This window comes from Eubalaena glacialis, chromosome 19 (genome assembly GCF_028564815.1).
Source record: "Eubalaena glacialis isolate mEubGla1 chromosome 19, mEubGla1.1.hap2.+ XY, whole genome shotgun sequence".
Classification (NCBI taxonomy): Eukaryota; Metazoa; Chordata; class Mammalia; order Artiodactyla; family Balaenidae; genus Eubalaena; species Eubalaena glacialis.
In genome coordinates this window covers 44,520,316-44,629,496 of record NC_083734.1, presented here as the reverse complement: position 1 = coordinate 44,629,496, position 109,181 = coordinate 44,520,316, and the positions used below count along the sequence as shown (strand labels likewise).

At 46.0% G+C, this 109,181-nt stretch overlaps 4 protein-coding genes, 1 long non-coding RNA gene and 1 pseudogene across 7 annotated transcripts; 4 read left to right on the top strand and 2 right to left on the bottom strand.

Moving 5' to 3' along the window:
* Positions 1-429: 429 nt before the first annotated feature.
* Positions 430-1,783, bottom strand: LOC133079777 (large ribosomal subunit protein uL22-like; annotated as a pseudogene).
* Positions 1,784-4,430: 2,647 nt separating this feature from the next.
* On the bottom strand, positions 4,431-7,369 carry LOC133080500 (uncharacterized). Its single transcript, XR_009698514.1, has 3 exons — positions 7,302-7,369; positions 6,242-6,442; positions 4,431-4,782 (listed from the first exon to the last, which is right to left on the bottom strand). It is a non-coding gene; the product is annotated as an uncharacterized LOC133080500 (long non-coding RNA).
* A 447-nt stretch (positions 7,370-7,816) lies between these two features.
* On the top strand, positions 7,817-19,928 carry MSL1 (MSL complex subunit 1). Of its 2 annotated transcripts, XM_061175642.1 has the most exons (9): positions 7,817-8,907; positions 11,435-11,658; positions 12,724-13,106; positions 15,008-15,055; positions 15,506-15,570; positions 16,217-16,284; positions 16,687-16,811; positions 16,953-17,025; positions 17,426-19,928. In XM_061175642.1, the coding sequence occupies exons 1-9, from the start codon at positions 8,140-8,142 to the stop codon at positions 17,514-17,516; spliced, it is 1,845 nt and encodes a 614-aa protein (XP_061031625.1). In that variant the 5' UTR covers positions 7,817-8,139; the 3' UTR covers positions 17,517-19,928. The 2 variants fall into 2 exon arrangements, with proteins under 2 accessions (XP_061031625.1, XP_061031626.1); XM_061175643.1 differs by lacking the exon at positions 15,008-15,055.
* A 2,330-nt stretch (positions 19,929-22,258) lies between these two features.
* Positions 22,259-42,385, top strand: CASC3 (CASC3 exon junction complex subunit). The gene is made up of 14 exons (XM_061175916.1): positions 22,259-22,533; positions 22,899-22,926; positions 23,275-23,312; positions 34,606-34,764; positions 34,854-35,005; positions 35,563-35,739; positions 35,907-36,592; positions 37,935-37,999; positions 38,298-38,412; positions 38,654-38,752; positions 39,006-39,220; positions 39,831-39,953; positions 40,136-40,199; positions 40,672-42,385. Exons 1-13 carry the CDS (start codon positions 22,303-22,305, stop codon positions 40,157-40,159), a joined length of 2,112 nt encoding a protein of 703 aa, XP_061031899.1. The 5' UTR covers positions 22,259-22,302; the 3' UTR covers positions 40,160-40,199; positions 40,672-42,385.
* A 3,574-nt stretch (positions 42,386-45,959) lies between these two features.
* On the top strand, positions 45,960-57,404 carry RAPGEFL1 (Rap guanine nucleotide exchange factor like 1). The gene is made up of 15 exons (XM_061175959.1): positions 45,960-46,479; positions 49,282-49,360; positions 50,289-50,424; positions 50,648-50,745; positions 52,827-52,939; positions 53,189-53,356; positions 54,088-54,185; positions 54,283-54,405; positions 54,949-55,127; positions 55,203-55,293; positions 55,850-55,900; positions 56,244-56,331; positions 56,525-56,589; positions 56,973-57,027; positions 57,280-57,404. The coding sequence occupies exons 1-15, from the start codon at positions 45,960-45,962 to the stop codon at positions 57,402-57,404; spliced, it is 1,989 nt and encodes a 662-aa protein (XP_061031942.1).
* A 13,417-nt stretch (positions 57,405-70,821) lies between these two features.
* WIPF2 (WAS/WASL interacting protein family member 2) lies at positions 70,822-108,105 on the top strand. 2 transcript variants are annotated; one of them, XM_061175205.1, is made up of 8 exons: positions 70,822-70,966; positions 92,374-92,505; positions 96,360-96,492; positions 97,206-97,322; positions 97,678-98,334; positions 105,918-106,127; positions 107,492-107,593; positions 107,836-108,105. In XM_061175205.1, exons 2-8 carry the CDS (start codon positions 92,443-92,445, stop codon positions 107,874-107,876), a joined length of 1,323 nt encoding a protein of 440 aa, XP_061031188.1. In that variant the 5' UTR covers positions 70,822-70,966; positions 92,374-92,442; the 3' UTR covers positions 107,877-108,105. The 2 variants fall into 2 exon arrangements, with proteins under 2 accessions (XP_061031188.1, XP_061031189.1); XM_061175206.1 differs by lacking the exon at positions 70,822-70,966 and adding an exon at positions 71,273-71,291.
* The last annotated feature ends 1,076 nt before the right edge of the window (positions 108,106-109,181 follow it).

Genomic DNA, 109,181 nt, shown 5'->3' with positions numbered 1-109,181 from the left:
GGTGAGCGGGGGCTACTCTTTGTTGCAGTGCACGGGCTTCTCACCATGGTGGCTTCTCTTTTTGCAGAGCACGGGCTCTAGGCACACGGGCTTCAGTAGTTGTGGCACGCAGGCTCACGCAGGCTCAGTGGTTGTGGCGCACTGGCTTAGTTGCTCTGCGGCATGTGGGATCTTCCTAGACCAGGGCTCGAACCCGTGTCCCCTGCATTGGCAGGCGGATTCTTAACCACTGAGCCACCAGGGAAGCCCCCAAAGCAGTTTTTTTAAATGATATCCTTCCTCTTGAATTTACCTCTTTTTTTTTTTTTTTTTTTTTTTGCAAAACAGCATGTTTATGAAAACTCATTTGATCCATTTTGTGATGACACTTGAAATAGATTTACTAATTAAGACAACCAACACTCTGCTTTTACTTTTATTTGCATTTATTTTTTGCAGCATTTATTCCTGGGCCATAAGTTTTTGTTTCTTCAATTTCTTCTGGGATATCTTTTTCTTCTGGGCAACCTCCTCTTCTGGTTTAGGAGCAATCTGTTCTTTTTCAGTAAGGGTCATCTCAATGTGGCAGGGAGAGCTCATGTATGGGTTGATCCGACCATGAGCTCTGTAAGTCCTGCGCCGCATCTTTGTTCACCTGGATATGCTCAATGACCAGGGAATCTACATCTGAGCCCTTAAGTTCAGCATTACTCTCTGCATTTTTGAACATGTGCAGTAAAAATTCAGCACTCTTTTTGGGCCACCGACCCTGCGTCCAGCCCCACTGTTTGGCCTGGGCACACCTACCAACTCCACCATTGTAAGGACGGAATGGCACACATTGCTTCTTTAAAGTGACATCCTTCAGATACTTGGTGGCTTTTCGGATATGCATACCCTTAACGGCCTGGGCAGTTTCACGAGTGTTCTTAAAATGAACACGAAGATTTAAACCTCTTGACTTGCATGATTTTGTGGGGTTTTCTGGGTCAAGTGAATAGCGAACCATTTTTAGAGGTCACCTCAGGCCGCTTACCACAAAAGCTGCCTCATCTTTTAATTGTATGATCCTTAAAGTTATTAACCAGGGAGTTATGGTTTTGAAATCATTTTAAGCAGAGGCAGTCACGTTCCCCTATTGTACTCCAGTCCTCAGTCAGCTTTCCTCTCCTCCCCAGGCTGCTGCTCCACATTCACCCTGAAGGGGGCACTTTTGTTCAGTCGTTAGTTGGTGCCAGCGAAAAAGGACCCCAAGAAGGAAATATAACAATTGGTCACGTGTTGGGGGTGGGGTCCTCGCAGAGGTTGCTGGGCCAGGGAAGGGAGGTCCACGTGGAGTGGGCGGAACTCGCTGAAAGTTTTGGCGGGGCTGGCAAAACGAGAAAAATAGCCGAATTTGAGTTGTGATTTTATTTAAAAAAAAAAAAAAAGAAAGGCAGCAGGGAGGGTGTGTCCTGCGGAGAGGCCCCCGCGGAGGGGAGAAGGGGAGCGGCACACGAGCATCCTGCTCGCGGAGGCCTGGAACGCAGAACAGGGTTTTTGCCAGAAAGCTCTGAGCCGGGGCAGGGCTTCAGAGCCGGAAACCTTTGTGGCTCCATGCTGGTTCCCCATCCCCCATCCTCCCAAAAAAGGGAAAGGTGGCCTCTCCACCCGTGGTCTCATTTTGGTGCCATGTGGAGCTGGGTTAATGCCAGCCACGCAACCCGTCTTTATTTACCTTTCCAAGAGCCTCAGGAAGCCGCCCAGATGAGTACTCTGTCTCCGGGAAGAAGCCAAAACAAGTCTCTTTTTACTATACCTAGTTCGGCCCCACTCTTAGTAGGAAAACACAGCTTCATACGGTCTTAAAGATGATCTATTTCAATTTTCTTTTTGGTCTGGGGAAACCAAGACCCAGACTGTTAAAAGGGCTTGCTACATGCTCTTTCCACACTATAGGCATTCCCTTCAAAGAATGTAGGTCATAGAAACGGAATTCTGTCATTCCAAAAAGTCTTAGAGGAATGGTGAAAGTGTTGGCTTCAACTACATCCGTACACTTAGCCAGAGGGCAAATGGGAATGGTCATTATCCCATTAGGGATGAAATAGAGATTTGATTAGGGACTTGATTTATGGGTCCTATGGTTTTCCTAAGGCTCCTTCTCAGCCAGTAGGTCCACTTTCTCCCTCTTGTCCTTTACTCTTTGATATCTCATGTCCTTAGATATGTCCTAGTTCCGGGATTATCACAGTTTAGAACCTAATGGTTTGAAAGCAAGAATTCTCTTCCCTTTTTAGAGAGCTTCTTTTCCCAGGTTTCAGTTTTCTGGTGGTCTATCCACCTCATCCTGTGAATTGAGATCAAGAAGATCAGACCTCAAATCCAAAATTCCAGCCTTTTCGCTTTGGGGGAGAAAAGCATGTTTACTTAGTCTGGAGCAGTGAAATCCTAGACTTTGGATTTCAGAGCTGTAAAGTTTTCAGGAAAAAAAATTGTGGGGGACTGATGTAAGCTTTTTATTTTGCCAAGTAAGGACATTAAAAAACTACCCACCACCGATTGCTGTGTACTATCACTATCATTTCACGAAAGTACATTTTAACATACACAAAATAGGAAGTATGTGATCTCTGAGTAAATGACAGTATTAAGCCACCCTGCATTAATTTACATGGGTGCATTTATTTGTAGACTTTTAAATGATGGCCATTCTTGGACTTCCCTGGTGGCGCAGTGGTTGAGAATCCGCCTGCCAATGCAGGGGACACGGGTTTGAGCCCTGGTCCGGGCAGATCCCACATACTGCGGAGCAACTAAGCCCGTGAGCTACAGCTACTGGGCCTGCGTGACACAACTACTGAAGTCCGCGCGCCTAGAGCCCGAGCTCTGCAACAAGAGAAGCCACCACAATGAGAAGCCTGCGCACCGCAACCAAGAGTAGCCCCCGCTCGCAGCAACTAGAGAAAGCCCGCGTGCAGCAACGAAGACCCAGCAACGAAGACCCAATGCAGCCAAAAATAAATAAATAAATACATTTATTATTTAAAAAGAAAAATGACGGCCATTCTGACTGGTGTGAGGTGGTACCTCACTGTAGTTTTGATTTGCATTTCTCTATTAAGCTAAGTGTGTGTGTGTGTGTGTGTTGTTTTTTATTTATTTATTTATTTTTGGCCATGCCCAGAGGCATGAGGGATCTTAGTTCCCTGACCAGGGATTGAATCCTTCCCCCCTGCATTGGAAGCACGGAGTCTTAACCATTGGACCGCCAGGGAAGTCCCACTAAGTATTTTTAAATAGTTGAAAATCTAAAATAATATTTCATGAAACATGAAAACATATGAAATTTAAACTTCAGTGTTCCTAAATAAAATTTTATAAAATGGTGGGAATGTGATCGCTGGTTGCAGCCTCACCCCAGAGCCTTTGCTTTCAAACAATGAGTCTGCCACCTGTCATTCCCTCTAAATCCCCGTACCACTGGTACCTTAGATTAACCACTCATCATCAGCCACCACTCATTCATTTACACATTGTCTTGTGCTACGGTGGCAGAGTTGAATAGTGCAAGAGACTCCACGGCTGTCAAAGCCTAAAATACTTACTATGTGGCTCTTGAAGAAGAGGTCCTGGTATAGATAGACTCCAGAGCAGTGTTTTTCAAATTTGAGGTGCATCAGAATCACCTGGAGGGCTTGTTAAAACACAGACTGCTTGAGTCCCACTGCAGAGTTTCTGATTCATTAGGTCTAGAGTGGGGCCTGAGAATGTGCATTTTAACAAGTTCCCAGCTGATGCTGGTGATGCCAGTCCAGGACCACACTTTGTCTAGTTAGGAAGAAAACATATGCAATTTGTTCATGGAATTGCCATCCGCCTGACCTTAGAAATCTTGACCACAAAGTCCTCCTTCTCCCTCACCCCCTCCTCACACTTTCTGTCGATCAAGAAATTCTGCAAATTACTAATAATGTGATAACTACACTCTCAAGCCTTACATTAACCATTCATCATCTCTCACCTGGACTAACAGCCTGCAAGCTGGCCTCCTGCCTTCGGTGCAAAGATATATTGAAGTTAGCTTTCAAAAACACAAATCTGATCATTCCACACTTTGGTGGAAATCCTTCGATGTTTCACCTTGGCTGATAAATTAGTTGTCCCTCAGTATCCGAGGGGGATTGGTTCCAAGACCCTGCTCAGGATACCAAAATCCTCGAATGCTCAAGTCCCTTATATAAAATGTCGTATATTTGCATATAGCTGACGCACATCCTCTAAGTCATCTCTAGGTTACTTATAGTAACTAACACAATGTAAATGCTATGTAAATCATTGTCGGACTTGCGGCAAATTCAAGTTTTCCTTCTTGGAACTTTCTGGAATTTTTTTTCCTGAATTTTTTTTTTTTTTTTTTTTTAATGGTCAGCTTTTTAAATTAAATTTATTTATTTATTTATTTTTGGCTGCGTTGGGTCTTCGTTGCTGCGTGCAGGCTTTCTCTAGTTGCGGCGAGCGGGGGCTACTCTTTGTTGCGGTGCACAGTCTTCTCATTGCGGTGGCTTCTCTTGTGGCAGAGCATGGGCTCTAGGCGCACGGGCTTCAGTAGTTGTGGCACGCAGACTCAGTAGTTGTGGCACGCAGGCTCAGCAGTTGTGGCTCGTGGGCTTAGTTGCTCCGCGGCGTGTGGGATCTTCCCGGACCAGGGCTCGAACCTGTGTCCCCTGCATTGGCAGGCGGATTCTTAACCACTGCGCCACCAGGGAAGTCCCTTCCTGAATATTTTCAATTTGCAGTTGGTTGAATCTGCAGATGTGGAACCTGCGCATATGGAGGGTTGACTGTATCCATTTCTTAACTGGGCCTTCAGACCTTAACAATCTGGTCTCAACACACCTTGCTTGCTTTATCCCCTGTACTTCCCAGTATCCAAGCTAAAGTCCAGCCAACTTCTCCTATTTACTCCAACACATCCTTTTATCCCATGCCTAGGCAATGTTCTCACCTCTGTCTGAAATGTCCTCCTATGGCCTCAAACTTTAAGACCCACTTCAGTTGTCACTTCCTCAATTCCCTCCAGATAGTATGTTCTATCTTCTCTGTGCTTCTAGACAACTTTATTCTTCCCTAGGTTTCACTAATTTTTACACTCTATTAATGTTATAAGACTGTCACTCTCAACCAAGCTAAAGGTCAAGGGTACATACTTTCTCTTAATATAAACAGCTCATTTACTCATTCAATGAATATTTATTAACTGCCTACTTTGTGCCAGGTATGGTTCTAGGGGCTAAGGATACAGCAGTGAACAAAACACAAAGCTCACATTCTAGTGTGAGAGGACAATAAACAAGGTCAATTACATCTTAGATGGTAATAAGTATATGAAAAATATAAAGCAGGAAAGGCAAGGGAGGGTATTTGGAAGAGGTTGTGCGTTTACACAGGGTAGCCAGAGAAGAAGGCATGATGAAAAGATGATATTTAGTAAAGAGCTGAAGGAAATGAGAGAGGAAGGTATGTGACTATCTGAAGAAAGAGTGACCCAGGTGGAGGGAACAGCAAGTGAAAGGACCTGAGTAGACACATGTTGGGTGTGTTTGAAGGACAGCAAAGAGGCAAGTGTGGCAGGAGGGGAGTGAGTAAGGGGGAGAGTAGTAGGAGCCAAAGTCAGAGAGCAGTCCCGGGGGCCAGATCCTACAAGCCACAATGACGATTTTGTTTTTACTCCAAGTAAGATGGGAAGTCAGGAGAGGGTTCCGAGCAGAGAAAGAACATGTTCTGCCTCGTATATTATCAGAATCACTATGGCTGCTGTGTTGAGAACAGACTTAAGTGCGGGAAGGCAAAGCTTGAAACTGAGGGACTAATTACAAGGTTACTGCAATAAAAAAGTGAGATACGATTATGGCACAGATTATGACTCAAGGTGCAAGTCGTGGAGATGCTGCAAAGGTGTGTGATTCTGGATATATATATATTGAAGGGCAATGGGACTGAAGACTGATTGGATGTGGAGTGAGAGAGAAAGAGAGGAAGGCTGTAGAAGAAGCAGGATTTGGGTGAGGGAAATTCAGGAGTGTGATTTTAGACGTACGTTTGAAATGCCTGTTACACATCCAAGTGGATATGTCTCCTAGGCAGCTGAATATATGATTTTGGAGTGAGGGGATGATCCCAGAAGAAGATATAAATTTAGGAGTTGCCAGTGTAGAGATGGTATTGAAAGTCTCGACACTGAAAAAGATCACCACTATTCTATATGCCTCCTGCCACATACCTCCTTCACTGGTATCCCTAACTCCAGTACTCCCCTTGCAGATCTGAGGCCATACAGTCTGGTAGAAGAGGGCTGGGGTTCCCTTGGCTTCTTAGCATATTCGCACCCATTTATTTAAAATTTCCAGTGCTCTGTGTTTTGGGGAGGTTTTCACATTAGGCCAAAGACTGTTAGTCATCTCCATCTCCATCTCCATATAGACTGGAAAAAAAAAAAAATCCCACCTCAACACAAAAGAAAAACAATCAATTAAAACTACTTAAAAGTTTTTCCATGAGAAATTCTGTGAGGACTTGTTGGCTAAAGTTGCCGGTAAGTTAAGACAGACAGACAGACACACAAAATTGAACACTGAAGAGAGAGGACAAAGTGCTCAGCATAGGAGAATACCCTAAAGTATTCCTATTCCCGGTAAAGGTAAAGGTCCCTTCCGAGACTTCCTTTGCCTCAATCCTTCATGAACCCCCAGAAGATGCTAGAAGCGACTTAAGAAGGCTGGGGAGATGGCCGTTGGGAAAGAACTGTCGGTAGTAGGCAATACTTCATTCCAGGGAGGTGGTGGCAACAACTCCCTAGGCATCAGACATCATGGATTTTCCTCCCTCGGGGAACCAGAGGTCCCCTCCGTTTCTGGCCTGGATCCCTTAGAGACAAAGAACTGCATTCTCTCCCATACCAGTGTGGGGCTGCTGGGGAGTGCTGGGGGTGGAGGGTTAGAATTCTATGCCCAGGAAACACCCATAGGCTCAAACAGGAGCCTGCATCCTGACTGGTCCAGGAGGCGTGCGGGGCCGCTGGGCCCCTCCGGCGAGGGCCAGGCCGGTTGCCAAGGTGCCCGGGGAAGGGGTAGTCCAGCGCAGGCCGGGTACGTGGACCGCTCGGTACACTTCCACGGAGGGCGCCTCTGCCTCCCGAAGACCCCTTCCTTCCTCTCAACTCCATTCTCTCACGCTCCTCTCTCCCGAGGAGCCTCCGCATTCGCCTTCTACCCGTCATGGCCCCAGCCCTTTCTTCACTCCTCCTGACCCTCCCCCGGCTCGCCCCTCCTCCGGCAGCCCACCTTCACCCCGCCGCTCCGCGGGCTCCTCGGTCCTCGCCCCTCATCCCCGGCCTCCCCTCGCCGGCCCCCCGCGCCCGGGGCCCCCGCGGCCCCTTGCCCGCCCTCCTAGAGGCGGCGGCGGCCCCTTTCACAATAGCGCGGCCCGCCTCCCTCCTCTCAGCTCCCGGTTCGCTCCCGCCCGCTTCCCTCCCGGCGCATGCGCCCTCCGGTCGGCGGCGGCTGCGGCTGTGGCGGCTCCGAGCGGCTCCGTTTTTTTTAAAGGGAAACGCTGAGGCGCCGGGGGTGACTGTGGGGGAGGGGGACCCCGAGCCCGGAGACCCCCGGGGGAGGCGACAGACCCCCTCCCGGAGTAGGAGGGCTTTGGGCGGACCCATCCCTCCCACCCCCTCCTGAGGAGGAGGGGGGGGAAAATGGAGGCTCGGGGCGGCTGAGGAGAGCTCCGGGGCGGGGGGCCGGGGCGGGGAAGGGGGGGTGTGGGGTGGGGAGACGAGGCGGGCCCGGCCGGGCCAGGGGGGGCCGAAGCGAGCTCCGGGGATGAGCTCGGGGGCGGCTGGGTGCGAACTCCTGCCTCTGAGGCGAAGGCGGCGGCGGCGGCAGCAGAGGCGGCGGCGAGGCCCCCATGGGCCGGCGGCGGGCCTCAGCCGCGGCCTCCACTTCTCCGCACGCCGGCGGGATGGCGCCCGGGCCCCGGAGGAGCCGCGCTAGCCAAGGCCTGCTGCCGCGCTGCTGAGGCGAGCCCGCCAAACTCCCCTCCCCCTCCTCCGTCCTCGACCCCCCGCACCTCACCCCTTCCCCACCCCCTCCTCCGTTTCGGTCCCCGGCGCTGCTCCGGACCACTATGACCATGAGATCCGCAGTGTTCAAGGCGGCCGCGGCCCCTGCCGGCGGCAACCCTGAGCAGCGACTGGACTACGAGCGAGCTGCGGCGCTGGGCGGGCCCGAGGACGAGCCCGGGGCGGCCGAAGCCCACTTCCTCCCCCGGCACCGTAAGCTCAAGGAGCCGGGGCCTCCGCTGGCCTCCTCCCAGGGCGGGAGCCCTGCGCCCTCCCCGGCCGGCTGCGGCGGCAAGGGCCGGGGCTTGTTACTCCCGGCCGGGGCGGCCCCCGGGCAGCAGGAAGAGAGCTGGGGCGGCTCGGTGCCCTTGCCCTGTCCGCCCCCGGCCACCAAACAAGCTGGCATTGGGGGGGAGCCAGCGGCAGCCGGAGCCGGCTGCAGTCCCCGACCCAAGTATCAGGCGGTGCTGCCCATTCAGACGGGCTCTCTCGTGGCGGCGGCCAAAGAGCCTACGCCCTGGGCTGGGGACAAGGGTGGGGCGGCTCCCCCAGGTGCCACCGCCTCGGACCCGGCGGGACCCCCACCACTACCTCTGCCCGGGCCGCCACCCCTCGCGCCCACCGCCGCCGCCGGGACCCTGGCGGCCAGCGAGGGCCGATGGAAGAGTACGAGGAAGAGCCCTCTCGGGGGTGGCGGCGGCTCGGGAGCCTCCAGTCAGGCCGCCTGCCTCAAACAGATCCTTCTGCTGCAATTGGACCTCATCGAACAGCAGCAGCAGCAGCTGCAGGCCAAGGAGAAGGAGATCGAGGAGCTGAAGTCAGAGAGAGACACGGTACGGGAGGGGTTAATCTGCGTTCGGGACGAGGAGCGAGTTGTGCGCATGCTCGGGGGAAGGGGGCTGTAGGAGGTTAAGGTATCCCTGGGTTAGGGGTAAGGAGGTTGGCCACCGGCGAAGGAGTCTTCTTAGTTGCCGGGTCCTTGGGAGCCAGGCCCACAGACACGTTGGGTTGGAGGGAGGGGTTAAAGGGCAACCTCCCAGGGGGAGGGGGAGGGGAGGTTTCAGGTGCCAAAGGGTTAATTTAAAATGACAGCCCCAGACGTGTGGGAAAGACGTTTAGAGTGGGAAAAGACCTGATTTGTGAGGGGTTGAAAAATGAAAAGGTGGGATACATAAGTGGTGGCTTTATGGAAGGGGTTAACTTAAAGAGCTTTGCGTTAGAAATGCATTCTGGAGGAGAGGGCCATAGCAGCTGTTGCTCTAAGCACTGCTGTAGCATCTTTAGACAGAGTAGTAGGTCTTTTAATGGGCAGAGGGGTCGAGGTGATTCACAGTGGAACCCTATTACAGCTTTTTAAAATGATATTAAGAGAATCATCACCTTTGATTTCAGACAGTTTTTAATAGGAATCTGAGTTATAAAACATGACCTGCTAACCAGCTCCCTTGTATAAGCATGGTGTTTAGAGGCTGGAAGGTTTTTAAGGCATCAGGGGAAATTAAGCTTATTAAATGTATTAAGTAGACCAAAATTTTTTCCCCTTTATTAGAATCTTAAGGTAGTAGGGAAGTCATTTATTATTTCTTTGTACTTCTGAGGAGCACGACTATATAGGGTTGTTTTTACTGCAGCAGTAGTTAAGGGCACCTTATGTGTTAAAACATATTCCTCCAGATATCAGGAAAGCTGTGGTGGTGGGATATTACTGTGCTAGCATACCTTACAGCTGCCTAAAAATAAACATGGTTTCTACAATTGTTGTGTTCAGGCTGCAGCAGTCTCTCTCTCTCTTCCTCTCTCTCTCTTCCTCCCTCTCTCTCTCTCTCTCTCCCCCTCTCCCTCTCCCTCTCCCTCTCTCTCTCTCTGGCGTTGTGTGCGCCAAGGGCTGAGCAGGAGAGCAGAGGGCTGTTCATTTTGTTTGCTTTCCAAATGAATCTCTCCAGGCAGCGACTGTTTTATTGGAGAATGCATTCTGCAAGGTGGAATGGGAGCTGGGGCCGGTCTCATTAAATTATCTCATGGTGTTGATTTGTGGAAGTTACTCAACATGGAGGTGGCACTGCTCAGCTACTGTACTGCAGTCTAGGGGTGTGATGGTACTGTAATTACAACACATCGTGTCCTTATTTGGGGGGGGGGAGGCGGGAAGAGAACGACCAGTGAAGGAGAAGAAGTCAAGGAAATGTCACCCACAAACCGTGTTTAAGTAATGTTAAGGCTGTGAATCAAAACAGAAGGAGATGAAATGAGAATGTGGCTGACAGGGGGGGCTCTCTGCTGATTGTGGAGGTTTCTGTTCAGTTCCTGAGGTAATGGCCCCTTTGCAGACTTTCCTAGGCAGGAAAAGCGGGGTGAGTTAAGGATAGAGTGTCAGTCTGAACTTGGCATTCATTGCCTCTGTTGTGTATTGCAGTCTTAGCGATGCTTAAGCTTGTTTCTCTTATTCCAGTTGTTGTTTGGCCTCTCATGAAATCTATGCAGCTAAGTGGATGTAATGAAGTCAACATTAATATCACTGTCTAACCCAAATAAAATTGTTATTATAGGGTATAAGTAGCACATTTGGCATCTTTTCTCAGAACATTTTAAAGTGAACTTTTCAATGATAATAGACTTACATTTTCTGTTTGATTATGTGGTCCTCCCTTTAACTAGAATTAAAAGACTTTGTTTTCAATATTCAGACAAATAGGTATAATTTTTTTGTCATCTCAAATGCAAAGCAATATGTATATTTGATGATTGATGGGATTTATGGGTACTGGTTCTTTTATAATTCTTCCAAATTGAGTGTTCATTGTTTAGGTGGCACCTCCCCACCCCCACCCCACCCGCCTTCAAATAACACTGCAATCCCTAGTGGCACTGTGATTGTGTGAGCTTTTAATTCCTTCTCAATGTACTGTGTGGACTTTGTCCTTGTGTATAGTGTTTTGGAGTGGAAGTAGAGAGAATAGTGTTTGGAGAACCTTAGGGCCTCCTAAAAGAACATTAAGGTTAATTCTGGAAACTCCCAAACTGACTTGGAGCCACATGGTTAGCAGTAGCAGAGACCATGCCATTTAAAAGGCATGTTGTGGCCCCTCCCAGTGAAGAGGATTTTCTTTCAGAAGAATGAACTACAAATTCCCCCATGCCCCTCCCCAACTAGGTTAGCCCCTAAAATTAAGCAGTGTACCTTGTCTTCTCTATTGTGTTTAAGAAAATCTATTCAGATTAATGTCTGCCTGTTAAAAATAAGTTGAATTGCTATGGTTCATGGAAAGAGGCAGAAGACCATACTGATTCGCAAATGGGGCTAAGCACCTGTGTTTAATTTTTTTGTTTTTTAAGTCTGCATTTTGCCACTATCTCTTTTAGCTCCTTGCTCGGATTGAACGTATGGAAAGGCGGATGCAGCTGGTAAAGAAGGATAACGAGAAGGAAAGGCACAAGCTGTTTCAGGGCTATGAAACTGAAGAGAGAGAGGAAACGGAGCTATCTGAGAAAATTAAACTGGAGTGCCAGCCGGAGCTTTCCGAGACATCCCAGACTCTGCCTCCCAAGCCTTTCTCCTGTGGGCGGAGTGGAAAGGGACACAAAAGGTGTGCTGAAACTTTGTTACACTGTCTGGACATGAGGTTACTTGTTTCCGGTGACTGAGAGTAAGGGATTAGGACTTATGAATTTGTTTTAATAGAACTATGTCTTGAATCATGAGGTCTTCTGTGCTGAGAAACTGTCTTGAGACATTCTTGCGCAGACTATGTAAGTCTGTTAGGAACATTTTGGTCACAGTAGTAACTACAGAATGCAGAGTACATCATAAAGAGAGTGGGCAACAAATGTGACAGCTGAGTTTCTTAAAGAAAACTATAGCCCTTCACTTCAAGTTAGGAAGTGTTAAACTCCTTCATTGCATCAGGCAGTGGTAGACATTAAAATGTAAGCTCTAAGTGTCCTTGGACTCAAAGAGATTAGTCTAGCTATAAGGATGGCATAAGTTTTGAAAACTCAGAATTCAACTGCAATAAAATATGCAGATAGACAACAGTGATACAAACTATTCAGAGATTAAAGATTATTGTGCGTTAGAATAGTGAAACTTTAAGGCGGAGATGGATCTTGAAAAAGAAGTATAGAATTTAGATTGGTAAAAAGGAGAGGAGTTGGCATTCTAGAAGTGTGTGTGTGTGTGTGTGTGTGTGTGTGTGTGTGTGTAGACTGGTGGGAGAAAGAGAGCCAGAAGATAGCAAAAAAAAAAGAAATAGAGATTGTAATTAACATGGTATAGGATTGGGGGGCTAGGAATAAGAGACTGGTCTCTGGTTGACAGGAATGAAACAGGCCACAAAGTAGAGGCCTCTAATGTTAGCTAAAGGATCTTGAATAAAATAGGAACCTTTTTAGATTTAGTAGGTAGTAGGATACTAGTAGAGGTTTTAAGCATGGAAACTCACTTGTTCAACAAACATTTACTAAGGGCCTATTATATATACTGTTAAGCGTGAGGCTGTTCCTGCTCATGACAGCCAAATGAACCCAGATATTTAGATACTTGAATACTGGTCATTTTGAAGCAAGCTAGTTCTCTTGCCCCAAAATGTAATCAAATCAGATTTTATTCAAGAGTCAATAAATTCTATAACGTTTTCTTCCCTATCTAATAGGAAATCCCCATTTGGAAGTACAGAAAGAAAGATTCCTGTTAAAAAGCTGGCTCCTGAATTTTCAAAAGTCAAAACAAAAACTCCTAAGCACTCTCCTGTTAAAGAGGAACCCTGTGGTTCCTTATCTGAAACTGTTTGTAAACGTGAATTGAGGAGCCAAGAAACTCCAGAAAAGCCCCGGTCTTCAGTGGACACCCCGCCAAGACTCTCGACTCCCCAGAAGGGACCCAGCACCCATCCCAAGGAGAAAGCCTTCTCAAGTGAGATAGAAGATTTGCCGTACCTTTCCACCACAGAAATGTATTTGTGTCGTTGGCACCAGCCTCCCCCATCACCGTTACCATTACGGGAATCCTCTCCAAAGAAGGAGGAGACTGTAGCAAGTAAGGCATAGAGAACACTTGCTCTTATACCCTAGTGGTGGCGGTCAAGCTAACAAGTGTGAAAATGCCTTTGGCATTTTTAAAAAAGTGCAATCAATAAAGCAGAGTTCTGTCAAGAATGAGTAAGTTAACAGCCAGAGACAGACACTGTGCAGGCATTGCAAATAGATGGAATTACAGCAAAATGTGCTCAATGTATTTGCCTGCTTACAACACTGGGAGATGTGTTTGCCAGTAAGTTGCTCATCACAAGAGCACCAGACTTGGGGGTGTAATCTCCGGCAACTTGCATGCCCTCTGAAAGAAGGGTTTTCTGTGCTGTGAAGTGCATAGAACTTATACTTTGCCATGCACGACTGTTCCTGCAATTGATATTGTGTGAAACCTGGGAGGGTGGTCTTTGGGTGTTCTCAGGGGCCAATGGTAATTTTTGGGTTGGGGAGCCAGCTTGGGGTGGGGAATTTCACCTGGGCCTCCGCTCTTTAACTATATAAACATTTATCTGTATCTCTATGTCCCGGTCTGGGGGGCAGGAGGAATCTGCCAAAGACCAACAGTCTTACTTTATCTTACGATACTTCACAAAGGTTCTAAATGTGAAGAGTTTACTTGGATTGCAGTAGCCCATTGGTTGTTCATATATTTAAATAAAATGGTCTACAAACTATTTTTCAAACAATAAGGACTATCTTGGGATATCTGAGCTGCTTGGGATGGGTGTGGGGTATGGGACCTTGGTCTTCATTCCCTTTTTTTTCTTCATGGCTTCCACACAGAGATGCTCCCCTATCTCCTACATCAACCAGTAACTGGAATGTGCCTTCAATCGTGTAATGTTAGTCTGTGACAGTCACAGCGGGTGCTCCGGGGTGATGGTGGGGAAGCCTTGGATAGAGTCACAGCCCTGAGTTTCTAACGCTGTGTCTTGCCCTAGTAGGGATGGGGATGGGAATCCATTCCAGTAAGACAAGAGCATTCTCCAGGCTTTGTTTGGCTGTTCTGGTGACAAAATTAAGTGGGGAAGATAGATTACTCTTCTTAATTATCTAAAATTCATTAGGCCTTACACTTGAGTACATGAGATAGACCAGGACCCTGATCTAGGTTCAGGTTTTTTGTTGGTTCAGTCAGTTGAACAGGTTCATCCTTAATGGTTAACCTTCTTGCTGCCATGGCAATGCTGTGTAACAAGAGAAACCGTGAAGCAATTTCCCATCCGGGATTGGGAAATGGCTTAGTCCGGAGCTGTTCTGTGTGACTGGCTGTTTTTGAAAACCCTTTCTGCCCTAGTACAGAAAATTCCGAACACCTCTAATATTGTGGGCCTAGCAGTACAGAAAGAGTCTGATGGGGGGAATCCCAGTCCTTTGAGGACCCTGAGTTGTGAATAAACGTGTGAATCCTTATTCTTGACGCCCCTATCTCAAGAGGAAGTCTCAATGGCTTGTTTTAAGGAAGCCAAAGTCTTTGTGCATGTTGTTCAGGCTGGACCAGCAAGGTAGTTTGTTTGGAGGGAGGAGGGAGCTGTTTAAGAAGACTACATATGTAAGTTTTGAGAACACTGATCTTTTATTTGAAAACTAGGGTCAACTTTTACTCACCTGCCATGTTCTGAGTTTAAGGTTTGATATCCTTGGCCATCAACTGTTGCAGGGAAACCACCCTAAATAATGAAGAAAAGAAGTCGTCTCAGTGTAAAAAAAAAAGTGGTGGGCTTATTTTCTTTTCTTTTGTCTGTTGTTCCCTCTTCCCCTCCCCCAGAGAGAAATTCTCAAAAGAACAACTCAAAAAACCAAAATGGCTTCCTAGTGAGAACTTCAGTGATGATCCTTTCCTCCATTTTGGGTATGGGCTTTTTTTCTTTTTACACTGAGGTGATTCTTCTTTCCTGCATTATTTAGGGTGTCTGATGCCATCAAGTGTTGCAGGAGAAACTTCAGTCTTGGCTGGTGAGTAGAATAGGAATTGTGCTGGCTGGGCCTGGGGTGGGGGTTGGTGGGATGGTGGATGGTTGGGAGCTGCATTCCCCATCAGTTGGATGGGGGAGAGTGAGATTCCTTGGTGTATGATTACACTATAGACTTCAAAATGACTACCAATTTCAGTTGTTTTTCAGGAACTGCAATAGCATCCATTATGTGAATTGTCAGGTATTGGTAGGGTTTTTTGTGATCCTGTGTTTGGCAGACTGCAATGGCATTTTAGGTTCTTTTAATACCATAGCAAGGACACTGAATATGGCTTCAGGTGAGGCCATAGAATGGATTCCTATCACTTGGTAACTTTGTCTTATCTGGGAGAGATCTCTTGTCCTAGTGAATAGTAGGTTGTGTGACCTTGGATTTAAGGGTGGTTCCACCCCTCCTCCCTTTCTTTTTCTTTTTCTTTTTTCTTTCCAGTTCCTTCTTGGAGGGACCACTCAGTAGAGCCTCTAAGGGACCCAAATCCTTCAGACCTTTTGGAGGTAGGTACCTAAGACCTGTCAGTAGAAGGGAGTGAGAGACAGATAGAAATGGGGCTGTTACTTGAATATGTCATCGTAACTGTATGGATGGGTTAAATAGAACTTTGAAGCAAGAAGGTAACTTGAGAGATTATCTAGTCCAACTCCTTTGTTGTATAGATGAGAAAACTGAGGTCCAGAGTGGCTAAGTGATTTATTAAAAAATAAATAACTAGGGAATGTTCAAAACAAAGCTAGATTTCATGCTAAGTAGAAAAGTTAGCGTGTACCACTCAGCAACAGAATTATATATTCCAACCTCATTTGAGTCTTAAAAGTTTGATACTTACTTTAAACTCAGACTCTTATAAAGTATAGAGGTAGGGAGGGTTTGTGGCAGTCTCAAGGATTGTTTCAGTTTGATGTGACTTTCACCTTGGAAAATTATAGCAATGATTTTGGAATATGGAGATTCTACAGGGTAGGGGTGGGGAAAGGAGTATGTGTTTTGTTGATTTTGTTACCAGGAGGTTCCTATGATATCCATAGAACTCACAGACTCAGGTGGGACCTGAAGGTGAAAGATTTTATATTCCTGGAAGCTGGAAATGAGTATACATGTGTCACACGGTGATAAGTAGCTTATCAGCTGCTATTCTTTACACAGAACCTGGATGACAGTGTGTTTTCGAAGCGGCATGCAAAACTGGAGCTGGATGAGAAGAGAAGGAAAAGGTGAGGCTAGAGATGTCCATTCTGGGGACAACTGAGCCCTTATAGGACCCTGACCTCTCTTATCTATGCTGAGGGGAGCTCTGGAGCTCTTAATACTTTTAAATTACTGGCTTCCCAATTGGTTGAGTATCAGAGTTTGAAGTGGTGGTTGTTATACACGTTTGGCCTCTTTTTCTTCCGGGGAACACCAACGCATGATCTAGACTGCCAGACCTACACAGCTCTTCCCTAACCAAGCAGGCAGTTCTCTTTACCCCCCTACCCCGCCCCACCCCCCATCCCCCATCTAGAAGACTCAGCAAAGATCTCCCTAGCATCTGGATTGTGTGAGTTGCCTTTATAGAGCTGGTTTTCAGTAATGTTGGGTTTGTTTGTTTTGTTTGTCTGGTTTGTTTTTCCCAGATGGGATATTCAGAGGATCAGGGAACAAAGAATTTTACAGCGACTGCAGCTCAGAATGTATAAAAAGAAAGGAATTCAGGAATCTGAGCCCGAGGTTACCTCATTTTTCCCTGAGCCAGATGATGGTAAGTTTTGTTTATCTAAAAGAGTACAAGGCTCCAGGATACAACTTGCTCTGAATGAATGCAGTATTTTGGAACAGGTATAGTTGCTAGACATTTTCCATCTGTGTCACTAACAAGGTTCCATTTGGCTTTCTTCCGTAGTTGAAAGTTTGATGATTACCCCCTTCTTGCCTGTTGTAGCATTTGGACGACCATTACCAAAACTAACTCCACAGTAAGTATAAAGTTTTTTTCCCTTCGTCTCTCAGGTAGTCTGCGCTTCACCTCCCTTCCAGACTTCATGAAAGCCTAGATGTAAGGTGGAATAGCTGGCTTAGGGATAGCCATGGCTCTTTGACAGAAGTGAGGCTGCCTGGGCCACTAGTTTTTGCAGTGATAAGACTCCCAAGCCAGGAATTAGGAGGATTGCTTTTTGAATTAGAAATAGATTATTCAATCACTTTAATAGCACACCGTTGCTCTGGCTTTGAGGCAGGAAAGACACTCTAAACTTGGGACTTGGGAGTCAGGGCTAGGAGTGGTAAAGGGCATAGTATCTTTTTTTGAGTTAGTCTCATGTCCATACTGAGTTTCTTCTAGTCTTGCAGGTTGATTTCCGTATCCTTTTTTGCCAGGAATTTTGAGCTGCCCTGGTTGGATGAGCGTAGCCGATGCAGGTTGGAGATCCAGAAGAAGCAAACACCTCATCGGACATGTAGGAAATAGCTGTGCTGGCAAGAACCTTCTGTCTTCAGATAGTTGTAGCATGCCATTCCCAGAGAGTGGCAGAGACCTGTATATGTGACCGATGTCCTCATGTATGTTATCATTCGCTGGTAATGCCCTTCCATACTCCCCTGATCTTGGTTTTGTTTTCATTACTCTGATTTCACAAATACTCTTTCACTGGGCTAATTGTGAATTATGGAGGGTGATTGGGATTTCTTTTCCCTTTTTGGGGAAATGAACTCTCAAGCTAAATCTATAGGATGGCAGATTTGGAAGCTTCAGGGGTCTGCTTCTCTACATTTGCCTATGTTAAAAGGGTAAAAGGGCTCTCTTCATTAGACTTTTGGAAGATGAAGCAACCCCTGCCTTTAGAGCTGTGCCTGCATGGCACTCGTCTTGCCCTGGTATACCCTTCCTTATAGTGTGAGTATAGTGGTTTTTACCCCAAAACAAAACAAAACAAAAAACCTCACCATGAGCTTAAGGACCAGATGAGGAATAACAAGTGACGTGATGAAGCAAGTCATCTTCACAGGGTAGAAAAGAGATTGGAGAGTTGGTAGATAAATATCTGAAAAGACAGTTCTCTTAAAACTATCCTGTGATATAGCCATGTGGGAAGGGATGTTTGGCTGTGATTATTTTCTTAGTTAATGGGTAACTGAATTTCTTCTCCCACCCCTCAAAGAATAAAATCTTCTGAAAAGAGAATGAGGATGGTAAGTTTGGGACCAGTTATGGCTCTAAACAAAAGCCGTTGGTGTTTGGGGATGGCATGCCAGATCCTGTATAGGTGTCTTTGTGTCACATCACTTCTCCAGTATTCCTTAGTTGGGTTTTATCCGTTTAGCTGAGCTCTTGGTGGTGGGATAGAGATTTAGGGAGGGTGGGTGTGTGTGTGGAAATATGTGCTTCCTTTGGCTGGCAAATGTCTACATCTTGAAACAAACAGATGTACCTAATGAGCTTCTCCGTTCATTTTGTAAAAATAGATTTGTATGTGTACCATCTTAGTTCCCCCCTCCCCCCCACCCCCCACCCCACCCCCATTTTGTTAAAAGAATTTCAGGACAGCACTCCAGGCCACTTTGGTCTCAGTGTAAGATCCCTGTAACTATCTGGAAGGAAAATAGAGCCAAGACCTCTGGTCTTAAATATATAGGAATTGCCTTTCTTTAGTCTTCAGGACTGTTGTATGAAAACAAGTAGGGGTCTAATCTCCTAGAAGGTAGGGGCTTTTATCCTTGAAGAGAATATGTCCCCAGATTATTAGCACTTTTAGAGGAGAAGCCAAGGTATGTAGGGTGTGTGGCCGGCCCATCAGTGGAGCATGAGAGAATGGGATACCACTGTGGGAAGGGAAGAAAAAAGTTCCTCAGGGGCCTCCCACTGCTAAAGCTTTTTGTGAGATGTTGATCTGTGCTCCCTGAGTTTGACTTTTAAAGGAATTACTCCGGCAGCACATGTAGTATTCTTGGATGATCTTGCTGCTCTTATTTCTCCTTTGTGTGTGTGTGTGTGTGTGTGTGTGTGTGTGTGTGTGGCTATGGGTTTTCATTTGTAACTCCATCTGCTTAGGAGAGTGGGCTCTCCACAAGGGAACCTGCTGTGAACTTCATTGCAGCAAGAATGTAGAGAGAAATAGGACTTATTCCACTAGGGGCTCTCATCTCACACCTTAAGGAGAGGAAGGAGATTTCTAGAAAAACTGGGCCAGATTTTCTTCGTTCTCCATCATTTTAATACGGCAAGCTGTTTGGCTTTCCTACTCTGACCTATGTTATGTTCCTTTATAATGTGCCCAAGAAGAAAAAGACCAGTCAGTGTCTCTTTTATTCCTTGATTCCTCTCAGTTTCTTCTTGATTTTCAGCATTTGTCAGATTCCTAATTTGGATATGCATTAGCAAATTTAGCCTTTATGTTTGTGCCTATCCAGCAGACTCCCCAGATTTTGAACTTGAGTTAGACTAAGAGGAATCCATGGGTGCTATCTGGCCAGACTTAAGTGGATTCTATTTCCTTGGTTCTCCCTCTACCTAGGACCTCTTATTTTATTGTCCCCTCTTCTAGATCAGTTCTCCTTTGATTTGGATATGTTGAAGTTTTGTTGAGAAGGAGGTTGGAGAGTAGATTAGCAAAGTTCCAAGAGCAAAATTACAGTGTGTTGAAGTGTGGGGGGAAAATTAGTCTTATTTTTTCCCTACATGGGATACAACACTGTGAAATTCAATCTTCAACTGAAGGACCTGCAATTCTCCTAAAACACAGTTCTTTGTTTCTTTCCTTAACAAAGTTTAAGCTAGTGTTAATAAATTAAAAAGAGAAGTTGCTTGTCTGTCCACTTCAGCTTTGTTTTATGCCCATTTCATATTGTTGTCTGTGTTGTAATTCATACTTTTGATACCATTTCTGATGTGTAAAATTGGTTGTCTTGTAAATATCTTATAAAGAGTTCAATTGTAAATAAACTATTGTGGCTGTTAATTTTGAACTTCTGCTTCAATTTATTAGATTTATTGGGAAGCATTAAACAATTCTGCTTGTATATTTTAAAAGACTAGGAAAAGAAATCCGTTTTCACAAAATAGAAAAACACCATTTTCCCTTTTATATGCGATATCAACTTCCATTTGTGTATGAACACAATGTATGTTTCATCCCTCTTTGTCCTGTGTTCCTCCTTACACATAATTGGCAACTTTAAAAACAAGAGATGATAGGATACTGGGTGCCTGGTGTCTAAATTAGTAAAACCTCAGTTGGAAAGACCTTAGAGGTCTTCTAGTCTGACTCCAATACATGATTTCCCTTTGACAACATTCCAGACAAATGAAGTCCAGCTTCTCCTTTAACACTTTGTTTTCTCCTATACATTTTTTTCTAAATGTTAGAAAATTCTTCCTCATTGACAAAATCTAACTTCTTGTAACTCGAGCCCACTGGTTCTTACTTTGCCTTCCAGGGTGATGGAAAAATATCAATTCCTCCTTTCCTCATAGTCTCTCAAATAGTTAAAGTTTGCTGTGGCGATCCCAATCTTCATGGTTAACATTCAGAGATTTTACAATTGTTCCTCAAAAGAAAGGATCTTGAATGTTTCAGTTCTCTGGATGAGTGAACAAATTGCTCATGTCCATTTAAAAATTGAATCCAGGGGCTTCCCTGGTGGTGCAGTGGTTAAGAATCTGCCTGCCAACGCAGGGCACACGGGTTCGAGCCCTGGTCCGGGAAGATCCCACATGCCACGGAGCAACTAAGTCCGTGCGCCACAACTACTGAGCCTGCGCCTTAGAGCCGGCGAGCCACAACTACTGAGCCCGCGCACCTAGAGCCCGTGCTCCACAACAAGAGAAGCCACCGCAATGAGAAGCCCGCAAACCGCAATGAAGAGTAGCCCCCGCTCGCCGCAACTAGAGAAAGCCCATGCACAGCAACAAAGACCCAACGCAGCCAAAAATAAATAAATTTATAAAAAAAAAAAAAAAAAACTGAATCCAGATCAAACAACTGAAAGGCAAAGTGGCAGACTATCACTTTCCTTATTTAGACACTAAACTTGGCAGCTTTACTATATCAATTTACTTTGAGATAGGATCCTCTGGGTCTTTTTTTCTTTCTTTCTGTTAACACTTATTAAATCACACATCCTCCATTTTGAACTCAGGCAGTTGGTTTCTGGAGCTGTATTTACAAGTTGTCACATTTGACCACTTGTTTAACCAGTTGAGATCTGTTTGGATCCTGATTATATCTCTGAAGGCATTCAGAATACCTTCTAGTTTCATATTGTCTATAAGTTTGATAAACATCAGTATCAAACATAGCATTTGTAAAAGCATTACACAGGACAGAATCCTGTGCTATGATAGTGACCTTTCTCTGCTGTGTATTATTAAAATGTGTACTCCCGTAGGGGCACTAATAGCTTACGCTTCTTATATGTTTTTATTATGGTACAAAACAAATATACCGATTTTTTTCATTGCTGAAAAATGTGTTGCCAAAATCTCAGCATTCCCTCATTTACCCGTCTGGCATGCCCTTAACAAGAAGGAAATCATGTCAGGTTATTGAACCAAATGCCCGTTCCCATGATTATCTTTTTTTAAATCGGTTCTAAAATCTTGGTAAGATTACCATCATACCAGCCTGCACTTTGGGAGAGGTGATGGCTGGGGTGGGAAGACACGTGAAGGGGGAAGAGGAAATGAGAATACAGGGAAAACACTGTAGTGCTGCAACACTAAATCCTCGGGCTTCACTACGAACAACTGGTTCCTCCTCCGCCCTTTAGCTTAAAATGGGCTGGTGTTAACAAATCTGATGCAGCACAACAGCTTCAGAGGTTTCCCTTGATTCGTGATTTTACCAAGCAAACGAATTCAGTCAAACGATCTGCTTCAAACATAGGTAGAAACGAAAAAGAAACAACTCCAATGCCGCAGTGAAGCAGTGACAGGTCAACGATATCCACTCGGAAAGCCCAAGATGGCCGAGCGTGGAGCCGAAGGAGGCTGCCCGAATGCAACTCCCTTCGCCCGGTGCCCTACCGGGGGAAGTCAGGGGCCGCGCCACGCCCCCTCACGTCACCGATTTACGCAATCCCGCTCGCCCGCAAACTTGCCGCAGCGCGCCAGCCCCGCCCCCAGCCCCTCCCCCTGAAGAGCAGGGCAACCAGCGCCGCAAGTGAAGCATGCTGGGACCAGGTCTCGAGCCTCCCGGCAGCCCCTGCGACGGGCGGGGTACGTCAGGAGGTGGCCGGCGGCGGCCGTTCTCCGTAAGATGGCGGATCGGCGGCGGCAGCGCGCTTCGCAGGACACCGAGGACGAAGAATCTGGTGCTTCCGGCTCAGACAGCGGCGGTTCCCCGGCGCGGGGCGGCGGGAGCTGCAGCGGTAGCGCTGGAGGCGGCGGCAGTGGCTCTGTGCTTTCCCAGCGCGGAGGCCGAGCCGGGGCCCTTCATCTGCGGCGGGTGGAGAGCGGGGGCGCCAAGAGCGCTGAGGAGTCGGAGTGTGTGAGTGCGCGCGGGCGGGGCGGGCCGGGGGGCGGGCGGGGTGTAGGTGAACATGGGAGGCTGGGAGTTGACGGTAGATGCTGAGGCGTAACGTGTTCGAGAAGAGAGCTATCCCCGTGCGGTTTGCCTCCGGAGCCCCAAGCGAGGAGGAGCGGTTTGTGGGGGGAGGGCAGAGCTGCTGCGGATGAGAAGTGGATGTTTATTCAGAAATTGGGACTGGAGGTGAATAGACGGGACCTCCCTCGGATGCTACTTGTTAAAGATGTACCTTTCCTCGTCTCCCTTTCCAACTATTTTGTGTTCAGTTTTCAGCTCTCACCCTCTGGAAATCACAGAACTAACCCATGTCTTTTCCTTTCCTTCAGGAGAGTGAAGATGGCATCGAGGGCGATGGTGAGTAGCATCCTGACAGAGTTGTTTGCCCATAAACTCAGGTCAGCTGTTTCCAGCAATTGACATCCTCTCAGACTGTTAAGGATTTGGGGGAGGGTGCCACAAAGTGGCTCTTTGTAGCATAGAGCTTCAAAGCATACGTTTTAGCAGTATGATCCTGGGACAGTCAAAGTCACTCTTTGAACCTGTTTTCAATCTGTATATGGGGACTGTAATTTTATCTTCCTCATAGGTTGAAGTCAGAATTAAATGAGAGCTTTCGCTTGATCCGCAACAGGCAGTTAGGAGATGTAATTATAATAATTTGTGTTGAATTTTTTTTCTTTACATGTTTCTGTTTTCTTTCAGCTGTTCTCTCGGATTATGAAAGTGCAGAAGACTCAGAAGTGAGTGTGATAGTTTTTTTTTCCTATGGTGTAGGTTGGAAAATGTATTTTAAAAACTGTACACACCTGTGGTTCAAAAGTACCATCACCTACTTGTTACTCCTCTTGTGCATTCTTCATTTGTGCTTCTGAAAAACTATTATAAAGGCTCTTGTTCAGTTATAGGGAGGGAAGCTTGGTGTAAGCCTCTTCAGGCCACATGTGTTACACTGTTAATAGCTGGCTTTTCACCCTATCTAAAGGAAATAAGGTTCTAAATAAGAGAATGAGAACATTCTGAAGCCCTTTACAGGTTGTTTGACACTCCATTTCATGATGCCTAGGTAGTGAAGCCAGCCAGTTGGATATTTTTTCTCAGTATATCTGAAGACCTTAAAAGGGTAAGATTCTGAGTGGTTTGTGTCAGAAACATTTCTCAGTTTATGGATAAGGTTTTCTGTCTTTAGCAGAAAGTTTCCCTAAGCCAAACGTTTGTGAACTTACTTGTTTTGATTGGATAAACTACTAGAGACGCTCTCAGAATGGCTATTTGTTTCCTGGAGTTGTTGAACAGAGCCCTGAGATATAAGGAGGAATTGGATTGTGGATCAAAGGTTCATTCTATAAATTTTATAGAACTGTTGCTACATATTAGACTTTCCATTAAGCCCTGGAGATGCAACAGTGAACACTATAACAAAGTTCCTATCTTTAGGAATCTTACAACTTAGTAAGGAAGTCAGACAAACATTGAGGCAATCATAGGACTTGGTGACAACTGCTAGGGGATAGGGTTAAGTAGGGTGTTAATGGCCCGGTACTGAGTCCATCTTAGGCAGTCAGAGGAGAATGAATTGGAGTTAGCCAGGCAAACCATGTTCTAGGCAGAGGGAACAACCGCTACAAAAGCCCAGAGACAGGAGAGAAGATTAAATATTTGGAAACTTGAAAGTAGTTTGGTGTGGCTGGAACATTGTTGGGACAGGATGGATACAAGAAATAAGGGCATATTAGTGAGTAAGGGCCAGATCATGCGGGGATTACTTGTTCCTTCTCTTTATTAAGTGCCTGCTCAGTGCCAGGAGCTGTACTAGGCACTGGAATAAAAGACAGGCATGGTTCTGCCCTCATGGAATTTAGCAGTACATTCCAGGTCAGAGGGGGAAAATATAGACAGTTAACTAAGTAATTACAATAATGTTTGGTAAATGCCATGGTATTGGAAGCATAGGGTGCTTTGGGAGCACATAGCAGGGGCAACTAACTGGGTTTAGGGTGTTTGGAAATGTTTACAGGAGCGAATGTTCAAATAGAGACCTGAAGGGTGAATAGGAGTTAGCCAGGTAGAATTTTCTAAGCAGAGGGAACAGTGTGGAAAGAAGGTCTAGAAGGGATGGACTGCATGGTGAGTTGGAGGATATGAAAGGTTTAGTACCACTGGTGGTAAGGATGAATCTCAGTCCAGATTTTAAAGTACTTTATAAGCCAGGTTGAAAACTATTTGGATTTTATTCTAAGGAAGTAAAAAAGTGTACCAGGGTTTTAAACAAGAGTGTGATACAGGTTATGAATTAGACTTAAATTTTAAAGCAGTGTTTGTCAGATCCAGGGAACACCTACATGAAAAAATCCTACTGAAACAATCTTGCAGAGGGAGGGAAGACTCAGACATTTGTATGTTAACAAGATCCCAGGTTGAGTCACAGTAGTATTTTAGAATTATTATTTTTATAACCATTATTTTGTGTGCAGTGGGGAGAGTTGATCTGAAGGGAGCAAGATTAGAGACAGAAAAGCTAGTTAAGAAAGCTACTGTGGAAGTCTAGGAAAGTAGTAAGTGTGGCATGGAGTGGAGTGGTGGCAGTGAAAATAGAAGTGGACAGCACTGACAGTTATTTAGGCTATGGAATTGACAGAATGTGGTGATTGATGAGATGATTTATTTTCTTTGAAGTCAATGGTAAAGTTATCTGCAAAGAGTAAAAAGGAGATAAAGAGGTTTTGGAGTGAGGAATGTTTGCTGTAGTCACTAGAGAACAGAAACATCAGAAAGACTGCCAGGCAGTATGGAGTGTTCAGTGAGGTTTGGTGATTGTGACTTTATAGGAGTGTACCATTCTGTGTATAAATGAGTTTGGATGTTACTCTAACAGCAAAGAAAGAAAGGCTGTTGGAGGCTTAAGTGTGGAGGATGAATTGTGGATGAGGCAAGACTGGAGACAGAGCTGTTAAAAGGTTATTAGGATAGTCCAAGGAGCGTGATGGTGCCCTAAAGAAGGGACATGGCAGTGGCACTGGCAAGACACAGATTTGAGAGATATTTCGGTGATACTAATAGAACTTCTTGATTGATTGAATGTGGAGCCTGAATTAAGGAGGAGTCAAAGGGATGCTCAGGTTGATGAATGGTGTTATTCACTAAGAAACGGACCATAGGGGGAGGAGATTTCAGGAAGGACAGTGTTGGGTTAAGTTTTGGATGTTTTGAGATTGAGGAACATGTGGGACTTTGATGTGGCAATATCTAGTATATATTGTCTGAAATTTAAGAGAGGTGTAGTTCTGTTCTGTCAGATAGGGTAGTCACCAGCCAAATGTGGCTATTTAAATTAATTAAACTTAAAAGTTCAGCTCCTCAGTTGCGGTAACTACATTTTAAGTACTCAGTAGCCATATATGCACAGATAAAAACATTTCCATCATCCCAGAAAGATCTGTTGGACAGCACTTGTCTAGATTAGAGAAGTAGACTTGATATCTTGCCTTTCATTGTAATCTGTTACTTGCTTGAATTTCTTGTTGATTACTAACTGTATATACCTAGATGCTACACTTTAGTCTTGCCTATTTCTTAAATTTTGATCTATCTCTTAGTCTACAGTTTAGTTTTTCATCCCTTTGTTTTCTTTACAGTGTATCCATTGAAAAGATTTTGATGGTCACTCATTCATAGTACAACTCAGCATGCTCTTTCTGTCCTTTGTATTTCTTGCAAATTGTCTTTCCATGATATCCTTGGAAAAATACCAGTGTGACCCAAAGCTTTTATCTTGCACGGAACTGACTAATGAACACCTGATTTTCTTTCCCTTATAAGTCACTTGCTATTTTTGTCTAGATATTCCCAGTATATTTTCTTTAGGGTCCAATAAATTTATTAGAATTTGTCCTGGAGTTGGTCATTCTGGATCAGTGTTCATAGGTATGAGATGTGCTCTACAGTATGTCATGGAACTTCTATCCCAATATTCTTTTCCTGTCTTCAGTGTTTGACCCTTTCTCTGTAATCCTTTATATCTGTTTCTTCATTTTCTGTTGATTTTTAAATATTTTCTTCCTTTTCCCTTTTAATTTCTCATAAGGCATTATTGTTGTGTTTATCCACGCTTGTTTGTGTTCCTTCTAGTTTTAGACTTTGTATTTGAAATGAATTTTTTTTTTTAATTTCTGATATCTTCCTTTGAATGAATGAGTTCTTTCATTTCATTTTTGGATTTTTCTAATTCTGACTGATGTTCTTTCATGCCTTATATAATATTAATGTCTTTTTTGCTCATTTTGAAATAGAAGTTACAATTTTGATATGATATGCATGTCTTTTTGGCATGCTTTCATTGTAGGAATGCTATTCTACTTATTTTTTTTCCTCATAGCAAGTTTATGTGGGATTTGATCTCTGTATTTTTCCTTTGTTGATTTTAAAAATTAGTTTTCCTGATCTTTTTGAAGGAAGTACGGCTCAGAGTAACTTTTTCTAACTTCATAGAGCTCCCTCTTCAGTTGTTTTTCTGTAGTGTTAAAAAAATATATATGGTGGCTTGCTTTCTGAGATTTCCTGCTTTTGTTCCCTTCTCTAACTTGTTTTGGACCTTCTCTTTCCTTCATTCCTTTTATCCCTCTTCTGCTGAATTTGATTCTCTTCTCAACAGTTTTATTTTCAGTGTGTTACTCTCCTAGAGGGGAGCCCTGGCAGCCAGATTGGTTTTAAGATTTCAAAAGGGTTACACTGCTCTAACCCTTTCAGACCTTCTTATTGCAGGACCCTTAAACTCACATTCTGTTGGAGACAGTAAAACCCCTTCTGGTTTCAACTGTTATTCTCAGTTTTGCTTTCTTTTGACTACCTATTGACTAGTTCAGGGTTCTCCTGTTTTCAGGTCCATTTAGTGCTCTCTGCCTTTTCCAGCACTGATACCAATCTGATGCAGGTCTTGTGGCTGTTGATGCTTTGCTCTTATGTGCTTATATTTTGGGTCCTGGGGGAGATAGCTTGTAACCTAGTTTTGTTGTAAATGCTATCCAGAGGGTTTTGATCTTGCTCCCCTTTCATGTGGAGATTTGAAGAGATCAAAAACTATGCTGCTGCCATTTTCCCAGAATCCTCCAAGAAAATTTTTAAAAGAAATTAGCCTATGAAGGGGAGGCTAGAGAGCTGGTAGCTGGAAAGAAGGCTCTAATGTCAAGAGAGGGTTTGGTGATATTTTTTAAGTTGGAGAATAAAGTATGGCTAAAGGTTGAAGAAATCAGTAGAAAGGGAGAGAAAAGGGAGGGGATAGGTAATGCGTGTATTGGTGTCCTTGACTGAGTACATGAGGAGAAATAGGAAACAGACAAGAAAAACGTCTTCCATTGTAATTATAGAGAAGTGGGAAGGAAAGGTATATGGGGAGGAAGCTGGCATGCCCTGTGTTTTGTTTTCCTTGTGAAATAGAAGGAAAAACGTAAAGAATGGTTGTTGGTGGAAGGGCAGTGTAGGAATTGTGAGACTAAAGGAAGTTTGACTAGTTGAGGTTGGAGGTAGCACTGATGGGTGAAGTTGTATGATTTTTTTTTTTTTTTTTAACTCCCTTTAGTGATGATCAGAAGTCTGGTTGTAAGCTTAGAAAAAGCAGACAGTTAGTTGATCCAGTCTTGGGCACATGGGAGTAGGGGACTTGAGGGAATTACTAGTAGTGATTGAAATGAAGGGGTCACAGAGTTGAGAGAGGAAAGTGAATGTGGGAAAGGACTGATCTGTAGGGAAAAGGTAGAAATGTCAAGGGAGTGGATGTCTTAAGAAATTGGAGACTAGAGAGTAAAGGAGTAACTGGGGAAGAACAGGAATAACAGACAGGGTTTTTTTTTGTTTTTTTTTTTTAACAGCTTTATTGAGATATAATTTATGTGCCATTCAACTTACCCCTTTAAAGTGTACAGTTCTATAGTTTTTAGTATATACAGGTATGTGTGACCATTACCACAGTCAGTTTCAGAACATTTTCATCACTTCAAAAGGAAATTCTGGGGACTTCCCTGGTGGTGCAGTGGTTAAGAATCCGTCTACCAATGCAGGGGACATGGGTTCGATCCCTGGTCCGGGAAGATCCCACGTGCCACGGAGCAGCTAAGCCCGTGTGCCACAATTACTGAGCCTGCGCGCCTCAACTACTGAAGCCCATGCACCTAGAGCCTGTGCTGACCAAGAGAAGCCACCACAATGAGAAGCCCATGCACCGCAATGAAGATTAGCCCCTGCTCGCCACAAACAGAGAAAGCCCGTGTGAAGCAACAAAGACCCAACGCAGCCAAAAAATAAATAAACAAAATTTTTAAAAAAAGGTCCACAGCAAAAAAATCTTAAAAAAAAAAAAAGAAATTCTGTACCCTTTAGCTGTCATTTGCCCCCCACAGTTCCTCCATCCTCATTCGCTCCAGCCCTAAGCAACCACAAATCTACTTTCTGTGTCTAGAGATTTCCCTATTCTGGCCTTCTATATGAATGGAATCATATATTATATGGCAACATAATATAATATGACTGGCTTCTTTCACTTAGCATAATGTTTCCAAGGTTTTCATCCAAGTTGTAGCATGTATCAGTACTTCATTCCTTTTTTTTTTTTTTTTTTTTTTTGGCTGCTAGTTGCGTCATGCGGGGTCTCCGTTGAGGCATGTGGGATTTTTCTTTGCGGTGTGCGGGCTTCTCTCTGGTTGTGGTGTGCGGATTTTCTCTCTAGTTGTGGCATGTGGGCTCCGTAGTTTGTGGCACGCAGGCACTCTTGTTGAGGTGCATGAGCTCAGTAGTTGTGGCGCGCCGGCTTAGTTGCCCTGTGGTATGTGGGATCTTAGTTCCCTGACCAGGGATCAAACCCATGTCCCCTGCATTGGAAGTCAGATTCTTTACCACTGGACCACCAGGGAAGTCCCCTGTACTTCATTCCTTTTTATGGCTGAATAATACTACATTGTATGGATATACCACATTTTGTTTATCCATTCATCCATTGATGGACCCTTGAGTTTCTGTTTTTTTGTTATTATGAATAATGCTGCTGTAAACGTTAGTGTACAAGTTTTTGTGTGGTTGTATGTTTTCATTTCTCTTGGTTATGTACCTAGGAATGAAGTTGCTGAGTCATGTGGTAACTGTTTAATTGTTTGAGGAATTGTCAAACTGTTTTCCAAAGCAGCTGCACCATTTTACATTCTCAGCAGCAATGTATGGGAATTCCAGTTTCTCCACATTCTCAACAGCACTTATTATTGTCTTGATTTTTTGATTCCAGCCATCCTAGTAGGTATGAAATGGTATCTCATTTTGATTTGTATTTCCCTGATGAGTAATGATGTTGAGCATTATTTCTTGTGTTTATTGGCTATTCGTGTATTTTCCTAGAAGAAGTGGCTATTCAGATACCTTGTCCTTTTTTTAATTGGGTTTTTTTTTTATCATTGAGTTGTAAGAGTTCTTTATATATTCTAGGTATAAGTTTCTTATCAGATATATGATTTACAAATACTTTTTCCCATTCTGTGTGTTGTCTTTTCACTTTCTTGATGGTGTAAGGTTTCAGTGTTGATGAAGTCCAGTATATCTGTTTTTTCTCTTGTTGCTGTGTGTTTGGTGTCATATCAAAGAAGCTTTTGCTGAATCCATGCCAAATGCAAAGTCATGTTTTCTTCTAAGAATTTTATAGTTTTGGCTCTTATATTTTAGGTCTTTGATCCATTTTGAGTTAATTTTTTTTTTTTTTTTTTTTGAGTTAATTTTTTATAAGGGGTGAGGTAAGAGTCTAACTTCATTCTTTTCCATGTGGCTTTTTTTTTTTTTTTTTAATAAATTTATTTATTTATATATATATTTTTGGCTGCGTTGGGTGTTTGTTGTTGCCCGCGGGCTTTCTCTAGTTGCGGCGAGCGGGGGCTACTCTTCGTTGCGGTGCAGTGCTTCTCATTGTGGTGGCTTCTCTTGTTGCGGAGCACGGGCTCTAGGCGCACGGGCTTCAGTAGTTGTGACTCGTGGGCTCAGTGGTTGTGGCTCGCGGGCTCTACAGTGCAGGCTCAGTAGTTGTGGCGCACAGGCTTAGTTGCTCCAGGGCACGTGGGATCTTCCCAGACCAGGGCTCGAACCCGTGCCCCCTGCATTGGCAGGCAGGTGCTTAACCACTGCGCCACCGAGGAAGTCCCCCATGTGGCAGTTTTGATCAAAGTCTGGGGCGTTTAAATTTAAGATTTTTAAAAGATCAGGTTTACTTAAAAAAAAAATGTATATAACAGTTCCAGGTAAGACTGGTCTGAAGTGTGTACACGGAAGTGGATGACTAAAATGGAGGTGAAAACTGTGAGCTCCTTGCCATAGTCTTCAAATTAATGACAAGGTGGACCCAGGCAGAGGCATAGAGGTACGGGTTTCCCCCTTGGTCTGATAGAGCGTCCCTGTGAAACCTTTCGTAAGCTGAAATGGCTTAAAGCAAAGAAGCAATTACCTTAGGACACATCTTGCCAAGGGATGCACAACATAAATCGACATAAAGCGCGGATGCTCACAGACACAGTTCAAACCTGTGGCAGCTTGATGCTGAGAGGCTGAGTGTAGTTCCCAGAGCAGGAGCCTGGTGGTGCCACTCTTTCTGCTTGGGGTGTGGAGCTGCCAATATGACAGCTCACTGCAAAACAAAACACTGAGTACAGTTTTCACTTTTGCCTTTTTTCTTAAAACAAAAATTCTCTTGAAGCTTCTTTCAGTTTGTGAAAACAAGTGCTACTGTAGGTCTTTCATAAAAGTGAAGTGGTGTAATCTGAACTTTCGAGAAGCAGGGTATAGCTAGGTGATAGGAGCCTCAGAGAAGCAGCAGTTTAAAATGAGGTGGAGTTGGGATTAGCAGATACAAACTGGTATATATAGAATGGATTAACAACAAGATCTTACTGTATAGCACAGGGAACTATATTCAGTATCCTGTGATAAACCATAATGGAAAAGAATAGGAAAAAGAATGTTTATATATGTATAACTGAGTCACTTCGCTGTACAGCAGTAATTAGCATATTATAATTCAACTATTCTTCAATAAGTAATAAAAACAATAAAAATTAAAAAATTTTTAAATGAGGCAGAGGAATTAGATCTGGAAGAGACATTGAGAATGAGGAAGATACCAGCTCGACCTCTTACTCTGAAATATGTGGGGAATGGAAAAATGAGCTAAAACGTTTGCATGAGAATTCTGCCAGGGAAGCAGTTGCTTCAGTGGAGAGCTAGACTTTAGGGTTTGGAAGGGTGTTCACTGAATGGGAGAGTCAGCACTAGGGGAAAGGGTTTTGATGTCAGCCCATAGCTGAAGAAGCTTGACTCTAGGGTAGCACCTTGGCTTCCATTACACCAGACTTTGATGCTAATTTGGAGTCTCCTCAGCACTGTGCTATTTGTATCTTTCTGTCCTGCTCTGGAAACAAAATTAGTTTCTCATTTGGAATAAAAGAGTTGCCTCATTTGACATTCCACCACAGACTAAGAGGGGATAGAGCATAAAACAAAGTTCTCTCATTAATCATGCTGATACTATTTTAAGGTGTTTGAATTCAGTCAGTGTTGGGGTGGGGGGGAGTAGTGAATTAAGGTCACATACACACCAAGCAAGACTTTTTTTTTTTAAAGATGAAATCTTTATTATGATTATTATTATTTTAAAATATTTATTTATTTGCTGCGCCAGGTCTTAGTTGTGGCATGTGGGGTCTAGTTCCCTGACCAGGACTCGAACCTGGGCCCCCTGCATTGGGAGTGCGGAGTCTTAGCCACTGGACCACCAGGGAGGTCCCCCAAGCAAGATTCTTGCAATTTCTGCTACAGAAACTGAAGGGAACATAGGACCAAGGAAAGAACTGAATGATTACCACCCACCTATTCCCAACTCAAGAGGAGAGAAAACTTCTTGTGATTGAGGGGAAATGGGAAGAATCAAGGGTACTTGGTTGTTAAAAAGCTGTAGGTAAAGGCGTGGTTCTCATAGTGTGGGTGTGGTCAAGCAATCTCCCTGAACTCTGTGGTTTCATAGCAGTGTCACCTTTCTGGGACTCCTAACCCAAAACACTTAGAGGCCGAAATACCCTGATGCTGAGCAGGGAATAAAGGGGAAAGGGAATTAATTGACTTGTCTGGGCCAGTCAGGCAATCGCAGCCCTATTTGAAAAAAGGTCAGAGACTTAGAGCTTGAGAGCTTCTTGTTTCGTCAGGAATCTCAGTGAGTATCTTTGATCAGATTCCTGAGGCCATCCTGGACCTGGAGTCAGGAGAGGGTCTGGTACAGATTGAGTGTCAGACCCAGTAGGAGAATAAGAGACCAGTGTACACGAATCTACCAGGGGGGCAGAGGTATATTGGTACCCTTACATGTTAACCCAGCAGTGGGGACTAAACCACCTTCCCTTGAATCCATTTCTTTGTGTCCTCATAGGTCTCTAAACCTACCTCCCCTGGCCTATAGCCCTGCCTCCTTAGGTCCAAATCTTGGAAGGACAAGGATATGAGAGTAACTTTAGTCTAAAGCCAGCCCCCTTAGCAGGAGCCTTAGCTGCTCCCTTTCCCTACCTAGAACTAGCTACACCTCTATTGCCTAACCCTTTCTAGTGGCCCCTATTTAAAGGATGGCCTAAGGGACCCTTCTTTGTATGGACAGACCTAACACTTTCTATGTCACAAGGAGGATTATCCGGTTGTTTTTTGTTTGTTTGTTTGTTTTAATTGAAGTATAATTGATTGGATTATCCAATCTTGCTGTGCTAAGAGAGGGAAGAAAGTGGAGAGGAGAGAGAGCATTTGGGCTTTAATTTTTTTCATTTCTCAGGTGCAGTGATTGTACAAGTTCTTCTAAAGTTTTCCAGGTCAAAATTTTATAATTTTATCATTCTGGACAGAGTTGTTGGCTAAGGGGCTCTCACGCTACAGAAAATTTAGTATTTATATCATAGACATAAAAAATGTAAGCCACTATTTCCCAGATTGAGAGTAATAGTGCCTTGGGAAATCATGGAGTTATTATAAAGGGCTGCAAATTCACTAGCTATGTTCTCATTATCTGTAGACCAAATCAACATCTCCCACCTTTATGTACTACTATTATTGAATATATATATGAATTAATAAAATATTAATGTATTTAAAAGTATTATTGAATGTATAGCAGTTGTTTGTCATTACATGTTTTCTCAATTTGTGGATACTATACTGAGCTATTGTCTCATGGGGATCCATGAAAATTTTAGATCCTAAAAAGGGGTTCACATAATCTAAAAGGTTGGGAATCTCTGTTCTAAGCCATTTTGAGATGAGAGAATTAACAACTTGAGTTAGAGTGTAGTTATTAGGCACTGCATGTTTAAGAGACAGTTCATTGAGAGGGAGAGAAATTATCAACAAAGATAAAGCTCCTTCTGTATGCTAGACACTTAAAGCCTCCCATCCATATCCCCTGGGCTTCTTCCCCAGAGGCTGCCACTGTTTTTGGTTTTTGTTTTTTTTTTCTCCCAGTTTTATTAAGGTATAATTGACATATAGCACTGTGTAAGTTTAAGGTGTACAGCATAATGATTTGACATACATCATGAAATGATTATCACAATAAGCTTAGTGAATGAAAGAGGCTGCTGCTGTTAACAGTTCCTTGCATTTCTTCCTGGAAAACTTACAGGAATCTATATAAACATATATATATTTTGGCCACACTGCACGGCTTGTGGGATCTCAGTTCCCTGACCAGGGATTGAACCCAGGCCCTTGGCAGTGAAAGCATGAGCATGGAGTCCTAACCACTGGACCGCCGGGGAATTCCCTGTATATATATTTTTTTAATGTGCTTTTAATTTTTTTAACAATGTTTCTGTTCTCTAGAAATTTTAGTAAGAATATTGATGTGTTTGCTTTAATTCTTACATTACAGTAAAATTTGTTAGAAAATGTTTTCCTAAAGAATGGAAAGTTTAAAAAAAAAATGGAAAATTTTAAAATACACCATTCAGATCTTATCTCCACAGCTGACAGGGAAACTTTTTTCAGGGTGATGAAGGGGAGTACAGTGAAGAGGAAAACTCCAAAGTGGAGCTGAAATCAGAAGCCAATGATGCTGCTAATTCTTCAGCAAAAGACGAGAAGGGAGAAGAAAAGCCTGACACCAAAGGCACTGTGACTGGAGAGAGGCAAAGTGGGGATGGACAGGTTAGTACCCACCAAAGGCCTCCATTTGGGTTCTGGAATAGGAGCTCTTAACCTTGGAGTGAGTAAGGAGTCCTTTATCTGTCCGATAGGAGAGCACAGAGCCTGTGGAGAACAAAGTTGGTAAAAAAGGCCCTAAGCATTTGGATGATGATGAAGATCGGAAGAACCCAGCATACATACCCCGGAAAGGGCTCTTTTTTGAGCATGATCTTCGAGGGCAGACTCAGGAGGAGGAAGTCAGGTAACAGCCACTTGCTACTGCTCTGTAGTATGTTAGTATGTATTTAGTGCTTACTATTGAAATATATGCCAGGCACTTTGCTAAGTGTTTTACTTGTATTATCTCATTTACTATTCACAACATTTTAAGGTAAGTACTGTGATTATCCCTCTTGTACAAATGAGGAAAGTAAGGCTTAGAATATTTAGTGACTCTTGGTGGAGGGGCTGGGATCCAGACCCACACTTTCACTGCCTTCTTTAATCTGAGGCTCAGAACCTCTGGGATTTGAAATACTTGCATAGGTGGCCTTATAGGAGAGAGATGTTTCCAGAGTGCTGAGTAGTTTGAAGTGAAGTCTCTCCTCATTTCTATTCCTGTTACATTTGAGCCCAGCAGGCCCTGAGGTGCTGTGATTCACTCTTGCTTTTGGAAGGCCTGTTTTGTATAGCCTGTTGGGGAAGATGGAGAAAATACCTGAGTTCCTACTGTTTCCCTGCCCAACCCTGTTTATTTCATGAACATCTTTACTTGGCAGAATCTGCCAACCTAAGACACTTTTCCCTGGTTTCAACCAGACCCAAGGGACGTCAGCGAAAGCTGTGGAAGGATGAGGGTCGCTGGGAGCATGACAAGTTTCGGGAAGATGAACAGGCTCCAAAGTCCCGACAGGAGCTCATTGCTCTTTATGGCTATGACATCCGCTCAGCTCACAATCCTGATGACATCAAACCCCGAAGAATCCGGAAACCCAGGTGAGGAAATTTTGGAGCCTACACTATTGATATTTACAGGAGAAAAACTCTGCTTTTTAAAATGCTATTCTGGCCCGTAATTGGGTGAGGAATATGGGAAGTCTCCCTGACCCTCAGTTTATGTCTGTAGTGGTCCCTTTTGTTATTCCTCTGTTCCGTTTGTTCAGGTTTGGGAGTCCTCCACAAAGAGATCCGAACTGGATTGGTGAGCGGCCAAATAAGTCCCATCGCCACCAGGGTCCTGGGGGCACCTTACCACCAAGGACATTTATCAACAGGAATGCTGCAGGTACTGGCCGCATGTCTGCTGCCAGGAATTACTCTCGATCTGGAGGCTTCAAGGAAGGTTGTGCTGGTTTTAGGCCTGTGGAAGCTGGTGGGCAGCATGCTGGCCGGTCTGGTGAGACTGTTAAACATGAGACTAGTTACCGGTCACGGCGCCTGGAGCAGACTCCAGTAAGGGATCCATCTCCAGAAGCAGATGCTCAAGTGCTTGGCAGTCCTGAGAAGGAGGAGGCGGCCTCAGAGATACCAAATCCTGCTCCTGACACTGCACCACCAGCTCCTGACAGGCCTATTGAGAAGAAATCCTATTCCCGGGCAAGAAGAACCAGGGTCAAAGCTGGAGATGCAGTCAAGGTTGCAGAGGAGGTGCCCCCTCCACCTGAAGGGCTGACCCCAGCACCTCCAGTCCCAGAAACTACGCCTCCTCCGCCTGCTAAGACTGGGAACTGGGAGGCTCCAGTGGATTCTACTACAGGTGGACTTGAACAAGATGTGGCACAACTAAATATAACAGAACAGAATTGGAGCCCAGGGCAGCCTTCATTCCTGCAATCACGTGAGCTTCGGGGTAGGTACCTTAGGGATAGTGACTCGCTTTTTCCCCTTTATATCATTGGACTTAGGGGCATGGGACTTATGTCTCTCAGGGATGTGGTGTCTGACAATATCTTCATTAACTGCAAGGAACAGATGGATTCATAGGTATATTCATTCAAAAACCTCAGAGCAGTTTTATCTATTGCACAAGACTACCCCACTACTTTGCTTACTATTAACTGATCAGTCATCAGTACTGAGCTCCTGAGTACAGAATCCGTTACCAGTTGCTGTAGAAAAAGTGGAAGAAGGCAGTGTTCTTATTATTTAAGCTAATGGTTAAATGTTTCAAGGCAGAAACTGCATTTGAATTTGGATGAGTATCTCCTAATCTTTTTGAAAGGAAAGCCTCTCTAATTTCCTCAGTCTTCTAGAGCCAGGCTGCCCAGTAGAACTTTCTGTACTGATGGTGCTTTTGAATACTTGTAATATGGCCAGAGTGACTGAGAAACTGAAGTTTTAATTTTAATTAATTGAAATTTAAATAACTACATGTGGCTAGTGGATATCCTGTTGGACAACATAGTGCTAGTGACTAGGACCTGTCTACCACCCCTCTCCCCCATCCTTTTTTTCTTCCTCCAGTCAGATAGATCAGAGGATCTTTTCCTTAGTTTCTGAAATCTAATTCGAGCTCAAAGATTGGAAATCCTCATTTGGACTGGCAATTTCTGCATTCTTATCTGGTGTGCGTAATTTTTGAACACCGAAAACCAGGGTAGCCTAAACTGGACCTGGAGTTGATCTTTGGTTAGAGGAGTACACTCTCCTACCAATGCCTTATTACCATTGGAAGACAGTCTCTAGAACATTCCCTTTTGTCCTGAGTCATCTTCAGCCAGAGGGGAATCTCTTCCCATACTTCTAGCCCAGACCTCTGTGGCCAGGAATAATCAGGTAGATTTAGAACATCCTCCCCTCTCTAGTTGTTGCTCAGAGACTTCAGGGCTGAGATTTTTCAATATGTTTGATAATGTAATATGCTAATTATAACCTCCCAGGGATTCTGTGCAGGGAAATACTTGATGGGAAGATTTTGAACTTGGCATTTTCTGAATTGCATTACTGAAGTATTTTTTTTTTTTCACGTTCAAAGGTTTTATTGCTATATTAAGGTGGCAGGCAGTGGGGGCAAATCTCCAAATGCTGGAGTTGACAGGAAGCAGAGATAGTTTAAAAGGAATTTTGTTAGTTTAAAGGAAGAAAGCCATTCCCCATGTTGGGATTCTTCAGCCTGTCACTTTCTTGATGGTATCTTGAGTCCCATTCACATCTGTCTGCTCTGCAGCAGTGACTTTTTTGGTGTATTACAGGTATGCCCAACCACATACACATGGGAGCAGGACCTCCACCTCAGTTTAACCGGATGGAAGAAATGGTACAGAAGGGGGAAAGGGGCACATGTTGGGGGTTGCATGTCACAGCTTGTTCACTGTTTAAACTAAGTCAGTTTTCGCATGTTTCCCTTTTAATTTGGGTCTCCCGAAATGTAGAGTACAGGGTTTGGGTTTAGATCTTGATGCTTTTCATTGGTTTTTGAATTCTTTTTGCAAATACTTTTTTTAACACTGCCATGTACCAGGTAAGTGTTTTGTAGTACCTAAAGGAGGGTGGGACATGATACGAGAGTCAGCCTTTTGGAAGTCTTCTTGCTCAGACCTCTTTCTTTATTTCAGGGTGTCCAGGGTGGGCGAGCCAAACGCTATTCATCTCAACGGCAAAGACCTGTGCCGGAGCCCCCTGCCCCTCCTGTGCACATCAGTATCATGGAGGGACATTACTATGATCCATGTGAGTTTATTTTTATTGTTGGAGTATCTTTCTTGGCAGGGTGAAGTGAACTAAGAGACCAGCCTCCTGCCTCCTGAATTTCCCTTCTGACCTCTCCTTGTGGTTAACAGACATTCTCTGGTTGCTGTTTTCTTCACATGGAAATGAGAACATCTTTTCAAAGGGCTTGGGGGACAAGGAGACTTGTCCATGTGATGTGAAGAGTGAGGGTTTATGAGAGTCCCAATGTGATATCTTACAGTGCAGTTCCAGGGACCAATCTATACCCATGGTGACAGCCCTGCCCCACTGCCTCCTCAGGGCATGATTGTGCAGCCAGAAATGCACCTTCCCCACCCAGGTAAGCTTTGCGCCTCTGCTTATATGCTTCCAGTACGTGAGGATATGTGTTGGGGGCTTCACAAACCCCATCCTCCTGAGCTCTGTGCTGCTTGCTAATGAAGCTGGCCACTTTGGCTGCTTGGGCAACAAACTCCTCTTGGGTCCATCCTGAGGACTTCCACCCTGAGCAGTTTGTGGTGAGCAGTCCAGCCAGGCCATCCCATGGAAATGGTGTTACCTTTTATTTCAGTTTTTGTTTTCTTCTTGTCCAGGTTTACATCCCCACCAGACACCGGCGCCTCTGCCCAATCCAGGCCTCTATCCCCCACCAGTGTCCATGTCTCCAGGACAGCCACCACCTCAGCAGTTGCTTGCTCCTACCTACTTTTCTGCTCCAGGCGTCATGAACTTTGGTAATCCCAGTTACCCTTATGCGCCAGGGGCACTGCCTCCCCCCCCACCGCCTCATCTATATCCTAACACGCAGGTGAGATGGCTAATGAGATTTTCCTAAGTACACATCCTTTAAATCAGACAGGAATATAGTATGAGGAGACTGCTCAAGGAATTGGAGACAACATTTCAATGCCACTGATTTGCATGTGGTGTCAGGACGCCTCTTGGTGGTCAGGAGCTAGAAATGCAGCTTATGTGATGCCCATCATCTGTTTCTTCTCTTCCATTTCTTTAATGGTGTTTTTCATTCAAGTGTTTTAGTATGTCTTAGGTTGGCATGTCTGCTATTTATTCAACTGCATAATGAAGCTGTATTCTACTTAGCAGCCCTACCCCTCCCTGTACTGTTTAACTCCCAGAAGGTTGACACCATGTGGTATCTGGAGTGTCACCACTGAGCTCAGTCTCTTCCATTTGTCAGCTGATGGTAGGAATTAGAGAAAGCTGGGTAGTACTTTGAAGAAGTAAGAACCGTATTAGGACATATTAAGGCAGAAATGAATAATTATTTTAAAGGGGGGCAGCTTAGAGATTTATAAATTCCCCGATACTCTTATTTTTGTGCCTGAATAATGTTTCCTGTTTATCATAGTTTGGATGAATTAATTCCTTTTTCTTCTCCTTGCTTATTGGGGTCCCAGGCCCCATCGCAGGTATATGGAGGAGTGACCTACTATAACCCCGCCCAGCAGCAGGTGCAGCCAAAGCCCTCCCCACCCCGGAGGACTCCCCAGCCAGTCACCATTAAGCCCCCACCACCTGAGGTATGAGAGCTCCTAGGGAAGGAGCTCTAAACAAGGGATGTTTAGGGCACATCCGACCTCAGTGGGCTTTCCTTTTCTTCAGATTTCTCTCCTTTTCTGGGTGTGTTTCTATGGAAAATGGTCTTTTTTTTTTTTTTTTTTAAATAAAAATGACCTGATAACAAATTCCAACTTTATTTCAGGTTGTAAGCAGGGGTTCCAGTTAATGTGAATTTCTGAATATTTTAAATCTAACATCGTATAAAAGTAAGTGTACAACTTAATATGACTCAGAACATTCTTAAAACTAATGCTTATGCTTATGTGCTTAACAGTCACCTAATTAATGCTCTAAGTTGTAATCATGGGATATCTCAGGGGGAGGCTTAGAGGAGTCCCAAAATTTGCCAGTTTCTTTGTTTTATGAATGCACTGAGCAGGGTTGAGTAGAAACCACTGTTAATTTGGTAGCATTTTATTTGGGAAGCTGGAAGGAAAAAATGCAGGAGGGCATTCCTTATTAAGGAAAGGGGAAATCTAAATTTGAGGTGTTACAGCAGAGCCAATTCTAAAGGTCATGGAGGAGAAAGACCATGGGGGTTTTGTTGTTTTGTTTTGTTTTAGGGATATTACTTTAATATACATTATTTAGAAATGTGGCTTTTTGAAAATAGCTTGTAAATGCCCAAAAGGTCCACTAACACTTTGGTGGTTCTTCCCTTTTTCTCACCCCTGTCAGGACAGCAGAGGTGAGAACCCAGGATAGAAAACAACCGGCTGTCTACTACCAGGAGGGCTTCGAAGATATAGGGTGGCTCCTACCAGCAAGCAGCTGAATGGGGGGAACCCCTGCCTTCCTCAGAGGATAGGCTCTGTTGGAGAAAGGGAGAAACAAGTGGACTTCCTCCCGTTTTCAGTCTTTCTTTGAGTTGGCTGTGCTCAGAGGAGCAGAGATCCAGACAGCCCAGGCTTCTGAGTCTACATCTAGGAGCCCACATCTTTTGCTCTTCTTCACTTTCTCCTGGGAAATTCAAGCATCTGCTGCTCCCAGGGAAGCTCCATCCTGTTTTGTTTTCTAAGATGTTCGTTTTTAAAGCCTGGCTTGCTATTCTTAAATTAATATTCCTTTAAACCCCGCGCCCCCCCCCCCGCCCCTTTTCTCTCTCTCTGCCTTTAAATGAAACAAGTTCATTCTCTGGTTTGCTAGCTTCTCTGGGTTCCCTTTTGGCTCTTCCCTGCATCCCAGATAATTGAGACCTTACCAGCCAGTCTTCCCCCACCAAGTCTACAAAGAGCTGGCCTTTCATTTTTGGTTGGCCTTTGTTATAGTATACTTGGACTCTCTTAACTCTTCTAACCCTATGGAAACATAGCTGTCTGCACAGAGTGTCCCGTTGTGGAGAAGATCTCAAAGTGTGTGGTAGGAGTCCTTCTTCTTGACTTCGGTTTTTAGAATTCTGGGCCTCCATCAGTCTCTGTACTCTGGTAGACTTCAGTTCTCTACTAAGGGCAAAGTCTCAACGGTGGAGAGAGATGGCAAACTAGATGCTTTAGTGAGAGAGGAAGGGTGGAGCGAGACTCTTCGCACCTTAGGGGTATGTATTCACACAGTCCTCAGGGCTCAGTCTTTGAGGTAAGTGGAATTAGAGGGCTCTGCTTTTCTTTACATCCTTTCTACCACACCCCTTCCAGTTGCTATGGACCAATGCATCTCTCTAGAGGCAGATATTACCCAGCCAGCGGTCTTCCCTGTCCTTTGCAATTGCTCTTCTCCATGTCTTTCCTGCTACAAGTGTTTTAGATGTTACTACCTTGTTTTCCCTGAGTTTTACTCCTGTCCTTGCAGACAGAGGATACCACACCTGGGCCTAAAGCCTAAGGAAACCAGTCACTTTTCAGGGCAAGGGCTCCTCCCTCCTTTCCTTCTTATCTATGGCGCTGAACCCCTCCCCTGCTGCCTCTTTGGAAGAGATTCCTGTTACTGCAGCACTTGTGACTGCCAGGGGTAACTTGGCCGTTGTCCCTGTCCTCCTACAGAACCTGAGGGAGAAGGTGGCAGCTGTGTCTCTCCCCAAGTAAGGTCACTAATTCTGTTCCTTCTCTTCAGCAGCTGGCTTAACCACTCTGAGTCACAGGGGTGGGAGGGGAAAGAGGCACTCAAGCTGTAACCCCCAAGGAGGAAACAACTAAGAGATTCTTCCAGGGGTGGCTGATGGTTGTGCCTTTTGTAGGCTGTTCCCTTTGCCTTAAACCTGAAGATGTCTCCTCAAGCCAGTGGGCCACATGCCCAGATTCCCAGACCTTAAGACACTGTGACAGTTGTCTCTGTTGGTCCACTGTGTTTTGTTGCAAGAGTTTCTCCATGTGTATTGTTCTTGTTTGTTACTGTTTTAAAGGGTGCACATATGTGATTGGCATTGTGACTTGGAGAAAATAAAATTTAGACATGTAAACTTGGCTCCTTTGCCAGTGTTTTGCATGAGTCTTGATTTGGGAGGGAGGGAAGGGGACCCCCTGATTCCCTAGAGTCACAGTCCCAGCTTGAGCCAACTCAGAATTGTGAAATGGAAGCCCAGAGAGGTGAGGACCCCCTATGAGGCCACAAATGACTGTACTCCCCATTAATTTTCTTAACCCCATTGCCACATAGACACCAGGATATGCAGTCTCTTAGACTGGAAGTGCAAGGGACAGAAAAACTAGTGAGATGTTGCTTACCCGCATGAACAGCTAGTAACCCTCATGCCTGCCTTTGTGCTTGGCAAGTAAGTTTCCCAGGGTGTTGCCCCACATGTCAATACAACTGTACCAGGTCTTGGATGAGGGGAAGGTGCAAATAGCTAGCTGTCCTCTTGAAAAGGAAAATTTGCGCTGGCACTGAAGTATCAAGGACCACAGTCTAAGAGAGAGGCTCCTATCAGTCTTAGTACAAGTAAAGAAGAGGGGCAATTGAAAGACCAGCTCTGGCTCGTGGTCCCAGTTACCTCGGCCACTTGGTAGCTAGCTTTGAGTTGACTATTTCCTCCTCCAGATCCTCCAGATCCTCGGTGGTGTGGAAGTTTACTACAAAGGCTATCCCTGGTGTGGGGAAGCAGTTGAATTCAGTGTGGAGCTGGCAGCATCTGTCTTTGGGTCCCACAAGTCTTTGTACACTGGGGGCATGGGCATCATGGTGCATCTTAAAATGACAGTTGGGACTCCCTCCTTTGGTGCTGCTGCCACAGCCAGAGAACCATTGACTCTTCTGACCCTCAGCCCTAATTCCTCTTTGATTAATGTCAGTTTACTTACCTTCTCCCCTGCAGAGTGATGGGTAACTATGGGCCTGATCTCTTGGGGTCATCCAAAGAATGCCAGCCAGCCTTGGGGGCGCATAGCTGGCAGGAGGAATGAGCATGATATTTCCCCCTCACCCCTGCCTCTGGATTCTCCAGTCCTGCAGTTAGATCCCATTGCTCTCTCTGTTGCCCTGGTAACCAGCTCAGCAAGAAGAAACTCAAGCTCAGCAAAGCCCCCAGGTTCTCTGCCCTCCCAGCCTGCCTCTCAGTGGGCAGAAAGAAGGCGAGTGTTAAGGGGCAGATGGACCAGCCTTAGGTAGCCCTGCCCTATCCCCTTCCGGAAGTCCATGGGCTGGGCTTTCACAGTTTTTTGCCTCCATTTCCTCACAGGTGTTAATCATACCACCCTCTCCCTCTATTTCTTCATGGAGTGTAGATGCCCTGCCAACAATCCTCCCCACAAGGTCGGCGCACAGGCTTTGTGGGAGACTCAGAAGAGCCAAGGACTTAGAATCCCCAAGTTGTCTCCCAGCATCTGCAGCCCACTTAGGTTGGGTTGTCCCTCTAGGGCAGTGATTTTCAACCCTGGCTATATGAATCACTTGGGGATCTTTTAAAAAATACCATAAACGTTGGCCCTACCTCAGAGATCTGATTTAATTGATTTGAGATGTGGCCTGGGGAACAATATTTTTGAAAAGTTCCCTGGATTACAGTGTGCAATTGGGGTGAGAACCACTGCTGTTCTAGGAGGACCATAACTCGATGCTGGTTTTCCTCTCTGATTCAAGGTCTTGAACTTAGTCTATGCCTGACATCCTTGAGTAGTTGGAGGGTGCTGAGGTCTTGTTTCCCCACATTCCAGTTTCCAGAAGTCTCTTTGACCCTTCTATTTGCAGCCCCTACACCCTCCACACTGCCCAATTCTTCCCCCTTCCTAGCCGACAATCCCAAATCCTGCCCAGAGAGGATGTTACCAAGGCAACCAGTTTAATCTGGTAACTGTGGCATGTGCTGGGAGTGGAGCCCTCCCCTCTCCTTACTTGGTTCATAAAATGCCTGGGGAGCTCCAAGCCACTCCAGCCAGTTTCCCCTCTTAACCCCAGGTATATTAGGGTATCCAATAAAGTGGGTCCAGGAAACTGATACTTTGATCTTTATTCTAGCTTCTTAGCCAAAATTGTGCTCTCTCCTTTTTTATTACTGTTCCTTTTTGCAAATCCACAAACAGATGGGTGTGCAAAGCTTTATTTCTGTAAACACATGCTCTTGTACACGTAGGACCAGATAAGCACACACAGTAACACATGTGTAATACATACCCTATTCAGTTCTACCACCACTCCCAGCCTTTAGCGTTCCTGTCCCTGCCTGGTCCGTGCACAGTAAACAGAGGCGGGGCACTGTCCAAGGAGCCTCGACCCGCCTGTTGCCTGGTGCCACTCTCCCACCTTGTTACCTTAACCTTGATGTGCTTACACTGTGCGTGTCTCTATACACCCCTCCTCCTGGGGCAGTGTACCCTTAGGGACAGAATGCTCTGGGCATAGGATCAGGAATAAGGATTATTTGGAGTGCAAATTCGGTACCACTTTCCTCACTCCATGGTTATGTCACCTCTGGAGGGGCTCTCTATGCCTGATGGTGTTGGTTGGCAGTTCTAGAGCTTGTCACCCAGCTCCAGGGCTCTGCTTCCTCCTGCTGCCAGTAGGCTCAGGTGCCCTTGTGCCCCTGGTCTCCTCCTCCACCTGCCTACCGTCTCTTCTCTTCACCCTAATTAGACCTGCCACAACCTGCTGCTCCCTGCCTGGCTCCTACCTGCCTGCCAGTACCTGCCTCTCACAGGCCAGGCCCTCACCACCTATGGTGCCCTACCAGAAAGGGCAGATGGGTACCGCCCCCAGTTCCAATGCCAATCCACCCGAGGCCTTCCCATCCCTTCTTACAGAAGCAAGATAAAGACCACATATTCCAGTGAGTATGGCAACAGAGCACACAGTCGAGATGGAGAGTGATGGACACCCAATCAGCAATTTTCGTAGGCCTCACCTGAATACAGGTAGGTGAGTCAAGGTTCATCCTGGTTCTTTGCAATGATACCAAGAGTCCTCGTAAGCCTCGAGCCAGGAAGCCCCTCTCCATTGGTAAATTACTCCCTCACCCTTGTCCTTAATGTCTGCGTCTGCTCTGAACCCAATGCCGGTCAGCCCCAAGTTGAAGCCTGGCGCGGCCCAGGGGGCGTGTCCATTTAAGGTAGGGGAGGGGACTGGGCGGGGACTGGAGGAGGGGGCGCGGTCTCAGTTCTGCCACCTTCCTCCCGGCCGGGAGCGCAGCCGCCGCCGCCGCCGCCGCCGCCGCCGCCGCCGCCGCCGCCGCCGCCGCCGCCGCCGCCGCCGCCGCGTCCTCTCAGCCTTGCGCTCCGCCCGCTGCCTCTGCCGCCGCAGCCCGGCCCAGGAGCGCAGAGCCTTGGGCACCGACCCCGCAGCCTAACCACTCTTCGGGCCGCGTGCGCTGCAGCCGGCATGGGGGGCCACTAAGAGCGGGCACTCCTTTCTTCTGGCACCTCCCCCGGTCCCTGGCCACTGGACTCCGGCCAGCGAACCTCGGGCACCTCTGGCCCCCAGTCCGGCGCCTGGCACGGCCCTCTGCTCTGACCCTCCGGCTCTGAGCACCGTGTCCCCACCCCCCCGCCCGTGCCTGGGACACCTGGGTCCCCCGGCGGCCCCGAGCAGAGGGGCGGGGGGGGGGCATGAAGCCGCTGGAGAAATTTCTGAAGAAGCAGACGTCGCAGCTGGCGGGGCGAACGATGGCGGGAGGTCCCGGCGGGGGTCCGGGGAGCTGCGGCGGGCCTGGAGTGGGTGGGGGACCTGGCGGGGGCGGCGGTCTAGCCGGGGGACCGCGGCCGCTGCAGCGGCGTCAGAGCGTGTCTCGTCTGCTGCTCCCAGCTTTCCTCCGGGAGCCCCTCGCCGAGCCGGGTCTGGAGCCGCCGCCAGAGGAGGACGGAGGAGAGCCGGCGGGGGTCGCGGAGGATCTCGGCAGCGGGGGGCCCTGTTGGCTGCAGCTGGAGGAGGTGCCGGGGCCCGGGCCTCTCGGGGGAGGGGGGCCCCTGCGCTCCCCTTCCTCATACTCCTCAGACGAGCTGTCCCCGGGCGAGCCTCTGACTTCCCCACCCTGGGCCCCCCTGGGCGCCCCCGAGCGGCCGGAGCATCTTCTGAACCGGGTTCTGGAGCGGCTGGCCGGAGGGGCCACCAGGGACAGCGCCGCCTCAGGTAAGGGGTGGCTGGCTCATCTATCCCGGAGTAGGGGGTTGCCACCTGGTTCCTCTTCCTTTGCCCTTGGACGGTGGGTGGGGGTTGCCCTATGCCGAGCCTCGGCGTGGGGGGGGAGGTGTTGAGTGGTCAGCTGGGGGCCGATGGGAGGAACAGACCTTTCTGCAGCAGAGAAGTGGCAGTGCCACCTTCCTCCCTGTAGCAGCCTCACCCACGGCTGCAGAAGAAGCTGAACCCCTTTCTCTCCTTAAGCCACCCTTCCTCTCACCTGGACATTTCATCTAGACCCTCATAGGTCCCTGATGCTGACTACCTCCTTCTGTGGCCCAAAATTAGGGCCTGACACACTAAGATGGAAGCTGCCCAGACCAGTCAGTGCAGCCCCCTAGAGGTGGCCAAGCCCCAAAAGACCTTCCAGGAGTCCCCGATTCCGTTTAGAAGCCCCAGAGCAGAGGGCTGGCCCACTCAGTGGGGCAGTGCCAGGCAGGCACACGGCCCAAGCTGCCTTTTGGGCTCTGGCAAAGGGATGCATTGTCCTTAGCAGCTTGGGGGGGGGGAGGTATTCTAGTTGGGGGTTGACTCAGAAGATATTTGTTGGGGGAGAGGCAGCTAGGCAGACATCAGGGCCCTGCAGCATCCCGGGGGGTCTGAACCTCTCCGACTCCCACCCTTCCGGTGGCAGGCCTCAGCACATGGCCTCTTTAAAAAATAACCACACCCTGAGAAGCTTATTCCCTGAATGATGATGCTATTTTGCCACTCCCCACCAGCACCCCTACTAAGGGGATTTTGAGGAAACTGAGGCCTCAGATTGCTGGTTAGTGGCTGAGGTAGAAGACCGGAGGGTCTTTAGGGCTAGCTCTCGGCATTTCACTAAGCCCAGCAGGGTCTGAGGATTGGGAGCCCTGGTTGAGGGCCTAAAGATGGGGTTTCATTGCTTTGCTCCCAGACCTTTGCAGGGAGTCCTAACCCAGATGTGTGGAATGGGGCTCCACTCCCCTAGATTTTTCTCAGCACCCAGGTACTCTCCTTGGCTCAGGTTGTAGTTGCCCTGGGGAGCTGACACCTTTTGGATTTAATTAGAAAAATATCAGACACACACAGCTCTCTTAACCATAACTTCCCGCCTACACCACACACCCTATGTCTCTATGACACATTCCCTGGGGAGGCTGTACATTGGACCAGAGCCTGCCTTGGAAGAGACAGACGCCAAACTGTAGCCCCCATAGCAGCATCTCCCCCACTCTGCCCCCACGTTCCTCTTCCTTTGCTCTGTTTAGCTCTCCTGTGAGATAAAGTGTAGAGGAAAGATTTTGGGCATCCGATTCCTCGTCCCCATCCCTGGAGCTGAGGGTCAGGGCTGGGGGGCTCAGACTCACTTTAAAAACTGGGCGGAGAGGAAAAGGGAAAAACTGTTTTTCCCCTTCTGCAGGGGCCTGGTGCCACAGACGCTGCTCAGTCTCCCCTGGGGAAGGACTCTTGAACTGATTGTCACCGTATTATCTGGACTGGCAGGCTGGATCCCCAGAGTAACTGCTTTGGGGAACCCCAAACCAGTCCCAGAGTGAATGAGAATCAGCTTAACCTGCCACTCTGATATTCTCCAATATAACCAATGTTCTTAAGCCATCTCCGTTCCCTCCCAGGGCGTGTGGGAGGAGGGGACTTAGAGAAGGTACCCCAAACTAGCCAAAGGCTCTCAAACGTCTAAGCAGCCCCACCTGCCCACTGTACTCTGACGCTCTGCTCGCCTCAGGCATGGTGAGAAAAGAACAAAGACTCAGGAGTCTGGGTTCTTACTCCAGCTCCAGGCAAGTCCCTCCCAGCTCTGGGCCTCAGTTTCTCATTTGTGAAATGAAGTAGTTGAAGTAGAGGATCTTGTGTTGATTCTCCTGCTCCACTTTCATGGCTGGAATTGGAGGCCAGGGGATGGTGACCCGGGGGCCATCAGAAGCCTTGGTTTTGCCCTGGGGCATTACCTGGGGACCTGGCCCTAACCTGTCCTGGTGAGGACACCTGGGTCCCTCCCTGAACCCTGCCTGTCTGTGTGTGCCAGGCTGCCCTGCCCCACCCCAGGGCTGGCTGCAAGTCAGGGCGACCTTGTACCTGGCTGACTGGCTGAGCCAGGCCCAGATGGGGGTGTGGAGGTGGAAAGGGTGGTGTGAGGAACCACTCCCCTCCACCCTTCCATCATTAACTCTTCCATCCCTGGGCATCCGGAGGACACAGGCTTTCTATTTCAAGGCTTTGGGATCAAAGAGATGGCAGTCGCTCCCTCTCCCTTTGAATGGGGCTGGTTCTCACCTGCCTAGTTGGAACTCAAATCTGTTAGGTAGGGAGTGAGGAGGGGCAGAGGGACACACACACACACACACACACACACACACACACACACACACACGCCGACCCTAACCTCTGTTGCTTAAAAGTTCTCTTTGTCTAGAGACACTTCTGGGGGCTACCTCTTCCTCTTTTTTCAGGCAGATCTCAAGCTTGGTGTATTAACTGACCAGTTTCCCACACACACTGGAGAGAAGTGGGCGTGGCCATGCAAGCGCGCCCCCTCCTTCTCTCCAGCCGCCTTGGCAGCTGCCAGCCCCACCCCCGCAGCGGCTGCCCAGAACCTTCACATGTGTGTGTGTGCGCGCGTGTGTGTGCAGAGCGTGACTGGGCAGGTGGCTGGGGCTCCAGCCTGGCTAAAGAGAATTTGCCCTCAGAGGCAAGAGAGGGGGTGGTGAGTGTCAAACTGGGCCCTGGAAGTGCCCTCCTGACATCAGTGGTGGCAATTGCTCTCTACAGATATCCTGCTGGATGACATCGTCCTCACCCATTCTCTCTTCCTTCCCACGGAGAAGTTTCTGCAGGAGCTACACCAGTAATATCCTTTTGTGGAGCTTGCAAAAGGGGAGGTCAGGAGGGAGCCACCTCGCCTCACCCCACATGTGATGTGAGGGTCTAAGCTCTTCCCTAGAAAACACACCTGGGTTTCAATTCCAGGTTTTTCACTCACCAGCTGTGTGACCTTGGGCAGCTCACCTAACCTCCTGGGGCCTCAGTTTCCTCTTCTGTAAAACGGGGGTAAATAGCACCTGCCCTGCCTCTCTATGGGGCTGCTGTGGAGACCATTCTGACAGCAGATGTGGGAGTGCTCTGGAGACTGCAGAGCCCTGTATAGATGTAAGGTGTTATTACTCTATTAAGAGTGCCTCTCTCCCCACTGAATTATTGCTCCAAACATCTGGTTGCCCAGTGAGTTATTACAGGGTCTGATGTAAACATCAGGTCATGGCCGTGCTTTAGTAGGGTCTACTAGAGACAAGCCACTGGTTGGGCTATTCATAGGGCCTCTCACCAAGTTATTCTAGGACCTAATTGTAAATGTCAGGCCAGTGAGTAGAATATCATAGGCTCTCTTAGAAACACCAGGCCTTACACTGAAGTATGGTCAGGCTTGTGGTTAGCACCATTGGCCTTTATCAGCCTGCTGTAAGCTCCAGGCTGTGGGCTGATCAGGGGTTGGGTGGGTCCAGGCAGAGTAGCTTCTAGTGAATTTTCTCAGGTGAAATTCAAACAGGCAGGAGCAGGAGCTGGATGTGGTCAAGTGGGTGCCATTCCTACCTACTCTGGCAAAAACCTGGGCTGGGGCATGAGGTGGTCTTGGTTCCAAGGGCCCTTGGAGCCCCTTTCTCCATGGCCCCAAATCTAGAGAATTTTTAGGAGTAGCCTTGTCTCCCATTGCCTCCCATACCCCTTCCCAGTGTCCTCAGGTCTGCCTGCCCAGGGCTTTTTCTTAACTTAGGGGTCAGCTTTGTTTGGGCAGGAGGCATGGAGGGCCCTGAGGGGCTTGGCCGGAAGCAGGCCTGTCTAGCCATGCTCCTTCATTTCTTGGACACCTACCAGGGGCTGCTGCAGGAGGAAGAGGGGGCTGGCCGCATCATCAAGGTGGGCCTGGGATGAGAAGGTGGGTGAGCAGGCTGTGTGCTCTGGAAGGGGGCCCCTTTGAAGAAACCATACTTCTCAAGCTGGGTACCTGGAAGGAAATGATGCCAGTGAGCCTTAGCATGTCGGTTCTTCTGTGCTCGAAGGCATGGAGACCCTGCTCCGCCCTTGCAGAGAGTGATGCTTGAGACCCCTGCCCTCACCTTCTCTCTCCTCATCTCTGCAGGATCTGTACCTGCTGATTATGAAGGATGAGTCCCTTTACCAGGACCTCCGAGAGGACACACTGAGGCTGCACCAGCTTGTGGAAACGGTGGAGCTAAAGTGAGGGGAATAGGCTGGGGGAGGGGACAGGAAAGAAGTCCCCCTTGTTCCTCTATTACAGGGCTGGGTGCCTCTAGTCTTTGGGCTCAAGATGCTTTTATTTCATTCCCTTTCTCTTACTGGAGAGTAGCACAAAGCACTGTCTCCAGTCATTTTTGGGGTCCATTCTCCCATCCATTTATTTGTCAATCCAATGGTGTACTGATAAATATTGAACAGCCGGCACTTCAGGAAGAAGAGCCCTGGTTTATAGCTTTTGCTGATTCCCATGGTGTAAATTCTCTCACTGTGGTTGATTCCAAGCTACCAGTATGACGTCACTGAATGTGAAGTTGGGAAGAGATGTGCAGTAGCAGGCCATTAGGTACTGTCTTCACCATATAAATCCAACAGACGTAACTAACCTGAAGAGCATAGATAAGAGTAAAAGGTAGTGAAACAATTAGGAAACTACTTTTTTGGTAATAATTTGGCTGTAAGTTTATAAAACATATATATATATATATATATATATATATACACACACACACACATATATGTTTATATATAATTATATATTTTATATATATGTAAGTTTACATATATATGTATAATTAATTTTTGAATGTCTATGTTTAAAACCAGTTGGCAAAACTCCCCAAAATTTAACAATCTGCTCTCGTGAACCAATGTGAGCTGGCTTCAGGACACTACTGCATCTACCCCTCCATCTTTTCAGCCCTTTCAGTTTCTCTCTGCTCCATCCCACCATCGTAACCCTCATTTAGGCGTCATTATCTCTCACCTGGATTATCGCCACAGCCTCCCATCCAGGGCTTCAGCTTATGGTTTTGTGTCTTTCTTATGCTGACCCCAGAGAGATCTTTCAAACTTGACAACATTGTGCTTCTGTTCCAAAAACATCCACGGCCCACCATGGCCTACAAGATGAAGTTGCAACATCCTAGACCCTGTTTCTGCCTTCTGGACATCCTTCCCATCTCATCTCCCACATCCCCCTTCACCCGTGACACTCCCTATACACCCCACCATTCTATGAACACCTTTGTGTTCCCAACTTCCTCCTGTCACTTATGTGGTTCACCCCAGCGTGCCCTCCTCCCACCCCCTTCTCTTCCTGTTGTCCTTCAAGGTCCAGGTCAAATGCCATCCTCTCAGTGAAGGCATCTTTTAGCAGTAGCTGTCCCTCCCCTATACCAACATAACTCTTCTCGTACCTTTATTATATCACCTAACACCTCCTGCCTCGTGTTAGATGTAGCTGTATGCCCGTCTGTCTCCCTCCCAGACTGTGAAGTTCTTTTTTTTTTTTTAATTTATTTTATTTTTGGCTGCGTTGGGTCTTTGTTGCTGCGCGCGGGCTTTCTCTAGTTGCAGCGAGCGGGGGCTGCTCTTCCTTGCGGTGCGTGGGCCTCTCATTGCAGTGGCTTCTCTCGTTGCGGAGCATAGGCTCTAGGCATGCGGGCTTCAGTAGTTGTGGCACACGGGCTCAGTAGTTGTGGCTCGTAGGCACTAGAGCTCAGCCTCAGTAGTTGTGGAGCACAGGCTTAGTTGTTCTGTGGCATGTGAGATCTTCCCGGACCAGGGCTTGAACCGTGTCCCCTGCACTGGCAGGCGGATTCTTAACCACTGCACCACCGGGGAAGTCCCCCAGACTGTGAAGTTCTTGTTGGCAAAATTCAGCAAACAGCTGATGACCTACACCTACCATGTGCCAGGCAGTGTGCTAGACCTGTAGGATGAAAATAAAATTCAGTCAGCTCTCAATCTTGTAAAAGAGATAAGACATGAACATAAACAAATATTAGCCCAATGTCCTACAGCTATTAAGACAAAATGGTGACCTCTCCTGGTGGGTGGGATGGATAGAGAAGGATTCACGGAAGAGGTGGCATTTGATTTGGGTCATTCAGACAGTTGTCCCATGCTGGCCATTGTCCTCTCTTCTTAACCCCTTCGCCACTCTCTGAACCTGATGCCGGGGCATCCTTGACCAGTTCTGATATCCCTGATTGATGTTGCCTGCCTTGCATGCAGTATGCCTGGCAGGGCTTCCTGATGCCCAGCTGTGTCCACACCAGGATCCCGGACGAGAGCCAGCTGCCCAGCAAGCAGGTGAAGCCACTCTTCCGCCACTTCCGTCGGATAGACTCCTGTCTGCAGACCCGCGTGGCCTTCCGGGGTTCCGATGAGAGTGAGTGTGGACCGTAGGAGGGGTAGGGCTTCCTTAGTGGCTCCGGGGGCCCTGAGGGGTCTCCGGATCTCGGGCACCCTCTGTGGAGTCTCCTTGTGTCATAGCACCAGTCCTTTTCACAGCATCTTTTTCAGAGGCCAACCAATTTCAGGTTGGGGTGGGGTGGGGAACACAGGTGCCCAGGAGGGAACTGTGCTGATGCTGCCGTTCTGCCCACTGGTGACAAGCCACCTCCCGGTCTCTATCCAGTCTTCTGCCGGGTCTATATGCCTGACCACTCCTACGTGACCATACGCAGCCGCCTCTCAGCATCTGTGCAGGACATTCTGGGCTCTGTGACGGAGAAATTGCAGTATTCAGAGGAGCCTGCGGGGCGTGAGGATTCCCTCATCCTGGTAGCTGTGGCCTCCTCAGGAGGTGAGGGTCAGAAAGAGCTGGGCTGGGGTGGGTGGGGCACAAGAAAAGAAACTCACAAGCCCAGTGCCTTGGGGCAGGAGTAAAGACTGAATTCTAGGCCCTGGCTGCTACTCCAAGTGTGGTCCTGGGACCAGACACATGAGCATCACCTGGGAGCTTGCTAAAAATGCAGTATCTCAGACCCCACTCCAGACCTGCGGAATCAGAATGTGCGTTTTAACAAGATCCCCGGGTGATTCCTATGCACATTAAAGTTGGGGAAGCAGTGGTCCAGGACACTTGGATGCTGCTCTGGGTGCTTGCCTCTTACTCACATTGGTATCTTGTCCTTTAACTTCCACGAGCATCTAAGGATGCTACGTTTTTGAGGCCAAAGACACAGGGTGGGCCTCCAATCCCAGTAGGAAGGCAAAAACCCTGCAATGTAGTCATAGCCTTATTTTCCTCTAATTCAGAAAAAAAAATTCCTGCTTTCCCAGTGTCACAGGGATGATAGACTAAGAGAAGAGCTATAAAGAAGGTTGGGAGCCAAAGGAGGTTATAAATGCAAGAGAACTCATTTTTTGAAAAATGTCAGATAAATATGGCATAAACTGGTGATGATATGAGAACTGTTAGTCTAGAACATGTCTGTGCGGGATGAGGAGTTTCTGGAGGGGACGGCGGTGGTGGCTGGGGTGTGTGAGGGTGCAGGGGCCGGGGCTGAGGCAGGGCAGCTCGTTCTCCTGCAGAGAAGGTCCTTCTCCAGCCGACCGAAGACTGTGTCTTCACCACGCTGGGCATCAACAGCCACCTGTTTGCCTGTACCCGAGACAGCTATGAGGCCCTGGTAAGAACTCCTTCACAAGCCTTGGCTGAGAGGGAAGGCTGAGAGGGGCCGGGAGCAGAAATTGAGAAGCCCAGCCCATGTCCCTGCCTGCCACCAGGTGCCCCTCCCCGAGGAGATCCAGGTCTCCCCTGGAGACACAGAGATCCACCGAGGGGAGCCTGAGGATGTCGCCAACAACCTTACTGCCTTCCACTGGGAGCTGTTCCGCTGTGTGCACGAGGTGGGGATTGAGGCTGGAGCTGGGCTGGGGGTCTGGAGGGAGGCAGCATCTGGGCTGAAAGTTCTGGTGAGGACGCTCCTTTGCAGCATGCCCTGGGGCAGTGTGCCGCCAGAACCTCTCTAAGCCTTTGTTCCCTTTATCTTAAAAAAAAAAAAAGCAAAGAGAGAGGAAACACCCCGCCCTACCCGCCCCCCTCCCCGGGTGGTTCAGGATCCACGTGCTGCTTACACAGAACCCGACCCACGGTTAGAATTTGTAAAATATTCACTATTAAAGAAAATAAGGCAAGGACAATAATGTCGATCAGAAGGTTCAAGCGCCTGGCACCGGGTAAGTGTTCAGTAGATGGTAGAGCATTATTAATGTTGGTTGTCTTTTCTCCCCCCTCTCTGTTGCATCCTGTCCTGTCCCGGTTTTTTTCTATTTTCCACCCCTCCCGCCCCCGCCCTCCTGCCTTACCCTGCTCACCGCCTCGCACGCACTGCCCTCTTCCCACCCGCACTCCCCACGCCCTGGCGGCCCCTCCTGCCACCGCGGGTGCAGCTGGAGTTCGTGGACTACGTGTTCCACGGGGAGCGCGGCCGCCGGGAAACGGCCAACCTGGAGCTGCTGCTGCAGCGCTGCAGCGAGGTCACGCACTGGGTGGCCACCGAGGTGCTGCTCTGCGAGGCCCCGGGCAAGCGCGCGCAGCTGCTCAAGAAGTTCATCAAGATCGCGGCCATGTGAGTGCGGCGGCCGCGGAGGGGGAGGCCACGGCCGCCCGCCCCCCCCGCTGACCCCGCCTCCCGCCCCCGCAGCTGCAAGCAGAACCAGGACCTGCTGTCCTTCTTCGCCGTGGTCATGGGGCTGGACAACGCCGCGGTCAGCCGCCTGAGGCTCACCTGGGAGGTGATGAGACCTCTTCCCTTTCCTCTCCTCCCACCTGTGCTGGCCCACCTCGGGGGTCTTGGCCTCCACCCTCAGCCTTGACATCCCGGGCTCACCCCAGAGCGGCCTCCCGGGACCGCTGCTCGCCTCTAGGGAGCTTTTGTGCCGATTGGAAGGAGGCGCCCTCCTCTGGCAAATACAGCCCCGGGGCACACAGCAGGGCTGAGGGACCCGGTCCCAGGGCAGATTAGCAGAGGCGGATTCCCCTGGGGGTGGGGGTGGGGTGGGAGGGAGCAGTCTCGGCCAGGTCGCGGCCTTGGCTCTTGGATTTCAGACAGCACCCAGTGAGGCCTTGTACGTGGCACGTGCATCTGCAGAGGCCTCCATTTCCCCAGAATAACTCATTCCTCTGGGCTGCTTCAAGCTCCCCAGACCTAGCCCAGGGCTGGTTCTACTTCCCCGCCCCCTGGGAGACACTCAGGCCCTTTCCCCCTCTAACACCTGGGGATTAGTCAGGAGATCCCATGAAACCCAAGGAGCTCCAGACTCTGACATCTCTTCTTCCTTCAAACTGCAGAAGCTGCCAGGGAAATTCAAGAACTTGTTCCGCAAATTTGAGAACCTGACAGTGAGTGGGTTTGGCTCTTTTATCTGCCCCTGGACTGGCACCCCAGAGAATTTCTGTGCCCATAAACCTTCTACCTCAAGCTTCCCTTTCAAGGTTTTTAGTGCCTGGGTCCCCCCACCCATACCCGCCCTTGCCCACCACGCTGGGAGGGAAGATGGGAGGATTGCTGCTTTGTTATCCCTGGAGGAGAGGGGAGAGCAGTTGAGCCCCAAACAAGACACCCAAACACACCCCTATCTGATTGGAGATATTTCTAGGGTAGGGGCTGAGGGAGGGAGTGGGGGATGACTTGGGGGTACACTGGGCCTGTCTGTCCCTTTATCCCTCTCCTGTGGAATGCTAGGACCCCTGCAGGAACCACAAAAGCTACCGAGAAGTGATCTCCAAGATGAAACCCCCTGTGATTCCTTTCGTGCCTCTGATCCTCAAAGGTGAGAGTCACTTTCAAGCTACGTTCTTCTCTCCACACTCTCCGTGCCCCATTCTGACCCTCCGTCCCCTCTGAACTCAGCTCTGTGTGTGCCAACCTAGAGAGGAGCACCCCCAGATTGAGTGCGGTCGGGGGGAGGGGAGGGGCCCTTTGGACCTCCTCTCTTACCCATTTGCTTCTCTCCCCATCCCTAGACCTGACTTTCCTGCACGAGGGGAGTAAGACCCTTGTAGATGGTTTGGTGAACATTGAGAAGCTGGTGAGTGGCACTGCCAACCTCAGTCCCATGAGTGGGGGAGGGCTGGCATCCTCGCCCTCTCCTGGCATCCCCCCTAAAGGCGACAGCCTTCCTCATGGCGCCCAGCTTGCCTGACAGACTCCTGACTGTCTCCCTGGGGGTGTCACTGTGACAACCTGCCCACAGGTGGCAAAACTGACAGGCAGCTCGGGGTGGGGGGGCAACTCTGCCTCCCCCTCACCTGGCATCCTATTGTACCCCTTCTTTGGTCCTTTAGAGACCCTCCAGAGCTGGGGACTGGAGGGAGTTAAACCAAGAGAGTTGGAGATTGGAGGAGGGAGAGCATTAGAAGGGGGAGCATCTTTCTGTGCCCTTTTCAGGACTCATTCCTTGTCATCTCCCAGCATTCAGTGGCCGAAAGAGTGAGGACCGTCCGCAAATACCGGAGCCGGCCCCTTTGTGAGTAACCCACGGCGTTTTGAGAGCGTTGCAGGTAGAGCTTTGACTGAGCCGGGAGGGTTCCTGGGAGAAGTCCCCACTTAAATATTTATTTCCTTAAATGTGTCATTTCTCCATTCTCTCCTTGGCCTGCCCGGGGCCCCTCCTGCCCAACATCTGTCCCAATCCACACCCTTCTCCTCTGGCTGGTATGTGTGTAGGGGAAGAAGGGTGGCCAGCACCCTGACCGCCTCCCTGTCCTCACACCCCCAGGCCTTGATATGGAGGCCTCCCCGCATCACCTGCAGACCAAGGCCTACGTGCGCCAGTTCCAGGTCATCGACAACCAGAACCTCCTTTTCGAGCTCTCCTACAAGCTGGAGGCCAATAGTCAGTGAGAACGGAGGCTCTGGCTGGCCCTTCACCAGGGTCCTCGGGCACCTGGCACTCAAGCACTTTGCACGACGTCCCAACCCACATCTGACCTCTGTCCCCGGGAGCAGGAAAGAGTTGGGTGGACTTAGCCCTGGACTCATAAGCCTGTTCATCCTGCTGAAGTCCTCTCCGCCTTGCTCCTTCAAGCCCAAACACACTCTGCTGGTGCCTGCCCTCCCAGGGAAAGGGGGCAGAGAGCTCCTTCCCCAGCCGCTCCCATAGAGGTCTGTTCTGGAGATGGAGTTCCCAGCCTCCTCTTCCCAAGCAGGCAGGAAAGCTGCCCCCCTTCCCATCTCGCAGAGCGGAGTTACGGGAGGGATTGGTGTCCTTCCTCTCCACCACCTGCCAGGCTTCTCCATGGTCAGGGCTGGGACCCCTAGATGGACCCCCGAATATTATATTTACCTTGTGTCTGTGCGGGTGTATGCGTGCGTGTGTGTGTGGGTGTGTGCGCCCCCTTTGAAGGAGCAGGAGTGCATCTGGTAGTTGAGGGAGGGTGTTGTGTGTGCCGGGGAGGGGGTCCTTCTGTTTGGTGCTACCCTTGTCTACTCTGCCCCTGGGACAGTGTGGGGTGCTTTCCCCGCCCCACCACTCCCTGCCCAGCTCCTCTGCTGCCCTGCATGTCCAGGCTTTTGGGTGAAGCTGCTCAGGAGGGCAAGGCACAGCAGCAGACGGGAGGGTTACCCATCAGCCCTTAGGATTTCCCCCCCTCAGGCCTCCCAAAGGTCCCTGGGTGGGCTCCCATGAGAGGGTAGAAGATGCTCAGGGAAACACCGGCCTAAGCTGCCTATTGGACACTCCGTCTGCATTGCAGTGGGGTGAGGTGTGGCAGTGTCAGGGTTGGGGTGCCTGCTGTCCATACTCCTGCTGTTAGGGTGTCTCACTGCTAAGCAGGGAGTTGTCACCTCCCTTCTGGCTCTTCTGTGGGATACCAACACATGGTCTCATCCTCCTCCCTGTCTTGACTCCCCCTTGGTCCTTCCCATCAGAGCTGGGGTGGGGTGCACCCCTGTACCTGGGGCAGGCAGCCCCCCAATGTGGGGAAGGAAACGACAGAGACTGGAAAGGCAAAACTGGGCTCTGGCGATGCCTTTATTACCTCTCTGTCTCCCCTCCGTCTCCCATCACGGGCCTCCAGGGCTGAGGGGTGCAGGGCTCCCGGCAGCTACGGTGTGAGGTTTCCTGGTGCAGCCTCACCCTCTTTCTGGCACCACCTCTTTCACTTCCGAAGAGGCAGCAGCCAAAGCAGCCAAAGCAGCTGCCGTTCCTATTCTGAGAGTGTATATATTTTTTACCAAAAGCTCGGGAATTGTAAATTTATTTTTTAAAACTCAAAGAGGGAAAGAGCCTTGTATCATATGTAAACAGTGTATCATAGGTTACGTTGTACAGTCCCTTTTATACAGCGGTCTGTCTTGCTCCTGCCCCCCAAAAATGTCTATAGACTCCCCACCCCCAGCACATTCACAGGTGCTATGTCCCACCCGCTCCATCCCTTACAGACAAGGACCTCTGTCTATCTACTCCTCCCTGCTACTGCTGATGTGCCCTCCTCTCCCTGCAGCCGCCCTTCCTCCCGACCCCTCTCAGCAGTCTTGTCACTCCAGCTCTCATCATCCTTCCCAAACCCTGGGGCCCACTGGTCCAGTCTCGGCTGCTGCCCGCCCCTAGCCTTGATGCCTGCCCTGCTGCCGCCCAGGGGCCTCCCGGACGCCTTTCTGTGCCCCACAGCTTTACCAGAGTGAAACGTGTGTACTGTACAGCCTCGGTTGTCATTGCAGAAACCTCCCGGTGGAGTAAAAGCTGATAAAAGTCTATGAATCAACCCGCCTGCTGTTCTCCATTCTGTTTCTTTGAGCCTGGGGAAGGAAAGGCCGAGGGAGGAGAGAGGGAACCACCTCTCGGGGCTCTGGGCCACCTCAACCAGGCTGTTCTGGAGTGACTTTGAAAATGTGGGTGAGAGGAAAAGGTGCTAACCTTGGGAGAAATGCCACCTAGTGCCTGGGACTTGCACGATTGAATGTTTTCGTTCTTCCACGTTCCAGGTGCCATGGATATGTGATCTCGTTTAATTCTAACACCGTGAGGTGGAAGCTGGAAGCTGGGCAGTCCCAGCATAATGTCCAAGTTACAGGGCGAGCGAGGGGGCAGAACGGGGCCCCTAACCCAGATCTGTCTGCTATAGACAGCATGCACGTTTTCTAGCCCAGGGGTCCCCAAGCCCCAGGCGGCAGACCGGTAGTGGTCCGCGGCCTGTTAGGAACTGGGCCACACAGCAGGACATGAGCGGCAGGCGAGCGAGCAAAGCTTCATCTGCCGCTCCCCGTCACTCGCATTACCGCCTGAACCATACCGCCCCCCTTCCGTGGAAAAATTGTCTTCCACGAAACCGGTCCCGGGTGCCAAATAGGTTGGGGACCACTGCTCTAGCCGCTACCCAGACAGCATGCACTCTGCACACAACCAGTACTTACCAGTTATGCTAAGATGTGGAGAATCTAGAGCCTCATGTTAGGCTCTATTGAGAGCCTGAGCTCCAGGAGACATCATATACTCAAACAGCTACACGTGAGCCCTTGACCTTCCCTCATCCTGCATCAGTTATTCCCTCAGTATTCTGCATCTCAGAAAATGGTCCTCTCATCCACCCAAGTTTTCCAGGCAAGAATCTAAGACTCACCCTCGATGCCTTTTTCCCTCATCCCTCACTCATCTCATCGGCCCGGCCCGGCGGCTACAACTCCAGAACACAACCTGATCAGTCCACTTCTCTACGATTTCTCTATTACCACCCAGTCCAGACACTTTCATGTCTTCCCTGGACGACTGCACTAGCCTCCTACCTGGGCTCTCGGCTTCCTCTGTCCAACCTGCTCTTAACCCCACCAGTTGGGTCTCCACACTGCAGCCAGGGTACTCTTTTACAAACCTAAATCAGATAATGTATGGCTCAACTTAAAGAGCAACGATACCAGGTGTCAGTGAGGATGCGGAGCAACTGGCACTTTCACACATTGCTGGCGGGAGTGTAAATTGGTACAACCAGTTTGGAAAACTGGTCGTATCTACTAAAACTAAATGTACACCGTACCTGTGACCTAGCATTTCCATTCCTAGGTGTATACCCAAGAGAAATTAGTGCTTATGTCACCAAAAGACATGTACAGTGGTGATCATAGCAGTTTTATTCACGATAAAGAAGTTGGAAAAAACCCAAGTATCCTTCAACAGGTGAATGGACAAATCAATTGTAGTATATTCTTATAATGGAATATTGCATAGCAATGAAAAGGAACAAATGACTACTACCTGTGTAAATGAATCTCTTAGACATAATATTGAGTAAACAAAGCCAGACATATAGACTACACACTGTATAATTCTGTTTAGAGAAGTTAAAAAACAGGCAAAATTATGGGGATTGGAGTGAAAATAGTGGTTACTCAGGGGGTGGGAGAGAGTACTGAAGGGATGTGAAGAAGCCCTCTGTGGTGATAATAATGTTCTGTATTAGGGACTTCCCTGGTGGTCCAGTGGTTAAGAATCTGCCTTCCAATGCAGGAGATGAGGGTTCGATCCCTGGTCAGGGAACTAAGATCCCACATATGCCGAGGGGCAACTAAGCCCTCGTGCCACAACTAGAGAGCCCGCGCACCGCAGCTAAGACCCAACGCAGCCAAATTAATTAATTTTAAAAACTATGCCCTGAGGAATTCCCTGGTTTAAAAAAAAAGTTCTGTATCTTTTTTTTTTATTGAAGTATAGTTGATTTACAATGTTGTGTTTAGTTTCAGGTGTACAGCAAAGTGATTCAGTTATATATATACACATACATATGTACATATGTATGTGTATATATACATATATGTATATATGTATGTGTATATATACATTCTTTTCCATTATAGGTTATTAAAGATATTGAATATAGTTCCTTGTGCTATACCGTAGGTCCTTGTTGTTTATCTATTTTATATATAGTAGTATATATCTGTTAATCCCAAACTCCTACTTTATTCCTCCCCCACTTTCCCCCTTAGTAGCCATAAGTTTGTTTTCTATGTCTGTGAGTCTATTTTTGTTTTGTAAATAAGTTGCTTTGTATCATTTTTTTAGATTCCACATATAAGTGATATCATATGATATTTGTCTTTCTCTGTCTAACTTACTTCACTTAGTATGATAATCTCAGGTCCATCCATCTTGCTGCAAATGGCAATATTTCATTCTTTTTTTATGGCTGAGTAATAGTCCATTGTATATATGTACCACATCTTCTTTATCCATTCATCCGTTGATGGACATTTAGGTTGCTTCTATGTCTTTGCTATTGCAAATAGTGCTGCTATGAACATAATGTTCTGTATCTTGACCTGGATGTGGTTACATGTGTGTGTGTGTGTGTGTGTCCATTGAGATTTATATATTTCACTGTAATGCTACAGTTCAACTAAAACAATTCCGATTATTATAACACTCCTCTGTTTTTGATAACACTTAGATGAAAAATCAAAATTCTCTCTCTCTGACCTCACCTCCTCTCCCTTCTCTCACTCATCCCACTCCAGCCACGCTGACTGCCTTACTGTTCCTAAAACACATAACACTCATTCTTGTCTCAGGGATTTTACCTTTGCTCTTCCCTGAGCCTTTCCTGATTACTCTGATCCCACCCCCGCACACCCCCGACTCTCTCTCCCCTAATCCTCCTGTATTTTCTTCAGGGCTCTCATTACTACCTGACATCATCTACTCTTCCTTGTGTATTTGCTCCTCCAGCCCCCAGAATGTTAGCTCCATGAGTCTCTCTTGTTCACTCTTCAGAACCTAGAACGGTACTTGGCACCAAGAAGACCCTCGATACATATTTGCTGAATGAGTAAATTAGGTTGTTTGAAATAGGAGCTGTAAGAGGGGGACAAGACACAGGATGATAAATGCTCTAGGAGTTAAACCAAGGAGATTCACTACTCGTCTGGGGATAGGGGGGTGGGGGACAATAAGAGAAAACTCCTTGGGGGACTTCCCTGGCGGTCCAGTGGTTAAGACTCCGTGCTTCCAGGGACTTCCCTGGTGGCGCAGTGGTTAAGAATCCGCCAGCCAATTCAGGGGACACGGGTTCGAGCCCTGGTCCTGGAAGATCCCACATGCCGCAGAGCAACTAAGCCCGTGCGCCACAGCTACTGAGCCTGCGCTCCAGAGCCCGTGAGCCACAATTACTGAAGCCTGCGTGCCTAGAGCCCGTGCTCCACAACAAGAGAAGCCACCGCGACGAGAAGCCCGCGCACCGCAACGAAGAGTAGCCCCCGTTCACCACAACTAGAGAAAGCCCGCGCACAGCAACAAAGACCCAATGCAACCAAAATAAAAAAAAGACTCCGTGCTTCCAATGCAGGGGGTGCGGGTTCAATCCCTGGTCTGGGCACTAAGATCCCACATGCTGTGGGGTGTGGCCAAAAAGTACACACACACACACACACACACACACACACACACACACACACACACAGAGAGAGAGAAAACTTCTTGGAAGAGATGACCCAGTCCTTGAAGCAGGCAAAGGGTTTGATGGGCAAAGTGTGGACATGGGAGCATTGCTCAGCACTGAGAGCTGCCCCTCAGGACACGAGGTGGTCAGAGAGCCCTGTGGGCTGTATGGGGAGAGGATGAGCTTACTTAATAATGTTTCACCTCCTAGGCTGGCTTAGCAGTGAAAAAAAGGTGGAAATAATTTGGCGTGTAATAAATAAAATGTAATAAGATGCTCTCTGGATCTGGTGTACAGAGTGAAGAATTTAAGCAGTGCCCTTTGAATCCACTAGGTGTCGCCACCAAGATTACGTCTCACCACGCTCGGGAATAGGGAGGAGGCCTGGGACGGGGAGAGCAGGGTAGAATCTTGAATCTCTCAGAGGGTCAATCTCCAGGCATGAGAAATTTGACCAGAATAACCCATATCTTTCATTCTCTGCCTTTCTACTGGCTCTTTCCCATTAAGCGTCTAAACCCCTCTCAACTCTCCATTTTTACAAACTTTTTTTTTTGTGTGTGTAATCTCAGTTCCCTGACCAGGGATTGGACTCAGGCCACGGCAGTGAAAGTCCGGAATCCTAACCACTAGGCCACCAGGGAACTCCCTATAAACGCTCTCCTTCACCCGACATACCCGCTCTAGCTTCTGTACCCCCTCACTTCCAGTTCTAGGCCAAACTTCCTGAAAGGGTTGTCTCTACCTCCTCATGTCCCATTCATTCCTTTTTTACTTTGCCTTGTTTCCCCAACTTTTCATCATGAAAGATTTCAAACACAGAAAAGTTGAAAGATTAGTACAATGAATACTTAGATCTTTTTAGACGCTATAATTAACATTTTGCTAAATTTGCTTTTGTTCTCTCTGTCCACACACACACACACTTTTTCTTTTGCCAAGCTACTTGAAAGTAAGTTGCAAACGTTAATATCATTTCATTCCTAAAAGCCTCAGCAGAAATCTCCTAAGAATAAGGATGTTCCCTTACATGTCTACCACAACATTATCACACCTAAGAAAATCAACAGTTGTTCCATGATATCAGCTAATATTCAGTCTATATTTAATTTTCCCAGGTTGTCTCAAAAATATCTTTAAGAAAACTTAAAAAAAATCCCAATCTAATCAAGGTCCATGCGTTGCATTCGGCTGTTATATCTCTTTAGCCTCTTAATCGAGAACAGCTTCTTTTCTTTTCGATGGCATTGACTTTTCAAACTCTAGGACAGATGTCTTGTAAATTCTTGACTTGTCTGATTGTTTCCCCATGCTCTTGTTTACTTGCATCTCCGTCCCCTCTATAGAGTATAAGCTATTAGTTCTGTCTAGAGAGGAGTGTCCAATACAAATATAATGTGAGCCATATCTGTAATTAAAATTTTTCTAGTAGTCACATTAAAGAAGTAAGAAGAAACAAGTAAGTTAATTTAATACTTTATTTAACTCAATATATCCAAAATAATATCATTTCAACATGTAATCAATATAAAAATATTGAGACATTTTACATTCTTTTTTTTTTATTAAGTCATTGAAATCTGGTATACATGTTATACCCACAGCATATGTCAACTCAGACTAATCACTTTTTTAAAATTTATTTTTTGGGCTTCCCTGGTGGCGCAGTGGTTGAGAGTCTGCCTGCCAATGCAGGGGACACGGGTTCGAGCCCTGGTCTGGGAAGATCCCACATGCCGCGGAGCAACTAGGCCCGTGAGCTACAACTACTGAGCCCGCGCATCTGGAGCCTGTGCTCCGCAACAAGAGAGGCCGCGATAGTGAGAGGCCCGCCCACCGCGATGAAGAGTGGCCCCTGCTTGCCGCAACTAAAGAAAGCCCTCGCACAGAAACGACGACCCAACACAGCCAAAAATAAATAAAAATAAATAAATTAATTTTAAAAAAGAAAAAAATTATTAAAAAAGAAATTTTATTTTTTATTGACGTATAGTTGATTTACAATGTTGTGTTAATTTCTGCTGTGCAGCAAAGTAACTCAGTTATACACATATATACGTTCTTTTTTTATAAATTTATATATTTATTTATTTTCCTTTTTGGTTGCATTGGGTCTTCGTTGCTGCGCGGGCTCTCTCCAGTTTCGGCGAGCGGGGGCTACTCTTCGTTGCGGTGCGCGGGCTTCTCATTGAGGTGGCTTCTCTTGTTGCAGAGCACCGGCTCTAGGCGCGTGGGCTTCAGTAGTTGTGGCTCTCAGGCTCAGTAGTTGTGGCACATGGGCTTAGTTGCTCCGCAGCATGTGGGATCTTCCTGGACCAGGGCTCGAACCCGTGTTTGCCTAACTAGATGAATTTGAGCTTTTTCCAGGTCTTGTGGGAAAAGAAAACACCCCAGGACCTCCTCAACAGGGGAGTTTAACAGGACATTCTCCTTCATAAAGATGGGACCCCAAAGGACTACATCCTCATGGTTAGGGTGAACCAGAAATAAACCTGTCCCCTCCTCCCTTGGATGTAGGGTTAATGGAGATAGATTCTAGGCTCAGATGATAATAGATTTTTCACACAGAATGTTCAGTAAGACAGTGAAAGTCATGTGGATAATTCTTGGTTGTGCGGAATGGTCCCTTCCATTGCCAAAATCTAGCATCCCTAACTCCTGCCTACCAAATGCCAGTAGCACGAACTTATCATTGTGATAAACAAAAAAACCACCACAGGGAATTCCCTGGCAGTCCGATGGTTAGGACTCCATGCTCTCACTGCTGAGGGCCCAGGTTCAATCCCTGGTCAGGGAACTAAGATCCCACAAGCCTTGCAGTGGGGCAAAAAAAAAAAAAAAAAAGCCACCACGAATTTCCAACATGCCCCCATGGAGAACCACTGCCCCATGCTACACTGTCAAGTTGCCAGGGGCCAATTTGTGAAGGACTTTATTATCTCTCATGAAAACTTAGATTTTATCTCTAGGGCAAGAGGGAAACCATGTTAGGCAAGTGTCCTCAGAGCAAAAGTCTGCTTCAGTGTTCCACTCATCTCTCTTTATGTCCCCTGCCTTCACTTACTTTGTTTGCCCTGAAAATTCCTCAATTTTCCATCAAAGCATTTAAGAGTTAAAAAAAAAAAATAGGGACTTCCCTGGTGGTCCAGTGGCTAAGACACCGTGCTCCCAATGCAGGGGGCCCAGTTTCAATCCCTGGTCAGGGAACTAGAGCCCACACGCCACAACTAAGAGTTTGCATGCCACAAGTAAACATCCCACATGCTGCCACAAAGATCCTGCGTGCTGCAACTAAAAAAAAAAAAAAAGATCCTGCATACCGCAAGGTAGACCCCACACGTGGCAACGAGGATCCCACATGCAACAACTAAAACCCGGTGTAGCCAAATAAATAAATAAATATTAAAAAAAAATTTTATCTAGGATTTTTAGTTGTTAGGGAGAAGGTCGCCAAGGTACTTAGTCTGTCATATGGTCAGAATAGGAAAATAGAAATATACAATATTTTTGCACATATTTAATATAATCTGCCTTTTCTAAGAATACAACTACTCTGTTGTTCTGTGTTGTTCAGAACTCTAACAAGAGCTGTTCACCATTTGGGAAAATCAAATCACAAATGACAACACTGCCCAACATAATACCCTTAGGTCAGTCTGCATTTGTCCCTGTCACATTCTTAGTGATTCTAGGTATGAGTGCTAGTGAAACCGTGCACCTCAGACTGGGACTTGAACCCCCGTGCCAGGACTCGAACCCAGCCTAAACCCAGATTGGGACTTGAACCCACGTGGCTAGGACTCGAACCCGGCCAAAACCCACAGTCTTCCAACTGAGATCACACACCTAGTTTCAGGACTTAATGAAGCTCAGGTTCTTGATGTCTCATGGCAGAAAGAATTCGGTGAGAGACAAAGTGATAGGTAGGAAGGATGTATTTAGAGAGAAGCACACTCCATAGACAAGAGTGTGGGCCATCTCAGAAGGCGAGAAAGGTCCCAGGGTATGGGGTTGTCAGTTTTTATAGGGATGGGTAATTTCATAGGCTAATGAGTGGGAGGAATATTTCAGGTATCTCAGGAAATGGCGGGGATTTCCAGGAACTGGGCCACTGCCCACTTCTTGATCCTTGTGGTCGGTCTTGAAACTGTCATTGCGCCTGTGGGTGTGTCATTTAGCTTGCTGATGTGTTACAGTGAGCATATACTGAGGCTCAAGGCCTAATGGAAGTCGACTTGTCTGCCATCTTGGACCCACTTGGTTCTAATCAGTTTATGTCATGTCCTTGGGCTATGTCATTCTTTCAAAGGTTGTGCCCTGTCCCCTTCCCTCCTGTTTCACAAGCATCTGAATACTTCACTATACATCTTCCAGTGTAGTGATACCTGAGCATTGACATATTGAAATGCCTTCCTCTTATTTGTCTTTTTTATAGTGAGAGCATTACATTGATATATTTTTTGAAATCATGTTTTTTAAAAAAAATTCAGATAGGTTAAATTATGTTAATTTCACTTGGGGATAGTAAAGTTGAGTTATATTTGTTATAATAAAGGGATGCTGGGGTCTGGTAGGGTGCAGGGTCATTTAGTATGCACAGGGTCTGCAGATAGTTCTGCTACTTTGTAGGTACGTGTCTTTTTTTTTAAACTACGCTATTATATTTATTTTATTTTATTTTATTATTTTTATTTTGGTTGCCCTGGGTCTTTGTTGCAGCACGTGGGCTTCTCTAGTTGTGGTGCACGGGCTCAGTAGTTGTGGCGCGTGGGCTTAATTGCCCTGCGGCATGTGGGATCTTAGTTCCCTGACCAGGGATCAAACCCGTGTTCCCTGCATTGGAAGGTGGATTCTTAACCACTGGACCGCCAGGGAAGTCCCTGTATGTATGTGCCTTTGGACAAGTTGGTTAACTTTCCTGTGTCTCAGTTTCTTTATCTGTAAAATGGAGGTAACAATACCTACCTCAGAAAGTTATTGTGAGGATAAATGAGTTATGACATGTGAAGTGATGACAGTGCCTGGCACATGGCAGGTATTTTTTAAATTAATTAATTAATTTATTATTTATTTTTGGCTGCGTTGGGTCTTTGCTGCTGTGTGCGGGCTTTCTCTAGTTGAGGCGAGCGGGGGCTACTCTTCGATGCGGTGCACGGGCTTCTCATTGCAGTGGCTTCTCTTGCTGCGGAGCACGGGCTCTAGGCGCGCGGGCTTCAGTAGTTGTGGCACACGGGCTCAGTAGTTGTGGCTCACAGGCTCTAGAGCACAGGCTCAGTAGTTGTGGCGCACTGGCTTAGTTGCTCCACGGCCTGTGGGATCTTCCCAGACCAGGGCTCGAACCTGTGACCCCTGCATTGGCAGGCGAATTCTTAACCACTGCACCACCAGGGAAGTCCCTGTATGTATGTGTCTTTGGACAAGATGGTTAACTTTCCTGTGTCTCAGTTTCTTCATCTGTAAAATGGAGGTGACAATACCTACCTCAGAAAGTTATCGTGAGGATAAGTGAGTTATGACATGTGAAGTTATGACAGTGCCTGGCACATGGCAAGTATTGATAAATGTCAGATGTTATGATTACTTCTTCGATCAAATTTCTTGCCTCTCCCATAAGTTCCTGCTCTAACTACATCAAAATGCTTTCAGTTTTTGGAATGGGGCATGATTCTTCTTGTTTTGTTCATATTCTCCCTCTGCCCTGGAATGCTTTTCCTTACCCTCTGTGCCTGGCCAATTCCATTTTACCCATCAGGTCTCACTTAGATACTACTTTCTTTATGAAGCCTACACCTATTTCTCCCAGTCTAGGTGAGATGTTCCTGTATTGCACCCCAGTGGCTGCTCTTATCATGGAGTAATGTGATAAAAAATGGAGGGCTTACATTAGCTATGGTGGGCAAGGAATGCCCTCTGAGGAGGGGACATTTGAGCTAAAGCCTGAAAAATGAGGAAGAGGCAGAGCGCAACCAATACAAAGGCCTTGAGGAACCACTTGGTGCATTGCAGCACTAGAAAGCGGGTCTGGGGACTTCCCTGGTAGTGCAATGGATAAGAATCCACCTGCCAATGCAGGGGACACGGGTTTGAGCCCTGGTCCGGGAAGATCCCACATGTCGCGGAGCAACTGGGCCTGTGAGCCACAGCTACTGAACCTGCGTGCCACAACTACTGAAGCCCTCATGCCTAGAGCTCGTGCTCCGCAACAAGAGAAGCCCCCGCTTGCCGCAACTAGAGAAAGCCTGCGCGCAGCAACAAAGACCCAACACAGCCAAAAATAAATAAATTAATTAATTAAAAAAAAAAAGACGTGGGTCTGCACAGTGTATAGTGAGCGAGGAGGGGACAGAATGGTGATGAGGTTGAAGAGCTGGGAGTTTAAATCTACCGTGTCCCTGGTCCAATCACCCCCACCTTCAGGCATATAGGACTACATACCTGAAAATCTTTATCTCTGCACCTACTGATCCCTATGCCTGGAAAGTGTTCCCCGCCTTCTCTGACTAGCAATAAAATTCTACTGCTCCTTCAAGGCTGAGTTCAAACCGTTTACGAAATCTTCTCCCATTCTTTAGCAGAAAATAATCACTCCCTTGTCTGAGGTCCCACAGCCCATATGTCCCCATGGCACTAATCACATGCTGACTTGTATCTCAGCCAGCCAGTTTACATGCCAGTCTGCCCACCACCCAGTGAGTTCCCTGAGGGCAGAGGCTCTGTCTTCGTCACTTCTGTAGCCATCTTCTGATGCCTAGCCCAGTGCCTGGCCCACAGCAGGTACTCAGTGAATGTTGTGACATTTACTTGACTAGTGGGTGGTGCAGAACAGAAGGAAAACAAAAATAATAATGACGTATGGTTTATCACGTGCTTTCCTATTCATTACCTCATTTGAGCCTTCCAACAACCCTATGAAACAGGTGGGACAGGCACTATTATGTAGACCCATTTTACAGATAGGGTAGCAGAGGCCCAAGGGCACGCAGTAAGTAGTGAGAACTAAGTCCCAATTCTGTCCCCTTACTTCGGATTCAGCGTAAATAAGGATGATGGAGAGACCCAAAGGACATTGTGAAGATATAAGACAATGGGGTTGACTGCAACGGAAAAGCATTTTTGTGGGTGGACTAGGGAGGGATCCTTAGTCAGCTGGGACCGAGTTAACAGCAGCCCCACCAGGGAGGGCACAGGATTCCTTTCCCTGACCCAAGGAGCTGGAAGTCCGCAGCACCAACCCCCAGCTCTGGAAACTGAGGAAGCCTGGGCCCGGCAAAGAGGAGACGGATGTTCACAGGTGTTCGAGTCAGGCAGCTAAGATGACGTTAAGGATAACTTGTTAACAAGGCTTGCCTCTGTTGCCGTGACAACCGGAGCTTGACTACTGAGCCCTTGCAAGGTTGACTGGGGCGGGTTCTTCGTTAACTCGAAATTAGGAAAGGACATTTATGGTGTGTGTGGGTGTGTGTGTGTGTGTGTGTGTGTGTGTGTGTGTGTCCGCGCGCGCGCGACAAAAAGATGAAAAAGATATTCAAAAAGATGTTCAGCTCAGTGATTCTCCACCTCCGCAACATGTTAGAATCACATTCGCAATTTTAAAAGTTCCGATGCCTAGCCATACACAAGACCAATTAAATAAGAATCTCTGGGGATGGAACTCAGGTATCACTATTTATTCAAGTCTTCCCAGGTGATTCTAATCGCAGCCAAAGTTGCGATCCCTGCTTTTAGCTGCTAAACCAAATTCCTGTGACCTTCTCCAGATGGCGGCCACCCGCCCACTTCCGCCTTTACGTGCGCTGGCAGGGGGAGGGCTTTCCAGGGGCGCATGCGTGTAGCAACTCTTCGCGCTCTGCTCCCTCCTCGTTTTTCCCCCGCCTCCATTTTGTTCGCGGATGCTGGGGACGGTGGGAGCAGATCCATTTCCGGGTTGGCAAAAGGGGCGGCGGCGGCGAGAAAGGGAGCTTGCCGGGGGGCGAGCAGGACGGGACGGAGCCGGAGCGGAGGTGGCGGAGGATTCGCTCCCGGAGCCGCTGTGCCTAGGTCGGGAAGAGGCCGGGGAGGGTGGGTCCGTCGCTGAAATGACCTGAGGACCTGAATGGGAGGGAGAGCCGGGGGAGGGGCGATTGGGGCGGGGCTTGAGGAGAGAGGGGGACTTTGGAGGAGGGGCCTGTGGGAGAGAGGGGTCCTGGGGGCGGGACCTGAGGGGAGGGGGAGTGGGGGCTGGGTCTGAAGAACCTGGAGAAGAGGGGGCATGGGGAATCTAAGTAGGGAGGAGTGGTCGGGAATTGGTGTGGGGCGAGCGCTGACTGTGAAATGGGGAGGAAGGTTATTGAGAGACGGGAAATAAGGGATCCTGAAGGGTTGGGTGAGTAAGACGGCAACTCAGGGTGAGGAACGAGGTAACCGTGCGCAAAAAGGGAGATGGGGAGGGAGGACCTGTTGGGAACAGGTTATTAACAGGATGCTCCGGGTGAGGAGGCCGCCGTGACATTTTGGGAGTTGATGAGTGAAAACCAATGGTTGAAGGGATAACTGAGGAAATTGCTTACACTAGAGGGAATCTGGAGAACATTGGTTGAGAAGGAATCAGATTTGAGTCAGAGGTTGGATTGAGAAACGTTGGGGTTCGCATGGGAGCGACCTGCAGTTGAGGGTTCAGGTTGGAGTGATGTGAAGTCTTAGTTCTGGGCACCTCCAGGATCCACCTCCCTTTTCATGGTGTTATTTTTGCCCTATGTTTGTTTCTGAATGACTTATGGCATGTTTTGGGTGACTTTTTTCTCCTTTTACAAACCAGAACAGAACCTCAGGGAACAAGGACTCAGGGATTTACTAAGTAACTTTGAGGCAAATCATTAAAGTGTCTCATTTTTTTCACTTGGAAATGTAGGTTTGATCCCTCTCTGCTTCTAAAAGATTGTGTTAACCAAGTAGGATCTTTAAAGTGGTTGCAAAGAAGTGATCCCCGAAAATTGGATTGAGCTATTGATATTTAGAAGACATGTCTTTCTCAGTTTCTTCCTCTCAGCCTTGCACATTTTTTTTTTTTTTTTTTTTGTGCCAGGGAAGAGTTGGTTTTGATTTGAAACATGCCCAATTTTTAAACTTTTCTCAGTGTCAACTTTTAGTAGCCAAAAATTTCATATTGTTGTGTTACATTGTATTGGCTGCCATCAAGACCGAGATGGGGAAGTTAGAATTGGGAATAAATAAGGTTGGTTGATGGAGAATGTGGAAGAATGCAGTATTTTATTTTCTATTTTATTGTCTTTGAGAATTCACTGAAAAATAGTGTTGTAGACAGTTGAGCCTTTTGCTTTGGTCCAGTCACTTTGGCCCTTTTTGCCAGTTGTTGGGGAACCAGTGTGCTCGTGGACAATTTAAGCTTCTTTATTCTTAATCCTTTAACATCTTGACTGTTCTAGCTTTTTCTTTGGGCATAATACTCTATAAACACTTTGCCCTTAGGTGAATTTGTTTAGCTTAGAAGTGTTCCTGAAGGTCTGGGCATTTCTGAAGTCTGATGTGGATTTGCTTAAGAAGGGGCAGATTCTAACTCACACTTGATATCAGAGTAGTGTTTACCTTAGTTGGTACTGATTAGTTAGGTGATGTCAGCACAAAGGTGAAATGCAGAGGAAAGTGGAAGGTGTTGAGAGCTGTGCAGTTTTCTGGTTTTACTGATGGCTTTTAAGAAGGGAAGGGATGAGTCCTATTTCTTTTGAAGAGAAAATTGTCGGATGTTCTTTCTTGACTTCTTGGGCTCTTTGATTGGGAGAGTAACCTGGTGGACTTGAACCTGTGTTCCTATTGTTCTGAAGTAATTCTGAAAACCGGGGGCTGCTGGTTCAGCCTGTTTCAGCAACCCAACCCCAGGAAGAACTGCAGGTATGAAGTGTATACAGGTGGTCCCTGACTTACCGTGGTTCGATTAAAGATTTTTCAACTTCACAATGGTGTGTGAGTGATATGCATTCAGTGGAAGCTGTACTTCGAATTTTTGATTTTGATCTTTCCCTGATTTGGCACCATACTCTCTTGTGATGCTGAGCAGAGGCAGACAGCCTCAACTCCCAGTCAGCCACACCAACTGATACACTTACAACCATTCTGTGCCCATACAACCATTCTGTCTTTCACTTTCAGTACAGTATTCAGTAAATGACGTGAGATATTCAACACTTTATTATAACATAGGCTTTGTGTTAGATGATTTTGCCCAACTGTAGGCTATTGTAAGTGTTCTGAGCACATTTAAGGTAGGCTAGGCTAAGCTATGATGTTCAGTAGGTTAGGTGTATTAAATGTCTTTTCGACTTAACAGTATTTTCAATTTACAATAGGTTTATCAGGATGTAACCCATCTGTACACTGATTTGGGGGTAAAAACTTGCTTAATATTTTGCTGTCATTTCAACCTACAGTGTGTCTTTTTGGTTTGTTTTTAAGGTATTGAAGTAAGTTGTGGAGGCTCAGAGCTCTGGGCAGACTTTTGGTATAGCCTGCTTCTTTCACATAATGGTTTTCCATTTTTCCTATCCTGTCATGTGTTTCCATTGCTCTGCTGGAGCCAGTCCCAAGTGGAAAACGGCAAATTGCACATTTTTTTCCTCCTTTTCAGTCTCTGGTGGACATCTTGTCTGTGTCACAGTTTGATACCACCAAATTGAAAGGATTTTTGACTGCTTCAAATGGGGAGGGTGGACAGAAGCTGAGCTGGGTTTGCTGGGCCAGAGAATGGACTCTGTCAAAGCAAAGAATAGTTGCAGAAACACAAACCAGGACCTTGACGCTGTGACTAACATTTTGGCAACATGCTTCCCTTTGCCAAATAACTTCTTTTCTTCTTGAGTGTGATTGTTGATCTCCTTCTCAAAGTAGGCTCTTGTTGCTGCTGTTCTTTACACAGCTCCCGAGCAGAAGTTGGCAGAGTTCCGGTTGACTGTCTCTTGAGGGATGTGGCCCGGATTAGAGTGGATGGGGTGTTTCATGTCAAAGTGAGGTTCATTGGCAGATCCTGAGAGCTGCTCTGCAAGGAAATGGAGGCGGTACTCTTTACTGAATGTTCTTACAGGCCTTTATGTTTCTCCTAAATTCAAATCTGTTACTTATTCATCTGGTGATTAAATGCAGAATCATTGCCTTTGCCTAGCTTTGAAAGTCCAAGGCATTGAGGAAGAGAGAAAGAGTGTTTCCAATTTTTTTTTTCTCCTCACTCTCAGTCCCAAGCCTTTGAGCCTGGGGAGCCACGGGCTAAACTCACGAGCACTTCTTGGTATTATTATGGAGGGGTATTTTAAAATGCTGAATAGAACTTTATGGAGAAAAACAATGTTAGTAGGGAACGAAGGTGATACATTTGCTAATGTCTGTGTCAGTCTTAGATCTCTTAATATTTTGACTTACCATGCCTGTGGAGGCAAATAGGTTATCAAATAGGGGAGCCAGGAATTGGCTTCTAACTTGCCATTTAGGCTTGGCAAAGTTATAACAATTTAGTATGGCTATACTAAATACTTAATGCTACTTAGTAAATGTCCTTTTCAGTGTGTTCTACTTAGTGAATACCCCCTTTTTTTTTGTTTTTAATATTTATTTATTTGGTTGTTCCGGGTCTTAGTTGCTGCATGTGGGCTCCTTAGGTGTGGCATGCGAACTGTTAGTTGCGGCATGCGAACTGTTAGTTGCTCCACGGCATGTGGGATCTAGTTCCCTGGCCAGGGATCGAACCCGGGCCCCCTGCATTGGGAGCGCGGAGTCTTAGCCACTGCGCCACCAGGGAAGTCCCTACCCTTTTGTTTTTCAGGGGATAATTATTTGAAGATAACTGTGTCTCCATTAGGTCTTGGAATGGATTATGAAGATCATTTCTTGCAGTGTGTGACAGTGGCCCTTGTAACATTGGAGATAACCCCAAAACAAATCCTCTTCTTGGTGGCCCTGGATTCACCTTTCTCTTGCCATCGTTAGTCCAGAGTATTCTGTTCCTGATATGCAGGTTCAGATCCAAAGGTTTTGACTCTGGTCCAGGGCTTTGATTGTGGTAACAAATATGATTATTGGAGTTGTGTTCAGCCTAGTCTCAGGTCTTTCTTTCCTGAAGAGTGTCTTGAAGTTTGGCACATCTGTATATCCAAGGAATGTGTGTAGATGTCCTCCCCATTTTAATAATTGGTTTTCAAAAAATTTTTAGTTTCTTAAACTTCATGGATTCATGTTAAGCTCCATTTAGATTGAGGCCCCTGAGTGAAAGTAATTTGTTTTTAGTTGGTATTTATGATAATTCTTCAGTACAAATTCATCAACCGGCTTTCTGTGCTTATAGAAATGCTGAATCCAATAATCCCTTTTTTTCCTCCCAATAATCCCTCTGACTGTGAAACATTCTGCATAAGTCCAGATTGGAACAATTGGTTGTTTAAAAAAGAAAAAAAGACATTTTCTAAAGTGGTACAGTCTACTATGGGACAAGCTGTCTGAGATTTGTGGATAGTGAGTTTTCCTTCTTTCCACTTCTACCTTCCCTGTCCTCAGATGTAGGCAGGGTGTTTGTCATCAAAGATCCAGGTATGAGATTAATTTAAACTCTTGCTATCACTGTCTTATAAGGACAGGACTGTCTTTAACAAATATTGTTGTTTTTTTTTTTAAATATTTAATTAATTTATTTATTTGGCTGCACCAGGTCTTCATTGCAGCACACTGGATCTTCGTTGCTGCGTGCGGGCTCTTTAGTTGTGGCATTCGAACTGTTGGTTGTGGCATGCATGTTGGATCTAGTTCCCAGACCAGGGCTCGAACCCGTGTCCCCTGTATTGGCAGGCAGATTCTCAACCACTGCGCCACCAGGGAAGCCCTATCTGCTGTATATTTTATATTGACGTTTGTTCAGGAATCACAGTACTCTTCCCCAAAGCTCAGATGGTCCTGTTTGATTTAATACCTTTCTTGTGTAATTGGATCAGCTTGCCCTATTTTCATAGCTCAAAGTAGACTCTTGGTTTAGCAGACCATCACTAGTGATCAAGGAATGAAAATGTGCAAATTTTTCTAGCATTTCAGCAAGGAGCATATGTGTATCTGATGGCTTAAGGGTGTTAGAGTGAGAGAAGAGACTCTTCAATGAAAGTCATAGCTTTGTTATAAGATTATCTGTGGTGAGTTGGGACTTAATATATTATCTTTGAAATGAGGCATGACACTTCTCTCCATGTGGAGTCTGGATCAACATTTTATAGAGCATCTGCTTAAATTTTCTTTCAGGTCTTTTTTGAAAAAATTAATTTATTTTTGGCTGCGTTGGGTCTTCGTTGCTGCATGCGGGCTTTCTCTAGTTGTGGCGAGCGGGGGCTACTCTGTTGTGTGCAGCCTTCTCGTTATGGTGGCTTCTCTTGTTGCGGAGCACAGGCTCTAGGCTCGCGGGCTTCAGTAGTTGCGGCACGTGGGCTCAGTAGTTGTGGCTCACGAGCTCTAGAGCACAGGCTCAGTAGTTGTGGTGCACGGGCTTAGTTGCTCCATGGCATGTGGGATCTTCCTGGACCAGGGCTCGAACCCGTGTCGCCTGCATTGGCAGGCGGATTCTTAACCACTGCGCCACCAGGGAAGCCCAGGCCTTTTTTTTTTTTTTTTTTTTTTAATTAATTAATTAATTTATATTTTATTTTTGGCTGTGTTGGGTCTTCGTTGCTGCATGTGGGCTTTCTCTAGTTGTGGTGAGCAGGGGCTACTCTTCATGGCGGTGCACGGGCTTCTCATTGCAGTGGCTTCTCTTGTTGCGGAGCACGGGCTCTAGGTGCGTGGGCTTCAGTAGTTGCGGCGTGTGGGCTCAGTAGTTGTGGCTTGCGGGCTCCAGAGCACAGGCTCAGTAGTTGTGGTACACAGGCTTAGTTGCTCCGCGGCATGTGGGATCTTCCCGGACCAGGGCTCGAACCCGTGTCCCCAGCATTGGCAGGCGGATTCTTAACCACTGCGCCACCAGGGAAGTCCGCCCAGGCCTTTTCTTAATGGAGACTGTCATCACTGATTTTCCTTACTTCTGACTGTTCTCTGTATAAGCTTTCTACTTTTATATTTGGGGTGTGCAAATGAAGGAAGGCACGTAGAAGCTGAGGGCTAGTACTGTGAGATGGCCAACCTAGAGTGAGAAGAGCTGCTTTTTGTCATCAGTGACTAGGTTTCAGCCTACCTGGTAACAGTCTTTTAATCTCATTAACAGTTTCTTAGAACTTCTAAAGATATTTTGACAACAGATGGTTATTTTTGCTTTTCAATTAGTTGCATTAAATTGAGGAGAAGACCTTTTAAAAAGGGGGCTAAGGTAATTGATTTTAAGATTTATCCCTCTATTTTTGTGCTTACCTTTGCAGTTAAATTTTGGTCACGAATTCTCATAGTGGCCTGGAAGTTCCTCCCATATTTGACCTGTGGTGGAGTGAGCTCTGGGGTGGTGAACATTGGTTGCACCCAGGCTGTGCCAGAGATTCGGGTTGCATTAGGCAGCCTGCTTCCATTACAGTTGAGTGAGACACGGGTTATTTTGGTTTGTTTGGGATTTTCTACTCTCTTTAACTGCATTGGTAACAGATCCAGTACTGACCTCATTTTTTTGAAATTTTGGTCAGTCTGAAGCTTGGTTTTGCTTATACGGTGTTAGATTTTTTTGATTTTTAGTAATTAAATTTAAAAAATCAATATAGTAAGAATACATCGTTTAAAGAGTCAAATAGTACTATAAGTCTTACAATTTAAAAAGCTGCTCCATTTCTCCTTATTTGTCCTCAATCACTTTGAATACTTCTGGTATTTTTTTCCTGATGTATATTACCTTCATGTTTCTACATAGTATACTCACACTGTTATGTCTTGGTTTTTCCATTCTTAGATATTATCTATTGAATTTCTACTGTGGACACTGAATTTTGCATTCTTATGCTGCTTTTCACGCTCAACCCTTCCTGCTCTCTGCCTGATAGAGATATATCACAATCTTGATTAAATCAATAATTTGTATGTTTTTGTGTTATATATCAGGATTCAAATAGAAAAACCAACCATTCTTGATATTTCACAGATTACCAAATCATTGGAAGGCCAGGGGAGCATAGGTCAGGGAAAGCCACTTGAAGGGATTGTAAGAAACTGCAACCATTAATAATCTTGGCTGCCTTAAACACCAAAGCAGGCAATTTACAGAATTTTGAAAACTGCTGCAAACCACATGTCTGTCATCTGTTGGAGGCCACACACCTGCTCATTGCTCCTGGAAGGTCAATAATAGCATCTACCTGCCTTCCATCTTCCAGATCTTGAGTGAATGAGTTGTGTCGGTGGAATTTAAACCACAGCCCCATTGACAGGGGATTCTAGGAAAAGTAGTTCCCAGACCTCCAGCCTCCCTCCTCTCCCATGAGTCCAGAAGGGAGTAGAGGTGAGTGTTATCAAAAGAAGAAGAAGAAAAAAAGCATCCAGTATATTGACTGTGTACTATGATTATATTTCCTTCTTTATACTTTTTTCCCCTAAGTATAATAATTGCCTTTTTTCTTTTGTTTTTTTTTTTTTTGCTTGATTTTCTGAGTGTCAATCATTAATTCATCCCTAAACTCGGATGAAAGTTTCTCTTTTCAGTACACTCGAACACATTAGTGGAGTCTCTTCCAGAGGCTTTATGAAAAAAGGTCTATAGGAGGGGGTGCATTTTTTGAGGTCTTGCATGTCTGAGTCATCTCTTTTCTACCCTCACGCTGGTTGGTAGTGTGATTAGATATAAAATATTATGTTGGGGATCATATTTCTTTGGAAATTTTAAGCCTTTGTGGTTTTCTAACTTTCAAAAATCATATTGTGAAGTTTGATGCTATTCCGATTCTAGATTCTTTGTGTGGGATCTGTTTTTTCTCTGAGAGATTTTAGGGTCTTGTCTTTACCTGCACCCCCTGGAAGACTCTGCAGTGGAAGCGCAGAGTCTTAATCACTGGGCTGCCAGGGAAGTCCCATTTAGGGTCTTGTCTTTATCCCTGGTATTCTGAAATGCAATGATGTGCCTTGGGATGGTTATTAGAATTCATCATGCTTGGGAATTCCCTGGTGGTCCAGTGGTTAGGACTCCACGCTTCCACTGCTGGGGGCCCAGGTTTGATCCCTGGGCAGGGAAGTAAGATCCCACAAGCCCGGTGGTACGGCCAAAAAAAAAAAAAAATCATCATGGTTGACCTTCAGTGGGCGTTTTCAGTCTGCAACTTATTTCCATCTGTCTTGGGAAGTTTTCTTGTATTAATATCTTTTATAGTATATTCTCTCTCTGATAATTATTTCTCTCTTCTCTCTTTCTGGGAACCCCTTTCTGGGAATCCAGATGGTGAAACTCCTAGAATGGCCCTGTAATTTTTTTTCACTTGTGAATTTTTTTTTTTTCTCATTCAATTTTCAGATAGCCTTAGTTTTTTCTTCCAACTCTTCTATTGTATTTTTAATATTTGCTATCAATTAAAAAAAATAAATTTATTTATTTATTGGCTGCGTTGGGTCTTTGTTGCTGCATGCGGGCTTTCTCTAGTTGCGGTGGCGAGTGGGGGCTACTCTTGGTTGCGGTGTGCGGGCTTCTCATTGTGGTGGCTTCTCGTTGTGAGGCATGGGCTCTAGGCACACGGGCTTCAGTAGTTGTAGCACGCGGGCTCAGTAGTTGTGGCTCGCAGGCTCAGTAGTTGTGGCACGCGGGCTTAGTTGGTCCACAACATGTGGGATCTTCCCGGACCAGGGCTCAAACCCGTGTCCCCTGCATTGGCAGGTGGATTCTTAACCACTGCACCACCAGGGAAGTCCTTGCTATCAGTTTTTTTAATTTCCAGGACATTTTTTTGGAATTTTATATATAAATATTTTTGCCTGTTGTCAGGAATTGTGTTTTGTTTGCTTTGATTCCTGTCTTTCATGTTAGAGGTTTTCTTGAAATGTCTGATAATTCTTGGCTATGTCTGTTCATTTTTAAGGATGAGGCACTAAAAAGCTGAGTGTGGAGCCCTGGCTCATCAAGTGGTGGGCACCATTTTAGGGTGAATTGGCACTGGTCACTTTCCTCAGAGAGGGCTGCTCCAGTCTTCTGCCTGGAGAGTATAAGCCCAGCAGCAGGTGCTTTTGGAGCCAAGTGGGAGAAGAGAGCTGGGGATGGGGGAAGAGGTCTCATTGTTGAGTACAAGTTAGACTTTCACTTGATCCCTCTGTTTTCATTATGGCTCTGCTGCCCTTAGCTATGACTGGTCCCTTGGTTCAAGAGGCCCTCTGGTTCAACTTCTCTCATCTTCTGCCAGGCATCATGGGGGAGGGGACAGAGAGGATGGAAGAATCTTATTTCTTATACAGACTTTTCAACCAATTCTGTTTTACCCCCTCCTACATTCTTTTATCCGGAGGTACTAGGTGCCTCCAATTTCCGAGCCTTTTCTGAGATTCTGTGGTAGGAACCTGCTTGCTTCTTACTGTTGCAAGCGTTTAGCTTTTTCCTTTCTGTGAAGTTATTTATCACTAGTGCATCTGCTTTCCAGCTTCCAAAATTTTGTTGACGTCTCTTTATGTTGTTGTCTCCTTTCCCGTTTTTTTTTTTCTTTTTTGAAGTTTATGCCTTAAAAAATCCCTTTGCTGTAATTTTGATGGTGTTTATATGTGATAAATGCACGGACATATTCATGTTTAACCCGCGTATTCATCACCTTTTCTTTACTGAAACCCATTCAGATAGCAGTTGATTGCTAATGCTCCTTTAGAACACTGTTTTCCAGACTTCCCTAACACCAAGAATACTTAAGGTGCTCATTGAAAATACAGATTCCCAGATCTCTCTCCTGCAAAATTTCTGATTTTAGTAGTTCTGGATTAGGGCCCAGCAATCTTTTTTGTGTTTGATTTTTAAACAAATGCCCTAGGATGTGTGTTACCTTCGGACAAGTTTGGAAGCTGTGTTTTAGAAGGATCTTCTAAACCATTTATTGCTATCCTAAGTTGCTTTTGTATTCCGACTATGTTTTAGTCTGTCTAGCTTTGGTCTGGATTTCTAAATTAGAATGTGTGTCCTTCATCTGATTAACTCCTCTCTTCTGTAGTTAAATGCTGGCTAATGGTAATAACTTTGGCCTTGTATGACTCCATTTTTTTAGCCAACATTTGTAAACCCACTGGTTCCTGGGATGTGTGGGTGGGGAGGAAATATTAGTTATGAACATTGAGCTACTCTGCATCATTTCGCTGTCCAAATCCAGGAATCTGTTTTTTGTTTTTGAAATGGAAAATTGACTCAAGCTTTAAAAACAAATTTACTAATTATCTGCCTTAGATTTATGCAGCATCATTTTTGGAGATGTTAAAGCACTGTGATTTGAAGTTTGTTTTTAACTTTGACAATATGAGAGGGCACATTCTCTTCTTTTTGTGTTGTAGATCCCTAGGCCTTGGAAGGAAAAACAGTTGTATCTTTTACTGTTGGTATGTAAAACACCTGGAAATGAGGTGTTTGCCGCTGCTCCTTGGTTGCAGTGAGTCGCTTGGAGATCAGGAGCTAAATAGTACCTGTCTTAGCTATGTTGTAGAGGCCAAGTGTAGTACCCTAGTACTCAGGTGTTGGAAGTCTTGCTGTTATTAGCTAAAATACAGCTTGAGGAAGCCATGTCGGCTCTGACATAGATTTACATTCTAAGATGAACAGCTCTATCAGAACAGCTCTAGTAGAATTTTACAGGTTTCATTGAAACAGTTTTGCTGAATGAAGTCACAAAAACGGTGCTAAATCTAAAGTGTTATTGTCTTGGGAGTTCCCTGCTGGCTTAGTGGTTAGGAGTCCAGGCTTTCACTGCCATGGCCCGGGTTCAATCCCTGCTCAGGGAACTGAGATCTCGCAAGCCGCACGGCCAAAAAATAAAAATAAAGTGTTATTGTCTCATTGACTGTGAATCACTGGCTATGTTTTGAAGCACTACAGCACTCTGAACTATTACTGATTTACTGCAGTTGACTATTTTCTATATATGTTCCCCCACCTTCCCAATACTTCAGTGCTTTCAGGATAGTAGGATTTTCTCTTTGCTTTGAGGGGTGTGGTAGGGGCTGGGGATGTTTGGTGAGGTCATTCCCTGATCTCTGTTTAGGATGATTTTCAGGTATTATGTTTACAGTTGCTCTTGCATTAGTTATCTCTAGCCGTCTTTTTAATGAAGCCGTTTTTCACAGATGTGGTTATTTTATTGCACACAAGAGTAGACTTCTCATTGATTTGTGATCATTTTAGATGAGAGGACTTGGCTGCTGGGTTGCCCTGTAACTGCAAATCATAACCTGTGGTACCTAATATTTACCACATCAAGTCGTCTATGAATATGTAGGCTTCTGAGTTTATGTTTTTCAGGCTTTTGAAAAATAATCTGAGACAAGAGGAAAGAGTCATATTAGGGGGAAAAGCTGCATTTTGGGATGTATACTTATGCTTTTATTAGGAAAATTATATTTGAAAGGATTTCATCATATAATTATATATCTTTCTTTTGCCTTTATCCTTTTCTCTTCTAGGGTTGTGTTCTGCTTGTAACAGTGAAAAATCATTGAGGTGAAGAGTAAAACATCCAGGTTTAGTTGTAGAAGTCTAGGATTTTCAGTTTAAATTATCATGGTGTGCGTGTGATTTTTTTAAAAATTAGTTTACTTATTATTTATTTTTGGCTGCGTTGGGTCTTTGTTGCTGTGTGTGGGCTTTCTCTAGTTGCGGCGAGTGGGGGCCACTCTTCGTCGCGGTGCGCGGGCTTCTCATTGCGGTGGCTTCTCTTGTTGTGGAGCACGGGCTCTAGGCGCGCAAGCTTCAGTAGTTGTGGCACGAGGGCTCAGTAGTTGTGACACGCGGGCTCTAGAGCGCAGGCTCAGTAGTTGTGGCTCACAGGTCCAGTTGCTCCGCAACATGTGGGATCTTCCCGGACCAGGGCTCAAACCCGTGTGCCCTGCATTGGCAGGCGGATTCTTAACCACTGTGCCACCAGGGAAGTCCCTTTGTGATTTTTTAAAAAATTACTTATTGGATCAATCAGATTTGCTGCAGAGTTGAATTTCCATGATGGAATATGCGTGCAGTTGGAAAAGTGATTTTTTTCCCTTCATGGAGTAACCTTGGAATTTTAATTAATTCCATTTCTACATATGATAGAAATCTGTTTCACCAGAGGTTTGACTGAATTGAATTTCAAGGGGGAGGGAGCACCTTTTCCATTGAGAAACGAGGGCTGTAGATTATTTTCAGACTATATAAAGCTTTTTGCGGGGGGGGGGGAGGGTGATAAAATATGAATAACAAGAATGTTACTTTAGTCTGTTTCCTTGTATTTTAGAGAAACCAACAATGCTTTAGTGGAAACTCTGCTGTATTCTGTCCTAGAACACATGGAGGCGTGTTCATAGTTCTATGTTGACATCAGTTCCTCCGTAATTATAGGAACCTGTTTGGCTCCTGCTGTTCGTTAGTCTCCTGCAGTGGCATGTGAATACTCTTAGGCAGTAGCTCCTGGCTGTTCTCCCATGTGGGGTTCTGTGGCTTAGGAACTGGATGCCGTTGTGCCCCTGTGGCAATGAGCTCCTGCTTCCCCATACTGTGCTGCTTTTCAGGAGCAAGGCTGAAGGGCAGGCGGACAGGTATGCAGACTGCCATCAGGGGACTTTTAACCCTGGAAGCCTTCCAGTTAGTACCTAGGTCCCTAGCTGTACTCAAGCCAACGAGAGACGAGGTGCAGTCTGTGGGATTAGTGAACGAGAAAACTGATGGAACTTGTTTACTTTGGGTGTGAAGCTATTGGTTTGTTTAGACTTCTTTGGTATAATAGGCATATTGGGTGGAGAAGGATACCATTGGATTTGGAGGATGGCCTACAGAGGCCTCAGATTTCATCTCCTCTCACTCTTCACCTCACCCTGTTCTAGTTACTCTGGCTTTTTCACTAGTTCTCTAACACATCAAGCTCATTACTATCTCAAGGGGTTTTCCCTTTGATGTTTGTGAATTCTTTTTGGAATGCTCTTTCCCCAGATGTTTCTAGGGCTTGGCTGTTCATGGAGAGACTTCTTTGGAGAGCCAGCCCCCCGCCCCCGCCCCTCTCCTCATCTAAAAGAACACTCTACCCTACTCCTGCACTCTCCCTTTATGATTCTCTTTTTTTCATTCTTTTTGTTAGTAATGCAAATGTTGAGATTATATTTGTTTCCTTGTTTATCTCTTCCTCTAGAATATAGGCCCCAAGATTGTAAAAAATTGTCTAGTTCAACCTCTAGAACAGGGTTTATCAACCTCAGCATTATTGACATTTTTGGACGGGAAAATTCTTTGTTGTGGGAGGTTGCCCTGTGCACTATAGAGTGTTTAGCAGCATCCTTGTTTTCTATCTACTAGATGCCAGTAGCACCCACTAGTCATGACAGTCAAAAATGTCTCCAGACATTGCCAACTGTCTCCTGGGGGACAAAATCACCCCGCTTGGGAACCATTGTTATAGAACAATGCTTTGGCACCTAGTGGGTGCTCAATAAATGTTTATTGTATGATAGATGAATTAATGAATAAATAAATTCAGGAAGTTAAGCAAGTTAAGATTTTTTGGAACACTGAACTACACATGTGTATATAGCCTTGTGTTTCTTCCTTACCTCTTTTCTTGTCTTTTCCATTTCTGGCACATTGATCCATCCTTCACTGCTTTTTTCCCTCAACTCAGACTTGCTTGCTCTTTCAGACAATGCTACTTTTAAATTTGGTTCGGTTCAACAAGTGACAGTTGAGCCCCTACTCTGTGCTGTAAAATAATAGGAAAGAACTATAGAAGGATATGGTGCTGTCTGTGCTTAAGAGCTCATTGGGTAAAATGGACACAGATACATGAAATGTTCCTCTAAAGTTTCTTAGTTCAGAGTAATGTCTAAACTGGTACCAGGGCCATTATAGGGTTATTTGAGGAATAGTTGTTAAATGAAATGCTTATCAGAATGGGGTGATTGCTGTTGAATTTGGAATCCAGTTTTAACAAAAACCTACCCATTCAGGGAATTCCTTGGTGGTCCAGTGGTTAGGACTCTGCACTCTCACTGCCAAGGGCCCGGCTTCGATCCCTGGTCGGGGAACTAAGATCCTGCATGCCCGCACGGTGTGGCCAAAAAAAACCTACCCGATCATTTTCTACTTATTTTCATTGTTGCAGTTACCCTTGGTTTCTTGCTATTGATTCTGTCAGTAACATGGTTGAGAAATATGCAAAGTGGGCTTGCTCATTTTGCACTTGTTTGATGGGAATGTTTCTAGGGTTGGTTATTTTATTGAATGGCCGTGAACAGCTGATTCATCAATGGTTCTTTTTTTTTTTAATATCCGTAAAACCTTTTTTAAAAAAAATTTATTTATTTACTTATTTATATTTATTTTGGCTGCGCTGGGTCTTAGTTGCAGCACATGGGATCTTCGTGCAGCATGTGGACTTCTTTAGTTGCGGTATGCGGACTCCTAGTTGCGGCATGCATATGGAATCTAGTTCCCCGACCAGGGATTGAACCCAGGCCCCCTGCATTGGGAGCTTGGAGTCTTACCCACTGGACCACCAGGGAAGTCCCATCAGTGAGTTTTTAACGTCCTTCCTTGGAAAATCTTGCCACCTCTATCCACCTGGTATGAAAATACACCAAACAAAAACCCCATTGTCTGTTATGTGACTTTTCTTTGTCCTAGAGCAACTGATTTTTCTCTTTCTGCTGAATATTTATGTTCCATCTCTCATACTGTTAGAGAGGTGTTTTGTTTTGTTTTTTTTTTTTTGAACTATGGGATCAGAAGAATTCCTTTGGGGGAACATTTGGAACCTTTTCCTCTTGAAGACACAACTGTCTTCTCTTTAGATTATCTGGAGACAGAGTAGACAGAGCTAAATGGTCTTTCAGTGAGAATCTTGAAATGTCTCTTTTAGCTGTCTCTCTGTCTCTCTATATTACAAAGTGGTTTAGTAGGATATTAAAGAATTGAACATGTATTTAACAAAGGAGAGATAATTTTCTTGTTGAAATCCCAAATTCCTATCCATATGACTGAGTCTTGTAAGGTAGAACTAAGGCCCTTGAGACTTTGCTGAGGGAGACAGCCTAGGTAAAAATGTTCAAGGTCAGGTGTTTTTTTTTGTTTTTTTTTCCCCTGTGGGATATTGTTGGGTACTTTAGTACAAAAACTGTAATTTACTCTGTAATCAAAGCTGAGATCAAAGGAGAGTGCTGTTACCTGAGGTCACTCAGCATGAAAGTGGATGTCATTAAGATTTAGATTTAAAATAAAAAATTTTTTCTTTGTAAAATAACTTGGTATTGAAACCTGAGTTTTATAACAGCAGAATACCATTTGAGTAAAGCCCTCAAATTGTAGTGGTAACTGGAATACCTCTTAGATCTTTTAAAATATATGATAAAAAGCAACAACTAAATTGGATTCTTCATTTATCAAATGTAAAAGGAAGTAGTTTCTGTCTTTGTCCTCCGGAAGTTTCCTGCTCCTAAAGTGTACAAATATTTGAAAATTGAATAGAAAAATAGGTTTTGTCTTTTGAGGAACAGAAGAAAGCACTTTTTAAAAGTGCATTGCTTGAGTTTTATGGAGACTTATCTCTGAATTCTGTGATCAATTTGACATTAAGAAGACTTGAAATAATGCTCTCTGATCTTTATTTCAGAGAAACTGACTCCTGAGGATGTGAAAAGCTATCATGGTTTTTAAGTGGAAAGGCTTAAGAAGGGAATGAGAATTTTTCTGAAAATCAGGGACTCTGAAGAACACAGATGGTGAGGTTTGTAGTTCTAGTTTAATAGATCAGAAATGAAAGACTTAATTCTGTGATGAACCCTCTTTTTTCCTTTTTTTAGTTTAATCTCAGGTTTAACTTCAGGAATGTTAGATTCTTTTTTTAAAGAATAAATTTATTTATTTTATTTATTTTTATTTTTGGCTGTGTTGGGTCTTCGTTGCTGCGCATGGGCTGCTTCTAGTTGTGGCGATCGGGGGCTACTCTTCGTTGCGGTGCGCGGGCTTCTCATTGTGGTGGCTTCTCTTGTTGCAGAGCATGGTCTCTAGGTGCGTGGGCTTCAGTAATTGTGGCATGTGGGCTCAGTAGTTGTGGCTTGCGGGCTCTAGAGCGCAGGCTCAGTAGTTGTGGCGCACGGGCTTAGTTGCTCCGCGGCATGTGGGATCTTCCCAGACCAGGGCTCGAACCCGTGTCCCCTGCATTGGCAGGTGGATTCTTAACTACTGCGCCGCCAAGGAAACCCGCTTCATTTGTTCTTAACTGAAAGCAGTTCTCAAAGCAGACCCTCTGCATTGGGTTAGTGCTTGTAGTGTCGATCCTGAATTGGTTTGAATAAAGCTTCTTTAGGGAATCTTCAGGGCAAGGAAAGTTGTGTTCATTTAAATTTGTATAAATTGGTTTGCTCTTGGAAAATATAGAGATCTGTTTGTATTCCATCACTAAGATAGGAATTTGGAGTGGGTTAAGTTTTCATTTAGGAAAAATAGTAGAAAATTGCTAAACCCAACCAACTTGCAGTGGAGATTTTTTTCATAGTGATTGGTGAAATAGAAAGGGATCAGGAGACCTGAGTTTGAGTCCTAACTCCGCAGTTTACTCCTGAGTGATCTGGGGGGTCGCGCTTAGCTCAGTCAGTCTGCCTCTCTCCCTAGTGTGCATACACGTAACCCCACTCCTCGAGCTTCAGAGTCCTCACCTGTAAAATGGGAGTGATAATACGCTACTGTAGTGTATCATTGTTTGCTCAGTGTCCCTGGTAGGAGGGTGTCAAGCCTGCAGTCTTTGTGGAGACAGAAGAAAAGTTGAGAGCCACTGCTTGTACTCAACCATGGTGCTGGTAGTGATTTTTTTTTTTTTTTTTTTTTTTGGCCACGCTGCATGGATGCAGGATCTCAGTTCCCTGATCAGGGATTGAACCCGGGCCACAGCAGTGAAAGCCCAGAATATCCTAACCACTAGGACACCAGGGAACTCCCAAAAGTGATTTTTTTTTTTTTTAATGGGTCTACTTTGAAATTGGAGTTTGAATTGAGCCTATTTTAAGAAGGCATCTTTAACTGCGTAATGTATTAGTGGTCTTCTGCAGTGGGTGACTTTAAAAAAAGATTTGCCTTGCTAGAGAACTACTGCTTTGCCTAATAAATGAATCTCACTGTCAGATTTAAGTTTGTCCCTTTAGGTCATTTCTTACTCCATAGCATGTAGATTGGATCAACTGTGGATCTGGAAAGAACTAGGGACTTGTCTGAATCTCTTTTCTGGGTCATTCTAGGAGACCATTTCAACTGTGGCAATGGCCAAAGTAGGTAGAACTGGAAGCCCAGAAAAGGTGGGAACTGAGGTGACTGGAATTAGTTGAAAATGTTTGTCTCTGAATAAACTACTATTTTCCTTATTCTTGGGCTGCTAGCTTTAAGACTGCTATGGGGACTTGAGTGGAATGGTCATAGTGAACCCAGAGAATTTTTTATTTTTATTTTTTAATAAATTTATTTATTTATTTTTGGCTGCATTGGGTCCCCGCCGCTGCGTGCAGGCCCTCACCAGTTGCAGCGAGCGGGGGCTACTCCTCGCTGCAGCACGCGGGCTTCTCACCGCGGCGGCCTCTCTTGTTGCGGAGCATGGGATCCAGGCGCACGGGCCTCAGCAGTTGCAGCACGCGGGCCCAGCAGTTGTGGCAGATGGGCTCCAGAGCGCAGGTTCAGTAGTTGTGGCACACAGGCCTAGCTGCTCCGCAGCACGTGGGATCTTCCCAGACCAGGGCTCGAACCCATGTCCCCTGCATTGGCAGGCAGACTCCCAACCACTGCGCCACCAGGGAAGTTCCCCAGAGAATTTAATAGAAGAAAGTTTTTTTCTTCTTCTCCACGTGTTTCTTTCACTTTAACACCCCCCACGCCCCGAGATAGATGTTCTGCTTATGAGGATTTACTATTTTGATCAGTTTTTCAAGCCTAATATGTTAGATTCCTGGCAAAGAAAGACTAGACTTAATTTTGAAACCAGAAATGAGAAGGTATTTCCCTTAGAGGGGAGTCAGCTGCTCGTTCCTTGAAGTGAGTTCAGATATCATTCCCTGTGGGAACCACCTCGCCAAAGTGCTGTCCAGTTCTTTGTGATTGGAGGAAAAAGCTCTGTTGGGCAGCCAGCCTAGAGTGGCATTCCACTGGAAGGAGTTGGGATTTTGAAGATGTTCACGGTCATGTTTTTGATCAAATTTACTACCTACAAAGGTTCTTGGTTTTATAGAACCTTTGGAATAATTGCCCTTTTATCATTCTCAGGGCATTGAGAGAAGTGTTTAAGTGGTTACTTCTTTATTCACAGAGAGATTTTGATCACCCATGTAAAGAGTTTAGAACCAAACCTCTGCAATTATTTGGCTTTGACTTTTGAGGGTTCAAGAAGTGGGATTTCCTTGGGGTGACTTTTGGGGGGTATTGTTCTTGAGTTTTAGTTTTATCTTTGCCCCCTACTTCAATGTCTTACGAAGACTAAAGTTCCCTGGCTTTAGTCTCATTTGTGAAATGAGGATCACTTACAGACTGTAATAAGGAGACAACTGTATACTTTTTGAGTGTTAAGTATTAAGCCACTGATAACTGGATAAATTCTCACGTGATATTTACGCTCTTATCAGATTCCAGTGATGTGACTATACCAGGGGTCAGTAAACTATGGCCCATGAGTCAGATCTGGTCCATGGTCTGTTTTGTATGGCCCAATGACTAAGAATGGTTTTTACAATTTTCCTTAATAAGTTTATTTATTTATTTTTATTTTATTTATTTATTTTTGGCTGCATTGGGTCTTCGTTACTGCACGTGGGCTTACTCTAGTCGTGGTGAGCAGGGGTTGCTCTTCGTTGCAGTGCGTGGGCTTCTCATTGCGGTGGCTTCTCTTGTTGTGGAGTTTGGGCTCTAGGCACACTGGCTTCTGTTGTGGTGCACGGGCTTCAGCAGTTGTGGCGCACGGGCTCAGTAGTTGTGGCTCGCGGGCTCTAGACCACAGGCTCAGTAGTTGTGGTGCATGGGCTTAGTTGCTTCGTGGCATGTGGGATCTTCCTGGACCAGGGATCGAACCCGTGTCCCCTGCATTGGCAGGGCGGATTCTTAACCACTGCACCACCAGGGAAGTCCCGCTTTTTACATTTTTAAAATATAAAAATCAAGGGAATGAGAACACAAGCCACAGAGTAAGAGAAGATATTTGCAAAAGATACATCTGATAAAGGACTGTTATCTAAAGTGTACAAAGAACTCTTAAAACTCAACAATAAGAAAACAGACAACCCGATTGAAAAGTGGGCAAAAGACCTGAACACGAACCTCGCCAAAGAAGATATGTAGGGACTTCCGTGGTGGTCCAGTGGTTAAGACTCTGCGCTCCCAATGCAGAGGGCTCGGGTTCGATCCCTGTTTGGGGAATTAAGATCCCACATGCCGCAACTAAGCCCGCGTGCATCAGTGCAGCCAAAATAAATTAATTAATTAATTTCAGGGCTTCCCCGGTGGCGCAGTGGTTGAGAATCCGCCTGCCAATGCAGGGGACACGGGTTCGATCCCTGGTCCGGGAAGATTCCACATGCCGCGGAGCAACTAAGCTGGGGCGCCACAACTACTGAGCCTGTGCTCTAGAGCCCGTGAGCCACAACTACTGAGCCCGCGTGCCGCAACTACTGAAGCCCGTGCGCCTAGAGCCCGTGCTCCACAATGAGAGAAACCACTGCAATGAGGAAGCCCGCGCACCGCAACGAAGAGTAGCCCCCGCTCGCCGCAGCTAGAGAAAGCCCGCGCGCAGCAACGAAGACCCAACACAGCCAAAAATAAATAAATAAATAAAATTAATTAATTAATTTCAAAAAAAGAAGATAGGGCTTCCCTGGTGGCGCAGTGGTTGAGAATCTGCCTGCCAATGCAGGAGACGCGGGTTCGCTCCCTGGTCTGGGAAGATCCCACATGCCGCGGAGCAACTGGGCCCGCGAGCCACAACTACTGAGCCTGCGCGTCTGGAGCCTGTGCTCTGCAATAAGAGAGGCCCGCGCACCGCGATGAAGAGTGGCCCCCGCTCGCCGCAACTAGAGAAAGCCCTCGCACAGAAACGAAGACCCAACACAGCCAAAAATAAATACATAAATAAATAAAAATAAATAAATTTAAAAAAAAATTCTGGAAAAAAAAAGATATATAGATGGCAAGTCAGCATATGAAAATATTCCAACATCATATGTCATTTAGGAATTGCAAATTAAAACAACAGGATACTACTACACACCTATTAGAATGACCAAAATCCCAAATGCTGGCAAGGATGTGGAGCAATAGGAACTCTCATTCATTGCTGGTGAGAATGCGAATTGGTACAGCCATTGCGGAAAGTATTTTGGTAGTTTATTACAGAACATACTCTTACCATATGATCCATCAGTCATGCTCCTTGATGTTTACCCAAATGAGTCAAAAACTTATGTCCTCACAAAAACCTGCACAAGGATGTTTATATCAGCGTTATTCATAATTGCTAAAACTTGGAAGCATCCCAGATGTCCTTCAGGAGGTGAATGGATAAACAAACTGTGGTACATCCAGACAGTGGAATGTTATTCAGTGCTAAAAAGAAATGAGCTATCAAGCCATGAAAAGACATGGAGGAAACTTAAATGCATATTACCAAGTGAAAGAAGCCAATCAGAAAAGGGTACTGTATGATTCCAACTATACAACATTCTGGAAAAGGCAAAACTATGGAGACATTAAAAAGCCCAGTGGTTGCCAGGGGTTCAGGGGTGGGGGGCAGGGAGGGATGAATAGATACAGCATAAGAGATTTTTAGGACAGTGAAACGATTCTATATGATACGACATTGGTGGAGAGTTGTCATTATACATTTGTCCAAACCCATGGAACGTACAACACCAAGAGTGAACCCTAATGTAAACTATGGATTTCGGGTGATAACGAGGTGTCAGTGTAGGTTCATCAGTTGTGACAAATGTACCACTGCAGGGTGTAGATAGTGGGGGACTCTGTGTGTGTGGGGGGGGGGACAGGGGTTTTAGGGGAACTCTGTACTTTCTGCTCAGTTTTGCTGTGCGCCTAAAACTGCTCTAAGAAATAAAGTTTATTAATTTAAAAGGTTGTCAAAACAAAACAAAAGAATAATGTGCGACAGAGACTATATGTGGTTTACAAAGCCTCAAGTATTTTTTTATCTGGCCTTTTACAGAAAAGATTTACCGAGCCATGGACTATATCACAGTGCGACTAGGAGATGAGTGCCTAGTTTCTCTCTGGTGTCATGCGCAGTCCTCTGGTTCTCCTGGTACTCAGTGTCTCTCATGGCAAAGTTGTTCTCATGAATTTATTTCTGTTTCACTTGCAGGTATATGAGTGACCTAAAGCTGCAGATTAAAAAGGAAAGAGAGCAGTGCCAACTGCAAACAGGGCAAGGATGCCAATTCCTCCTCCCCCTCCACCACCCCCCGGTCCTCCTCCACCTCCCACTTCTAATCAGGTAGGTAGTCCATCCACCTGGCTATCTCAAGACCTGAATGGATACTTAGGGCTTCTTGGTATAAGACATAGTGTACTCAAAGACATGTGGTGTAGGAAGATGGAGAATAAATAAGTAAAGTCTGTCTTCCTCAATTCGTTCTGATTCCTGAGAAGTCCTCTTAGGACCATAATGGCTTGTCTTGGTTTTTTTATCCTGGTTCAGCCTAAATGGAGATTTGGGCAGGTGGCATCAGAGTAGGAACTAGTGTGTCTTCCCTAAAACTATTGTAATATAAAGGTCAATGTGTCCTTTCCCTGCATCTTTGAGAAAAGGGATGGCAATTCCTAGTTGTTGTTTCTTGCTGCCATTTCATTTCCTTCTCTTCTACTCCAAATCAGTTCACTTTAAAGTCAAGTCCATCAGGTCTAAATGCCCCCGCGCCCCATATCAAGAAAGAAAGGAGTTAATGGAATTAGGAAGAAGACTAAAGGTTCAGTAATGGGAAGAAAAAAAAGCAATGTGGCTTCTGAACCAAGGAGACAGCCACTTTTACTATATCTGAGTTGTGATACCTGGAGTCACATGAGAAAGAAGGAAGGAACCTGGGTGCTTCATCTCGTGTGTGTGTGTGTGTGTGTGTGTGTGTTTGTGTGTGTGTGTGTTGGGTGTGTTGGGTGTTTAACAGATGAGAAATTGTGCCCTAAAAGAGGAAAGGTGACTTAACCTAGCTAATTTGTTTCAGAACTAGGACTAGAGTTCAGGTCTGCCAACTTCTGGGTTTTTTCCTGTAATTTTTGGGGTGTGGAGGGAGCTGAGGCTGGAGGTGTAGGTGGGGGGTTTGGAGTTTTCTCTTGGTCATGATGGGGAGATGCTGAAGTCTCTTCAGCAGCAGGAGGAACCTGCTTGGGTTTATATTAGGAAAGTTACTCTTCACAGTGTGGACGGTAGGTTGGGAGTTGAGACTACAGACAGGGAGGTTGAGACTGGAGACAGAAGCCTGTGGCAATTGAAAATGAGAGTCTGGACTAAAGCAGTGAGGATGGAGAGTGGAGACAAGAGACAATGACAAAGTAAAATCTTAAGAGTCTGAAGACAAATGGAAGAGTGAAGAGGAGGAAGGAGATTTGAATGACTCTAGTTGGGGGATTGATTGAATGCTGGTGCTATTTACAAGAGAAACAGGTTTGTGGAGGAGGATATGAGCTCAATTTTGGACATGCTTAGTAATATTTTTCTCTTTACAAAAGTAATATGTTCAAGAAATTTATGAACTGTGGTTAAGCAAAAAGGAGCAGTTACCCATAATCCAACCATTCATAACAGTTTTGTGTCTAGCCTTCCCCTCCCTCCTTCCTCCTTTTGTATCTGTCTACCTTTTTTAAAATAATTAATTTATTAATTTATTTATTTTTGGCTGCATTGGGTCTTTGTTGCTGCACACGGGCTTTCTCTAGTTGCAGTGAGCGGGGGCTACTCTTCATTGCGGTGCGCAGGCTTCTCATTTTGGTGGCTTCTCTTGTTGTGGAGCATGGGCTCTAGGCACGTGGGCTTCAGTAGTTGTGGCTCATGAGCTCAGTAGTTGTGGTTCGCGGGCTCTAGAATGCACGCTCAGTAGTGTGGCGCACGGGCTTAGTTGCTCCGCGGCATGTGGGATCTTCCCAGACCAGGACTCAAACCCGTGACCCCTGCATTGGCAGGCGGATTCCTGACCACTGCGCCACCAGGGAAGCCCGTCTACCTTTTTTTTTTAAAAAAGGCTGTGCTTTATATACATACTGATTTCTGATCGGCTCTTCTTCCTCATTAATACATCATGAATGGCTTGTCATGTCATTAAATGTTTAGTGATATCATTAAAAAATTTTTTACTGTACTAAAAATCCAGAAAAAATTAGAGAACACCAATAAACATAGAAAATGTTAATCTATAATTAACCTTTGTTAACATTTTGTATGTTTATTGTAGGAAAACTAGAAAATACAGATAAACATAAATAATTATTACCCCAAATTAACTTTTGCTAGTATCAGTGTATATCCTTCTAGAAATTTTCTGTATGTGTGTACCTTTTTTTTCTTCACAATATAAGCTAGCTACTACTTACTGAACTCTTACTATACACCAGGCACTGTGCTAAGCTCTTAAAAAGTGTTATCACTTAATTCTTAAAACTACCCTATGAGATAGGTCCTGTTATTATTCCTGTAGAAAACTGGAATCATGCTATATATATCATTCTATAATATTTTTTGCTTGATTGTGTCAGATATTTATTTCCATGAAAAGATGCTTGCTTCTACATCTTTAAGAGCTTAACTGGCATCCCACTGTATGATTATACCGTTGTTCTTTTCGGTTGAACTTTTAGATTACTTCAGCTTTATGCTGTTATAAACTGTTTTTTGCTATTATTATCGTCTTTGTGCACGTCTCCAATTATTTTCTTAAAGTTAATTTCTGGAAGTAGAATTCTTGTGCTAGACTTTTAAAAGGTGTTTGATACATAAATTACTTTCTAGAAAAATCATACCAATTTATCCTACCACAGGTAGTAGGAAAGAGTACCTGTTTTCCTGGATCCTTATGATCACCGTAGGGCAGTTTTTTATTCTATACATTGTTTTGAACATCTTCAGTGTGCCAGGCACTGTACAGGCAGTGGTCCCTGCCTTCACAAAGCTAGCAGTCTCTGTAATTTTAACCTTTACCAGTATCATAGGTAGATAATGATAGTTTTACACTACATTTTTTTTTATTATAGTTGATTTTTTTTCATATTTGTAGGCTCTTTTGACTTCTTTTATGCAGTGTTGTTCATATCTTTTGCTTATTATCCTGCTGATTTCTAAGTCATCTTTATATGTTAATGCTCTATAGATTTAGGCCACTACCTTTGTTTCTATCATATGTTACATTTGTCACCGACAATTTTTCTTCCAGTGTGTCATCTGCATATTTACTTATATTCCTAAGTAAATAATTTGTAATAAGCAAATCTGTCGATCTTTTCCTGTATTTTGGTTGTCTTGATTAGAAAGTCCTTCCCGTTACCTATTTTTTTGCATATAGTACTTCTGTGGTTTTATTTTTTTACACTTAAATTTTCTAATTCAGCTAGAATTTATTTGAGAGTAAAGTGCTAAGGTAGGTATTTAACTTTATTACTTTTTTCTAAAAATTAACCACTTGTCGGACTTCCCTGGCGGTCCAGTGGTTAAGACTCCACGCTTCCACTGCAGGGGGTGTGTGTTCGATCCCTGGTTGGGGAACTAAGATCCTACCTGCCGCCCGGCATGGCCAAAAAAATTAACCACTTGTTATTAACACCTTGTATTTAATAATCTATCCTTTCTGCACTGAAGAAATTACTTTTATTATTTCTGTATAGACCTGGGCCTGCTTTATGGACTTTCTGTTTTGTTCCATTTATCTAGCTGTCTGTCCCTATGCTCCTGTTGTTGTTGGTCATAGGAATATTTCAGGATTTAAACAAGATAATGAAAGTAATGTGCTTATTATTAGCACAATGCCTGGGATATAGTGGGGGCTCAGTAAACGTTTGCCTTGGTGGTGATGATCCAAATAAAGTGTCCGACACACAAGCCTAGCACATAGGTGCTCGGTAAGTGTTGGTGCAGGCCTCCTGTCAGAAGCTTCTGAACAGGAGGAAGACCTATACCCTTCACAGAAGGTACAGCATGAGAGAAAGTTCTAAGGAGGAGGATAATGGACATTGATACTGTCATTTGGCACATGTATCTTATTAGGTTAGACAGGCATCTTGTGGAATCCAGTTCGGCTTAAGGCATTTATCCCGAGCTTGTGATGAAGGGGATATTGAGGGTGAACTTATGTCTCCCTCTTCCTTCAGGCCAACACTGAGCTTCCCAAGCTGAGTAGAGATGAGCATCGGGGTCGAGGTGCTCTCTTACAGGACATCTGCAAAGGGACCAAGCTGAAGAAGGTGACCAGCATTAATGATCGGAGTGCTCCCGTCCTCGAGAGTGAGTCTAAGCTTCATCTCCTAATGAACCACTGGGATCCCAGGATTGACTCGGAGACTAGGCTTGGCTGTCATTTTTATTGTTGGGTCGTGAGTGGGAGAGTTTTGTCGTGGGATGTTCTTTGGCTGTCTTCTCATCTGTTCATTTGGATACCTTAGAAATTTCTTTTTGACCTTTGAGAAGCATTCTCGGGGTCTTAAGCCTCCCATCTCCTACTATAACTAGTGCTTGTTAGGGCATATCCTTGGCTTTTCTCTGAGAAGACCACCACAGTCCTAAAAACCTGTAAGCTGAAGCCAACGATGATTTTATAATTGCTACAAGTGTTCATTCTGAAAGGCCTCTGGGGATTTTCTCACACCTGCGTCCCTGAGCCATTAAGCCCCCTCACCATCTGGGACTTGGAGAGGAAAGCCTAGAGAACTCTGTTGAACAGGTCTTCATCCTGGTTACCGCTCTGCCCCAAATAAAGGAAGATTGGCTCCTCGTTCCTTTTGTTTTCTCTCTTTCATCACAGCACAGAGTTTCATCCCCACACCTACATGAAGCTGTGGAGCAGAGAAGCCCAGCTTTCTATTTCAGTGGAAAGGCAAAAGCAATATCGGTTTGTTTGCAAATTAAAGCCCAGGTAGAGGAGGGGTTTCTCCTCAGGATTGACTTGGTCACCAGCCTCAGAGCATATGAAATGAAAATCCTAATGGTGTGCTTTCCAGAACCCAAAGGAAGCAGTGGTGGTTATGGCTCTGGAGCAGCTGCCCTGCAGCCCAAGGGAGGTCTCTTCCAAGGAGGAGTGCCAAAGCTCCGCCCTGTGGGAGCCAAGGATGGTTCAGGTATGTGATAAGTACTTTCTTAGGATATTTCCCAAACGCATTCATTTCTGACTGGTCCCAGGTGGGCCATCTGGGGTTGAGGAGTGTGGTAGAGATGGAAAGAAGGAGGGGTGGGAGCAGGGGAGGAGTTATAAAGTAGAATAAAGCAAAAGCTGAGGGTAAATAAGAATGCATTCAGCTTGCATCAGTAGTATTTGTTAATGGGCCCTGAGCCTGAAACCAGGTTAAAACCCAGAATCGTACAGCTATTTGCCCTGCTGCCATGCAGGTTGCACTAAGGAGGCGGGGTGACGTGGAGATACTCAGCAACATAGGTCCCGCTCTGTTGACCCAGTGCTGTCTGGTGTATTTGTAGAGAACCTAGCTGGTAAGCCAGCCCTACAAGTCCCCGGTTCTCGAGCTGCTGCCCCAAGGCCTCCAGGGTGTACAGCCAGCGGGCGCCCTCAGGACGATACAGACAGCAGCCGAGCCTCACTCCCAGACCTGCCCCGGACGCAGAGACCCTCGTTACCGGACCTCTCTCGGCCTAATACCGCCAGCAGTGCGGGCATGAAGCACAGCTCCTCCGCCCCTCCTCCGCCTCCCCCGGGGCGGCGTGCCAACGCGCCCCCTACACCTCTGCCTGTGCACAGCAGCAAAGCCGCAGCCTACAACAGAGAGAAGCCCCTGCCGCCCACACCTGGACAGAGGCTTCACCTTGGTCGAGAGGGACCTCCTGCTCCACCCCCAGTCAAGCCGCCTCCTTCCCCTGTGAATGTCAGAACAGGACCAAGTGGCCAGTCTCTAGCTCCTCCGCCGCCGCCTTACCGCCAGCCGCCTGGGGTCCCCAATGGGCCCTCCAGTCCCACTAACGAGTCAGCCCCTGAGCTGCCACAGAGACACAATTCTTTGCATAGGAAGACACCAGGGCCTGTCAGAGGCCTAGCGCCTCCTCCACCCACCTCAGCCTCCCCTTCTTTACAGAGTAATAGGCCACCTCCCCCAGCCCGAGACCCTCCCAGTCGGGGAGCAGGTAAGTGCCTGGAAGCACCTTATTTTTCCTACTGTACTGAGATTGAGTTTATCCTTCCTCTTCACCCTTTTCCCCAAAGCTCTCCTTCAGTGATTGAAGTGAATACTCATTCAACAGGTTCATTGAGTGCCTTTTTACGTGTCAGACTCTGTTGTTAGGAAAACAGCAGTAAATAAAAAAGACAAAAAATCCTGTTCTCCTGGACAGTTAACAAATAAATTAGTAAAAAAAAAAAAAAAAAAAAAAATATATATATATATATATATATAAATACATAGTATATAAATGCTTTAGAGAAATACAAAGCAGAGAAAGGGAATGGGATATACTGGAGTGGGGATGAGGTGATATTTTAAATTACAGGGGTGAGGGTAGAGGTGGGGTCAGGGAAGGCCTTACTGATAAAGTGACAGTTTGGCAAATACCTGAAGAAAGTGGGGGAGTACGCTACGCAGGCATTGAGGGCAGCAAATGCAGAGACCCTGAGACTGGGGACAGCAAGGAGACCATTGTGGCAAGACCAGGATGCGTGAGGGGAAGAGCGGCAGGACCTGGAGGTCAGAAAGCCAGATGCAGCGGGAGAACATTGGAGGACTTTGTGAAGACTTTGGGTTTTACTCTGTGTGAGATGGGGAGCCACTGGCGGGGGGCGGGGGGCTGGAACACAGAAGTAGCTTTGATTTACCTTTTGAAAAGGCAACTGGCTGTGTTGTTGAGAACCCACCGCAGGAGGACAAAGGGGCCAAAGGAGACCACGTAGGGGGCTAGTGCAATAATCTGAGTAGATGGATAGGATCACAGCAGGTTTGGGGGAAGGTGGGTGTTCAGTTTTGGATGTCAAGTTTGAGGTGCCTGTTAGACATCCAAGAGGAAATAACCAATTGTCGATTGACTCAGACTCTGAAGTTCAGGGGAGTGGTCTGGACTAGAGAGAGAAATTTGAAGGATATTGAGAACCACATGCTGGGGTGAGATCACCTGGGGAGTGAGTATAGAGAAGAGGAGAGGTCCGCGGCCTGAGGCCTTCCTACATGACAGGTGAGAGTGATAAGAGTACTAAGCAGAGGAAACTGAGAAAGGGCCTCTAGTGAGGAAGAAAGGAGGAATGCCAAGAGAGTAATGGAGAAAGTCCAGGATAGAGTGAGTGAGCAGCTGTGGCCTGTGCTGCAGGTGGGTCAGGTTAAGTTGAAGACTGAGAATGACATTGGTCTCAGCAACGTGGGAGTCATTTTGGGGACCCCCAAAGTACCCTTCTAAGTAGTTTCAGTGGAGTGCTGGAGGGAGCGTGAGGGTGAAAGTCTAATTGGGGTGGGTTCAAGCATGCAGGAATAGGAGAGGACTTGATGAAGATAGCAATAGAGAAACTCTAGGGAGTTTGCTGTAAAGCGGAGTGAGGGGTACAGGTATGTGGAATGGTTGCTGGAGGAGGATGAGAGATTGAGGGTTGGTTCCCCCCGCCCCACCCCACCCAAGACGGGAGATATTTCAGCATCTGTTTGTACGCTGATGGAATGATCCAGTAGAGAGGAGGAAATTGCCTGGATAGTGTCCTTGGGGAGGCAAGAAGGAATGGAACCTGATCCACAGGTCAAGGGTTGGCCTTAGATAAGAACACAGTTCTTTGTGGTAACAGGAGTGAAGGCAGAGCAGATAGGCAAAGAAGCAAGTAGGTAGGTGGGTGTAGTGGTAGGAGCATGTGGGAAGTTTCTTCTAAATTTTTTTTAAAAAAATAAATGTATTTATTTATTTATTTATTTATTTATGGCCGCGTTGGGTTTTCGTTGCTGCGTGCAGGCTTTCTCTAGTTGCATGGAGTGGGGTCTACTCTTCCTTGCGGTGCGTGGGCTTCTCATGGGCGCCACCAGGGAAGCCCTTTTTTTTTTTTTTCTTCTATATTCTGGGTGAAATTGAAAGCAAGGACATATGCTGTGAATGAGGGTAAGGAAATAGAGGGAGATTTGAGGAGAGAGGAAAGAGGGCACAAAATGGCCATCTGGGCATGCAGGAGAATGAGTGGAGGAGAGAAGTGTGCTAGGATGACCAGCATCACGGAAGGCCCACTCGAGCCTAGGGGCCACACATTTCAAGTGAGATTCATCAGCTCCGTGTGTGTTCAGCTGTGCCTCTGCAGGTACGGAGTTGGAACAGAGTTGTATTTAACCAGCTTAGCGTGTTTTAGGCATGTGCGGCTGTAATGGAGAGCAGGGCAAGGGAGTTAAGGGTGTGTGTAAGGGAGTGCTTGTAACAAGGGACCATGGTCCTGAACTGGGTAAGGAAGGGATTAAGGCACCTTCAAAAAGGTGGGAGAGGTTGTGTCATCTTACAAAATAGCCTGACTGAAAGCGGAGAGTGAACGAGACTGTGCTGGGGCCTTCTCAGACCCAGGAATTTTGGCTCCTGTATTCTCTTGTTTCATTGGGCTTTGAGCCGCAGCCTCCACAGATGGCTTTTGAACTTTGATTTTAAACAGTCCCTGCAGGTATAGATGAGATCATCGATTAAGCAGGTATGTCATCAGGAAGCATGTATTAAAGGCCCATTAACTGGTACCGCTGCTTGATTAGGTACAGAGACTTGTATTCTAGGAGCTGGCAGTAGCATCAGGCGGTCACACAGGAACGTGGTACGTGGCCGACCCTGTATCTCCCTGGCTTTACCCATAAGGATATAGTCCTAACGTGACCTTTGACTCTACAAAGTTTAGGTTAAAAAAATATATATTTTTTTTAGCTTAGGGATTTTTAAAAAATGACCCTTTATCTGAGCAGAGCCCATATCTTTCTGAAGCCAACCAGGAATAGAAGCGGAGAAAAATGTAATTTCTGTGGGTTGAACTGAGTCGTTTTAAATGTCTGCAGACTTCTTGCTTCCCACTTCCCAGTTCTTTTTTTGTGATTTCTTTAGAAAAATGTGAAGTTATGAGCCTTGTTCTTCTGTCTACTAGCCATCACCAACTTCGAGGCCTGACACAGGCCTCAGCCTGCTTTCTGTATCAGTAACCAGAGCAGCAGTTCTTAAGAGTGACACTCTGAAAAAAAAGTGAGATATTTTAGTCAGAGATCTTTCGAGTATTGGCTCCACTTGTTTTGTGACATTGGGCAGATCACTCTGAGTTTGTTTCCTCATCCGTAAAATGGTGTTCACAGTACTTTTCAGAGGTGGTTATAAATAAAGGAATGTGTAAAAATGCTTTATAAACTGTGGCGTGCTGATGAATTTAGTGGTTTTATGCAAAGGACATCTAGGCAGTTTTCATGGACTTATCTCTATGAATAAATCATATGGTGTGATAACATGGGATAATTTACTTTTGTTTCTTTGTGAATTATTTACATTTGAATGAGTATGTAGTCTTTTGCCTTCCCTGGGGTGCTCAGAGACCAAAAAGTCCCTTATTATTGGTCCATAGGGTTTGTTTTCTGAATTTTTCCTTTGCAGAGTAAAACACTGTTTTAAAAAAATATATTTATTTATTTATTTATTTTATTTTGGCTGTGCTGGGTCTTAGTTGCGGCATGAGGGATCTAGTTCCCTGACCAGGGATAGAATCTGAGCCCCCTGCACTGGGAGCGTGGAGTCTTAACCACTGGACCACCAGGGAAGTCCCTAAAACACTATTTTTTTTTTTTTTTTAACTTATTTATTTATGGCTGTGTTGGGTCTTCATTTCTGTGCGAGGTCTTTCTCTAGTTGCGGCAAGTGGGGGCCACTCTTCATCGCGGTGCGCGGGCCTCTCATTATCGCGGCCTCTCTGGTTGCGGAGCACAGGCTCCAGACGCGCAGGCTCAGTAGTTGTGGCTCACGGGCCCAGCTGCTCCGCGGCATGTGAGATCTTCCCAGACCAGGGCTCGAACCTGTGTCCCCTGCATTGGCAGGCAGACTCTCAACCACTGCGCCACCAGGGAAGCCCCAAACACTATTTTTTTAAGGGAATTTTTTTCTTTTTAAAAGAATCAAGGATGGAGTGGGAGGTTGGGTTTAGCAGATGTAAGTGATTATATATAGAATGAATAAACAACAAGGTCCTACTGTATAGCACAGTGAACTATATTCAATATTCTATGATAAACCATAATGGAAAACAATATAAAAAAAGAATATGTATAACTGAATCACTTTGCTGTACAGCAGAAAGTAATGCAACATTGTAAATCACCTATACTTCAATTAAAAAAATAACATCATGCTTTCTTTAATACGGGTTTATCTTGGATTACAAAAGTCAGTCTTCCTACCCCAAGGTTTCTTTTGCACACGGCTTGTTTCTTGGGGTCCTTGGGTTCTGGCTCTGTCACTTGAAAGTCTTAAAACTGGATGTGACAAAGAGCTCAGAAACTTCTTAGAGATGGCAGAATCTGGTCAGGATGACCGGCCCTGAGGGAGGGTGCTGAGAGAGCCAAGCAGGTAGCTCTTGGTCCTGCTCCGTTTTGCCCATCCAGGTTGGCCCTCATCACTGCCTCCTGCTCAGAGTCTAGCTGGTGTCCTTTTGAGCTTGACCAACCCTCTACCTTACTCCCCCTGGCCCCGCCCTCGCAGTAGATGCAGACTCTCAGGGCCCTGAGAAATCTGAGTCTTAGGGAAATATTTTGAGGATGACCTGAAAGAGCTTCGTTTTGGGCAGATTTGGAATGAAAACAGGGTTCGGAGATCTGCTGGGAGGAGTTAAGGAGATTTCTCTTTAATTATGGCCTCTAATGGCCCCGTCCATACTTATACAGACCTTGGAGAGTGAGGGAGAGTTGACCTTCTGAGTGTGTTTTATGGGAAGCTAAAACTAACATTTACTGGGCCTACAGTGCCAGACTTCTTGTCTCTAAGCATCATCCCAGGGACTTCCCTGGTAGTCCAGCGGTTAAGACTCCACGCTCCCAGTGCAGGGGGCTCAGATTCTATCCCTGGTCAGGGAACTAGATCCCGCATGCCACAACTATAAGATCCCACACGCCACAACGAAGATCCCTCGTGCCGCAACTAAAGATCTGGCGCAGCCAAATAAATATTTTTAAAAAACAAAAACAAAAACAAATCATCCTATTACTGTTTCATTCTTAACTATGGTTACTCTATAGAAATTCTGACAGTAATTCAGGAGGAATGATACATACTCTTATTACTAAGACAGTGTTGTCTGTTAAGCCGAGTAGTCTCCATGTACTGTTTGGTAACATGGCCCAGGTACCAAAAGACACATTTCCATCTCACTGGGTTATACATTTGTTTGGGAGATATTTAATACTTGAGGTTGTTGTGAAAAGCATTGTGTAGCAGTTTTCTTACTATGGAAGAGCAGACGTATGCTGGGTCTATGAGATCTGTGACCTTAGACAAATAGCCTGAGTCCCAGTTTCCTCATTTGTGAAATGGGGATAATGCCTCATACTTGTGCAGGGGTGGCTACAAGAATTTTTAAAGATTTAATGCATATAAAGTGCCCAGGACAGTGCCTGGAACATGATGGATATCAAATAAATGGTAGCTGCTATTATTGTTAGTGCAAAGCATAGAAATAATCTAACTTAAACACATTCGAACCTATTCCAGTGATGTCCAACATGCTTTTTATTTATTTACTTATTTATTGGCTGCATTGGGTCTTCGTTGCTGCGTGCGGGCTTTCTCTAGTTGCGGCGAGCGAGGGCTACTCTTCGTTGCGGTGCACGGGCTTCTCATCGCAGTGGCTTCTCTTGTTGTGGAGCACAGGCTCTAGGCGTGCGGACTTCAGTAGTTGTGGCACGTGAGCTCAGTAGTTGTGGCTCGCGGGCTCTAGAGCGCAGGCTCATAGTTGTGGCACCCGGGCTTAGTTGCTCCGCGGCATGTGGGATCTCTCCCCGGACCAGGGCTCGAACCTGTGTCCCCTGCATTGGCAGGCAGATTCTTAACCACTGAGCCACCAGGGAAGTCCCCCCAACATGCTTTTTATTTGTTTGTTTGTTTTTATTTTTGGCTGTGTTGGGTCATCATTGCTGTGCGCGGGCTTTCTCAGGTTGCGGCGAGCGGGGGCTACTCTCAGTTGCGGTGCGTGGGCTTCTCATTGCGGTGCCTTCTCTTGTTGCGGAGCGTGGGCTCTAGGCGCACAGGCTTCAGTAGTTGTGGCACCTGGGCTCAGTAGTTGTGGCTCGCGGGCTCTAGAGCTCAGGCTCAGTAGTTGTGGCGCACGGGCTTAGTTGCTCCGCAGCATGTGGGATCTTCCCGGACCAGGGCTCGAACCCGTGTCCCCTGCATTGGCAGGAGGATTCTTAACCACTGCGCCACCAGAGAAGCCCCCCCAACATGCTTTTGACATTACCTTATGCTTGGTGGCAAATTTTGTCTTTTAAGGGTGAATTTGATTTTCGAAAATGGCCAAAAATCAGAGTCAGATATAGGTATGAATTTTTTTGTTGGTGGTGCAACCTCAGAAATGAGAAGTGACCATCATATGACAATATTTATGGATCTGTCTGACAACCTGGGTTTGGAGGCAATTCCAAAAGAGGTGTTTCCAATTTTTTTTGAGCAATGAGCCTATCATTGGAAATATGTAACTTCTGCAGATGAAATTATTATACATAATTTGAAAATCACTCATTTTAGTCCGTACTACTAAGTGTTAGAATAAGTGACATAGCCTGTAAATGCTGTGGGAGAGCAAAGGAGGGAATCAGATTAGAGTGGATTGCTTTGGAAAAGCCTTGAGAAGATGGGACTTGAGTTGAACCTTAAAGAAAAGTAGGATTTGATAGTAAGGGATGAGGGGTGGTATTTCTGAGTATTGTGGGGGAGTCACAAGAGCAAAGCATATGTAATTTGGTTTATTTAGCACGTATCGATTGAAGACCTACCATGTGCTGAGCTTGGGAACTCAGATGAATGGACACTGCTCTGACTCTAAGAAATATACAGTACACTCGGGAAGAAGCACGTGTAATACAACATAGTAGTGGTAGAGAGAGACAGAGTCGACAGAGGCAGTACAGAAGAGTGGTACCTAATCCAGTGTAGGAATCAAGGAAGAAAAGAAGGTGCGATCAGGCTGACTGATGTGGTGGGTTACTGTGTAAGAAAGGAAAATGATTGGGTGAGACCCAGTCAGTGTGGAAGCTAAGGATTTGAAACTTTACGATATGGGAAATGCAAAGCCCTTGGAAAAGTTTGAGCTGGTATTTTGGGGAGATTAGTGAGTTGGTGGTATGCAGAATGGATTGAAAGGCTAAGAGATTAGAAGCAAGGAAAACATTTGAGAGGCTTTTTGCAGTAGAACAAGATAATAATGAGAAAGCCCTGACTTAGAATTGTGGAGGAAGGCATGCAAAAGCAGAGAAAAAAATCATCAAGGATAAGTGGAATTCTTGACTGACTTGTCATGGGAAATGAAAAAGGGTCATAAATTTATTCTGAACTTTGGTATTGAGAAGAATGGTGATGTTGTTAAAGAAATAGGGATGAGGGGAGGGTGAATATGATATTTAACATGCTGCCCGGTGGTTCACAGGGTCTGGTTCTTTGGGAAAGCACCGAGCACTCTTTTGGCCCATGTCTCTCAAATCCCTCCGCCCATCACCGTCTCTACATCGAAACCTAACTGCTTTGAACTTTAATTGCAGCTCCTCCACCCCCGCCACCCATGGTCCGAAATGGTGCCAGGGATGCCCCCCCTCCCCCACCACCGTACCGAATGCATGGGTCAGAACCCCTGAGCCGAGGAAGGCCCCCACCTCCGCCCTCAAGGACGCCAGCTGGGCCCCCCCCGCCGCCTCCACCACCCCTGAGGAATGGCCACAGAGATTCTATTACCACTGTCCGATCTTTCTTGGGTGAGTAGCTAGCTGTTTTAGTCTCATAGTTCCTGTGGTGACTTCACTAATTCCAGTGGCCGTTGCAGAGTGGGAGTGGTCGCTTGGTGTCCTCTGTTCACTGCAGTTCCTCTCCTGACCTTCCCTCAGACTTCTGGGTCCCATCCATGGACATCCCTTTCCTTAGGCAAATTCTAGGCACGATTCCTTTGGAATAGATGGAAGTAAAATCAGCAGGTGTTGTGCTAACTCTAAAGCCAATCTCTTGCTCCCCAAGGCTCATTATTTGTGGTTAGCTTTTAGGTCAGAGGCTGTATCCTCTTCAGTATTATTGAGACAGGAATTACGTATTCTCCTAGGAAGAAGAGCTCCTTTCTGGACCTCTTTGAAAACAAAACAACACTGTGTACACAACTTTTATCTAGTAATCCAAAGCCACTGACTAGTTGTGTTACTTTGAAGAAGTCACTTCATTTTTTTGGACCTCACTTCCCTTATCTGTGAAACAAGGAGACTGACTAGCTCAAGAGTGTATCGGATTAACTTTTCCAAGGTTATAAATGAATCTTAGACCCCACCTAAGAGATTCTAATTCATTAGGTCTGGGATGGAGCACCAAGTAAAGATTGTCCAGCAGGTATTGTTAGACCCTCTGTTGAGGAAGTCTGGAAGGGTCTGCACAGTCCCTTTTAGCCTGAACGCTGTAGATTCTTTAATGGTTGACTCTTCTCTGGCCCTGCTCTAGTCTGTTCCTGTTAAGTGGACCAGTATTTTTGCTTGGAGGATATGCCCTTTGGAATGTGATCGAGCCACACCCATAGAACATTTGAGCCTTCTTGTAGAGGGGTCATAGAAAGTGGGAGTGGGAGCCATGACATGGCCATCCCGACTGTGTTACAGAGCTCAATGAGGGGAGCCTGGGCCAAAAGGGAATTTTCTGGTCAGATCGTTCACTAGCTGGTGGCGTATAGTCCCATTTTAGATTAATTTCTACCAATTTGTGGATTCAGTTCAGTTGGTTTCCCATGGTGATAGTCTCTAACATGACTATGTTACCGAAACACAGAACTATATTTCCTTCTCCTGCCATGCAAACAGCTGGGCTCCTTTCCTGGTATGTGCCTGGTTTGGGGTGGAAACATTTAAAGAACCAGTTCAAAGACTCATTCCTTAACGTAAAGAGCCTTTGAACACACTCTGTGCATACGAGGCGCAGAGAGTAATGCTGTTGCTGCCCTCACGAACCTTGCTTTAGTGGGCAAGGCAGGCCCTCATGGTACATCAGGAAGCCTGGGAGACTAGTATGGGGAGGGTCAGAAGTGGCAGAGAGGTGTGTAGGAGCACGAGGAAGGGTGATATGAATTAATATTCTGTTCCTTTTGCAGATGATTTTGAGTCAAAGTATTCTTTCCATCCAGTAGAAGACTTTCCTGCTCCAGAAGAATATAAACACTTTCAGAGAATATATCCCAGCAAAACAAACCGAGGTGAGAGAAGAGAATCATGGAAGGTCTTCCATAATTGCATAGGCTGTAGAATTGGTGTGTGCTTTTCTTAGCTTGAAATTTGCTTCTCCTTGTCTGCATTTTCTGAAAAAGACAACGAAGCCTTGTCCCAAATTTTAAAGGTTAGCTTGAAGAGCCTGTCTGTCTCTCATTTTAGGAATGTTTGGGTTATTCAGAATCTGGTGGGTGACCTTGCATATGTGGCTTTTATTTATTTTTTTCAGCTGCCCGTGGAGCCCCACCTCTGCCACCCATTCTCAGGTGAAGCCTGGCTTGGTCCTGTTCCTCAGGAAAAGGATGGACCCTCTCCTCTTCTCAGATGGTCCCTTCCATTCTCCCTGAAACCTGCATGACAGCTCCTAACGTGTTTCTCCAGTGCAACCAACCTCGAGACTCCAAGCGTCCTCCCAGCCACCTCCATCTATGCATCTCGTCTCTGGACTTGGTGACCGGACTCTTTATATTGACAGTAGGGTCTCAAACCCTGCATCCATCCCTCCTCTTGCAAGCCCTGCTGGCCAGATGAGGAAAAAGATTCCATGTCTCCTGTTTTCCTCTGGGGAAAGGTGCCTTGTTGTGATGAATGAACTCGTTGTCGGGGCAGGGTGGAGAATGGTACTCCTACCTTCTCCTACCCACTGTGGGGGGAGCTTGGTGGGTATATTATATTTCATCATTTTAGGAGGCTGGCATGGCCAGGACTTCTGGGGGTGGGCATTTTTAGTGAAATGGGAAAGGAGTTTGCAGAGAAGTGATCTGTTTTAAAGGTCAGGTTTAGAGCATGGGCCAGGAAGTGGGTCTGCTTTATTTTTAGGGGTATTTTGGTTTTGCCCTCACCCCACTCCACGCTCATACCCAGAAGTAGGTTGGATATAAATACTAAATACTAATCAGTTGAACTAAACATCTAACAAAAAGAGAGGGCGAAGTAAACTGGGGGTCCTTTTAGAGCTAGTCAGTTCCTCTGCGGCACAGGGACCAGGAGCCGTGTGAGCCCTCTGGGGCTCCCTGCTCCATTTCTTCAGGTGCTGAGGCTGAGGGGTGTTTCTCCTCCTCTCACCACCTGTCCCCTCCAGAGGAAAGTCCCTTTCATTCATTCATTATGGATTCATAAACCCCCAAAACCTCTAGTGAGAGATAGGAAGATAGGACCTTGGCCTTGGCCTTAACCTTGACCTTGAGGCTGCCTCAGTCTTCTCTGCTCGGCCCTGAAGGCCACTGGCCCTGTCAGTCCTGTTCAGAAACTTCAGCCCCTGCTGGGTGCTCCAGGATGATGAAGAAGGGAAGGGTGAAGCAGCTTGTGGAAGGTACCAGCTCTGCGGGCTGTGAATGACTTTAACTAAGGCCCACTCGTTGTGAAGTTCATAGACCATCTGAGTGAGCAGGCTCTTCCTGTTCCCTTGTGCACCGCTCAACCCCAAGACTGCAGGGGTTAACACAGCAGAGTAGAGAAAGGTGAGTAAGGTTATGGGGGTAGTCAAAGATTCCTCTGCCAAAAGCACAAGGACTTTGGTGCGGTGTGCCTCAGTCCAGTTGATCTTCCCTGGCAGCCAGCAGTATGTTGTTTCGT

What these genes read in the sequence shown, in the direction of transcription:
- MSL1 (XM_061175642.1), top strand. Translation starts at nt 8,140, where the DNA reads ATGACCATGAGATCCGCAGTGTTCAAGGCGGCCGCGGCCCCTGCCGGC. An exon ending in AGAAACTTCAGTCTTGGCTG is followed by an intron (nt 15,056 to 15,505) that starts GTGAGTAGAATA and finishes TTTTCTTTCCAG; the next exon opens with TTCCTTCTTGGAGGGACCAC. An exon ending in ATCCTTCAGACCTTTTGGAG is followed by an intron (nt 15,571 to 16,216) that starts GTAGGTACCTAA and finishes TTCTTTACACAG; the next exon opens with AACCTGGATGACAGTGTGTT.
- WIPF2 (XM_061175205.1), top strand. Translation starts at nt 92,443, where the DNA reads ATGCCAATTCCTCCTCCCCCTCCACCACCCCCCGGTCCTCCTCCACCT. An exon ending in GAGTGCTCCCGTCCTCGAGA is followed by an intron (nt 96,493 to 97,205) that starts GTGAGTCTAAGC and finishes TGTGCTTTCCAG; the next exon opens with AACCCAAAGGAAGCAGTGGT. An exon ending in CACTGTCCGATCTTTCTTGG is followed by an intron (nt 106,128 to 107,491) that starts GTGAGTAGCTAG and finishes TTCCTTTTGCAG; the next exon opens with ATGATTTTGAGTCAAAGTAT.
- CASC3 (XM_061175916.1), top strand. Translation starts at nt 22,303, where the DNA reads ATGGCGGATCGGCGGCGGCAGCGCGCTTCGCAGGACACCGAGGACGAA. An exon ending in TTAACCGGATGGAAGAAATG is followed by an intron (nt 38,000 to 38,297) that starts GTACAGAAGGGG and finishes TCTTTATTTCAG; the next exon opens with GGTGTCCAGGGTGGGCGAGC. An exon ending in AATGCACCTTCCCCACCCAG is followed by an intron (nt 38,753 to 39,005) that starts GTAAGCTTTGCG and finishes CTTCTTGTCCAG; the next exon opens with GTTTACATCCCCACCAGACA.
- RAPGEFL1 (XM_061175959.1), top strand. Translation starts at nt 45,960, where the DNA reads ATGAAGCCGCTGGAGAAATTTCTGAAGAAGCAGACGTCGCAGCTGGCG. An exon ending in AGCTGTGGCCTCCTCAGGAG is followed by an intron (nt 53,357 to 54,087) that starts GTGAGGGTCAGA and finishes GTTCTCCTGCAG; the next exon opens with AGAAGGTCCTTCTCCAGCCG. An exon ending in GAGACAGCTATGAGGCCCTG is followed by an intron (nt 54,186 to 54,282) that starts GTAAGAACTCCT and finishes GCCTGCCACCAG; the next exon opens with GTGCCCCTCCCCGAGGAGAT.